The sequence below is a fragment of the Equus asinus genome, chromosome 2 (assembly GCF_041296235.1).
Source record: "Equus asinus isolate D_3611 breed Donkey chromosome 2, EquAss-T2T_v2, whole genome shotgun sequence".
Classification (NCBI taxonomy): domain Eukaryota; kingdom Metazoa; phylum Chordata; class Mammalia; order Perissodactyla; family Equidae; genus Equus; species Equus asinus.
The window spans coordinates 52,317,921-52,462,099 of NC_091791.1; the positions used below are offsets into that span (position 1 = coordinate 52,317,921).

Sequence of the window (144,179 nt, forward strand, 5' to 3'; positions counted from 1 at the left end):
GCAATAATGGTCAAGCATGTAGGGTCTGAATTTACACAGCCTGGGTTCAAATCCTAGAAAATAATTTAACTACCTCTATAAAATTGATCTGTTTACTTTACCTCTCTCTGACTCAGTTTACTCAGTTATGGAGTAGAGACACCAGTAATGCCTTTCTCCCAGCTTTGCTAGGAAGGTTAAATGGAATATTATGTGGAAATCACTTAGAACCATCCTTGGCACATATGGTAAGCATTCAGTACATGTCAGCTGTTATTACCAGAAGAGATGACACCTAATGATTTTTGCCAAATCGCTTGTTGACAAAGTTCACCACCACCATGACTACCTGCCATGTCCTCTCCTCTAGCCATCCCATCCATGCTGGCAAGGAAGTGACAAATGTTTGAACTGAACTAGCAGCTAGGCTTGTGGCACTGAAGTCCTTAGTCCATTCCAGCTCCTGCATTTTACAAATGCAGACACTGAAGCCAAGAGACACTGCCCAGCTTGAATCAAATCTGACACAGCTAATTCAGAGTTGAAGCTGGTATTAGACCTTGGGTCTCCACATTCTTAGTCCACGCACTGGGCTGGAAAAGCCTGCAAACTGAAAGATTTGCCTGTGCTCTTGTCTGCCTCACATTTGACTTCACCAATGGGAGCAAGTCAGTCACATTCCTCCAGTTGGAGGGGGAGGGCACCTTGCTGTAAATTGTCTATTTTTAGCCTCTCTGTATGGCCTGCTCTCTGCAGACTCACTCTAGCTAACAGACTGCTGTGGGATTTAAGACACTCTCCATGGTGTTGCCTGTTGGTTGCCATGGCAACAAAATTTAAGATAAAGAGTTTTCTAGTAGATTATTCTGGTGGAGGCTTTAGAGCCAGATTACAGCTCTAACTCTGAAGTTTAAATGATGCAAGTGATTAGTACTGGTACATAGTAGGCACATCATAATACTTGTTGAAAAACAGAATACGTGAATGCAGTTAGTTGCCTTAGAGAGATGATGTAGTACCCAACTGATCTGCTACTTAAAGTCAATACTTAAAGTCAGTCTGGAGCAAGTTTACTCATATCCTCCTTGGATTTTAACATTACCTGACACTCTCTGTGTGAGATGATTTGTCTGATTCCAAAGGACTGCCTCTGATCTCCAGGCCACTTACTAACTCTGCAACCCAGGGCTCCGACCGCACACAGATGGTTGTTGCAGACTTGGAAAAGGCAGCAGGAATCCGATCCTGGAGTTCCCCTTGCAGGCCTTTTATCTGGGGAGCTTATTCACATCTGAGAGGGATGGTGTTCAGCCCTTCTAAGGTCACTTTTGGAAAATGTAATCACCATATTTAATAAATGCATGTTTTTATTTAAACTGCCTCTCTGGTTTGAAAGGCAGTCCTTCTAGCCACGATGAGTGAACGTTATTAGATAAGCAGAGGGGCAACAGAGCGCATAAATCTCCGTTAGTTCCCGGGGCTTTCAGCAAGGGTTCTCCCTCACCCCCGCCTGACGGGCTCTTGCCCTTCTCAATAAAATCTACTTTCTCTCTTAACCATTCGTCCTCCCTCCCTCCCTCCTTCCTCTCCTTTTCCTCCCTCTCTGCCTATTCTCCCTTCTGCCTATCCTCTTTTCCTCTCGCTCTCCCTCCTTCCTTCCACAGTGGCCTTGGAAAGAGCACAGGCTTTGGAGTCAAAATTAGATTCAAATCCTCACTATCTCTGATGTTTGTTAGTGGTGTGACCTTCAGCAACTTTCATTACATCTTGAGAAGCACTTCCTCTTGTGCACAAGGAGCTACCAATGTCTGCCTCGGATGGTTACTGTAAGAATGGAGTGTTTCTCAAACTTTAGTGCGCATGAGAGTCACCTGAGGAGATAGGTGAAAATGCAGATTCTCAAGAACCACACCCACAGATTCCAATCCATTAGGTGAAAATCCCAGTCATCTGCATTTTAACAAGCTTTCCAGACTTCGAGGGTCCTGCTTTGAGAAACACTAGATACGCTCATAAACACTTAGTGGAATGAGACATGTAAATATTCTAGCTATGGTTATTATTCATTCAGTAAATGTTTATTGAACATCTACTATGTTCATGATACCAGGCCCCGTAGATATGTCCCAACTTAATTTCTTTTACTATGAATTTAATTGTCCTGTATGTATGCCTTGTCCCATCCCACTAGTTGTAAAGTCCTGGAGGGCAGAATAAAGCAGCATAATGTGGTACAGAAGAACAGAAATGTTAGAAGACATGAATTCTAATCCTTATTCTATTATTTACTAGCTATATGACTTTAGGCAAGTCATTTTATCTCTCAGAACTTTATTTTCTTCATCAAAAATGGGAAAGGTGAGTATAGTGGCTAAAAGTCTAGAGTTTGGAGTCCTGGCTCTAATACTTTCCAGGTGTGTAATCACGAGATTGTTAACTTCCTTGAGCCTCAGCTTCCTCTTATGTAGAAAGGGGATTCATTTGTTCAACATTCATTCCTTCCACAAATATTTATTGAGCATTTTCTATGTACCAACACTGTGCTAGGTACTGAGAATACACTAAGGAGTAAGACGGACAGGGTCCCTGACTCATGTAGCTTTCAATTAAATAGTGGACACAAATATTAAATAGGTAACTACACAAATAACCAATTTCATTGTGATAAATTTTACTAGTGGGAGCTAACCTAGCCTGGGAGTATCAGAGAAGACCTCCCGAGAGGGGGGATACTTAAGCTGAGCACTGAAGAATGAGTAGACATTACCCAGAACAGAAGGACCTGAGGTGGGAAGAAGCTGGACTCTGAAGAAGGAAAGGGATGCCAGTGTGGCTGAAACTGAGTGCACAAGGTCCCCCCTACCTCACAAGTGTTGAAAGGATTAAATGAGATAATATAGTGCTTACCACAGTGCCTGGCACAGAGAACCATAATGATCATGGGGATAACACACTTTCTGGTTTGCTGTAGACCGTGTATGAAGTTCTGTGTAAACCAGAGGCTCTCAAACTAGCGTCCATCAGAATCAGCTGGAGGGCTTCTTAAACCACCCATTGCTGGGGCCCACCTCCAGAGTTTCCAACTCAGTAGGTCTGGCATGGGGCAGATAATCTGCAATTCTAACAAGCTGCCAGGTCACGCTCATGCTGCTGGTTGGGTGGAGGGGTATACTTTGAGAACAACTGGTGCAAACTGTCAATCAAAGTTAAATCTCCCACTGATACCCAGCTCTAGACCCTGCACAGAGCAACCTTCCCATAATTATTTAATAATATTCTTGATACTTTTAGAGCAAGAAAAGGCCCTTCATAAATCCCCATCTTTCATTTTTACAGAGGAGGAATTCAAGGACCAGAGAAAGTGAGGAAGCTGCTTAAGAAATGGGAGGAAACTGAACCCAAGAGCTTTTCCTCTTAAGAGTGTACTTTTTGTACATTCTGAACTACAGCAGGTACAAGGCAGCCCCTGAGAGAGGCTTACCCCATATGCTCCTCACACTGGCTAGATAACCAAGATGACCTAGGCCTCCCTTACATACCTCTTTCATACTTAAAATTTTCTTACTAAATGAATTGTTTGGAATAAACACATTTTTGAGAGAATCACAAGATAAATTCAATGAAATATAATCTTTTCAAAGAGAATACATCCCAGCACAATTGCCTATCATGTTTTATGTGGCAGTGAGTACATATTAGCTCCCCTTCTCTCTTTTTTTTTTTTTTTTTTTAAAGATTTTATTTTTCTCTTCAAAGCCATCCGGTACATAGTTGTATATTTCGTTGTGGGTCCTTCTAGTTGTGGCATGTGGGACGCTGCCTCAGCGTGGTGTGATGAGCAGTGCCATGTCCGCGCCCAGGATTTGAACCAACGAAACACTGGGCTGCCTGCAGCGGAGCGCGCGAACTTAACCACTCGGCCACGGGGCCAGCCCCTTCTCTTTTGTTTTTTTATAGGTGTGTAGGCCCCTCTCTTGTGGTAATGTTATAGGCTTTTAATTGATACTGGCCCTGATATCAGTTCCCCTACATTAAACCCAGCACATATGGGGTTAAAACCAAAAGCACTCATCCCCTTCCCCTCCTTACTCCCTGGCTTCCTGGCACCAGAATCTACCATCAACCACCAGGAGACCAAGGACATCCACCTATGGATTCCCTTATCTCTCCATCCTCCTCTCTGCAAGCAGCCTCACAAGGCCAAACATGCTGGTGGAAAAGCACCAACCAGCAAGGCCACAGGCTCCCCCTCCCTAAAAGCAGCCTCATCATCGCAACCTTTAAAACCCCTTACCCACTTCTTGATGGCAAGCCAGCAGTTCATTCCCTTTGCCTGGCGATGAGAATAAAGCTTTCTTTCCTTTTCACCCAAAACTCTGTTCTCGTTATTTGGATTGGCACCAAGTTCAGAGATGGAACTTTCGGTAACAGTAATAATATTAGTAAACGAAATAAAAACGACAGCCGATATTATCAGTGTATGTCTGGGTCAGAGTGCATGCTTTATCCTCATCCTCTCATCTGATCCTCCCCACCATATTAAGAGGGAAGTCCTGATATCTCCATTTCATAGATGAGGATTCCAAGGCACAGAAAAGTCTAGTAACTTGATGCAGGTCCTAGAGCCAGGATTTGAATCAAGTCTGACTCCAGAGCTTGGGCTCTTAATTACATCGATGTGATGATTCATTTGTTCATTAAAAAAAAAAAAACCTAAGATAATTATTGAGATATTTACAGTTAAAATAAAATCAGTGTTGAAATGAGTAATAGTAAGCTCTGAGAACAGAGACACCCTGAGGAGTCAAGAAGATGCATTTAAATAACTGTCTACAAATGAACAATCTCTTTTTGACAAGAAAACACAACAATAACTTTTATCCTGGTTTCATATTTCAAGAGTTAAGACTGGGAATATCCCAAAACAGTTTTTTTTTTTTTAAAGCTGAGTCACTAGGGTCTTGTAGAAGGAAATAAACTCTCGGTTGATAAATCTTTGCTTCTGCGTGGGGGGGAGGGGGTGCCGGGGAGGGGGACCGCGGATGGGGGGATCTTGTTTTACTTATTCACAACCAATACACTTTACCAGATTTAGTTCTGTCGGTTAACTTAGCACCAGAACACTCCGCTAGGAAGGCTACTTATTTGGGACAGTCTCTTCCCGTTGCTTAGGATGACCAAGGTCCTAATATGAACACCCGGACCTTGCCGGCAGATTTTCGAAAATTCCCAGCCACGCTCCATCCTCGTCCACGCTCTCCCGCTCTTGAACAACTGTAAAGTGCATAAAAGCTTGTGAGGGCCTGCAGAAAGCGCAGCGCCTCCGAGGTGGGCACACTTTTCCCCTTGTCTTCCCCGGGGAGCGATCCCAGCATCTCTCCCCGTGTGTCAGCGGAATCCCGATCCCGCTCCCTGGGCGGGTGGGGGGAGGGCACGCTGCTCCCGGCAGCTGGGCCCGGGGTGTCACCCACGGGGCCACGCGCTCCAGGGGCCACGCGCTCCAGGCACCCCGGGCGTTCGCGGGCCGGCCCGCCGCGCCGCCCCCGCCGGCCGCGCCACGCTCCGCCCTGGCCGCCGCTCGGCCCGGCGCCGGGGCGCGCGGGGGTGGGAGCGGGCCGCCTCAGCCTGATTTACGGCTCTGCTGAAAACCGCTTCGCTCCCGCAGCAGCAGCAGCACCGGCCGCGGCGGCAGCAGCAGCAGCTGCAGCTGCAGCAACAAGTCGGGTAAGTGGCGGCCGCGGCGCGTGTGCGCCGGCGGCCCAGCCCAGGGGGCGCGGCGGAGGGGGCCGGCCGGGGCTGGGCAGGAGGTCCCGTCCCCTCTGCGCGGCGGGCACTCGGGCTTCTCGGCCCCACCTGCAGAAACTCGCGTGCGCACTTGCGCGCTTCGGCACCCGCGGGCTGGCTTGCCGAGGAGCGGGGGCGGGGAGAGTCGGACCCCCGAGGCAGGTCGTTGCCGGCCTGCCCTGCCCAGGCGGAGGAAACTAAGGCTTCCCTGCTAACCCGGTGGACTGGGGTTTCCGCTGGGCCCCTGGAAGCTTGAGTACTCCCGGAGTGTGTGGTTACCCTTTTCCCCATCCAAGAATGCCACCTCTTTACTATGGCCCCCTAGAATCCTGACTTCCCCTTCCTTCCCCTCTTGCCTGCGTGTTTGGCCCGGGTTCGCATCCCATTCCTGGGGTTTGCATCTCATACCCAGAAAACCGATGGTTAAACAACCCAGTGTAGCACGGGAAGAGGTTCCGCTCTGCGGACCAGAGGCTTGATAACCTGGAAGATTTGCCTAGCTGTCTGGGGACCGTTTGCACCTCTGCCTTTGAAGCGGTTGAGGGCCCAGTAACAACAGTTTTCGGTTTAGACCCTTACCTGGTCTCCCACTTTTTTGGCCCAATGCTTGATACGTTTAAGTCGAAACCGTTAAGGGAGGGAATAGATGTGCGCTGCTTGCAGAATTGGGTTGCTAGCAGTCATCTGTTGCTAGGGCGAAGATACATTCCTACTAGGAAATAAGAACTTCCTGTTATTAAAAAAGTTATGCTCATACCTACCTGGTTCACACGTTGGCTATGTCTAGAGGTTGTCTTGTTAAAACAGCATCAGAGACAAGGCAGTCCATCCAGAACACCCTATTTTGATAGTCTTGGCCACGGCCCCACTTAGGTCAAATGATATTTGACCCCTTGGGTTCCCAAATTTCAGTAAATCTTTAGTATAGAAGGTCGTTATTGTTAGGATAACATTTAACTTATGCCATCACAGCAATAATTAAAGGACAAAGTAACGGCAAAAATCTTAGATGGAAAACTTTCCAGCTGATGGTGTGCTTAATGCCACTGTGCCTAGTTTGAATAATATCCTTCCTATACTTGAGGAAAGATCGCAGAGCTTTCTCTCTTAGGACCTATTTTAACAATTCATGTGAATTTTCCTCATTTTATGCATTCATGTTTATCAGGATTGTATCAGTAAACTAGGGCACGGTTTTGCAGTTAGTCTACTAAATTCAGGAGGGCAGAAAACTTGAATTCCACTTCTGGATCTGCCACTTCCCGTCTGGCCTCGGATTAATTACTTTACCTCTTTGCTCCGATTTTCTCATCTGTGAAAAGGGAATGTTACCCACCTTTTTTATCCTAGACAGGGGTTGGCAAACTTTTTCTCTAGAGGCCAAGTAGTAAGTAATTTTGGCTTTGCAGGCCATAGAGTCTCTGACTCAGCCACTCACCTCTGTCACTTAGTGGAAAAATAGTAGTGGACAATATGGAAACAGATGGCTGTACCTAGATTTGGCCCGTGGGGTGTAGGTTTTAATTTTAACATAAGGTAATATCTGCAACTGAAACCGAAAAGCCTCTGCCCTCGTAAAGATGAGCAGCAACAATCACTTCAGTAGCATTGTTTAAACAGACATGTAAACTACTCGTTTTATTTTCCTCTGCCCAGGACTTTTAGAGTAATGCAACAGCAGGCTTTTGAGGAAAGCAGATACCCCTGGCAGGAGTCCTTTGAGAATGTTGCTGTGTGCCTGCCATTCCGCTGCCCGAGGTGTGGAGACCATACCAGATTTAGAAGCCTGTCGTCGTTGAGGGCCCATCTGGAATTCAGTCACAGCTACCAGGAAAGAACCCTCTTGACAAAATGCAGCCTCCTTCCATCCCTCAAAGACACAGACCTAGTCACCTCCTCAGAACCCCTGAAACAGGCAAAATTGCAGAGCTGTGGCAACGTGGTGAAGCAGAAGCCGAGCTATGTTAACTTGTATAGCATTTCACACGAACACTCCAAGGACAGGAAGCCATTCGAGGTGGTGGCAGAGAGACCTGTGTCCTACGTGCAGACCTACACTGCAGTGGACCTCCGTGCAGACTCGCTGGATGGGTCCCGGTCGAGTCCCGGCCTTCCCGCCCCAGACACCAAAGCTTCTTTCGAGGCACATGTCAGAGAAAAGTTCAATCGGATGGTGGAAGCCGTGGACAGGACCATCGAGAAGAGAATTGATAAACTCACCAAAGAGTTGGCTCAGAAAACTGCTGAACTGTTGGAAGTTCGGGCAGCTTTTGTTCAGCTGACTCAGAAAAAGCAGGAAGTTCAGAGACGAGAGCGGGCCCTGAATAGACAGGTGGACGTGGCCGTGGAGATGATTGCGGCGCTGAGGCAGCGCCTGACGGAGTCCGAGGAGGAGCTTCTCAGGAAAGAGGAGTAAGTGGCGCCTGAACAGGATGCTAACCGCATTGCTGTGGGCACCTCCCTGCGAGTTACAAGCAAATGTTAAGTGAGGTTTGGTTTTTGTTGCTTGCAGATACCTGGGCTGCATTTCTCAGCGAGATAGTTGAATGTAGGAGGCACAAGGCTTTTAATATTTTGTACCCTCTCTTTGTGTGGTCTGCAGCCAAGCAACGTGAAAGTCAAAATATCTAATCCCTTCTCACCTTGGAAACTGTAAACTGCAGATACTGTTTTTAGAGAGAAGAGTGGTTCAGTCTCTCTGTGGTGGGATCTGTTCCCAGCGCCAGCTGGTGTTGGGGGCCGTTGAATGGGAAGGCAGAAAGGGCCTGCTCCGGGAGCCACTCCTTCTTGAGGGTCTCCATGGAGGAAAGTCCAGAACGTGAGATGCTGTCTTATTCAAGTATAAAAATATGCTCTGAATACAAATAATTTTGGCTTCTTTGCTGTTTGGCTTAACAGCCTATGTTAATTAAATGTCGATAGCTGAGAATCCACTTAATTATAATTTTTATTTGGAAGAAGCAGACATTAGGAAACCCAGAGGAAATTTTCTGAGATTGCTATACTTCTATGATGTAAGTTTGAGAATTTTCTTTTTGTAAACTGATATGTGATACTAGGCTAAGTCATGCCTCCTTGCAAAGAATTGACGCTGGTTTTCAGTGTCAGTTTACAATGATCAGAGAAGTTCTTGTAAAAATTATTGTACTTGGAAAAGTATTTCCTTATCAATAAGTATGGATTCAACCCAAACTAGGAAAGTATGCGTAACAATGAAGTGTATTTCCCAAATACAGAGTGTTGGGTTTAATTTTAAAAAGAGGCTCAGAATTCATAGAATCAAAGAACATGAAAATTGATAGACTAAAGCATACTAGAAGGAAGGTTTCCAAATAATTTGAGTTCTGTCATAGAGATTGACTTAATTTCGTGCTTTCTTTGCCCTCTGGCACTCTTCTCTCTTGTACTGTCTCTTAAAATGTAATAATTAAAGCTTCCTCCATTTGGTAAGAGGCTTAGAAACCCTATTTATTAAAGCGATCCTCACCAGCTATCACTAAATGCTTAACATTCTACCCAGAGGGCAATCCTGCTCTGCTCAAGTAGACATTTGTTAAATTGCTAGTGAGGACAGATTTGAATCAGCCACTGATTTACTTTGCTTTTAGGGAGATCATCTCTAACGAAAAGTATTTCTCTCTTGGCTTCTGGTCTTTCCTGGTGGAAAGTTAGTGCCGTGAATGTTATGGCCACCAGGGTGACTAACATAGCACCACCGGAAAAATGGCAGATGGGGTTGCCCTGTGGTGCAGAGAAAAGCCTAGAATTAAATGTTGTGGTATTTCTGTTTGATTCAAGAGCAATGAATTTAAAAGGAACCAGATTGTTTGCATATATTTGTTGTATTTTGTTTATTAATGACACAAGTAATAATGGACGTGGGATTTGGGTTGGTGGTGGCCTGGAGTATGGGAAGACAATATCATGGCAGGGTTAGATCTAGGTTATCGTCAAGGGTCTAGCTTTTATTTCAGGTGGTGAGCTCAAGAGTGCTTTATTATTAAAAATAACTGAACTAACTTAAGTAAAAGTGGGCCATGCGTGGATCGGTAATGATAATGAGTTGTAGTTAATCCAGGACCAACTGAAAAACTAATGCATACTTAAAAAAAAAATCTGACAGGGTAGAATTATGTTAAACGTCCTCTGTCTTCTCCAGGCATATCTCACCCCATCCTCGGGGGACAGCCGCTGTTTAGTTCAGTGAATGTCCTTCTAGACCTTTCCTATGAGCAAACAATCATATGCACTTTATACACACATAGAGAGTTACTGTGTTTTCCCACACGGAATCATGACATGTACCATTCTGCCGCTTGTCTGTGGAGGTTTTTTGTTATAATGTAGTATGTTGTCAGTATGATTCATGCGCTAAATATGAAGTTATGTCATGCCTTTTGGCTCTTGCATGGTATTCCAGGGCATGGCTGCATCATGGCTGATTTAATCGAGTTTGCTATTGATGAATGCATGGTTTTATTGTGTTTTCCTAGTACATGTGCCACATCATGACGTTTTGTTCAACGATGGACTGCATATATGATGGTGATCCACAGATAAATACCACATAGCCTAGGTGTGTAGTAGCTATACCGTCCAGGTTTGTGTAGGTTCGCTCTAGGATGTTCGCACAATGCCAAGATCAGCTGATGATGCATTTCTCAGAACTTATCCCCATCATTAGGCAACGTATGACTGTAGTGCCTCAGTTAACACCCATACTTAGATCTTTGTTCATTGTGAGTATATCTGAGGGTAAATTATGAGTTGATTTTTAGTATGACCTTGTTGGGCTACTAGGGAAGAAAAGCAATGACATTAAAAAAAACACACACTTTAAATGAAAATACAATGAAACTGCCTTAAACTTTTAAACATAAAATAAAGTCTTCATTTTTTTAAGCCTTCATTTGGCCTGTCCCGTCAGTTTCTGTATTCAAGCCTCAAATAATAACTCTTTCTGTACATAAGATAGGACTGAAAGAGTCTTGTTTCCAGGAAGGACAGTGGAGCTCTTGGTCTGAGAGAGCGACTGTGGCTTGGGCCCTTAGTGTCTACAGTGTCCAGCCTCCGCAACTCCCCAACCCCCTGAAATGGGGATGCAGAGCGAGCCAGCTGCCTATCTGCCACACCATTGCAACCAGGTTAATTTGACTAGATCTGCCTGGCTGGGCGGTGCCTCTTCCCTCCTCACCATCCCTCTCAGAGCTGTGCTTTCCACCAAAGAGGTGACCTTTCCGATACAGAAGGACCCTATTTGACCAGGGAACATAACGAGCTGTGCTCCCCTGCTCTAAACCCTTCCGTATGAGCTCTCAAGGCCCATTTGTGAAAGAAGTAGGTGATTACAGTCGCATTTGAAGTTGACTTAAACTCTGGGGACCCTTTGAGACACAGATAGTAGATTCAGTTAAAAAAACCCGCAAACATCTAATATTTAACATTCACATGAGGCTCCCTTGCTTATGGATTTTTCCAAGTTTAGAATCCTTTCAAACGAATGAACGACTCAAGGGCCGATTCTGCCCTGAGGCCGTCTGTAGGCTGAATCACCTCAGATTGTAGAAGTCTTATATATGCTCCACAGCACAGGAGATTGTTTGAATTGGCAATATTTTGTGCTTTTTTGCTGGTGAGTCTCAGTGTCCCTCTGTCGAGAAGTATAGTCATGCATCGCTTGACATCAAGGATATGTTCTGGGAAATGCGTCGTTAGCAATTTTGTCATTGTGGGAATATCATAGAGTGTATTTACACAAACCTGGATGGTATAGCCTGCTACACACCTAAGCTATGTGGTACTAATTTTAAGGGACCCTGGTCATCTATGTGGTCCATTGTTGACTGAAATGTCATTATGTGGCGCATGACCGAATCTGTTTGTTTCTGGAGTGCAAATCCAAGAAAGAGGTTGCTCATCATGGTTGTGAAGTCTCTGCCACTTTAAAAGTCCTATGGAAACAGGTATTTACTTATTCAAGTCTTCAGAGCTGTAAGGGTAGCACTGGCAGTAATCAGGTAAATCAATCCTGGCCACCCTTGCAGCAAAGGTATCGCTTCACAGGAGAGGATGGATGTGGAGAGGAGCTGATTCCTGGCAGAGTCGATCACCTGGGTCGTGGAGAATATCGGTGTGACAACAGTAATCCTAAATTTACTCGCACGCTTTTCTGCTGATGAGGTTGCAGAGTCCTGACTGAGCACCTGTGATGTGCCCAGAACTGTGCTAGGTGTGTGGGGGGAACATAAAATTCTTGGTCTTTTTCACAAAGGAGCTTACACTCTGCACAGGAAGAATAAAACATACCCCTCAACACACCCATGTTCACACCCAGGGTGATTTGAACCAGTGCTCAAATACAAGCCATGGTTTCAAGTTGATGAAATGTCAGAGAGCAGACTTTTCTGTCTGGAGAGGCCATGCTGAGGGAGTGAGGAGGGGCGGGATATGCATTGGTGGCCGGAGGAGAGTGACATTGAAGGACAGCAAGGAAGTGACCGTTAGAGATGGCCCCTAAGGGGACTGTGTAATTTTAGTGCTGGAATGTACCCCTTGTCTCCTTCACGATAACATCTTCATTTTACAGATGTGGAAAATAAGGCCCAGAGCAGTGGAATGACTTCTTCAAGGACAAAAATTTGGTAGCCAAGCTGAAACTGGAACCCACATTCCCTGTCTCTCCGCTGAGTGCTTTTTCCATTAATTCGCTGTGTCACAGCCAGACTTTTGAAAATGTGCTATTTGCCCGAAGTGTCAAGACTTATGTAATACCGAATCTGGCCCATTTTGGAACGGGCTTGCTTCCTTTCTATTTTGAGAGGGCTGCCATGGTGACATCATTTATTTTTCTGATGAGATTAAAGAAAATGTCAGCTGGCATCAAAGGTGCTAGGAAATGGGAAAATGGTGGTGTCATAAGTATGGTTATGATATTAAGCTTCCAGAACACCAGCCCAGGGCTTTTGACTTCCAGCAAGTGCTTTTAACTTAAGTCTCGATGTCCATGCCCAGTCAGGGTGGAGCCCGTGCCCCTGCCAGCCTTTGACCATGATGAGCGGCCTCTTTGTAATTCCACCTCTAATTTCCATCCTGCTCCCTTGCAAGCTGCCATAGATGTAATCTTTCCCTTCTTCCTTCATCATTTGCCCTGTTCCCACCCAAGAGTCAGCCAGAAGACAAATCTTTATTGAGTGTCAGATACTGTTCTAGGTTCTGGTCATACAGTGGTAAACCAAGTGAGTCCAGTTACTGCTTTCATGGCAGGAACAGACCAGAAGGTTTGAAAATAGACGTTAAACAGATCATTAGGGATATGATAAAAGAGACATATAGGGGTGGCCTGAGCCAGGTAATGTCCATTTAGGTTTCTGTCCAAAGCCCCCTGTGGAACGCTCTCCTTTAAAAGGCAGGTTTGACTTGGTAACTTGCTTTTGCACAGCCCAACCCTTCCACTTAATTACGTCTTTCCTCTTTTTGATCAGCTAAAGCAGTGGATAGACAACTTGGTCTCCAGACTGATCCATAGCTAGGAAGCAGGCCAAGAAAACTCATGTTAGATGTGGAGTTCAGTGGGACGGGGAGGGGTCTCTTTGCTCCACATTTTAATGCATTTATAGAAATGGGGTCCTCTTATGTCCTGTGCAGACTGACAAACTAATATAGGAAAAAACGGTTGTCAAATATGCTCTCTTAGGGATGTCATGTGGTAAAATTTGAGACCCAGGAAGATTTGCTATTTTTCTCTCTCTCCCCCTCCCCCTTTCTCTCTCTCCTCTCCCCCTAGCCCCTCTCTCTCTCTGGCCTGAGGAGCTCAGAATGTAGTGTTGGTCTACTTAGAATCAATAAGAATAATTTGACTTTCCCATGTTTTTTAAATCCTTAATGAGAAATATATGCTCCTTGATTTCTTCAAAGAATCCAAAAAAGAAAAATGAGGAAAAGGGCCGGTGACAAGAGTAGAGAGGTGACGTGGCCCCAGACCTGTGGCAGGTGCAGATTCCACCTTGTGGGGCCCCATGGGTACACAGGAGCCGACCCTGAGCTCCGAGCTGGCAGCCAGGCTCCCGGTGCTTGGAGGCGGTTAACTTTGGCTTCAGGGTTTGTCTCCTGGCTGACATTACGGTCTGTCTCAGGTGGTCTGTGATCAATAGCTAGACTATTTTTAGCAAGAGGTATTTTTACCATTTCATATGCCTCTGAAGAGGTTCATAAATCAGTACTGTAAAATGAAATTTAAGTGACTTGGTAGAGCTTTACCTTTGGGACGAGAAGCTGATGTTAAAGTGTTGTTTAAGAATTGAAGAGAGGCATCAGTGTTAGATCCTGCCCCGGCTCCTGTGGGAGATACCCGTATTGTAGGTTACTGACTGGTTTTATGCCCTACGACTTGTCTAGAAAAAATTAAAAAAGAAATCTAAGGATCTTTTCATCAATTAAAGATATTCAGCTAGAGATGTAGTTGCACATTTCATGCATTCGGCAGAAATTTGCTGAGCCCCTGTTGTCTGCTGGGCTTATGTTAGGTGCTGGGGGTCCCACAGTGAAGGAGCAGGCAGGGTCCCCGAACTCACTGACTTCACAGTGGAATGGGGTAGACGGCACAACTAGTTCTCTGCGGTGTGGTCTGTGATAGGAGGTTCTGCGGGAGAACACAGGTCAGCTGATCCGCACCCAGGCCTGTGTCTGGGAAAGCTTCCTGACAGGAGAGCCCTGAGGTTGAAGGGATCATTAAGAGTGGGGGCTTGGGAAAGGCATGGGGAGGAAGTCTGGTGGAGGAACAGCTTGTGCAAAAGTAAGAATCTGGCTGAATGAAGGGAATTCACTGATGGTGGAGCAGAGAGAGAGGTGATGTGCATTGATGAGGTCCGAGGGGAACACAAGGCTACAGGATGGCCATGAAAGCTGGAGACCTGGGGGAGTAGTAAATGGTTTATTGGTAGTAGATTACAATATGTGATATGATGAGTGTGCTGTCCCTCGTTAACAGTGTGTAGTTCAACGCCCGTGTAAAATTGCAGAGAGCGCCACAGTGCATTAATGCACGCGTCCCTCTCTCTCTGCGCCTCCTTCTAGAATGTGTTGTTCACATGATAGTATGTCTTTGATTTTTCTGGTTTAACCTGTCTTTAACCTGCCTCAGGAGAAGTAACAGAGGGGGTTCAATCTGTAAAAAATGCAATAATATTTATGTTTCAGACCTTATGGCCATCCTGTAATGAACGAGTTCATGAGTGAACAAATATTTTCCCTAAATAAAGCTTTGATTGTGTTGAGAGGGCTTTTTCACTCATTGCTCCTTCACTGTGTTTGTATATAAATGTCTGTGAATCTCAGGATACTGACAGATTTCTAGGTCTGCAGATCATCCAGCGTGATAATGAACTTCAGTCCAGTTTCTTGTATTATACTGGTATTTTTTCCTTGAGTATCAAATATTGCTTTTAGTGAGCAAATTTCCCACTGAAGCTTAAAACTTAAAACCTTGGATTTAATCATATTTAACCTTTTTTTTTTTGAAAAAACAAACAAGAAGTCAAAGATGGGGCTGGAAGTAGCCTAGAATCGGTTAATTTCCTCATGGCTAGTCTGTACCCACACCCTGATTGAATTTCACTCAGGTTTGCCCTTATAGCCTCATCTGGTCTTCCAGCTTTCACACCATATGCTGAGTTACAGGGTTGAGAACCTACAATGAAACCACACAAGTGTTTTTACTCTTCTGTCTGATAGCATATTATTCTTTTTCTTAGTCACATTCAGCTCAGCTTTGTAATTGCATGTTTGTTCCAGTATTTGTTTCTTTTGTTTTTGGTGAGGAAGATTGGCCGTGAGCTAACATCTGTGCTAGTCTTCCTCTATTTTGTATGTGCGATGCCACCGCAGCATAGCTTGGCGAGCGGTGTGTGGGTCTGCACCCAGAATCGGAACCCAGGAACCCCAGGCCGCTGAAGCAGAGCGTGCGAACTTAACCACTACACCACTGGACCAGCCCCAGAGTACTTGTTTCTTTTAGTGTCTGCTTCTCTCGCTTCATCAGGAGTCAGCACACCACCGGCCAGATCCAGCCTGCTACCTATTTTTGTGGAGCCCATGAGCTAAGGATGGTTTTTACATTTTAATAATGGCTGCAAAAAATTGAAAAGAAAAGTAATAATTCATGACATATGAAAATTATATGAAATTCAAATGTCAGTGTTCATAAATAAAGTAAAAATATATAAACAATGAAGTCTTGTTGTTACACAGCCACACTCATTTGTTTACATGTGGTCTATGGCTCTTTTGTGCTAGGCAGGGTTGAATAGTTGTGACAGAGACTGCATGGCCTGCAGAGCCTGAAATATGTACTCCCTGGCCCTTCATAGGACAAGGTGGCTGACCCCCGGGTTAGGCAGTAAGCTTCATGAAGATGGTCATGGGTTCATGAGTGCCCCAGCACTGAGCCCAGTACCTGGGAGCACTCAGTAAATGTTGGTTGAGTTACTGAATATTGGAATAAATAGACGTTTGGATCCTGGCTGTATCTTACTGTTCCAGGCCACGTTGTCCACCCTCCGCAGAGGTCTGAGGTTCAGGATCACTCTGGTACACAGTATGGCTACAGTTCTCAAACTTTTTGGCCTCCCTTCCCCTTACAGTTCTAAAAGGAATCTGAAGAACCCAAAAAGCTTTTGTTTGTGTGGGTTTATACCTGTTGATATTTACAGCATGGGTCACTTAACAAGGGGGACATGTTCTGAGAAATGCGTTCTTAGGTGATTTCATGTTTGTGTGGACGTCATAGAGTGTGCTTCGCAAACCTAGATGGTAGAGCCTGCTGCACACCTAGGCTGTCTGGTACTCCTGGGACCACCATTGTATATGTGGTCCGTTGTTGACCGAAACGTCTTTATGCAGCACATGACTATATTAGAAATTAAAACTTAGAAATTTAAAAAACACTTATTAATTCATTTAAAAATAGCGATAAGAAATCCGTTACTTGTTAACATAAATAACATATTTTAACATATAAATAACTTGTTTCCCCAGAAACAGTTTAGCGACAAGAGTGGCATCGTTGTGTAAGTTTTGCAAATATTTTTAATGTCTGGCTTAATAGAATGCAACTGGACCTTGTTAGTTCTTCTGCATTTAATCGGTTGCAGATTTATTGTTTTGGTTGAAGTAGATGAGGGAAATCCAGTCTCACACAGACTTGTAGTAGGAGAATGGAGGGGTATTTTAATAGCCTTTCCAGAGAATAATAGATATTCTGCTTTGATGCTATGCCAAAACTTGACAATTGGTAGTTTCCTAAAAGTTAATGGCAACGTGGAATCTGAAATTATATCAGTGAATATTTTGTTCTCTCTTACATTGAAATCCATTGGTCTGTCTTGCACTTTTTATGGATATTTTACTCTTTGGAGTACAATTATTAAAGAGATTACAAATGCAACGTGGTTAGTCCTCTTTCTTTTCCATTCGGGAAATTCCCAAGAATCCTTGGGGAAATAATATGTCTTCCTGGATATTGTTAATCCAGACTGAACAGGATGTGAAAGGGGAATCTGGAGTTGTACACATGATATTCCACAATTAGTCTCTGGTTTTTGTTACTGTTTTTATCTAATACAGATACCCAAACACAATCTCAGTGTGATGAATTTCTCCAGCCCTTGTCTTGTGTAACTTCTAATTTAAAATTAAAATATCAGCCTTGTTTTTAATGTCTTGTTTTTTAGTTGATGTGAAACATCCATAAACTGAAATTAGGTGAGCATTGGTGCCAGGTTGGTTGAAAAATACAAAGGAATTAAGTTCTCAGCTTCAGGCACAAAATAATTGAATGAGGAGGAGGTTAGAAAAAGATGCTTCTGTAGCATGACATAACACTCCATGGTTGGTGAGGAGCATTAATGTTAATTTGTGACAGTTTTATGTGGAACCAGTAGCAAAACATTACATAATTTAAGAATACAGCCACATGGCGCCGGCCCCATGGCTGAGGGTTAAGTTTGCGTCCTCTGCTTCAGCGGCCCAGCATTTCACCGGTTCGGATCCTGGGGGCAGACATGGCACAGCTCATCAGGCCACGGTGAGGTGGCATCCCATGTCCCACAACTAGAAGGACCCACAACTAAAATGTACAGCTATGTACTGGGGAGATTTGGGTAGAAAAAGCAGGAAAGAGAAAAAAATAATTGGCAACAGTTGTTAGCTCAGGTGCCAATCTTTAAAAAAAACCAAAAAACAATACAGCCACAATCAGAAACGGCATTCAGATTTGTTTTCTTGCTTTTGAGATGTTAATCCTGTGGGATTAAGATGTCAAATATTGCTCTTTTATGTTCTAAACTGTACAGCCCAAAAGCCCCAGAATACTAAATATGCACAGATTAAAAAGAGTGGAAAAAATATACCAGGATGTTGACAGTAATTACCTCTGGGTGGTAGGATTATGGTTCACTTTTTGTTTCTTCCTTGTCCTGTTCAAACATTAATTACAACCAATATTTATTGAATATTTATTATGTGTCGTGTATTGTATTGAGTGATGGGCTTAGAGCAGAGAACAAACAACTCATCAGCCTTTGCCCAGTTAGATCCTGCAGTAGGTCAATGTTCATATTTTCCATAATAAATGTGAAATAGGTCTTTAATAAATTCAATATAGTAACTATTATAAACCAAATTGAATTGAAAAACAAGTAACACTAGACTCTTTTTTCTATGTTTTTCTGTTTGATGGGAATGAGCGTTTTGGGTTTTTGGTTGTTTTCCCTTAAGTACAATTTGGAGACTATTTCATGATTCAGTTACCGTAAGTATCACCCAGGAAGTCTCTGTAATGGGCTTGATGCTGAATGAATTGAAGCCTTAATGTTAGAAAGAGGAAGCAACAGCCATTTTCCTGGGCTGTGTTTCTAGTGGTGCTTTTGAGCTGTGAAGATACTCCATCTGAAGGATCTCAGCCATAACTAGGAACCTTGAAAGGGCTAAATGTAGCACCCAGACGGACCCTGCACTATTTTGCTGCTAGTTAAGGTTTGTGACTCACCTGGGAGGCAGATCAAAGCTGAATGATGGTAGAGTTTGAAAATTGGCTTGTGTCCATGGCCTGAACAGCTTGGCAAGTGCACATCTTCTATTCGGGGCTCATACGTAAACATCTGGAAATAAACTTGAAACTTGCTGATGAAAGAAAACTCCTTTCCAAAGGGACTCTTACTTCTCTTATGTGAATATTTATTAGCTGCTGAAAGATAATGGAATTATTACAGGATTGGGGTTTATGTTTGATCTTGGATAGGAAACTAGAAAAAAGGGGGTTGGTATAATGAGCAATTCTTTGAGTGAATCCTTTTTAGAACCAGTCTCTTTTCTATTTTTTTTTTTATTTTCTGCTGAGGAAGATTCACCCTGAGCTAACATCTATTGCCATTTTTCCTCTTTTTGCTCAAGGAAGATTTGCCCTGAGCTAACGTCTGTACTGATCTTCCTCTATTTTGTATGTGGGTCGCTACCGTAGTGTGGCTGCTGCCGAGGGCTGTAGGTCTGCATCCAGGATCCAAACCCGGGCCACCAAAACAGAGTGTGCTAAACTTAACCGCTGGGCCATGGGGCTGGAGACTTTTTTCTGTTTTTGTAAATGTATAATTCCAAAGGTTTTGCAGAGACTCTGTAGGAAGCGTCAGCAAAGTTTCAGTATGACCAAGTGTGCCATAATGTATTTGAGAGAGAAAAATCACGACTAATTGTAGAAGTGGCATGCTGACTCGCCGTACAGTCTGGAGGAGCTGGAAGCTACTATCAGCTATTTCGCAAGACCTTCTGCAAAACTGTGACCTCCTGGGCGGAACTTCCCTGAAGTTCTGCTCTCAAGAAATTATGGAGCTTAATGGAAAATAAAAATCAAGTGGAGGTTGAGAGATGCAGAGAAGGCAGTAAATTTAATTGACTGTGTAGAACTGCATGAAGTTAGATTAAGAAAAAAAGGATTCCCTTATCTAAAATGAAAGAGGCTGGGGGAACAATGGTCGGTCTTCAGAATCCTGGTTCTGCATAAGTTGAACATGGTGGAAAAAAGAGGGGCCACTCCCTGAAGGTTGCGAGAGATTTTGAAGAAACATAAAAGAAATACTATATCCAACAGGTAGTGAAATTATGGAATTCATTAGCCCCAGTGGGGGTGGCAGAACATCCAAAGGGGATGGCTCAAAGGATCTTCATGATTTCTTAGTAAGTGAGGCAAATCAGATGAAGAGAATTGTGATAATATACACCTAATAGTAGTGCTGATTCCCTGGTACTTGGCTTGAGGAAAAGGTGAACACCTGTGTGTGTGTGTGTGTGTGTGTGTGTGTGTGGGTGTGGGTGTGTTTGTAGAGATGCTCCTGAGGATGGCTACCAAAATATTAATGGTGGTGGTCTCAGGATATTGGAATTGTAGGTGATATTTTCTTCCTTATATTTTTAATGTGTCTGAATTTTTTAATAAAGACCTTATTTAGTTATAAATCAGGAAAGTGTTATTTTCATATTTGCATTAGAAATAAAAAGATATAAAATAGCAATAAAGTTATGAAAAATTTTCAGGATTTGTTAGTCACGATGAATCATGTAGAATTATCAGGAGGATGGTTTGAGGTATTTTGCTCAACTTTTAGGGAAGGGCAACCTGCACGCTGTTTCTCTTATGTCAGCTAAAATAGCTTTCCCAATGGACCTTGGATTTCCCTCAGGATGGTGTTTCTTGGGCTGTTTGCTCAAAACATACTATTGGTGTTTGCTCAAAATATACTATTGGACACTGTGACTCATTTTATGCACTTTGGTGTTCAGCATGGCCTCCTGCTTCCATACCTTCCCTCCCTGTAGTCTTTTCTCCCCCAACATCCAGACTCTTAAAATGTAAGTCAGAACTTTTCTCACAAGTGTCCAATGGTTTCCCGCATCATTTGTCATAAAATCTGGAATCTCACAGTGACCTCTGAGGCCCTACCTGGCTCACTGCTCCCACTGCCCTCCCCATTCCCCACTCTGCTCCGGCCACGCAGCCCTCCTTTCTGTACCTCAGAGCCACCTGCATGGTCCCGCCGAGGGCCCTGCTTGTTCCTCTCAGGTGTCTGCATGGCTTATTCCTCACCTCCTTCAGGTTGTCTGTTCAAATGTTGCCCTGTCCGATAGGTCGTCCCTGACTTTGCTTGCTAAAATATGGCTCTCTCCTTCCATTCCTCCCTCACTCTCTGTTCCCCTGTACCCAGTTTCAGTTTTCTCCTTAGCAGTTACCATTGCCTGACATACATATTTATTTGTATATTTTATAATGACTCTCTCCTTCTACTAAAAGGTAATCTCTAAATGTGATCACTTAACTGGAGTTTTCTCTCTTTTATCATTGTTGTGGCCATACTGCCTAGGGAAGTATCTGACACAGTAGGCACTCAGTAAATATGTGTTGAATGAATGAATTCCTGTCTTATTTCTCCATTTTGTGTTCTGACATTTTTCCTTGCAGAGAAGTTGTTACATTCAACCATTTCCTCGAAGCAGCAGCTGAGAAGGAGGTTCAAGGGAAAGCTCGGCTCCAGGACTTTATCGAGAATCTCTTACAACGGGTAGAACTGGCAGAAAAGCAGTTAGAATACTATCAAAGCCAGCAGGCCGCCGGCCTTGGCCGAGACGTCAGTGAGCACGTGGTAAGTCGCACAGGTCCAGCCTCCAAGTGTGAGGTTCTTGGGTGTGGTGAGATTGGGTCAAGGGCAGAGGAAAAGGGAGCTGGGGAGAGACTTGCGGGGACTCTCAGGATGTCGTAGCACAGCCATGCCTGTGTTATGGAAGTGATACCAGTAAACCCAAGACACCTGGAAGTCAGCGAGGAGATCCTGGCACATGGACTCTGGTTCTTCACCCTCCAACTCCACGCCAAGCTGAATTGGTAGAAATAGTTTTATGTTGTAGAATCACAGAATTTGGTGTATCCAAAGAAATCGTCTATCCCAACCTTGGTGTTCAAGTAGATTGGAAAATATTATCGAGTTTTGGAGCTCTTGAAGAGAATCTTATGAAAGCTTTGGCCTTCTCAGTAAAGCAAGATTAAACCACGTAATCTTTTTTTCCCTTAATAGAAAAGAAAACACTACTCAGTAATCTTTATAGGTTAAACATTCTTTAAGTATATTTTCAAAAAGAAAAATTTACAGGTGATATTTAAATTATGGAATAGATTTCTGCATACAATTTTACATACAGTTTCAGGGGCTTAAGAACACCCCAGAGTCCAGATGAGAACTGTGGAGATTCTCATAAGTGGCTTGATCAAGATTCCCTGGTCTCTTTGGAGGGTGGAGGGAGGAGTACAGATAACCCCACTGTAGGTGAGGGAGGTGGGTGGTCGTATTTGCCCTCTAGACAATTTTTTTGGTGGTAAAAACTACAAAGCCATAGAAAGGATTGTTGAAACCCCGAAGTGGTTTATTTATAACATCTTCATTATCTGTTGAACTTTATTTATGCTTACTTCCTTCCCAGAAGGTTTAAAAATGATTCTTTTACTTCCCCCAAATGGACTATATATATGAGGAAAAGAAAAATGGGAAACATTTATGCTAATGAAAAGTTTAGCAAGGTTGCTGTTGGTTGGTTAAAACAAGTTTAGTTTGAGCATTCTGGAAACCAAGGTTAAAAGGAAACATGATTAAATAATAAAAGAAGGAATGAAATGAAAGACAGGTGGATAAAAGAAGGAAGACACGGCAGGGATGGAGAGAGACAACAGGGAAGAAAGAGGGAGGAGGGAAAGAAATGAAGAAATCTTAGACAGTGCTTCCTGTAATAATGCAGACTCAGCCTTAGAACAGTAATGCAAGCTCCAGAACTTTCCATTCAGGAACAAAAGTAGACTGGAAGGAAGTAAGTTTGTTACATCTGTGAGGTTTTGGTAACTGTAATCAAAGCAGTTTCAGCTACATGATATATTTTCTGGGTGGACGTCCTGAGAGAGAACTGTTACTCCCCTCCTCGATTCCTCAGTCACCTGCTTGGGCAACTGAGAGTCCAGTCATACTAACTGTGCCTAGAGGGACACTCTGAGCCCTTTCCTGCCTTCTTCTCCATCTTGCCCTCTCTCAGGGGAGGGTTGTGTGGTATGAGGTCATGGAGCCCAGATGTGAGGTGAAAAGACCTGGCTTCCAGATCATTCCCACCCTGCTTCTGACTGGGCAAGACAGTTTGTCTTCTTGTGTCTGTAATTCTTCTATAAAATGAAGCAGTTGGACTAGATGCTCTCTGACGTCTTTTGGCTGCTTAAATTCTCTGATCATCACCTGACTTTGGTGGTTAGGAATTCTAAAATTAAAATGTAACATTAATATTTCAATATTTAGGCTTATAAGTAGTAACCTAGAACTAAAAATGTGGGAAATTTTACTACTAACCTAAGAGGAATCTTAAAGAGAAAACAGTGGAAGGCAAGAAGGAAGAAAAGAAGCCCATTAGTTCTTTTATTTGTATTTCTGTGCTTACTTCCTCTGCTCAGTTTATTTTTCCATCTTGAAAATTGAACACCTTTGAAAAGACGTAGTCAGTCATTATTTCTCATCATGCTGTACCATGTGATCAGAAGTTGAACAGCATCTCAGCTCTTCTAGCCAAATGTGTACTTATAGGATTATATGTATGTGTGCATGCACACATAACATAGATGTCCATGCACACATAAATACGTATGTATACATACATACAAATAGGGTAGGAAATTAATAAATATTTATGTTTATGCCCTCTGAGTCCCAAACTTGGTATCATCTACCTTCTTCAGACTTGACCTACCTGGGGAAGAGTTGACTAATTCAAAGAAAATAAAGTGCAGTTAAGATTGTAGCGGGGAATTAGAAGTGAGAGCTGACTGTGAGTAGGGTGTAATCAGGCTGTAATGGGGTCAACTGGCTGACCATTGGAGGGAGGTTGCATTGCTCTAAGAAGACCAAGAATGAGATGTTTCATTTCTGAAAGCATTTAGCAGAGGTAATTTTCCCTGTTTTCACGTAAAATCCTCTAAGCTCTGCTTTGGACCATCATGTACCACATTATGAGATGGTCTACAGACCCTAAGACCATTTCTCCTATTTACATAGTCTATTTCATTGGAATACTGTCCATTCACCTGTGAAGTTAGGAGCCATGTCCTTGATGTAATGAAAGTGTTGAGTCTGGCCTCCCAGGGTATCTGTGGCTCTGAATACACAGAAGAACTTGGATGCTTTTAGCAGGAAGAACTTTGAGTCATATCTATTAACCTATTTGGCCCAGCTCGGTGAAGGCATAGAGCACCAAGACGCCCGGCTGCTGGAGCCTCAGCCCCACCCCGAAGAGCTCCTTGCCACAGTGCCCACCAGGATGGAGCAGAACATTCTGATTTCCTCCCCCCACGCCTCAGCTCCTTTTTCCAAAAGAGTCAGAAATACCATCCGCAGCCTGGTTCTCACCATCTCCTCTAAGGCTGCACTACAAAAACAGTGTCAGTCCTCTTCATCTCCCTTCCTCTACCCACCCCCAGACGCCTCCCTTTCTCCTCTTCCCTCTTTTTCTCATTGCTGCCTCCAGATAGCAGTGAAATCCTAGGTTGATATGTAAGTTGCTTCTTTCTAGGGTGTCTTCTTGCTTTAAGATTCTTTTGTGCTCTAGAAAAATTTTCTTCCCCCTCACATTTATTGCCTTTTCTGAAATTATGTTTCGGCATCTGTATCTTTCCCTTGATCCCCTTGAGCATTTATGTTCTTTTCCACCTGTCTGGTTTCTAAAAATGTAATATGCTTACTCAGATGTTTTGTCTTTATGCTCTGAAAAATGCTGTCGAATTAGACACAAAGTGACCTAATATCCCATCTGCCAGAATCACTCAGGGAACTGCTCAAGTGGAAGGTCACAAAACAGCGTGGATAATCTTATTTTAAGTGTTGTGTTTATTTCCTGCAGTTGCTAAATTAGGACTAGCAATAATTCATTTAACACATATTTACTGGGGACGCAGCACTCACTGGGTGCTGAGGGAACTGCTGTAAACGAGATAGATGGGATCCCTGCTCTCAGGAGGGGACACAGTAAACAAGTAAACACGTAATGAAGATAATTTTGTATAATGATAACTACTATAAAGAAAAAAGTAAGATGGTGTGTTTGAGATGTCCACGGTAGCTTTAGTGAAAAGCCTTGCTGAGGAGACAACATTTGCATTGTGGCCTGAATAACAAGAGGGAGGCAGCTCTGTGAAAATTTGGAAGTAGGATGTTCTAGAGAAAGGAATAGGAAATGCAGGTGCCTTAGGGAACAAGCTTGGCACATTTGAGTGGTAGGAGATGAAATCAGAGAGTTGGGAAGGATCCAAATCCTGCCGGGGCTCCTAAGTCACATAAGGAGTTTGGATCTATTCCAGAGCCCACAGGGAAGCCACTGGCAGATTTTAAGCAGGAGGTGATCTGTGTTTTAGCAGAGTCACTCTGTGTGCTTTGTGGGGAATTGACTGGAGGGTGAAAGAATGAGAGATGAGCTAGAATGCTATTATGGTGTGGAGGTGAGAGGGGATGGCAGCTTGGATAGAGTGGAGGTAGAGAGAAGTGATGGGTATATAGGATATGTTCTGGGAGTAGAATTGACAAGACCAGTCAGCCTTGCTGAAGGATTAGATGTAGCAGGTGAAGGAAAGAGAGGAATCAAGGATGACTCTAAGGTTTTGGCCTGAACAATTGAGTGTATGGTGCTGCTATTCCCACAAAGGGGAAGTTGGTGGAGGGCTGGGTGTCCAGTTTCCCCAAGCCTATAATAACCTGAGATGCTGTGTTTGTGTTTTAGAAGTACTCAGATTGGCTTTCACTGCAGTTGGCTCTCAGTGAATAGGTATATTTTTCCAACCTGCAACCTTGATCAGGGACTCTGTTGATCCCCATCTTCAGACTCTCCTTTCCCTAAGCAAAAAGAAGACGAAATAGTTGGACTAGGAGAAAATGGAGGTAGTTAGATAGGTGAAGTGGGAAGAGTGTTTCCATCCACCTGAGGCTGTAGGGACCAGGAGGAACAGTGGCCTCTTGTGTTCACGGGGAGGAGAGCATATGAAATTCTATGGGGACTGATAACGAGCCCCACCTCCTCCCCAAGCTTCTTAATCTATAGGATCACTGAAGAAATTCTGATCCTTCCGTGGATTCCACTAGACTTTTTGTGTACACACCTCCTTGCTCTTATTCTTATGTACACAAACCCGTACTTTGTAGAGAGGCAGTGCAGAGTGAAGGCTTGCTAGGACTTGGAATGTGCTAACTTGAGTTTGAAGCCCAGCCCTAACACTGGTGAAACGTTGAGGCTTCGAACCAGCCACTTAACTTTTCTACGTTAGTTTCCATATCTGTAAACTGAGGATGATAATGCTTCCCTCATGGGGTTGTTTTGAGGGTTTGTTGTGTTTGTTATATGGTCAGTATTTTTCCTGGTGAGTGACATATAGACACGTGCAATTTATGGTACCTGTATATATGTGTGTGTGTGAGATTTATGGCTCATCTTTACCCATGTTTATTAATGCATTTCCCTTTCTCTAAGACATAGTCAATTATTCCCATTTCCTGAGGTCCCAGCAGGGTCTGTCAGTGACATTCATAGGCGCTAAGGTTGTAGTTCTTAAAACATTTTGGAAGTCAGGGACCCCTTTGAACATTTGATAACACTGTTGGCCTTTTCCCCGGAGAGGAAGCATGTGCACACATGTACACACACACACTCACACACGCTTTCTCTCTCCTTCTCTTAACTTTGCATAAAATTCCAAAGGGTATTATGTATACATATGCAAGAACTCATCAGACTCTATGCTTACATGCATACAGTAAAGTGAAGAAATTTTGTTATGCCTCAAGAGTCATTAAAAAAAGGAAGGAAGAATTTAAAGGAAGAGAAACCCTGTAAATTTTTTGCAGGTTATATATACACTGAAGTCCATTAAGGAGCCCAGCTGAGAAGCTCCTGTTGGTGCTGGTGGGGCAGGAGGGTAAGAAGGTGGAAATGCTGATGCCTTTGGGGTTCTCAGAAGCTGCCAGCCTGGTGTTCGCCTGAGCCATCTGTCCCACCTCCTTTGTATGTTGCATAACCTCACAACCTTCATGCAAGGAAGGTGCCTTTTTCTGTTCATGTTTACTAATCTCATGTGGAACCCAGCCAGCGTGAACAGGGTCAACAATAATGCTGATTTCTGATTGTGTCAAAAGGCAGAAGGCAAGAATCCCATCTTGCCTTCTTGAGGACACGACCCTCAAAAGTTAAGAAACTTTCTTTCTGATTTGCTCCTGTCTAAAGCTCAGGCTGCTGACTGAAGAACCTGAGGGGTGATCCTGTAAGGTGGAGTTTGGTTTCTTGGGTTATTTGAGCATAATGGGAACACGGGTCTTCTCTACAGTGGGCCCCGGACAACCAGATGGCCCTTTCTCCACATTTTCTTTGTCATCCTCTTCCTCTTTTGGTCTGCCTTCTGATGTGACACCATTTCTTTTAGTGAAGGCTGCATGAGGGAGGTCAGGAACTGAAGGTTGGGAATACACTGGGTTTGTCTATAAAGTGGTTGGTGACATCTGGATCGCAGAATGGTGATTATCAATTTATTCTGCAAATGATATTCTGAGCCCAGCCACAAAAGTGCACGCGGATATTTTATTATGAGTGAAAAATAATCTCAATGATAGATGACCTCAGGGACAGTTATGGAGTTGGTCTTCATATGCTCTCATTTTAGAAATGTTGTATTTTAGGCAATAAACATTTTATGCCAATTTTCCCCTTAGTTGATACACTGTGACCAGCCACAGCTGTAGTAAATTAGCTGCAAATACAGCCTGAATCAATGAAGAAATAATGGCACATCATTCCAGTTTTTAAAAAACATGTTTTTTCAAATGTTGCTCTATTGGGGGGACTCTCTGACTTGTTGAAATTTTTGAGATCTGATACTGGCTTCTGGGAAATCTCAGAACAGGGAGCCGCAGAGGCTGAGCACAAGACGTTCTTGGTCACTGCTGTGATGGATGCTCCATGGGCGGGGCTGCGATAGCAGTTACTGGCTTCCTTAATAGGAATACAGTTTCTTAAAAATATAAGCAAGGAAGATTTTAAAAACCAAATCCGACCTTCAAGTGAAGTAATGTTTTTTCTTATTTGTTTTCCTTCAGCTTACAGATATCTCCTCAAATAGGAAACCCAAATGCCTGTATGTATGTCTTTTTTATACTTGGGCCATTTGATAATGTTTGCATAATATGTTTTCCTGTTGCATTTTGTTGATATCTATAATACCAATGGATTTGAGAGTTTCAGGTAAAAATGCTTGTATACTTTCTAAAATGTGAATGTGACTTTCAGATGTGCTAATAGTCTTAGTATATGGCAGTGTGGTAGTGCTACAGGAGTATTTCTACAGTATTATATAGCCTAACTTTTTCTTATTGAGGTATAGTGTAGTCATAATAGCTCTATAGTACAATTAATGTAGTATGTTTACTACATTTTATATATATATATGTATACACACACACATTTATACTATGGATCATGTGCTTTATAATAGCTATACTACAGATTTGTTTGAGTCCTTTAGTAGTTACTTAAAGAGTCAAGAGATAGGGGTTCTGTTCCCTTCTTCTCTGTAGACCAACTGTATATATTTTCCTGGATAGTCATTTAAGTTTTCTATGCCTGTTTTTATCACAGGTCAATAGGACTAGTAATATCTCTCTGGGAATTTAGTATCATGAAACTGCTTTGTGACGGCCACAGGAATTTTTGGAAGAAAAATACGAATATATATTATTTGTCTTACTGGCAGCATTATCACCACTCTAGCATGCAGGGGTGATTGTGCCATAGGTAGTTTTTATTCTTTTCAGTATTTAAAGAAATCTTTCTTTCTGCTCATCTCCCTCTCACCCGACCATCTGTAGCAGCCGAGGGCACCCACATTCTGTGTGTAACCACCCTGATCTCAAGACCCATTTTCATCCAAAGGGAAGGAGCTACCTGAAAAAAGCCAAGGATGACAGAGCCAGCACGCAGCCTTCGAAAGCCATTCACGAACAGGCTGAGTCCCCAAGAGAGCTCTGCAGACCACTGAAGAAAGGGGAGCTGGGGCTTAGCCGCAAGGGCAACATCAGGCCCAAAATGGCTAAAAAAAAGCCAACAGCAATTGTGAACATCATCTAAAAGGGTGGGTGGCTCTGGACCACTGTTGCTGGGCTTTGGGGGTGTTGTTCTAGGAACCAACAATAATGTCCTTTTGGATACATCCCATAGTAGGACACTCTGGGAAAGCAAAGGGTACTACACATTTATTTCGTGTCCATACAAGCACCTGGATTAACCAGAATTTAAAAACAGGAATCTCGGTGAACCAGAATTTTTTTACAAGCCCCTTTTTAGAAGCAAGAGGCAAATTACAGAAAGAATGTAAAAAGATGAAGTCAGTTGTATCTCAAAGTTTTAGTAAAACAAAGTTCCATCTTCTACAGTACTGAGCCCAGTCTCCAGTACTTGCTGCATCGAGGATTCTATGCCATGGTCCTTCATTCTCAGACCCACGGCCACACAGCATGTCAGGTTGGAAAAACTTTCCTCTGTGCCCACTGGTCTCTGAATTGCAAGGCAAAGAATAGGAATGTAAAGTTCTGTTAATAGCAGTGGAAGAAAAATGTTTTTGTTTGTTTTTAACCTTCCCCTCAATTAGTTTGGAAGCCTCCAAAATAAGGATTCCTGTTTCCCTGAGTGTTCTGGTTAATCAAGATTTCAATGTTTGGGTTGCTTCAGGGACTCATTCACTCAGAGTTCAGTTCTCGTTTTAATGGACTGTTTTCCAGTTTGTTTGTTTGTTTTGGGCTTTTTGTTTCCCTGGATGCATGTTTATTCCGATTTTGGTCCACTCTGCTCTCTTCTTCGGCTGAGTCCTCTGCACCCTAAGACCGTGCTGCCGGCCTCTATTTAATAGCTGCTGCTTGTGCTGTGCTGGGGGAGAACAGTGCAGCCCTTCCATCAGCGCCGTCACCAGGGCAGGGTCTGGATGGTTGGATGCCAGCGGATTGCTTCCCTGCTCCTCGTAGCTGTAGGCATGACTTTCTCCTTGCTGGCCTAGCTTTTCCACCTCCTGCTGCTTCTGTGCCCTTTCATGACTAAAGTATACTTTCTGACCTTTCAACCAAGTATCTGAAGTGTTCGTTGTACACCACTTTCTAAAGTAATTTCTGAAATAAACACTGCATGTGGGATCCAGAATCTGACACCATCCTCCCCTTCCTCCCTAAAGTGGCCTTTGTTAAGAACCTCCTGCTTTACGAGTTTTCTTCAAGAATGAATTTCCATGTTCCTTCTTTTTTAATTTAGCAATATCATCAGGTCTCCTGCAGAGTTTACAAAGTGCTGACATCCTTCTGGAAATAAGAATAATTATGTCCACAAATAGATACATATATACATACACATAACACATACAAAATATGTATGTCAACTATATTAATTTATTTTTAAATACTCATGGAAAAGGTATGTGTTTGTGGTGGATGATTTTTTAATTATATATGTTCATGTAGATTAAATTCTCTTCTTTTAAAAATTAAAAGTGTAACCTAATTAACATTAGTAGAATTATGGTTGTTATTGCAATATGCATCAGATTAGCAGTGCGTTAAAAATAGGTAATAAAGCAATTACTTAAAATACCAGTAAATTGAAAAGTGTAACTTAATCATTGTATAAACATTTTGAACCTCTTATAGTGAAAATGTTGATTTTTGAATCTTCTCTTTGACTTTTGGCTCATGGAGATGGGCCATTCATGTGGTATATAGGCAACTGTCAAGTGGGAGAAGACATTGCTGTGAATATCATGTTTTTAGGCTAACATTGTAAAAATTATAATGTTACTATTATTGTTTATTTGGAGAATTAACCTCCTCCCAGGTTATTTCTTATTGATGTTTATACTATGATTGCACTTTAGCCTTTTGCATACTAAAAAATTGACTGGTTAGTTGTATTGCATGTTCTTTGTCCTGTAATGTATGTATGCAATAACGACAACTTGTTTTTAAACTTGTTTGTGTAGCCAGATTTTTTTTTCCATTTTATTTAATGTAACCTGCGTTTTCCATTTTCATTTAATATGCCTAGAAGGCATGACAGCTCTCCTTGGCAGTGGTACCCAGTAATCTTCAGAAAGCACCACAATGTCATATCTACTCTATGTACATTACACAAGACAAATAATTTTAAGATTTATTATATTAAAAAAAATTTTTTTAAGTTCCAACGAAATTCTGACCCTCATACAAGGAAATGCATTATGTAAGTTGTACTTCCCGTAAATTTCCTCCTGAAACACGGGAGCTGGCTCACTCTGAAGGATATCCCACTTACATGCTATGACTTGAGCCATGTGCCATGTCCCACTTGGGTCTTATTTTTAAATATTTTCTTTGTCCACATGGGCAGTCAACCTTAGAGTTGCTTTTTTGAAGAAATCACCAAAGTTTCTGGGAAAACGTGTTCAAGGTTAAACTGAGGAATGGATCTAATTTTATTTGTTTTGTAAGGAAGAAATCTTTATTTGAACTATTTTTCTTTTTTCCCAGACTAATTTACAGATTCTTAACTGCAGAGTTCAGATTGCCTAGACACTTTTCCAGTATTCTACAGGGTCAATCAGTTGTTGGAAGTTGGAATATTCTGTTCCCAGAATTAAAAAAAAGTTTTTAGATTATGAAATATTATAATAATAAAGCTATATTTCTGACTAAGGTGTTGGTATGTTTTGTCTAGTTGAAATGTTTCTGGAGAGCCAAGTATGTTGGTCCATTAACAGTGATCAAAATGGTCCTTCATGAACAGGCTGTTTCTTGTACATATAATCACCGTGATCTTGTACCTATAAGCTTTCTTGAGAACTTAACTTGATTGTTTTTATCATAATGCCTATATCTAAAAGTTCTTTTTACGTATGTTCACACTGAGAAGTCCTCATTGAAAGCCCATTTGGCACATTTCTCTTATCTTCCTCCACAACTATGAGTAATTTTCCTGCACTGTATTTTTAAACTTGTCAACTCTTGGCAAAAAGCATGAACAGATTTCACAGTATGTATCCCAACCTATCTGTGCTGTATATCCTAGTCGTTGCAAGGCCCAGAGCGTGATCAGGATGGATTGCAGAGGGAAGTATAGCACTGGTAGAATTACTCAGCCATTGGTCTCTTAAGAACCATGGAATTGGGAAAATTTGGGGACCCCATTTGTTCAGCAGCTGTTAGAGCTATTAGGGAGGTGACCTCAGTCTCCCCTTATGCTTACTCATGTTCAAGTCAGTTTGTTCACCGGGTCATAATGTTCTTGAGAAATACCTTTGACATTCTCGATTATCTCTGGGCATTAGAAAACAAATAAATTCCAATATCTTAGTTCTGCTCAGTCTGGAAAATGAATCCTTGAAAAATGAACTCCAGAAATGGCATCCATGCAGGATCCCAAAGACAAGCCCTGGAACCATTTCAAATACTGTTTAAATGATGGAGAACTTGAGAAATTGGATTCCTTTTGGTGGAATTAAGGTGGTGAAATTTTTTTCTTTTCCCTTTTTAAAGATGGGCACCTGAACTAACATCAGGCGCCAATCTTCTTTTTCTTCTGCTGCTTCTCCCCAAAGCCCCACAGTACATAGTTGTTTATTCTAGTTATAGGTCCTCTGGCTGTGCTCTGTGGGATGCTACCTCAGCATGGCTTGATGAGCAGTGCCATGTCTGTGCCCAGGATCCAAACTAGTGAAACCCTGGGCTGCTGAAGCGGAGTGCACGAACTTAACCCCTTGGGCACAGGGCTGGCCCCTGTCCGTGTTCTTTATCAGTAAAGTGGGCATGTCTGAAATTTTCATTTAAGAAAGAGATCTTCAACCTGTAGCCCTATTTGTAAATTTACTCTGGATTTGCAGCCTTTATTCCAAGTCAGAAATGAGTTTCTCTATTAGAGGAAACTTACATATAGGCAGGCCCAGGTCTCCTGCCCACACCGTAATGGGGACACTGGTTTATTTTGTACATGTGGAGGCATGTGCCTGTGATGGTGAATGAGGGCTTTGGTACCCGTGTCCTGTGAGAAGAGATGTGATTGCTGTCCTTAAATATCTGAAGTGCTGTCACATGAAAGACATTACTAAAATCAGTGAGTGAAAGTTCTGAAGAAGCAGGTATCAAGTCATTGAGTGAAAAATATGGAAGTGCAGCACGGAATAGGTCACCTTGTTGAAAAGTGAGCTCCATGTCTCAGCACTGCTCTTGCCTTTGAGGTAGATGGGACTCAGCTTTGGGTAGGGAATTGGACTGGATCCTTCTAAGAACACTTGTGGTGCTGAAATTCTATCATTTGTACTGATACTACATTATTGTGTATGTTGGCCACATAGAACTTAGTGTTGACATGACAAAGTGATTTTGGAAGTTTTCTTACACTGAGTTGGGCTTTCTAAAGTTTTCTATAACGTGCATCCACAGTTATCCTCAGAGACTGCTTTCGAGGTCGGTAGAGATGAGGAGGTATCCTTTTCTTCTCTTAGCAGGTGCAGAAACAGCAGTTGGGCAAATGGGAGATGTACACCTGGCACTGTTACCTCAGGACCATGTGCTTCTCAGAAAGCATCTCACCTCATGAATGTAGTTCCAGTGTTTAAAGAAAAGGTACATTTTTTGTTACAACATGGCTCCTGAATGCAAGCCAACTACTTCATCTGGTGTTCAGTTGAGTCAACAGCAATCCTTTCCAACACTGGGGGAGAAATTGGCAACATTGGACTTAGTGAGAGATGGTTTGTAGTGTGTCAGGCTCCAATATTGTGCCTTCCTCAGGCATTTTTCAGGTAGTTTTGATCATGCTTTTGCCTTTCTTTTAACAATACTTAAGTACATGACTTCATTATATTTTAGAATAGAGGGGGGGCTTATACTAGTTTGAAAGAATTGTCCAAGGCCCAAGACCTCCGTGACACAGCCAGAGGGAGAACGAGAATATTGTCTTCCTGAATCTCAGCCAGTGCTCTTTTCACGATGTTGTACTGCCTCATTGACAAAAGTCCCAGAAAACGCATGCAGTTGTTGATTATACAATGGTTCTCAATGTCCTAAAATTCAGTTTAATATTGATAAACAACTATTGCACCTATTTAATGCAAGCTGCTCTGGGGGATATAAATATCACCACTCTGTAATCACTAGGCATCCCCCATTATAATGGCCACCCCAACTTGCCAAGGAATTCCAAAGTTTTGCACCTACATCTGGTAGAGTTTAGTGCACACATTTTTGGACACTCCAGACTGATGGTTTGCTGACTGACACAAGGGGCGCTGCGTTCACCTTGGTTAGATATACCATAGAGAAACAGAAAGCTGGTTATATATCTCAACTCCTGCTCTTTGTTCAGGTGGAGTGGCCATTTCCCTCATTCTCAGGAATGCACCACTTTATTTTTATTCCTATTTAAGTTGGCCAGTAACTTGACACCACAGCTAAAATTTTCTGTATAATCCTAAACACAGAAGATTGGTGGAGGGAACTGGGATTCTTAAAAAAGGCAAGGGACACTCTAGCATAAACACAAGGGAGCTTACAGGGGGGTACGGGCAAACTGGTGGGGGCACAGTTACTGGGATGCAGTACAAAGCCCTGAGCTTGCCTGCCTGCTCTGGCTCTCATGCCTGCCTCTCCCATGCCTGCCTCTCCCACCTCCTCTAGCCCCACACCCGCCATTCACTTCTCTCCAGCCACTGGCTTCCTTTCAGAGCATCTCAAATATGCTCTCTCCCTGCCCTGCTGTTATGCCCTGTTATGCCTTCTGCCTGGAACTCTCTCCTCTTTCTTCTCCACTTTTAATTTCTACTCGGCCTTCTGATTTCAGCTCAACTGTCACTTCCCCAAGGCAGCTTCATAACTGTTAGAACACCGTGTACCTTTCCCCTGTAGGACTGATCCTAGTGCCCTTTTAGATTTAATGGTGTGCTTCCTTGACTCATATCTGCCTCACCCACTAGCCCATCATTCCATGAACAAGGGGTCATGTCTATGTCTTTTATCCCCAGTATCTCTCCAGTGCCAGGTGCAGTGCATGGCACAGAGTAGGTCTTCAGTAAGTGGGTATTTGTGGAGCATGTGAGCATCGGTAGCCTCAGATATATTAAAAAAAGGAAAAAACAATGAGGAAGTGGATTTTCTTCCATCTGAGGAGAATCAAAGAGGAAGTGGTGTTTGAAGAATGAGTAGGATTGGGGGTGGCGGAAGAGAGGAGCATTTTAGGCAATCTAAATACAGTGATGGAGGTAGAAAGCACATGACAAGGGAGGCCCAGGACATAGCATTATTTCACCTTGTATGGCCATGTCTTTGCCTGTCTGTCTCCCCACATAGAGGGTAAGCTCCTCGGGTCTGCACGAATCCTGCAGCACTGTGTCCTGTCGTGAAAGTACTGTACCTGTCTTGGTGTCTCCAGCCCCTTGCACCAGGCCTGCTACTGTGTAGCCATTTGGGAGATCCAGTGAGAAAGACCGTGAAGAACAGGACTATACCTAGAGCCTAGGAAGAGGCTCAGCTTGGCAGTGAAGGACAGTAGTAGCTCCAGCTATAGAAAGAGAAGGCAGATCTTTGGAGCACTCCCCTTCTAAGGGCCCTTCCAGCTAGGGCTGGAGCACACAGATTGGCTGGTCACCCCTCTTATCACTCTCCTTCTTTTTAGGCTGCATCTATGGAAGCATGGAAATACATGGCACTTCCTTCTTTTGAATCCATATTAAACATTACTAATTGGCCATGGTCATCTTTCCTGATGAACATAGACGTGACCTCAGAATCCTTCTGAACATAGCCATTTCTAGCTATGGTAGGCAGAATAATGGCCCCACCAAAATGTCTATGTTCTAATCCCCCAAACCTTTGAGTATGTTAAGTATATGATAGAAGATGGAGTTAAGGTTTCTAGTCAGCCAGCTTTAAAAATAAGGAAATTTCCCTGGCTTGTCTGGGTGGGCCCAATGTAATCACACGAGAACTTAAATGTGGAAGAGAGAGGCAGGAATGTCAGTGTGGGAGTGATGTGATATAAGAAAGACTCTTCCTGTCACTGCTGGCTTTGGAGAAAGGGGCCACAATCCAAGGAATGTGGACAGCCCCTAGAAGCTGGAAAAGACAAGAAAATGATTTTCCCCAGAGTTTCCAGAAAAGAAGGCAGCCCTCATGACACTTTGATTTTGGCCAAGTAAAACCTATTTTGAACTTTGGAACTAAAAAAGTATAAGATAATAAATGTGTTGTTTTAAGCAGCTAAGTTTGTGGTAATTTGTTAAAGCCGCCATAGAAAACGAACGCACCAACTAGTCACATTGGCGCATAAAGCATGATCTATTTGCCGTTTCTCAACCAGGGTGCACTTGAAAGAGCACTGGCACTGTCTGTCTGCTTTACAGCTTACATCTGCCGCGACTGTGGGTCCGGTTTCCTCACCTAGAAAGTGGGCAGAATGATGTTGTGCCTTGGCCAGCACATGGAGACCAAAATATCAGTGCTTCTGGTAAAGCTGGATTCTAGAACACTCTTTGGACCCATAGCTGTATGCCCTGCTTTGGGACCTTAGTGCAACTGCTTTGCTTTGGTTCTTGAGACCCTATGTCTTCATTCTCCAGCAGGGTCAAGGTAGTGTCCCTGGCCACCTTTTCTTGGGAGTCTGTGCTCTAGCTGTAGTCAACATCTGTCCTTTTTGGCTGCCCAGCATTTGAACCCCCTTCTTATTCCACAGGGAGATTCCCTACCTAATAGGGTAGAGCCATTTCCTACTACAGAACGTAAAAATGCCACATACCCACTTTGCCATCCTTTCCTGAAGCTCTGTGACTTAGACTGCCAATCAGACATGTCTACCTCAGTCTTTGATGAGGAACAATTGACTCAAAGAGGCAGGGGGTGTACAGAATCCAGTTTGGTGAGGAAAGATAGTGAGGCAGAAGCTCCAAGTTTCCTGAGGCATCAGTTATGATAGTTCTGACAGCAGGATCCAACATCTGGTTTGGTTGAGGCAAGTTGTAATGTTTGTGCCCACTGGCAGTGCCCCTGGTGCTTTCACCAGACTGGTATAAGTGGTATAATTTTGGCATTGTTCTTAGCTGAGTAGCACCTCCTCACTTAGTTCTCCATCCTTCCTAGAGAAAATGTGAGCTTACAATGCCATTTTAATAAACTCCTTTCTGATAAATCAGCTAGAATCAGTTTCCATTGCTTGCCACTAAGGATCCTGATGAATATAGCGCATCTGTTTCAAGTAGCTTGGGAATTGGGGAACCAGTTCCTTTTAAGTGAGTCTAGAGTGAATTCCAAGTGGATTGCAATGAAGTGGCTATTGACTTTGTAGCATAAAAGTGTGTGTGTATTCTTACTTAGCCCATTTACTTCTTGTGCTTCAGGGTCAGGTATAGAGTATCTCTCACCATTTGCCTTATCATTTAGGAGGGAGCTGTTCATCAAAGTGAATGCTCAGTTTGGCCCAATAGCTTAAACAAGTCCTGCTTTAAGGTCTCACTAGATGGGTCTTGTCAAAATCACTAAAATTAATTATATATCCAACAATCTGTGCAACCATCCATCCATCCATCCATCCATCCATCCATCCATTCAACTATTCGCCAATATTCATTGGGGGCCCTGTATGAGCCAGTAACCGTAGTAGGTACAGGGATATAGGCTGCCTCCTGACTGGTTTATGTGAGGTGAAGTTTTACGAACCATCAAGGCCAATCCCAGTCACTGTTGGCCTCTCTGGAATGGTGTCCACATTACCCTGACTGGCCCTAGGACTTTTGCAGTCTTCCAGGACCACAGTATCTAAATGGAGTCCCTGATTCAGTCATTCTCTGTCCCATGACACTGGTTATTTTCTTCACAGAATTAATTACTATCTGTAATTATCTTATTTATTCATTTACTTGTTTATTGTCTGTCCCCTACCCCTGCCTCATGGGAGTGCCTTGTTCATCTTGTTCACTGAATATTGCCAAAATCCTAATTGCTGGAGATTTGTTCAGTGAATCAGAGAATTGGTTCTAAAGAGGAAATCCTTCTCGTGAGCTCTGATTTGGAGCAGGGCTAAGGGATAGCCACTGTTGACTGGGATCCTACAGTGAAAAGACTTGGAGGAATCCCTGTAGTATGTAGAATGCACAGTGGAATCATTGGGGTGCCTCATCTGGTCTGAATGTACTTTCTTAGATGAAGGCAGTTCATAGCTGATGCTGGTCCTCCCAGGGACAGCATAGACTTCTGCAAGAGGCAAGCTGGGCTAACAGGCAACCCTGCCTCCCCAGATGGTAACAGAAACTCCTCTGAGATTACGCTATAGCAGTGATTCTCAAACCTTTGTGGGAATCATAACCACTTGGGGAATTTGGTGGGCCTATCTTACTTCAACAAGCCCCAAATTCTGTATCTCTACTAGCTCTCTAACTAATTCTGATACTCACCAAAGTGTGAAAACTACTGTTCTATATGGTTGCATTTCCCAAAGTTTATTCCATGGAACGTTAGCTCCTGGGAATGTTAATAGTTAAATAAATATATCATCAGGCTAAACGTGTTCCCCTACTGCAGATGGTTCAGAATCATTAAAATGCAAATGTGCTTTGTGAATCTCCTGGAGGGGAAAAAGGTATACAAATGCTTCCCAAACTTATTTGACCATGGAACTCCTTTTGTCTAGGGAACATACGTTAACATCTTCTGAAACCACAATAGTTAGTGTACAGAATATACTTAGTGTTCAGGATATACTAAGAATCTCTTCTTAGGAGACCCATATCCTAAAGCAGCTCACAGATAACAGCCAGAGTGGCCCATTTTAGGTGATTTGGGGTTCACCTAAACCCTTGCTTCTCAAAGTGGTCTGTGGGCCAGCAGTTTCCAGCATCTCTTGGGAGTTTGTTAGAAATGCAGAATCCCAGGTCCCACCCCAGAGCTATTGAATTGGACTCTGCATTTTTTTTTTAAAGATTGGCACCTGAGCTAACAACTGTTGCCAATCTTTTTTTTTCCTGCTTTTTCTCCCCAAATTCCCCCGGGACATAGTTGTAAATTTTAGTTGTGCGTCCTTCTAGTTGTGGCATATGGGACCCTGCCTCAGCATGGTCTGATGAGCGGTACCATGTGCGCGCCCAGGATCCGAACTGGCGAAATCCTGGGCCGCAGAAGCAGAACACGTGAACTTAACTACTCAGCCATAGGGCCAGCCCCTGGACTCTGCATTTTAGTAGGATTCCTGGATAGAGAACATAGAGAAGTGGCTCTTAATCAGGGGCCCAGGAATACATGGGGAGCCATTCAATATGCCATTATTGGCCCTCTCCTCACCATCCCTTATCAGAATTTCTAAGTCATTCTTGTAAAGGGAGAGAAGGGGAAAAAGTGTCCTTAGGTAATACTGATATTCTCTCTGGATCTTCTTTGTCTCAATTTTTCCAAGGCTGGACTTCTGGCTGAGAAAGTCAGGGATAGCAATCCTCACAGATTCAGGATACCCAGCAAGAAGCAAACTTTCCTGAAACTACAGCGTTACTCAAGTACTAAATTATATAAATTAATTGGTTGGATCTAATAGGAAAAAAACTGATTGTGACTCATATTAATTAGTGCAAAACTTGCTTGGAATTGTATCATTGCTTTTAGGCTACTTAGTACAAGAGAACTAAGAGTGAAGCTCAAGGTTATCCTGTCTCTTTATTCTTAAGAGCTTTCACTTCTGAAATACTCTGCCAAGTGTACCACCCAGTGGATCATCCAGATAATCCATCCTCTTTTTTTCTGTTCATATGGCCTTTCCTCTGTTTCTGGCCTTTTGCTGTGAACCTGGATTCTCTCCTTTGCCTTGCCTTTTGGTTTTCAGTAGTTTTATTATGATGTGTATCATGTGTGGTTTTCTTTGGATATATGTTGCTTTTGGTTGCTTCTTGAATCTCTGGCAGAGTTTCATGAATTTGTGTATTGATAGTGTTGATATCATTCTTCATTTGGAAAATTCTTAGTCATTATATCTTCAAATACTACTTTTGCTTTGTTCTCTCCCAACCTTCTGGGGCTCATATAATATGTGTTATACCTTTTCATTGTGTCCTATATATCTCTTGTGATTTTTTCTGTATTTTTTATTCCTATTTCCTCTGTGCTTCAGTTTGGATATTTTCTATTGGCCTTTCTTCCAGTTCGTTAATTCTGTCTTTTGTGTCTAATCTCTATTAAGCCCATAATATCAGATATTATATTTTTAAATTCTAAAATTTCCATTTGATTCTTTTTCAGAGATTATAATTCTCTGAAAATTTCTCCATTTTAAAATTGATTTTCTTGACCATATTAATCATTGTTATTTTAAAGTTGTTGTGTACTAACCCCATATGTATATCACCTGTAGTCCTATTTCTTTTGAATGTTTTTTCTTGTGGATTTTAGTAATATGGTCCTAACTCACAGCTTGTCTAGAAATTTTTTATTGAATGCTTGTCATTGTTTATAAAAATTATATAGATCCAAATGACTTTTTCTTCCTTCACAGTGGGTTCATCCTTTCCCCTGCTAGGCAGATGAAATTGGGACTGATAATCTTAAACCAATCTGTTGGTTCACAATCTTGGGAGTTCCCCAGGTGAAATTCAATATTGGCCCTCCTACACAGAGGGCAATGAGAGACTGAAGAAAGAGGCACACCATTCCAGTTTGGTAGGTGGTAGTTTTAATAAGCAAGGGAACTTACATATGAGGCTTGGCTTGGATGTAGATCACCAAGTAGGTAGCCGTATGCACTTGCCAGAATCTTAAAAGTTTGTATAGAGGCCTTAACTGGGTTTAGTCACATATTCAATCCAGATGGTCTCAACAGCACACTACTCTCTCAAGGCTTCATCCTTGAAATGTGCAGGAACTCCTAGTGTGGGAATGATGGTCAGAATGTACATCCCAAGGATGGAGGGAGGAGGAGCAGTTAAGGAACCTCTCATTGCCTGGGTCTAGGTCATGGATCAGCTGGTGGTCATGTCCTCTCGATGACGTCCTCCAACACAGTCAGGGATTGAACTGAGTTGAGGCTGACTTTTCATTTTAGTGACGTTCAGTCTACCTCTGATTTATTTCTGTTACAGACATATTGTCCTTCAGAGTTTTCAACTGAATGCCTGGTGTGTTCACTGGTCTCTCTCCTTCTGGCAGGATCTCATCTTTGTCTCTTTAGCGTTATGAAACAGTGGAAAACTCCCCTCTGACTTTCAGAGGTTTTTGGCATAGCTTGTAAGTCCTAAAGTCTACTCCTTTTTTCTCCAGTATTGTAAGTCTATGAACAAAATGTTACTGTGTGTTTCAGAGGTTTTCTGCTTAGTTTTTCAATCACTTACTCTCACAGCTTCAGAAATTGGCAAATGTGTTGAGGGGTTGTGTTTGAGGTCCCTCAAGCCTTTAATTACATCTCTGTAGCCCCACAAGACCATTAAAATCTCTGCTGTTTTGTCTTTCCCACATTGGTCTGGGAAAATGTCAGATTGCAAATCTCTTAGAATCTGCATATGCCCAAGGGAAAAAGTGACTGCACATTGCCAGAGAGCTGAAGTTCTCTCATCTTGAGAAATTTAGCCACAGCTATCCACTTTGATTCAGCAGCTGTCTGATATCTTTAAGCAGGTGAATCTATTTTATACAGTATTTATAGTTGTTCTTGAAGGAAGCATTGATCAGCCTCAGATTACTCCATTCCACCCAGAACTGAATGTTCTTATCTTGCCTTTTGGATTGACACTTTGATCACATAATTTCTCTGTTTTTTTTCATTTTGGTTTCACTCTGGATGCTATTTCTTGGATCACCCTCAGCTCTGAGCCATTGCAAATCTCTCAATACCTCCCCCAGCACAGGTCAAGTGTCTTAGGCTTCCACCTGATCAGATGTATGAGTACCGGAAAAAAACTACTACGGAACTAAAGCAGTATAAGCTGAACACAGAGCAAGCCAAATGCAAGAAACAACTTTTGGTGGAGGATTGATTTATTTGTGTTCAAGTAATAGTCTCCTAAAAAAAGAAAGGGAAAGTATTTTCTCTAGATATTCATTCTCTGAAGAATTCATTTCATCTGAAATATTCCCATGTTTTCCTAATACTGAGTTCAAAAAACTTGTCCCATGTCTTGAAGGGAGAGCCTATTACTTCCAATGTCTTGATAATGGAAAGTAGGAAAAACAATGGATTAAAGATTTTGGAGTGGCCATGGATTCTGAAATACTAGGTGGTAATTTATAACTCAGAATAAGCTTTTCTTATTCACACTGAAATCTTATGAGAGAGAGGGAGAGAAGGAGAGAAAAGGAAGTTGAGCAGACATGTAATCATACAGCGTGAGGTTATTACTGTAATTTGATGTGCTTCTCCAAACCAATTATAAGAACCCTTGAAGGCAAGGTCCCTCTGTAGCTCACTAACCCATAGAATTTCAGATGATTTGAGAGCTAATAGACCTATTTTGTTAGCACAAGAGTTATTTGAAATAGTATTAAAATATGTATTTCTATTGAAAAGAATCAACCTTAGTAAATGTACTTACTTTGTTTACCAAATGACCACTTACATTGTTCCTGAAAAATTTCCAACATTAGTCATCAACTCCTTGAATCTACTTGAGCTAAACATACTAGTCTTTCTCCTTATTTTGCGTCATTGTAATGTTTATTCATGCATCAGCCTAATGCTGATTATTACTGTGCATCCTGTCTGAAGTGCTTGGAGTAGATTATTTTAGTACTTTGTGCCCTAATAGTCATTTTTTAAAATACCAGTAATGATTCCAGTGGATAAAACATTCAGTAGTCTTTCATAAATAGAACCTGCTCTAAATATGAACAAAATGTCCATTCTCATTTCTTTGCTAATGCCATGTTTGATTCAACTAAAGTTCTTTTCTGCAGCCTTTACCTCTAAAGGGTTGGCAAAGAAAGTGAGAAAAAATGAAAATCGGCTCATCTTAGTAAAAACCTTGAGACATTTGCTAATATTTCTCAGATTTATTGTAGGGGAGGAAAAATAGTTTTCCCTCTACTCTTCTAGGTTCTTCGCTGAGACACGCCCCTCCCCCCCATGTCATAAAAGACAGACTAACAAGAGAAAAACAATTTTAATTACATATGAACATAGGGAACCCTACAAAGATATGAGACTCAAAGAAGTGACCAAAGCAGGAAACGTTTGTACCTTTTAGACAAAGAAACAATAAATTTGTGAAGAATCGACAGGAGAAGGGGATTTGAGCTAGGGGTAGTAAAATGGTGAAGAAGTAACAAGGTTTGTTTATACAGCCTTGTTGGCTCGAAGTTCCCAGTCTGATGATAAGGATGCCTTCTACCCTCCTGGTTTAGGAAGGGTACCTTTCACGTGAGAGATTTATCTCTTAGTTTCAGGGAGACAAAGGAGGGTCAGGGTATCCTTCTTGCACCAGCTGTCTCTTAAGTACCTTTAATTCAAAATAGTCAATATGCCAAAGTGGCATACTTTGGGGTGACATATCCTGAACCTTTACACTATTTATCCAGCTCAAGTTAGGTGTGCTTCATCATCCACAACTCAGACCTCGCTGTGGCATTTTTGCCTTGGAGTTGGACAGGACTTTGAGATCTTTAGTCTGCTTCCTGTTTTATTCTTGGGGAAACAGAGCCATGAGTTGATAGCATGACATTCCAAGAATCACCCAGAGAGTTAGTAGCAGAGAAAGAAACAACGACAGCTTCAGTCTCTTAATTTTCTTAAACTTGAAGCTCCTTGAGAGCAACTAACAAATTCGCTTTTCTTTAGAAACTTAATTCCCTCTTATAATGCGTCTCTCCACAAAAAATACCTAAATCAGAATCAGTGTGTGTATTGTGTATTGTATGCTACCTTTGTGTAAAAAGGGAAAGAGAATAGGAAATATATATTTCCAAAAGGAAACAATGGAAAGATAAATTAAAAACTATAAAAATGAGTTCCCCTTCTAAGGAGAGGGAGAGAACAGGAGGGAGGGGACAAGGATATAGCTAAGATTTCTCTGAATTACTTTGTTTAATGGTTTTGATTTTGGAGTAACATAAATGTTTTACATAATAAAAACCAATCTAAATGTATAAAATTGAAAACAATGACAAAAATGCACAAATAACTAAAGGAATAAAGTATAGAATCCGACGTGATTCCAGTCAGGAATGATTTTAAGTGATCTACCTTCCAGTGGCGATATTTGAACATAATAATAAGATCAACCCTGATGAGATCATAATCTCTAAGGAGATCATAATAATGATCAACTCCGATCAATATTTCTAATGAAAGGAAAGCCAGCAGCAAATGCGTGAATTCTGCTTTGATACAGTCTATTCCCAAAGATTATATAACATGTGTTTCATGGTCCTTTCAGGACTGTGTCATTCTTAAAGATATTACATACTGCTTTTGATTTGGGCTGTATAGTTGGCTTAATCTCAGATCAACAATTGACTACTTTTGTCACCTTGAGCAAGTTATTTAACTTCTCTGAGCTTCCATTTGCATATGTATAAAGTGCACATAGTAATAGTTTTTTCCTCAAGGACTTGCTGTGAGGATTAATATAGATAAAGCACATAAAGACTTTAGCACAATCTCAGGTATAGGGTGAGAGCTCAACAAATTTTGGCAATTGTTTAAAGAAATATGCATCAACAAGTAAAAATAACTGAAAAATAAAAGTAAATAGATCTATTTTTACATTAAAAAATGTGAACTACATTATATATACACAAAAGAGTATATATAATACATAGTATATAGTATATTTTTAAAAAATAGTACAATGACCAATGGGCTCTCCAGGACCAGTTCAACTGACCCCATCTCTTATCAACAGAGTGATTAAGAATTGCCTTTCAGAAAATGTGCAAAGTCACATAGCCAGAGCATTCGCAGAAGAAGAAATCTTGATCTGAAATGAGCATAGAGCCAAAGAGCTTCCTCCCCATGGAATCAAAGGACCAGGACATGACCAGAACTTGAAAGTCAGACTTGTATCAGAAGCGAGGGGTCCCTCATTCAGGAAGATCCAGTGTTAAAATTCCTTCCCCACTTCATCATCAGTGTTTAGAATCCCATCGTAGAAGTTTAGAACCCTGTCATAAATATTTAAAACCTGACCATCAATGCTTGAACCCCACCAATCAAACCCCCCCCACCAACTTTTCTGCATTCCAGCTTGTTCTCCCTAAACTCTTAAATTTTGCCCCAAATCCTAAATCAGGGAGACAGATCTGAGGGCACACGCCCCCTGTTCTCCCTGCAGGTTGATCTTGCAGAATAAAGCTGAGCTCGGCCCAAAGGCTGATGCCGTAATTAACCAGCTATTTATGCCCATGGGACAAGAGAACCCCAGTTTTCTGCGGTAACAAACACTCAGGTACCCCTACCTACCTTAAGATACGGAACATTTATAAGGGATTTTTAAGTTGTTGAAAACAATACTCCCCTTAGTTTTGTTTGTTTTAGAAATTTTTAAAAATGAGATTTTACTGTATGTAGATTTTGTGATTATTTTTTTCTTTTTTCTTAACATTTCTTTGTGGTTAGATACTTATTAACTACATTTCACTCAATGTCATTGTTGTGAGGTGCTCTATTTTATGAATGCACCATAGCTGTTTAAAAAGTCCATTCTGCTGTTGATGGGTATTTGGATTGACTTCAGTTTTTGCTATTACTAGCAATGTTGGTGTAAACATTCTTATACATTTTCCTAGGGACAAATACACAGGAATTTCTCTAGCGCATATCCCTAGGGGTGGAATTGCTATGTTATGAAATGCAATTTAACTTTACTAGGTAATTCAAATTATCCTCTGAAGTGATTGTGTTAATTTATCATCCCTCCAGCAGGTAGGAGTGTTGCTCTTATTCTACTTCCTGCCAACAATATGTATTGTCAGTCTTTTTAATTTTAGCCATTTTGATGGATATGTACTGGTAAGGCCGTCATTTTTGTTTGGATTTATATCCCATGACTACAAATTCATTTGAGACTTTTCTTATGTTGATTAGCCATTTGTAAGCCCTTTGCCTATTTTCTACTGGATTAGCTTTCTTGTTCTTCCTCTCTCTCTTTTAAAAAAATTAACCTGTAGAAGATCTTCATCTTCTCTGACTTTTGTACTGTTTTCTTTGCATTTTTAATGTTATGTTTGGATCAACAAAGTCAAAATGTTAACTTGGTCGTTTTTCAGTATTCTTTTCCTTTGTGCTTAGTGTTTTTTGTTTCTTTTCCTACCCAAGGACATGGAGATATCGTGATATACTAATTCATGTTTTACCATTGCGTATGATGGTCGCGATACGTTTTTGGTATGTACCCTTTCCAAGTTATTACAGTTCCTTTCAGTTTTCAGCTTACTAAGAGATTTTGTATTTAATTATATATGTCATGAATGGATATAAATTTTAAGGGGTGTTTTCTTCTGTACCGAATGAGATTTATTTTGTTTTGTTTATCTCCTTTAATCTCCTAATGTAGTGAATTGTAGTAATTATAGTAACTTATGTTATATTATGTTGTAATATTAAATAAACCTGAATTCTTGGAATAAATCATACACGGTCATTATATATTATTTTTGTATACTTTACTTCATTTAGGTTGAGATTGATTGGACTGCAATTTTCCTTTATGTGACATCATCTTATTTAGATATCAAATTAGACTAGGATTTACTATTTTCTGGGATAGTTTGTGCAAATTTCAAATTACCTCATAATGAATATTTGTTAGGATGTGCCTGTAACACCACCTGGGTCTCTTTTTTTTTTGTGAGAAGATTTTAAACTACTGATTCAGATTTTTATTGGTCACAGGATTATCCAGGTCCTTTATTTCCTGATTTTGGTCAATTTTGTTATGCTGCATTTTTTCCTACTAATTTATCCATTTAATTAAATTTTTAGGTGTCTTGAAAATTTAAGAATTCAAGTGAAAACTTAAGAATTAAAGAAATTCAAGTGAACAATAGAGTTGCTCACAGTATTCTCTTATCTATTTTTAATCTCTAGAACAAATGTCCTTATTTTCTCTTTTTGATTCCCCATATTTTTATTTTTGTCTTCCTTCTTTTGTCTTTGATTAATCTTGCCAGAAGTTTATTACTTTATTAATCTTTTCAAAGAATAAAGTCTTGTCTTTGTTGTTTCTTTCTATTACTTTTTTCCTTTTTATTTCATTAATTTCTTTTAGTTTTCTTATTTAGTTATCTTCGGCTTTATTTGAATTCACTCTGTTATGGTTTTTCTAGTTTCTTAAATTGGAAACTTAGCTCATTGTTTTAGGCTTTCTTCTTTTCTAATATGAGCATTGAAGGCTCTAATTTTCCCGTTTAGTACCTCCTTAGTTATATGTCACAAATTTCAGTGTGAAATGTTTTTGAAATTTTCAATTCCAAGTATTTTCTAATTCGATTGTTTTCTTTTTTGACCCATAAATACTTGAAAGAGTATTTTTTAAATTTCCAATTGTTTGGACTTTTCCCCCATTTATCTTTTGTAGTCAATTGTAAATTTGCTTCATAGTAGTTAGAATATGTGGTTCTTTGACACCAGTCCTGTCCTTTGGAATTTGTAGATGCTAGCTTTATGGCTTATTACATGATCAATATTTATATATGCTTAAAAGATATGCATTCTCCTAATGTTGTCTGCAATGATATCAAACTTATACATACATATATATATATATCATATATACATGTGAAATCAAGCTCATTTATTTGACTGTTCATTATATCATATATATTATCACTGGTTTTATTTTGTCTCTATGATCTATCAACTATTGAGAAAACTGTACTAAAATCTCTTACTACAATGTTGTGTTTATCAATTTCACCTCTTAGTTCTGTCAGATCTATTATATATATATTTAGGCTATATTATTAGGTACAAAAAACTTGGCATTTTTATGCCTTCCTGAAGAATTGAAACTTTTATTGTTATGTAATTACCCTCCTTATCTCTGTTAAAGTTTTTTCCCTTGAAGTCAGTTTTCTCTATGTTTATATAACTACAACAGCTAATTTTGGTTGATATTTGCTTGGTTCTCTTTCTATCCTATTATTTTCAGAATTCCTTGTCCTTAAATTTTTGGTATGTCTTTGGTAAATAACATATAACTGACTTTTTTTTTTCTGGTCTGATAACTTTGCTTTTTGATATGAGAGTTTAAACTTGTTATAATTGTGATGATTTATACATTTACATTTAGTACCAGCATCTTTTTATGTATTTTCTATTTGTCTTGCTTTAAAATTTTTCCCACTTTTTGTCTTTTATTTTGGATTAATTGAGTTTTTCTTTCTTATTCTTATTTCCTCTGTATTTGTTTGGAGGTTATACACTGTATTTCCACTCTGTAGAAAACTCATTTTTTATTTATCTAAACCATCTTTATTCTCTCTCATTCGTGAAAATGGTTTCATTACAAATAGAGTACTAAGTTGACAATTATTTTCTCTCTGAACGTTGAAGGTATTATTCCATTCTGTTCTGGTTTACATTGTTGCTGTTGAGAAGTCAGTTATAACTCTAATTTTTCTTCCTTTGCAGGTGATCTTTCTTTTCTCTCTGGCTGTTTTTAAGATCTTTTTTTGGTTTTGATACGGTATTCTGAAATTTTCCTGCAATGGGTCTAATTATGGATTTCCCTGTATTTTATACATTTGGAGTTCATTAGGCTTCTTGAATTTGAGAAGTGGGTTCTTTCAACAATTCTGGGGAAGTCTCAACCAATATTATTTTTAAGATTGACTTTCTTTCTTTCCTAAATTATCTAATTCTGGAAACTTTAGTAAACATATCTTAGACCTTCTCGCTCTATCTTCTTTTCCTCTTAACTTGTCCTTCATATATTCCACCTCTTTGTCTCTCTGATTTGCATTTTGGATTAAGTCTTTGGCACTGTCTTTTCATTCAGTAACAATTCCTTTAGCTTATCTAATCTGATATTTAATCTATCCATGAATTTTACATTTCAATTCTTATGTTTATAAATCTGTGCACATTTTAGCCTTCTTCTTTTGAAAATCTTTTTCATTTCTTTAAAATTTCTGGTTTCACATTTATATCTTTAAGTTTCTGGCTTTTTCTTTATATTTTCTTTCATATTGTCTATTGGTACTCAGTACCATCTTGCCCACCTTCTTTGTTATCCCCATATAGCAGGGACTAGAAGCCTTGAAACTATATTTCCTGGAATCCTTTACCAATAGTCTCAGGTTAGATCTACCAATGAGAAGCACTCATATACAGTTTGGAAGGCAGAGGGAAGCAGAGGCTGTTATTCTTCTTTTTGCAACAGTAGGCAGATACAGAATTTTGCAGCAACCTCCACATTACCTACAATCTGTTACTCTAGTGCTGCAGGCAGCTGTGACCACTAGCATTTAAATTTGTCAGTTAGTATACCTAGATTATTCTTCAGCAGTAAGTTAACCATGAAATCTAAGTGTCTGAACACAAAAAGGATTTTTTTCTTGTGACTACTTGATGTCCATCGTGGGTTGATAGAGTACTCTGCTCCATGTGGTTATTTAGGGATCCAGGCAGATGGAGCTTCCACTGTCTTTGTGACTACACAAACTAAAACTTGTATCCTTGTTGATAACCATGTCGCAGAAATAAAGAGACTAAAGAATTGCATATGGGATTTTCTTTTTCTTAACCCAGAAATGATGTACATAACTTCTCACATTTCAGTACCTGATATAATTGCAAGGAAGCTGAGAAATAAAGGAAAGCAAATAGACTGCTTGGCAATTTTTTCTGTTTCTGGCAGCTTTTAGAGTTCTTGGCCAGGACTGCAGAAATAATATCTCGAGTCCCTGCAAATTCGCAGTGAACTTGAAAATGACTGATGGCCTTCCCTGACTTTCTCTATTCCAGTCCTTCCAATGGTTTATAAGAACCTAATTCCCTAGTTAAGTTTTGTTAGCACCTAATCCCTTCTGGAGTGGTTTCTGTTTTTATTACTGAACTGGTTAAGGAAGCATTTTGTACCAGAAGCAGTTCCAGGAAACACTCTCATAGATGGGAATCTGGCATACTTAGGTTTAAAGGCATTGATAACTAACTGATAGTGGTAGTTCATGACATACAGTGGCAAAATATGTAATTATCTGTTTTCATTTATTTTTGCTTGGAATGAAATGTTTATTGAGAGGAAGTCTTTGGGAAACCAAGTGGCTGCTACAATTTATTGTTATGCTAGTGTAGGGGAGGAAGACATTTCCTCTTCCCAAATGTGGGTTCGTCTGGCCAGAGAACGAATTAAATTCACATGAGACAGAATAGCAACAGAAAATTAAACAAAGCTTTATGAGGAGCCATGGCCCGGGGCCTTTCTTCCTGAAGGAAGAAAGGGCACCGAAGAAGTGGGGTGCACATAGTGGTTATATACCCCCAAACAGGGTGTTTCACATGTGATTGAAATGTCCCTTTTACAATAGTCACAAGGCCGTTCTGTCAGCACAGAACTCGATGGAAACGACAGATAGGTCTGCTGTCCCAGTGAATGCCGCGGGGTGGCAGGTGTGTTGCCTCGGGCTGGGGGGAGCGGGTCACAGATGAGCGCCGCAATCGGTTCCCAGCCTAAAGAAAGATGCTTAATCTTTAAGGAGATGCCAACGTTGGGAGGGGGAGGAAAGTCAGTTACAGGAGGTTACCAGAGAAGCACAATAAAATGCAGATTTTAAGTCCTTGCCTTTGGTATTGATTAAGACTTTTTAGAGAGAAGGTCATCTCCTTTCTTCTTCCTGGTACGGAGAGGGAGACACCTTTTACAGATAGAGATTTACCTTACAAGTGTAAATGTGTCCTAACAAAGGTCAAATTCCATTCCTCCTTCCCTGTCCCAGTTTATCAAAAGCAATCAGCCTCAAATAATCCTGATGCCAAAGAGACATATCTTGGGGTGCCCATTTCAGGTCCCCACACTAGGAATAATGATAAAAAGGGCTATGACAAATTCTAATTGAACTTATAGACTCAGGGTTTTAAATTCGTGGGTTTAGGCATGATTGAAAAATCATAATTATGACTGTCCTAAAAGAATACATTATCTTTTGTAATTACAGTGTTAATCTATCTTAAAACCACAAAGTTTGATTCTGCAGGCTGCTGAATTATAGTGTAAGTGAGGATATCTTTTTTTTTTTCAGTATGCTCATTCTTTTTATTTCTGGGCCATCTGGTTTATTTTCTTCTTTTTTCCCCAATATTATTGAGATATAACTGCCATACAACATTGTGTAAGTTTAAGATGTGCAATATGATGGTTTTATACATGAATATGTTGCTAAATATTTACCAAAATAAGGTTAGTTAACACATCCTTCATTTAACATAGTTGTCATTTTGCTGTTGTTGCTGTTATGGTGAGAACATTAAAGCTCTACTCTCATAGCAACTTTCAAGTATACAATACAGCATTGTTAACTATAGTCACTATGCTGTACGATAGATCTCAGGAACTTATTCATCTCATAATAGAAAGGTTGTACCACTTAATCAACATCTCTCCATTTCTCCCAGCTCTCAGCCCCTAACAACCCCCATTTTGATTTCTGTTAAGTGTAGATATCTTTTATAAAAATGTGAGCATTGATTGAGACACTGAGAATTGGAATAGGGAATTTTGGGTGAGGAAATCCCTAAAATCCCACTCATTTCCCATTGGAAGAGGCTGATTTCCCATTGCTTGATGACTCTATCATGACTTTAGGCAATTTCTTTGAAAGGGGATGCTGATTTCTCTTAACACCCAACCCCACCCCACACTCTCTCCAGATTTGTAACCAGAGTGACATCCCCAACATGTTTCAGGGGAACAGCTACCCAGCCTAACTCATAGGGATAGCTTAAATACAAAAGAATTGCATGATGTGCCTGATTTATGTTGGCAGAAACTTGGAGAATATGTGTGGGAATGGATTATATGTGTACCAGACCAGTTAGGAATAGAACAATGTCTTCTCATGGAGTACTTAACAGAAATTCTGGATTCATTGTGCTAACTCAAGCAACTGAGAGTGCCTTTACAGTTTATTTAGTTGATTGAAACTGGAATCAATAGTGACCCAGAGTAAATGAAGTTGAATTGCTAGAACATTCTTGATATAACATAGAGGTATGAATCTAAAGGCTTAGGAGGATAGGAATATTGGCGTGGATATATTGTGTGTGTCCTGCTCTCTACTCTTCCACTGTATCTTCTAAGGAGGGCCATTGGATGCTTTCATAACCAAAGCAATGAGGAAAAGAATAAGTATCCTTGGAAAGTTCTGCAGTAGCTCTCTCTACAATTCAGAGATGGTGGTGGGAAATGCTATCACTGAAAAGGGCTTTTTAATTGTAGTGAGGATGATGGGATCCTGAAGTGATAGTAGGTAAGTGGCAGTAATTAACTTCTTGAGACAAGGAAGATGTGGTTACTGTAAGGAATGGTTGGACCAGAGCAGTATTCAGAATGGTTCTACAGACATCTTGGGTAGCACCTAATTGGTTATGATGTCCCTTGGACTGAAATAGATAGGCAGCCATTAAGTTTGAAAATAGAGATCTAAGTCATCAACAATCATGTTCTCATCCCCAATTTCCAGTCTGAGCCAGTATACATGCCTGCTGAATGGAAGGGAATATAGTCAACTTGAATTGTACCACAACATTGGCACAATTATGCACCATAAATCTATTACCTAGCCTTTTCCACAGAAATCTGTGGCCTTTTACTAGGGTGAATCCTCAGGAAATAAAGGAAAATATCTAAAATTTTCAGGAATTACTTCTCACTGGCTTTGAGCTGATGCAATCCCCTAGGGGCTCAAAATGCCCCCCTGGTTCATCAGTTAGAGTGGCGGGTTTGCAGTCTAGATAGAAAATGGAATTTTAACCTAAGTCCATATCACAATTGGCCTAGGAGGTCTGTAAAGCCATACTGTGCTAATCTATGAAAGCACAGTATCAAAATATATGGTTGAAATAGATTTAATTTTCTCCTGGCAACATCCCCAATTGATATCCTCACATTGGAGTAAAGGCTTTTATGATTGGAAAGGCCAAGTGGAAGTCCTTGTTTACTATTTCTTCCCCCAAATAGTAAACAATAATTAATACTACATCCCCGAGGTAATTGCAAAGATCAGTGCCTCCATCAAAACTCTTGAAAGCTGCAGGGCTGTTGATTCATTTCACATCGACATTAACTCATCTGTTTGTTTGGTCCGTGCAGAATACAGATGAGTCTGAAGTAATGACAGCAGATTATTGCAATTACAACTGCAGATGTTACAGGTGTGGACTTCTTGCTGGAACAGTAACTGGTACTTAGCTATTGATTTGGGTAATGTTTCTCCCTGTCTGTTCTGAATAGTAAAAAAGATCATGGGCTGGCCCCGTGGCCGAGTGGTTAAGTTCGCATGCTCTGCTTTGGTGGCCCAGGGTTTTGCTGGTTCAGATCCTGGGTGCGGACATGGCACTACTCATTAGGACATGTTGAGGCGGCATCCCACATACCACAACTAGAAGGAGCCACAACTAAAATATATACAACTATGTACTGGGGGGATTTGGGGAGAAAAAGCAGGAAAAAACCCCTAAAAAAACAAAAAAACATCAAAACCAGTTTGCTTTTATCTGCCAGGGATAGCAGTATACTTTCATCATCTTCATTCAGAGCTATGGCAACATTCTATTTTTCAGCAATAATCTAGCCCACAGAGACCAAGATTATCTCACCGTTCTACAGGACAGCATGTTAGTCCATTATGTGGATGACTTGTGCTGATTAGACCAGGTGAGGAGGAAGTAACAAGTACTTCAGATGCCTTGGTAAAATACTTGCGTACTAGAGGTGGGAGAAACACCACAGGAAAATTCAAGAAATGTCTTCTTGGTAAAATTTCTATGAGTTGAGTGGCCTGGGAAATGTGATATCTCCTAAAAAATAGAAGACAAATTGCTACACCTTACACGCTTATCACTAGGAAGGTGTAACATTTGGTGGTTTCTTTGGCTTTTAAAGGCAACACACACCACATTCGATTGTGCTGCTCTGACCCATTTACCAGGTAATGACTTAGTTTGCCAGTTTTGAATGAGCCTAGAATAAAAGAGGCCCTGCAGCTGACCCAGACTGCTCTGCACGCGGCTCTGCTAGATGAGCCTTATGACCCGGCAGACCTGGCAACTAGAGATGCTGTGTGGAGCTTTGAGAAACCCCAGGAGGAGAATCACAGTGCAGAGCTCTAGCATTTCAGAGCAAAGCTACGTCCTCTTCTGAAAATAAACATTCTCCATTTATTAAATAATTATTAGTGTTCCACTGGGTCCTGGTAAAGAATGACTGGTGAAACAGGTCACCATGTCATGTCACCATGCAACCAAAGTAGTCCTCATGAATTAGGTGTTATCACATCTGCCAAACCAGAAAATTGAGTGTTCACAGAGCGCTCCATGATCACAAGAAAGAGAAAGAGCTGTCTATGAGACTGAAGTCCAGCAGATCTTCTGGTCTCTTAAGGAGTTCCCTATGACTAGTTGTCTGAAGAAGGAGATATCTGGACCTGGTTTATGGATGGTTTCACACAATACGTTTGCACCAGCTAGGAAGAGATTTATTGTAAAGTTGAATGAATTTATTGTGAGAATTAACACATATAATAAATGTTCTATAAATGTTAGTCTCGCTCAGCAATTTCCAAACTGTGTTCTGTAGGATGTCATTAGGTAAGATATTAAAAAAGAATTTCTGGTCTAGTAAGTTTGGAAAATCTTGAATAGAAACTGAAAAAAAACCTGCAAGAGTTCTAAAGGAGACAAGATACTAAGATATATTTTGAATTTCAGCATTCCAAAATTTATTTCACCCTAAGACCCCTCTTCACAGAGCATTTCACAGAAGCAGCACTTTTCAGAATCTGCTTTGCAAATTGTGGTTGTCAATGATTGAGGCATTGACAGAATATTCGTTTTAATAGCCAGGAATGAAAGTGTTAAATTTTTATAGTGACTGACTAGGATGTAAGATGTGCTCATCTTGGTTATTTTAAATGTCTAGAATTCTTAGTTCACAAGGAGATTTTAATAGAAAATCCTTGCCATGAGGGTAATGTAGGTGAAACTACCCAAAAGGAGTGTGTAAGTCAAATGTAATGATGATTTTTCCATTTTGTAATAGGGATTAGGGTTACAAGGAGATCACAGCTCTGTGAATCCAATTAGGATATAATGAAATGCATTCTTTGAGCTTACAAACCAATTGATTTAGAAAGAGAAATAATTATAATAATAAGCATGATATTTGGCACTATGATTACATATTAGGTTATTCAAATTATTAAAATAATTCTAAATTTCAAAATTGCATGTACCTAGTTTTGCACAATGCATTGAAGTTCATGGAGTCTGAAGTATATTATACTTTCTTTTGAGACACTGGTGAGAAGAAAGAATTGTAAGCAAGATAGGGGCGTGAGGTCAGGATAAAGAAGAAAATTAGATCTTATTACAAATGACTTTGTGTTATTAATGAGCTTTTATAACAAACGATATCAAACATTGTTATATGCAGAAAGAACAAAAAATTATTGATCAGACCAAATTTCTGAGAACTTTATTAATTTGAGAAGCCCACGAGTAAGTGTGCCTATCTAATGAAGCTTAGTTTAATTTTGATTCTATTACCCATTCTTGCTACCAAATTCAACATTCATTGTTCTGTTTGTAAGGGATATAGGATGTAGAGATAGTAAGGTGTAAGGGGGTAGACTTTTTTTTTTTGCAAGCACCGTATCTAGCTCTATTACAGCTATTGAGTGACGTTGTAGATCAGCTCTTCTTAACCTAGGTTTTGGGAGAAAATTAAACCATAATGACCTCAGGAATCCATTGTATACAATGAATTGACTTCCCTCCTATGCAGCAAGAACAGTGCTAGCTATATCTTATCCTTGGGAGAACTGAGAAAATAGTCATTCAAATAATTTTCTGTAGGGCTAATTCTCTAGTGGAACATTGTTTGATTCCAAAATGACAGTCAATGAGAGCTTAAAACATTTCTGTATGGCATCCTCACTGATTCTGATTCAGTTGATAGGGAATGAGATTCAGCAGTCTGTGTTACAAAAATTTCTCTAGGTATTTCTGATGTAACCAAGTCTAGGAACCAATGCTCCGGATATAAACACTGGTTCCTAAGATGCCTTATGAAACAAGGGTTCCAAGTCCGAAAGCACTCCTGTTGGAGACTCCCAATGATATTAACATATTAAAGGATCTCAATTGTCTTAGAGTCAAGAAAGAATTATTCCAAGTTTTCAAACTTGTTTTAACATGGAAAACTTTTTGGCTGAATACTTTTTTGCTGAATCCCTGTAGTCATCTTGTGGAACTAGAGTGCCACAGAAGCACTTTGGGAAATGAGACAGTAGAGGATGGCTGGTGACATTTGTGAATGTCAACTTTGATAGAATATTTTCCAACTAGTTTCAACCCAACCTGCCTGCTATATCACATTTAAAAATCCATCCTTTTGGGTCTTGGAAGTTTTTCAATTTCAATAGTCTCTTGTTTTTTTAAACAGTAAACTCTATGTCCTTTATTATAAAATAAGTTCCACATGGACCAAAGTTCTAAGTGTTTTTTTTAATCCATAAATTAAAGGAAGAAAAAAAAAGAATAACTTTTTCTTTATTCTTGAAGTAGGAATGACGTTTCTAAATAAGTCACAAAACCTAGGAGCAATAAAGAAAGATTTGGTAAATTTTATTACATAAAATTTAATACTTCTAGGGGCCAGCCCAGTGGCACAGTGGTTAAGTTCGCATGTTCCGCTTTGGCAGCCTGGGGTCTGCTGGTTCAGATCCTGGGTGTGGACATGGCACTGCTTGTCAAGACATGCTGTGGTAGGCGTCCCACATATAAAGTAGAGGAAGATGGGTATGGATGTTAGCTCAGGGCCTGTCTTCCTCAGCAAAAAGAGGAGGATTGGTGGTGGATGTTAACTCAGGGCTAATCTTCCTCAGAAAAAAAAAATGTAATACTTCTATACAGCAGTTATGTCTAAATATGATGCACACATATATGTATATATATATATATATGGCTATATACTCACAATATAAATGAGCGAAATATTTGTAATATATATGCTAGGCAAGGGGTAATTTCTTTAACATGCAAAGAACTCTTATAATTCATACGAAAAAAGACAGGCAACCTAATAGAAAATGTGCATATGAACACGCAGTTCACAGAGTACTAACTACAAATTCTCAATAAATATTTGAAAAGAGGGAGCCAGATATGGTCCAGCGAGAGGCTTTTATGCTTACTGTTGCCTCTGCTTAAATTGCTCTCCCCCGCCCCAATATTGTTTTGGGTCACACCCTCACCTGTGGAGACTTTGCTCAAATGTCACCTTCTTATGAGGCATCCTCTATTTAAATTGCACCCTACCTCCAGCATTTCCTATCCCCCTGCCCTGCCTTACTTTTCCTCATAGTGCTTATCACCATTGGATATACTATATATTTTCTCATTTATTTGGTTATTGTTAATTTCTCCCTGTTAGAAGGCAAGGTCCATGAGGTCAGGGAGTTTTGTCTCTTGTGCTTACTACTATGTCCTTCACACTTAGATTAGTACCTGGCACATAGTAGGAATTCCTTAAGTATTTGTTGAATGAATGAATGAATAAAAGAAGGAATGAATAAAAAGATGCTTAAGTCTGTCATAATTAAAGAAATGCAAGTCAAAACAATCATGTTATAATGGGTTTTCATTTTGACTCTGTAATGGTAACTTGCCAACAATCAGTCAAAACATACGAATCCCTCCGTTGATGCTAAAGCCTATACCAGAGGTTTTGTTCTTGTAACTCCAGAACCAAACTCTTCATCTTTGTCCCCAAACCTTATTACATGGTTCACTTTCTCTATTACTGTTGTCACTGTCTTCTACTCTTTGACTTCTCTTCTCTTGATGCCAGCTCCTCTGGATGATTCCAACAACTTCTTTTCGTTCCCCATCTCCAGCCTCATCCAGTGTCATACTAACTAGAAACAGCTCTGTACCTGCCACTCCCCTGTTCAGAAGTCTTTGTGGTCTATTCCTCGTTATTACCGTCCAGATTTTCCATGAGCCGGTCAACTGCCCTTCAGTCTCCCTTCCTAAACATGCACAGCCCAAGTTCCAGTTTCCTGAACACATCCAGAACCTTCTTGCTTTGTAGTTGGTCTGTGTTCTTTTATAAGATGGTCAGTGTGGGCACAAGCAGGGACACAGGAGAAGCTCAGGAAAACAAAGTGAATCATAATCACAGGTCCTAGAGACAGAGGCATGCCACAGCAGGCAGGGCCATGTGAGGAATACCAGGGTTTGATCAGGTCGCGGAAGACAGGAGCCAAGGAAAGCAGAGACTAGGGCCTTTACTGGGATTTCTGTGGCACAGGCAAGGCAGGGCAGGGCACACAGTTTAGGATTGGCTAGTGTGAATCGTTTCAAAAGGCTCTAAACCTTTGTGGTGGTCCCTAGTTCCCTGGCCCTGGGCCCTGGGATGAATACGGCAGAGGAAATATTGCCTCCTGGAGTGTAGGGGCCAGATAGAGGAAAGAGAGCTTTGGATTGGCAAATTTGCGGATCAAAGGTGTGCTCCCACCTCAGCCCTTTGCTATCTCTAAGGATTGGTTAGCCCCAGGAGGGGTAGTCAGTTTCTCCCTAACCAGAAAGGTTTGTAAGATGTCAAAACACCATAATACACAGAAAATAAACAATTTAAGCAATTAGGTACTTCTGCCTATGCTGTTTTCATGACCTAGAATAACTTTTGGCAGACACGCCCCTTCCTCCATATCTATTATTGAAAGTGCACTTAGCCTTTCAGTCCAGTTCAAATATCAGTTGCCTCCTGGGAAGTTTTCTGATTTCTCCCAGCAGGAAACACTGTTTCCCTGTGTGCTCCCATAATACTTGGTAATCTTCCTTTTACATCCCACCTTGGTAGTTTGTGTACTCGCATTACTTCACTTCACCATGTTACCCCGGAGGAATGCTGACCCCTGCTAATCACCCTGCGTTTGAATGTTCAGTCTATGAAATGAGGTGGGCAATGGCTCCGGTCCCTCTCTGCTGACACTCTTCTCATACTATCATATAAATAGCATGGAATGGACCCCTGTGAGGTTTTTAACTTAAGCTTTGTCAGCCATATAGCTAAAACCCTGGAGCAAACAGGAAGTGCTAGTTTGGTGACACTTTATAAACAATCATTCATCACTCGTCACCCCAGGGCAAGCTGCCAAAATAGGAAGGAGAAAGAGACGTTGGCAATGTTTCCGGCCTTTGCAAATGCGCAGCTAACTAACCTGGCTAGCTTGTTGGGTGGAATTTCTTTGGTTATTTTTCTTTCTGCTGTAACACCAAGCATAAGGTATCTGACAAACAAGATGTAATATGACAAATAAGGTGTGGCCTCAGGTGTATTCCTGAATGAGTGGCTGTCACACCCGTCTTCTAAGGAGGTGATAATAAGGATTAAGAGTCTAATCCTATCATTTTACTGCTGTTTGTATTTATCGTGTAGGGTGTAATTATAGTGTTTCCCTTTTAAACGGCTCTTACTGTGTTTGGCCAAAGGGGGAAAACCAAAGCAGTTGGTAAAAGCCAAGTGTTTTACCGTCTGTCTCTATCGAGTTTCCCTGGTTGCAGTTCCTGCTGGGGAGGACTAGCTTCTTTTTGCAATTAGGTCAAATCTATTGATTTTGGCCAACGGCCCCAGATTAAGAAAAACACAATGGCCTTCCCCTCACCTGCTCTTTCTTATTACTTATGAAATTGTTAACCAAGTAATAATGCTAATAGTGAAAACAGTACTGCTCTTGGATATCCTTCCAGAATTTTCTATTCAGAAACAAAGATATATGTATGTATATGAACACTCAAAAATAAACCAACACAGAGTCATCCTATATCCTTCCACACTGTTCTTAGTTCACTTTACAAATGTCCTGAACATCTCTTTATATCCATAAGTAGAGATCTTTTCTTTTTTTAACAGAAACACAGTCTATGTATGTCTCTAATGTAGTTTTTTTAACCAGTCCCCTACTGATGGATATATCCTGTTTTTGATCATTGTCACAATGTAGATCCCAGTACACCTTTGGGAGTGTATGTCTATGGTGAATTTCTAGATCAAACGTATATGCAACAAAATAATCTTTCAGTGATAAGGACAAAGCAAAACAGAGAATGAGCTTGTGGATATAAGAATGAGATAAGAATGAGTAATATTTTAAGGAGGATTTCTTAAAAGGAACCATCTGATAAATTTTCCATTCTGCCAACTAGAGACACTTAAGTAGCATTTGTTCTCTTGTTGTTGTTGTTTGCTTTATTTTTCTTTTAAAGTACCCGGTACAAACAGAGACTCCAACGATACCGAGATCCAAAAATGACATTTAAAAAAAAAGATTTGATACAGAGGAAAGAATGGGAGACCTGTTAGGGTCGGTCACAAACATACACTGTGATTTTGGGCAAATCACCTCTTAGGATCTCAGTTTTCCCATCTGTAAAAAGAAAGTGTTGAAAGATCTTGAAACTATCTTTTAGAATTGTTTTCTGTGATTTGTCTGCCACTTAGGATTTCTAGTAGTATTGTTCATGAGTGGATGCTGGTCAAACCTGGGAGCCATGGCCCTCTGAACATGGCTCTGTTGGTGAGAAGTTCAGCCTTTGTCTAGATTAGCACTGCTGGGTATTAAGGGGCAAATATAAGATGTTTTAGGAGAACATTTTTTATGTTCTCTACGTTGTCTTTGTCATTTGGCCCCAGACATATGCTTATCAGCCCCAGTAGGAATTTGAGCCAATACTCTATTTGACTCGACCATCAGAATCTTCCATAGTAAAGAGCAATCTCAGGGATGATAGAATGTCAGTGTTGCTCCATTGGTTTGGGTAACTGGTCTTTTCCATTTTGGAATCTGATTTCCAGAAAGTATTTCACAGAAATGGGTGCTTTGGTATTCACAAATCTAGCCGGAAGGATTGACCATTGACATTTTCTGGGTTCCCTTTTTAAATCCCTCACTTAAACAAATAATTAATATTTAAAGATTTCTTAAAAGATCACTGTGAATAAATTAGTACCGCGATATTTTCAGTTTAGCCCCATGCTGGGTAAAAAGTAAATGCCCAATAAACAATAGCAACTATTACTATCATTATAATGACAGGTGAGCAGTTTTGCAATAGCCAATTAAGATAAGGTTCAGTGCGTGAAAGACTTTTAAATATATTAATAAGATTGAAGATGATCTAGATAGAAAACATAACTTGTTTATCTCAAGTATTATTAAAAAAATGTGAGTTCCAAGAATATTTTATTATAAGTTCTAAAATTTACATTGAGCTCTGTCCCAGTAAACCCAAACTTGGCATTTATTTCTACTCACTCTCCTTTCATTATGAAGTTTAACAAATCTAAGGATCTGTCCCCAGCAAAACCATTCCACACTTTGGGTTTCCCCTGAAAGCCCAGATTACCAGGGAAATCAAACCAAAAAGAAGGAAAAGTTCACCCTAGATTGTGGGGTATTCCTGGTAGGATCTACTGCTTGACATCTCTAAATTCAACTTGGATTTCTTTGAGGAAGGATAGAAACTGAGGGTGAAGGAAAAGGCTGGAATAACTCAAAGAGAACTAATGAGTTACTACTGAGTTTAATGAGCTTTTGGAGGCCCCTGGAATTTGGGTTCCTGAAATGACTTGCCTCAGACAGTAGACAGATGACTCACCAACTTTGTGCCATCAGGCGGGCTGAGTCATCTAAAGTCAGCTGAATCCCCTGCTCTCAGCTCTGTTTTATAAGAACTGGGGCTGGCTGGATATTTCTGTCTCTCTGATTGCAAGTATTAAGCATTTAAATATATGGAGAATATGATGTCCTTCGGAAAAACCACACAAATTGCTCACACACAGATGGACTGCCTTGGTGAAAGCAGATTAGTAATTGTTTTTAGTTCCTGGTGATGAAAAAACTGCTCTGAACACCTACCTTGCTGGATTCTTTCCTCACCAGATAAACCAAATGATATTTGATGAGCATCCAGATTATAATTTAAGAGACCGATGGCTGACTCCACAGAACTCTAAGACTGGTCCAGAGAACATCCTGAGATGTCATTTGCAGAGCTTGCTTTTGAAGTCTGGATGCTACTCTGGACCTCATACACATTATGAGTAGAGAGTTTTCGGGAAAAAATGACATTTCACAATGAGGGCATATTGAAGGAAGTCAGCTAACGTTTTCATTGGAAATAGTGAGGAAGCATTTTTGGGTACTCAGTTCTCCTGTTGCATGTGTTTTAATAGTTTTTTTTTAGGAGCATGGAGATTTAGTGGAGGCAGAGTGGCATAAGAGAAAGAATCCAGGTCAAGGAAAAAAAGATTCTTGAGCCATGTGACCCAGATGAACATCTAGGTCTTTCTAAGCCCGTTTCTTCCTCTGATAAATGAAAGGGTTGTGTTAGATTGGTGTTGAACGTGAGGATCACCTGTGGCTCTTGTTAAAAATACAGATAGTCCTTGCCTCACCCAAGCCTGTTGAATCCATATCAACGGGGTGAGACCTGAGAATGATTTTTTAACCAGCACCTTGGGTGACTCTTAGGCTCAGACAAGTTTGGGAAACACTTTTGAGATGATCACTAAGATATCTTTCAGCTCTGAGATTGCTCAATGATCCTTCAAAACACCACCCTTTTTTTTTTCCCTCCCATCATGTTGGGGAGGTAAGACAAATGGAAAACAAATCAAGTTAGATTGTGGGTGGAAAGGTATTGGTGGGGCTGGCCTGTACCTAAATTATAGCACATATGACCATCACCTTGGGTGCACTCAACCTGAGATGCTCAAGGACCGGATGTCGTCCCTGCTATAGAACAACATCTCCTCTCAAGAAGGGCCAATTCATTCATCCTGGAGTTTAAATAGCTCAAGAGCCTCCTTGCATTTTCTCTCTGGTGTATTATCAAGATCGGAAGCCAATGGAACAGAGGCATTGAGAATGTCGGCAAGCAGGGCAGGCCCTGAAATCAGCCAGTGATCTCACGTGCTCAGCAAACTGCACTGAATGGTTCCAGAGGAAGCTGGAGAGTCTGTGTCCATTCAAGGATGATGGAATAGGACATTAATCACCTCAGCAAGGAAGTATACCAGAAATCACAACAAAATTAGTGTCACCGTCGCAGGGTACAAACTCTAGATGGCTTCCTTGTGCAGTTTTTTTTTTTTTTTTTTTGGTGAGGAAGATTAGCCCTGAACTAACGTCCACTACCAATCCTCCTCTTTTTTTTTGTTTTGAGGAAGATTAGCCCTGAGCTAACATCTGCCACAAATCCTCCTCTTTTTGCTGAGGAAGACTGGCCCTGAGCTAACATCTGTGCCCATCTCCCTCTCTTTATACGTGGGACGCTTGCCATAGACTGGCTTGATAAGTGGTGCATAGGTCCATGCCTGGGATCGGAACCTGTGAACCCTGAACCCGGGCTACTGAATCAGAGTGCACAAATTTAACAACTATGCCACCCGGCCAGCCCCCCTTGAGCAGTAATAGTCTCTTCTCACAAACCAGTCTGCTAACAAGAGACATTGGAGCAAATTTGTTTAGAAGAGCAAAAATTTGTAAATGATAAATTCATTCTTTCATGTATTTAACATTATTTATTGAGAAAATTCATTTCCTCACACATTCAACATTTCTTGTTGAGCCCTCCCATGCACCAGGCACTATTCTAGCCCTTCTGGATGCAGCAGTGAGCAAGACAGATTCTTGAGTGTATGGAGCTTGTATTCTAGAAGGTGAAAGGGACCAGAATATGCCACCCCAAGATATGCCACTGTGGCATAAAGATGATTTTGAGCTGATTAGGAAATAGCAGATGCAGGTCAAAGCTCCCTCCCCTCCCCCATCTGCCTAAAGGCAGGATATACATTTCCTTCTGTGAAGATGTCCCTTCTCCCCTCTCCCATACCAGGAGGAGGAAAACAATCTGTATCACCAGAGATGGAGACAATGCCAAGATGAAGCTGTACAAACAACCCTTACTGAAATAATCCTTGTCTTCCTTTAGGTTCCCCATACATCTACTGTCTCACAATTTATCCCTCCTAAACGCCTAAACCCCTTTTCCTTTGCTTTGTCACTATTCCACAAGTTCATTGTTCTTTGTTAAAATGGTATATAAATCCCTGGGTCTAACTACTTCTTTGGAATTTTCACTTCATTTCTTGAGGCCCTCCCAGATGCATATGAAATGAACATTTTCTCCTTTTTCTTTTGTCAGTTTAATTTCCAGGACACCAGAGACAGAAGCTAAGAGGATAGAGGAAGAGTTTTTTTCGCCTTTTTTACAAAGAGGAGATAGACAATAAATAAGTGAACAAATAAATAAGACCGTTTCAGAGGGCAGTAAGTGGTATGATGGAAACACCATAGATAGCTGGTCTTAAAGAGTGATTGCGGGCGATGAGGGAGGGAGCCTACTCTATAGCCTTGCTAAGGAGATTGGGAAGGACATACCCCAGATGAGTATTTGTCGGTAGCTGCTGGGTGAAATAAGTGAGGTCCAGAGAGGACAAAGGACTTACCCAGGGAATGGTGACACTGGAGGCTAGGTTTCCCAGTGTTTGGAGGTAACTTTTTTTCTGATAAACTTGACCTCTGAATGATACTCCCAATGAAGAAGATTTTTTTGCCTCACAGATGCCTTAGACATATTTCTCTGGGTCCTTTTGTGTTCCTCTCTTGCTGGGGTTTGGGTGCTGAAATGGGTTTAGAGATCTGGAGCAGTGTAAGGCTCTCCAACCCGAGTGCTAAGGAATCTTTGTAGCCCATTTTCAGAAGACTGAAGGACAACAGTGAGCCAGTAACCCTGAGGTACTGTAGACTTTAACCTTACCTAATGGGGACTATGGGAAAATGGGTTATTCCCAGTCAAGGGAGATCTGGAATGGTTTGATCATCAGAAATGAAACCAGTGCCGATTCTTGTCCATTCGGTTAACTAGCACGAAAATTATTTTTGCCGTGGATCTTTATGGCCACGTTTCCATCCAGACTCCTGGCAATACTTGAATCCTTCCCCGGTAAGGAAACAAAGGAACTCATTTCTTTTAAAAGATGTTGACTCAGTCTACTCTATCCTGTTTCCCGTAAGCCAAGTGGAATGGCATACTCAAATATGGTGCTGTTTCCGAAATAGTTAACAAAGGATTGGTTGTGTCAAAATGATTCTTCAGCATTGGTACACGACGAGCTACCCCTTCTTACAATGCTATGGCATTTCGTGCTTTTTTTCTTGAAACTTGGAAGGTAGGATTTTACATCTGAGGTTCATGAAAATTATTACCTCTTTAGTGTTTGGTTTTCTATACTGTAATACTTTACAATTGTGACTTCCCTTTCTTTACTAGCCTAACTGATGTACTAGTCTGAACATCTTTGTGACGTTCATTTATATATATATAAAGGAACAATCACCATCTAGTGTATTAGAGAAGATACTGCAGTTAGCGTGTTACTGGCAATCCCACCAGGCAAGCAGCCAATTTTCTAGACCATGGGAATTTTCTTCTACATAGATGGGAAAGTTCCAAATGGCCACACAAATTTAATAGAATAAAGTCTTGGTTAACTGGTACTAAAGTAAGTAAAATCCTTAATTAAATTATCATTTGTTTAATGATTGAAAAGAAGGCGCAAGGCACTGTACTTTGAATTTAAGGGAAATAAAAGCAACTGACAACAAAATAATTAATAATTGAGATTTGGCTAAATAAGAAAATTCTAGAAAAAGTCCAGGTCATCAGTAATAGCACATAAAAAAATGTAACATTAAGAAGAATAATTTTGATGCCCTGTAAGACTTTAGTTGCTAATTAGGTTCACCACTCCTTAAGGCAGAACCATTTTCCTCAATCAGTTTTTAGTCAGCAGGAGATAAATATTTCCTGAAGCCTTTTGATTCCTGTTGAACCTTTGATTACCAACGACATTGCACTGACTAAGTTCCTACTTGTTGAGTAGTTACAATTAACTGAAAAAGTCATTGCTAAAAGGAGAGCTAATTGGAAGCCAGTAAGATCTAGTCCCACAGTTGGTAACCTTGTGCCAGGAATTTAATATATCTGAGCTGGCTGATCTGTAAAATGGTGATAATAATAGTATCTATTTTGTAGGTCGGTTAGGAGGGTTACATACCAAGTTCAATGCATGGAACATAATTGACGCTCAAGAAAATATTGCTAGTACACCCCCTACCCTCCAAGCATTTCAAATAAGTCCTATAAGCAGGTGATCGTCTCACTTTAAACTCCATCATAAACTTGCTGTAAGCTCTCTCTAGCTAAGAGGGAGAGTCAAATATCAAATTAAAATGTATATATGAAACAATGTGTTCTATGCTCTCATAATGCTTTCAGAATTAGAGACCATTTTGGATGGTTTATTTTTAAAAGCCTTCTCAGTCTATACTCATAGATACAAATATAGGTTTCTGTGGGTGTTTTGGGGGCTAGATTGGGTGGAGGCAGGGAAATGTTGAATTCAGTTAAGCAACTGACTGTTTTGCAACTAATGATTTGTAAGTAGTGGTTTGGCTGAATTTAACTGTTTTTTTTTTTAAAAAAAAACATGTGGTTTGCTGAAATTCATCTAAAAAAGTTGATCTATATCAAGCTTTAGGGTAACTTCGTCATGGTTCTCTTGCTTTCTGGAAGATCTATTCATGTCGTAGAGTAAATGTCAAATTTTGAATAGGAAATCAATATTCTTCGCTAAGAGCCTTTGAGAATAAATAGCTATTTTAAATCTTTCTTAGGAAAAGCTTTCAGAAGCAAGTGAAACGACAGAAGCAGACAAGGTTCAAAGAGAATTTTAAACAAGTTATTTTAATCTCTAGCTATATTTTCCAGTAAGTTAACAAACAGGCAAATCATTAAAGTAAGGTGTAACTTGTAACCTTTTTCCTTCTAAATGTGCGTGTGTGTGTGTGTATGTGTGTGTATTATGTGAAATTCAAAGGTTGTGAGATTGGTAGCAAAAGCACTTTCCTGCAAAAGCCTGGGGCTTCTTTCCTGTCTTTTGAAACCAACCAGAAATATGGAGCCACGATAAGTATATTCTTTACCACTAGGGGGTGACAGCTGATAATGAATCAGCTTCCCTTAGCGGGAGACAAACCCCTGGCTTGGTTTTCTGGGTATTCCAGTAGTGTTTCTTCTTGTATTGATTGCCTGGTGATGTTTCCCAGCATTTTGTTTACCGAACATGCTCCACACCCAGTATCATTCCTGTTGTGATACACAACATGGACCCGATGGAAGGACAGCTAGAGCTGGACAGCTTTGTAGATTTCGAGTCACTGTCTGGAAATTAGTTCACAGACAGGAACATTTATTCAGTCATGCATTTATTTAATGAATATTGAGAGTCCACAGGCTCTGTGACAGGCACTGGGGATACAATGGTGAACAAGAATATAATGTCTGTCCTCATGAAGGACATTTATTGTGAGGGGAAAGATTACAAAAACCAGGTAAACAAACACATCAATAAAATAATTGTGAGCTTTAACAAGACAGATAAAGGAAAGAAATATGAGGGTGAGATATAGAATAACCAGAGTTAGAGAAGAGATATTATATTAGATCAAGTATTACTTTATCTAAGGCTTTGCTGTTCTCCACCTAATCAGCAGATGTGAGAGACACGTTATGCTTGCTTTGGTTGTTTTCCACTTGCATAGGCTCTGGCAAAATTCTCATAGCTCAGCATCTTGGTGCCTTGGAATATCATTGATGGTTGGTATCTAGCGCTAGCATCCCTCCTCGGTACACCTCTCACAGATGCTTGGAAAGCTTCATTCAGAGAGGCATCAATAAGAAGAATCTGCCTCTTTCCATTCTGCATTACAGAATGGAAACTTTTGTGACATAACTCGCTAACTTGTACTCCTTTCGTCTAGATAATTGGAGCACTTCTTGAGAAATATCACACAAACACACACAAACTTCAAATAAAAGATAGTGTTCATTTAAAGTCACTTAAAGTGGAAAATGAGAAAATTATCCTAGTGTTGATATCAATATTAGTAAGACTATAGTCTTGTTGCTGTTGATATTGCACGTTTTCTAGTCATTACAGATAATTTTTGTTTTTTACTTTTTTGGTGAGGAAGATTGGCCCTGAGCTAACATCTGTTGCCAATCTTCCTCTTGTTTTTTCTCCCCAAAGCCCTAGTACATAGTTGTATATCCTAGTTGTAAATCCTTCTAGTTCTTCCATGTGGGATGCTGCCACAGCATGGCTTGATGAGTGGTGTGTAGGTCCACACACAGGATTGAACCAGTGAACCCTGGGCTGCCAATGTAGAGTGCGTGAACTTAACCACCACATCACTAGGCTGGCCCCTCATTATGTATCATTTAATGTCATTTCTTATTTTCTTTTCTTACTTGAAAGACTTTTCCCCTTTATTTTCCATCAATTTAAGTCCACCTCATATTTCAATTTCTAATGGATCTGTCTTTCTTTAAATTTCCCTGCATTGCCATATATAGTCCTTTCTTTTCTTTATTCAAGAAGCACTCATGTAATTGAGCAATTGGTTAAATAATAGATTCTTAGGATTTTATAATCATTTTATTTCCGTTTAAAAAAAAATGTTGACTGGCCACCCAACAATCTCTCCCTTTCCCAGCCTCCTTTGCAGCTAGGGACGAGACATGTGACCCAGTTCTAACCAATGAGATGTAAGAGGAGATATACTGGTATCTTATGAGAAAGATATAGTCTCCATGATGAAGGGAAAAGGTATATGCAGAGGCCCTCCTATGCCTTGGCTCTTCCTTTGCCCTGCCTTTGGGTGAGGTTATGAAGGATATAGTGTCTGGGTCTGCAGAACAATCTTGTGAACAAAATGGGAAACCCAAGAGGCTCTTAGAGATGCCAATCTAGCGCTCTTGACCGTGTGGAGCTGACGAGCCAGCTCTGGAATGACCAGCTTCCAGCTTCTTATTATATCATTTAATTTAATGCGTTTATTGTTTACACCACTCTTAATTTGTTATTCTGTCCTTGAAGCCAAATGGACTCTAACCAACACAATCTGAATATTAAAATCCTCAAAAACATCATCTCACTTTCAATTTTGATACTCCTGAGAACTTGGCCCAGTTCTTGATACAGAGTAGCGGCTAAATAAATATGTGCAATCTACATGTTTTTCTTTTGTTCTCTCTCCACTTTCTCTTCCACCAAATGAACTTCTTGAAATTAATCTCATATGCTTATTTGAGAGACTACTGAATTGGGATAAGGAACTTTCCCTACATGGGTCTGTTATACAAGATGCATGGATGTCAGGGGGTAGCTTATGCTCACTTTGTCGTGGCAAATTTTAATGATTATGAGCTTCATAAATACATGCTTTTAGAGGGCAGAGATCTTTCTTTTTTATCTTTGTGTCTACTTGTGCCTGCCCTGTGCCTTGCAGAGTTTACAATGAGTGGATAAGGAGGAGGGGGGAGGAGAGAAGAAAATTGGAAGCAGGAAAATGCATTTGGCTACTTAAAGGATTTGAGATAGATAATTGTAAATTCCTTGAAGCAGAAACACTGACATTCATCTTTGCATCTTCTATTCTAGACTTCTAGCATAGTATGATCATTCAGCATCAACTGGAGTTTTGCTAGAATTCACATTCCTGGACCCGACTCTAGAACTACAGAAAGAAAATCTTTGTAAGTAGGCAGGAATCCATGATTTTACTCACTTGTGAATTACTGCCCCAATGCCTAGCAAAGTGCTTGTATATATTAGATACTCAGTAAATCATAGAATGAATAAGTGAATGATGTAACGATACAACAATCTCTCAAACTCAGATCCAGTCTCTAAAGTCATTCCTGTAAAACCTGACATTTATTTGATGAGGAAAATATTTCATTTAAAAAGTTAAAAAAGCCTCTTTTTCAAATGAGCAAAATATTTACTTTGATAACCAAGAAGACAAACTATTTAAATGATTCACTTGGTCTCAAATGTAAATAAGTTGAATCCAAGAATAAGATTTCTTTTAAAATACTTGGCTACTTAGAAATTGACAAAACATTCTAGGTCCCCAACCCAGTAAATATCCCTGGTGACATCTCTATGACACTTTCTCGCAAGTACTTCTCCCCAGAACCTGGGCGTAACTGGCTTTGGCCATAGGTTCATTGACAAATGAGCTCACTTTCTAGACAGGGATGGAACCTGTCTACAGCAAACAAAATGGTGAGCACAGATTCCTCTTGGAAGTGGTAATCTGGAGTTACCAGCTCTTCTGACCCAAGTGGAAGGTAGAATCATCTCCATGCCAGACAGCCCCACTTCCTTTAGAGCTATGGTTACATAGACCTGAGCTTTCCTGCTCTGCTGAAGTTATGCTGCATATGATCCACCCTGGCATAACTAGATCAACTGTATCTGGAGGCACCACCTGGATTCTTTCTATGCAGGAAGAGAGAAAGCTCTTGCTTGAATAGCTGATGTTGGGGGATCCTTTTTAGTAGTATGTGGTTTCAAGGAAGTGAGGAAGCATCTGTTTGGAGGGAATAAAGATGTCTTCTTTTAGCCAAGTAGTTTGCACAACAAACTGGATATCTAGCCACACCCTAGCTATCCAGAATTCTCTCTCTCCTGCCAACAGAGTCAAGCCACTTTGCCTCAGCCCAACATGCCATGCTTCTTGCAGCCTATGTACATTTGCCCAAGATCTTTTGCTCCAGCTGGAATTCCTTATTATTCAGGAGTAATAAGAATAATGCTCATAATAGTCATTAAGTGGTAACTATGTGCTGTATGTATATTGTTTCTTTGAATCCTCATAAAAACTCCAAGAAGTAGGTACTTTTATTATAAGTATTTTATAGATAAGAAATGGATAATCAGAGAGGTTAAATTACTTGGCTAAGGTCATCCAGCCAGTATGTTGCAGAACTGAGATTCAAATCCAAGGATGTCTAAATCTAAAGTCCATGCTTGGAGCTATTGTGCACTCACTGGCATTCTTTTGCTCCTCCAAGTCCCACATTGTACAGGAAACCCTCTTTGACTTTATACATTGATTATTATATAAACCATGTGTATTGGTACTTTGTGTAACAAAAGCATAGAAGGTCAGAGAAAGAAGGAATTCAGGGGCCATCTAGATCACCTCTCTTCTTTTACAGATGAGAAAATTGAGGATCAGAGAGAGGCCCTTCTTGTCAGAGGTCTTATAGAACTTAGCTATTCAAAGAGGGCAGAACCTTGCTGATTCTTAGGGCCCCTTCCTAGAGTTTCCGATTCAGTTGGTCATGTGCAAGGGTCTGGGAATATGTATTTTAAAAATAGCTCCATGATTGAGTCCAATCATCAGGCAATGTTGGGAATCACTGATATTCTATATCACTTGGTGTTTCATCTGTCTCACCTGTATTGTCTTATCTCTTAAATCTTACTCTATGGAGATCTTGTCTTTGCTTTGGTGTCCCCTACAGTGTCCAGCCAGGAGCTGGACATATTTTAAGTGCCGAGTAAATGCTTATGAATCAAAATGAGGCAAGTTTTGGATACTGAGTATTTGACTAGGAGATGGCAGAGAAATGGATTATGGCAATTAGGTCCAAGGCCTCATAGAGCAAACGCTCCAAGTAGGAGGCGAAATAGGTGATGACTATAAGCTTTGGCTGGTCTCATTTGCTTCAGCTCATAATGACTCGGGAGCTAGGTCAGCCAAAGATTTCAGATAGCAGAGTCCCAACTTCTGATTTCTTTTGTCTTCCCAAGATGAGTAGACATGCTTAGTCAATGTGGCCCCCAGATGCTCAGGACATGTTTTTTCTGCTGTGAGCACATGGAAGCAAGCCCCTGTGACACTCCTGCTTTGGAGTGGCAGAGCCATATATGGAAGTAGAGTGTACTTTTCACTTTACTTGGGGATCTTTAAATAGCAGGGAACAGCAACTCAAAGCTTTTCAAAGAGCTACTTAAAGTTATTTTTCTCCATGACAACAGCCTGCCAATAAGGATAGAATTTAAAGAGCTAAGACCCCAAGTAGAAAGAGAAAAGGAAAATTTCCCTGCTAAATTGAATGCTCAGAGATGAACCACAGCCAGAGTGTAAATTCCATACATTGACTCACAACTATAGAACAGATGAGATGAGCAATCAAATTGCATTCTTTAATTATCTGGGTGCAAAATCAGGGGATATTTAAAGGTGTTCATTTGATGGTAGATGGGGTGGAGGGAGATACTCACAGGCATACATTATGATTGCCGGTGCTGAAATGATGGATTCATTTTCTTGTTTATTACCCTTAGAGATGTGGAGGATTGATTTTGTTTTGGATGCTTAAAGATCAACTTCTAAATAATCCTCTTGGTTTTCCTGTACCTCAACCTTGCAAAAACACCTTTTGCCCTGACTCACAGAATCTGACTCTCACAACAAGCTGCAGTGATTCCCTCTTTTCCAGCAAATGAAAATATTCAGAAACTTTCTCAAGGAGCCCCTACATTGTTTTGTTTTGTTTTTTAAATTGAGACTTTGTTTTTTTAATGCCCCCACACATGCATAGCCTCCCCCATTATCAACCTCCCCCATCAGGGTGAGACATTAATTACAACTGATGAAACTACATTGATACATCATAATCACCCAAAGTCCATAGTTTACATTATGGTTCACTCTTGGTGGTGTACACGCCATGGGTTTGGACGAATGTATAATGACATGTATCCATCATTATGGTATCATACAGAGTATTTTCACTGCCCTAAAAATTCTGTGCTCCATCTATTCGTCCCTCCCCCAACCCTCCAGCCCTTGGCAACCACTGATCTTTTTACCATCTTCATCGTTTGGCCTTTTCTAGACTCTCATATAGTTGGAATCACACAGTATGTAGGCTTTTCAGATTGGTTTCTTTCACCTAGTAATATGCATTTAAAGTTCCTGCCTGTCTTTTCATGGCTCGATAGCTCATTTCTTTTTAGCATTGAATAATATTTCATTGTCTAGATGTACCACAGTTTATTTACCCATTCACCTACTGAATGGCATCTTTGTTGCTTCCAAGTTTTGGCAATTATGAATAAGGCTGCTGTAAATGTCCCTGTATGTTTTTGTGTGGACGTAAATTTTTTGACTCCTTTGGTATGACCAAGGAGCACGCTTGCTGGATCTGCTGGATTGTAGGGTAAGAGTCTGTTCAGTTTTATAAGAAACTGCCAAACTGTCTTCCAGAGTGGCGGTACCATTCCGCATCCCCACCAGCGGGGAGTGAGACCTCCTGTTGCTCCACATCCTTGTCAGCATCTGGTGTTGTCAGTGTTTTGACATTTTGTTCTGAGTTTTGGCCATTCTAATAGATGTGTAGTGGTATCTCGTTGTTTTAATTTGCATTTCCCTGATGACGTGTGATGTGGAGCATCTTTACGTATGCTTATTTGCCATCTGTATATCTCCTTTGGTGGCTAAAAGCTTTGGCCCATTTTTAAATTGGGTTATTTGTTTTCTTATTGTTGAGTTACGTTGGATTTTTATTTCTCTGTTCTGAGAGGCCACCTTTACCCCCCGTGTTGGAGGGATTTATAAGATTTACCTTCTACTCCTAATTGTCCCCAGGAATGAGGATGAACTTGCCCTGAAAACTGTCTTGCTCACCACCTCCAACCAAATCCTAGTCCACCTCAGCAGCATTTACTTTAAAATCCATCAATTCCAGAAATAGTACAGATTCAATTTTCTGTCTGATACAGGGATCTCCTCTACAGTGCTCCCTGTAAGTGCTCCTCTGGACTTTAATCAGTGACAGGCAGCTCTCTAGCTTGACAATGGCAAATTTAACCACTGACCAGTGCCAGGGATTACCATTCACTTAACAAATATTATTGAGTACACTTTAGGTGTCAAACTCTGAGTGGGCACTGGAGCAGTGAATCAATCAGACCATTATCAACTTCTTCCTTCTGAAGTGAAAGTGGTTTTCCTGTAAAGACTGGCTCTAATTCTGCCCATTGAAACCATATAATTAGCCATCCCATTCCTTCAGAAATTTGAAGATAATAATCAGATCCCCTCAAAGGCCACTGTCATTCTGGTCACTCCTTCCTTTGGACATGTTCTCTTGGCCAATGTCCCTTTCAAAGGAGACTGCTCAGAATCCCACCTTACTTCCTGGGCTCTCTGCCTGTCTTTGGATGCTCAGGGCTTATTACAGTTGCCTAAATCTGTGGAGTTACATTGCTTGACATGTTTCCAAATCCTGGAGGTGCGAGCTTGCATATGTATATATCCCTTGGGGAGAAGGAGTTAAAAACATTAACTTCAACCTGGGGAGTTGGTTTTCTTCTGCTCTTTAGCCAGAAAAATAAATGCGATTATAGCTTTGAAAGCTGAAATGCTAGCTTTTAAACAACTTTCAAATAATAGAGTTCAAGATTTCAAGGGGAAAACAGGTTCCATAAAACTTCTGTGATCAGAACCCCTACATTCTCCTTTAGTTGGCAAATTGAGAATAAATGGTAACCAGAAAGTAATCACTTCTAACTGCATTTCACTGAGAACTAATATACCCCTGACCAGTGAATAATGTTAACGTACAAAAAAATTAAGCCAGCTTTCTCCATTGTGACAACTGAAATAAGCAATGATTGGATTCCTTAAAATTTTGCCCCCACACCCCCTCCCATCCTGCCCAGTAAACTTGACTCTGAGGGAAGGGGCACATGAATCTGGGGCCAGGCTGTTACACCAAAGCATGCTCAATGCCATCCATGACAAGGGTTTGTGGCTATTACCAAGGATCAGGCCATCCCTCTGCTCTTAGACTTGGCTCCTTCTAGGGCTGAAAACCATCAGACTGACCTCAGGAAGAGTTGACCATTTCCTCTTACTTTGCAATTTGGAAGGAATGACGTTGTCCTGAATGATCATTCTTTGCTCCCATTTCCCGCCTTGTTCTGCTTTCTGGATGTGTTCTCTGTTTTTCTCTGCCCTGCTCTTGGCCCCAGGAGGCTGGCCCCTGCAGGTGCATCTTCTGACTTGCCACTGGCTTCCAGTTCAGTTTGGCCAATGAGAGGCCCAGGTAAGAGGGTGGGAAGAGAATGAGGTCAGTGCCTGTCTTCCAAACCCTGTGCTTCTGTTAGCATGTCACTAGAAGTATCTGTGCCCATTTACTCCAAATTACAGCTCCTGCCAAGAGCCCCTACTCTAGGGTTCCAGCTTTTGCTAGGCTCTAGGAACTCTGTGTCCTCCTCTGGGCCCTGGGCCCTGGGACTAGTGGTGGCCTATTGTTGCTGGTTTCTGGGTGCCTCAACCTCCCTAACTTTTCCTTAACCCTGCCCTCACCTCTGTCCTGTCATTACAGCCTCTTCAATCAAACCGTCTGGAATGACTTCTTTCCTGCCTGGGCCCAGACAGATAAACCTCTGGATGTTCAATCTCTTCTGTGAGTCATGGAGCACCATGCCATCAGCACCAGGGAAGCCTTCTTACCTCCTTCAGGCGGGTGCAGTTCCCTGTCCCAGGACCAGAAGTTAGGCAATCTCAACCTGGCAGGTCCTCAGAATCACTTGGAGAGCTTTGAAAAAGATACAAATTTCAGAACTCCACCTATTAAATGAGACTCTCCTGTGGCAGAGCCCTATTTCTACTTTTAAAAAAGTCCATGAGCCAAGAATGGCAAAATAATGGTAATTGTTCAAGTTGGGTGATGGGTACATGGGGTTCATTATACCATTTTCTTTACTTTTGTGTATATTTGAAGATTTTTATTATAAGAAAGAATCAGATGTGTAAGGTTCTTAGTTAAATCTACTGATTCAAAGTAGAAGTCTGAAATTAGTTTGCTAATCTCATTATTCCCTGTATCCATGGGCCTCCATCACACTGTGGCATATTTATAAATATGGTCTGTTTATGTATAAACAACTGGGATGAGACAAAGAGATCCAGCATCTTCCATTTACTGTAGTCCTTGGTACCAGAGATCCAAGACCTCTGGCCCCTACTTCACAGGATACCTTTAATAATTGCGGTTGAGCAGATTTGGCCAAATCCCTTGGTCCTTTTCAAACAGTTCCCACTCATATAGACACAACTTGTGGCCTTTAGCCAAATTCTGTCAGTGTGAGAGTGGAAAACCCAAGTCACTACACTCTGATGTGGCTTTCTCCTGTGTCCTTTCTTTATGAGAAATTCCTCAGAAGTCCCACAGTTCTATTTGTGCTGTACCAGAAAAAGACCCAGAATTTTGAGTAACAAATTCAGGTTTCCAGTCTCTGCTCATGTGTGATCTTAGGCAAGACACTTACCTTTTCACTTTTCTTGATTTCTTCAGTTTCATAGTAGAGTAGTTAAAAGCGTGGTCTCTGGGTTTTAATTATAGTTCTGCCACTTCCTAGCCATGTGACTTGGGGCAAGTTGCTTAACTTCTGTATAACTCAATTTTTTCGTCTGATAAATGGAAATATTAATGGAAACCACATCATTGGGTTGTTGGGGAGATTAAATGAGCTCTATATGTTAGGAAAATAGTATTGTGCCTTGTGTATAATGAGTTCTTCATAAGTGCTAGCTGATGCTATTATCATTATTGCTACTTAAATTTATATTTAGAACATTGGAGGACTAGGCAGAAGGAAACATAGCAACAGTAAGATATAGAGCTTCCAGGGATTGTTTTTTTTTATTGTAATAAAATTTGAGAACTACTGCTGTAGATCTTGCAGAAATTGATGGCTATAAAATCCAGGGGGATAAAGATCCGTTCAAACAAGCCTCTGTGGCTGACTCCCTGGTTGCTGGTCATTTTGTATAGTTTTGGGCTTTGGCACCAGCCTAGGTGGAAGGCCTGGTTGATCTGGAACTATTCTTCCCCTGCTCTGGCCTGGACTCACACAAGCAGCCCAAGTTCCTGGTTTTGATGTGTGGGAGGTGATAGTGAAGGGAAGAGCAGAGGAGCATTGAAGATGTTCCTAAATCAAACAGAAAAGAGAAAAATGCCGAGATGGCCTTGGCTTGCGTATGTCCATTCTCAGCCAACTTGAGAACATACGGCTTCATTTAGCAAACCTGACCTCATGTTCCTGTCAATTAAAAACTATGCAAATGTGTTTTGAATTTTCTAGGCAAGGGTGTATTACCTCCCAATGCTGACTATTAAAATTCCTGATAAATCCAATCTCCAAAAGTTGCACAAGAAAGAAAGAGTCAGAGAGAAAGAAATTTGGGCCTTTTAATAATTTAGCACAAAAATACATATTATTACATAATTTTACCCTAAAGAACTATTCCTTAAGCCCTTCCTTGGCTGGGAAGAAAAGGCTGACCACTTTTTTCTTCACACCTAACCCAACCTAGCCAACCCCTGCAGACCTAAGCTTAAAAACCCTTGTTTAAATGGTTTTTAAAAATGTAGATCTGGGCTTTACAGGAGACAGATGCTGAATGACATAAACTGATGCACTCTTAAGCCAATATCTAGCAAATGGTTGAAAACTAGCCTTTCCTTAGACAAGTATGTCTTTACTCTGACATAACGATGACTTATATTCTTTGGCATATTCTGTTAATTTTTTCCACTCCTTGTGGCATGTATTTAAAAGTCACCTGCTAAGAAAAGTCAGACCTTCTCCTGCTAGTTTTGATCTGTGAATGGCAAGAAGATATGCAATCTTAGTGCGAGGACTCAATTATATCCTGTCATCTGCCCTGTTGTCCTAAAGACTGTGAGGAGTCACGTTGGGGTGGCTGCCTGCCTCGTGATGTGCTCCCATAGCCTTTTCTATGCCATGCTCCTTTCTTTTGGCGGGGAGGACTTTTCTTTGCAAGCTCTCATCTTTCCACTCCCTGCTCTATCATATGTCCTGGACAGGAGCTTTGTGACAATTCCTTACTGGTCACAGTGGATGGTTTAATGGTAGGCAGTTGACCTAAACTGGGCAGTCAGTGTCTCATACCTTACATTGGGGCAGGCTGTGGGGAGACCCAAGCTTGTCTAACCAGTCCTTCCTCAGGATTTATTCCTCACACTCCCAACACGTTATCATGAAAATTCTCAAACATACAACAAAGCTAAAGGAATTTTATAGTGAACACCCACCAACTAATCTCTGCCATTAACCATTAGCATTTTACTACATTGATTTATCATCTGTCTCTCCATCCCTCTATCTAGCTATTAATTCAAATTATTTCTGATGCATTTCATATTGCAGACATTAGTATACTTCTCTGTAAGTATTTCAGAATGCGTCCATTAACTAGAGTTCAATATTTGTTTACAGTGGGTTTTCCTTTTAACATAAAAATCGCATACAATGAAGTACACATATCTTAATTGTACATTTGCAGAGTTTTGACGAATGTATGCACTCAGGGTTTATTTTCATCAGGAGTAGGGAGAAAGCTTCTTTCTCTTTTATAAGGTGAGGCTCAAAGATGTGAGCCCAGAGTGGGGCAGTTATGAATCCAGCTTTGGATTCTGAAAACCAGCTGGGGATAAGAAAGCTGAATACCAATGTGGAGGCAGAGCTAAGAGATAAAAACAATTTTGAAAGTGTTGTGGTCATCTCTGCCCTTCTTTTCTTTTTTTTTCAATTTGGTTACATGACCCCTTAAATTTTTATTTAAGAATTTATTTAAATTCATGTTTGCCTAAACTATTTTGAGTTACTTTTACTTGCATCTAGTCCTGATTAATATACATAAACTGTCCCTTTTAATTTTAAGTAAGGTATTATGTGTCTATTTCAAGGATCAGGACCAAATTGCAAGAGGTTAAGAAAGTCTGAGATTTCTTGCAAATCTGAGAGACTGTGGATCTAGTAAATTGAAAGCATTGGCCTTACGTTGGTTCTGGTCCATTGTGTGTATGGAATAAGAGACAATTTTGTGCTGGCAGTAGCAAGTTTATTCAAAGCAGAATCTTTAACAAGTAAAAATAAAAGCAAAAGCATGACATATGATAACCTTGATATTAAAAGTATAGTTAGTAACATTAAAACCAGGACCCTAGTGGACTTGCTAATTATTCTTTCTAACTTGAACATTACCCAGTTTTTGTGGCTTAGCTAAATAATTGCAGAAACAGAGGCAGCGTGTTTTCACTGTTAGAGGTGGAATAGGTTGCAAAATGCTGAAATGGGTCCAATCTGGAAAATGTTGAGTCCATGTGTGAGAGAAGGGAAAGAGAAGAAGGCTCTCAATCATCCGAGGGGGAGTAAAGGAAGTATTTTATTGCCCAAGAGAAATGTCCTTATGTCCTTTTTTTGGGAATTTGGTTCTTACATATGATACTATTTATCAGTTGTGTTATTTTGGTATTCTATGGTCAGAATTAATTTCTTTCTCTCTCTTTGTCTCAAACCAAAATAAACAGTTCCTCCTTGGTGATTTCTATAAAAGTCAGAATAGTGGTTACTTTTGGGGGAAGAGAAGGGCGTATGAACAGAAGGGACCTATGGGGGACTTCCGGCTCAGTGTCCAAGTTCTCTTCCTTGACCTGAATGGTGGTTACAAGTGTGTTCAACTTAAATTAAGCCATGCGTTTGTTTTGAAGGGTTTCTGCTTTTATGTTTTATATTTTACAATAAAAGTCCTAAAATCTGAAGCAAATATGTAAAGATGTTAAGATTTGACAAAGCTACGAGGTGGGTACCTTATTAGTTGTTATTTTATTACACTCTTTATTTTTCTGTATCATTGGAATATTTCATAATATAAAATTTTAATTTAAAAAATCTCCTCTTTAACCTCCAGCATTTCTTTGAAAGCATAGACTTCTTATCATGGCTTCCATTTCTGGGACCTGTAAAAGTGGTAGTAGATGATGGTCATCCCCAAATTGTCACCAGCACATTCTTCCTTTGCACTGTCCCCTCAAATTAGTTCTTCAATCTCCAAATATTCTAGTTCCTCAGCTCTTTTGTGTGAATCTTAACCTGACTGATTTTATGTATAACGTAAACATCTGATCTTTACTACATATTTTTACAACTTCATATTAAATGTTATCTGACTGGATCTACTCAGAGCCAAAGTGAATGGTAATAATTAAAGTAATTAATTGAGCAGTTTATGTTAAAGCTTTCTTGTCCAGATAATTCAAAGAAAAGCAGAGAAAAGAGTGTAGTAGCGATTGTCCTACATTACCTAATTATTGCCCCAATTATTCATTTTGTTTGGCTATCAGGTTTTTTTTTTAAAGAATTTTTTTAGAGCAGTTTTAAGTTTACAGCAAAATTGAGAGGAAGGTACAGAGATTTCCCATATATTTCCTGCCCCAACACATGTATGGTCTCCCCCATTACTAACATCCCCTACTAGAGTGGTATGTTTGTTACCAAGGATGAACCTACATTGACACATCATAATCGCCTAAAGTCCATGGTTTACACAGTGATACACCCTTCATGTTGTACACGCTATGAGTTTGGACAAATGTATAATGACATGTATCTGTCATTATGGTATCACATGGAATATTTTCACTGCCCTAAAAATCCTCTGTACTCCACCTATTCATCTCTCCCTCACCCCCCATCCCCTGGCACCCACTGATCTTTTTACTATCTTCATAGTTTTATCTTTTCCAGAACGTCATATAGTTGGAATCACACAGTATGTAGGCTTTTCAGATTGGTTTCTTTCACCTAATAATATGCATTTAAGGTTTCTCCATGTCTTTTTAGTGTTGAATAATATTCCATTGTCTGGATGGACCACAGTTTATTTGGTTGCTTCCAAGTTTTGGCAACTATGAATAAAGCTGCTATAAACGTCTATGTGCAAATTTTTGTGTAGACATTAGTGTTCAACTTCTTTGGATAAGGAGTTGCAATCACTGCATATGCTGGATTGAATGGTAAGGGTATGTTTAGTTTTGTAAGAAACTGCCAAACTGTCTTCTAAACTGGCTGTACCATTCTGCATTCCCACCAGCAATTATAATGGGAGTTCCTGTTGCTCCACATCCTTGTCAGCATTTGAAATTGTCAGTGTTCTGGATTTTGGCCATTCTAGTAGGATTGTAGAGGTATCTCATTGCCGGTTTTTTTGTTTGTTTGTATTTTTGTTTGGTTTTTGCTGAAGAAGATTAGCTGTGGGCTAACATCTGTGCCAATCTTCCTCCACTTTATATATGGGTTGCCACCACAGCATGGCTGATGAGTGGTGTAGGTCCACACCCAGGATCCAAACCTGTGAACCTGTGCCACCAAAGTGGAGTGCACCAAACTTAACCACTAGGCTATGGGGCTGGCCCTTCTCATTGCTGTTTTAATTAAGGTTCTTAAGAGCATTATGACATAAGCAGGTAATTGGTGACAGCAAGAGCTAATAATATTTAAGCACTTGCTATGTCCTGGGCACTCTGCAAAGCACTTTACAATTATCATCTGATTTAAGCATTCCACAACTCTGCCAATAGTACTATTATTATCCCTAATTTAAAGATAAGAAGACTGAGGCTTGTGAAGGTGACTTTCTCAAGTCACATAGCATAGGACAGTAGGGCTGACTTCATGGACATGCGACCTGGGCAGTCAGTCATACACGGCCCTGTGGTCAGAAGAGCTCTGTATTTGGTTTAATCCCCTGAGATTACCATCTCAAAATTCTTAACAAGTTTTGCACAAGGATTCCCGCATTTTCATTTTATGCTGGTCCCAGGAAATTATGCCCTGTGGGGTAGAGTTGGGTGTTTGACTCCAGAGGCTGTGCTGTTAACCACTATTCTATTCTGCTGCCTTATACCCCTCTAAATGAAGCTAAGAGAAGGAAAAACAAAGAAACAAAACAAGCAAGACAAGCACACCCCAAACAAACAAACAAAAAACAAACAAGAAACTAGTAACAGATGACCAGGTAACATGGCGTATGCCTATAACTAAAGACATGAAAAACCAATGTGGGAAGAATAACTTATAAATGTCTGACTTGTGCTTAAATTAATATTTCCTGGGTATTGTTCTTGGCAAATGAAATTAATATTTGAGACTTGTTCTACCTCAGGAAATGCAAATACTCCTGTGACATAAAGTTCATTTTTCTACATTCATCGCCTGTAGTCAAGGCAAGAGCTTTTCTGAAACAAACCATTATTTGGGGAAGAAGAGGGGTGAACTCAGCATCTCTGAGCAAACGTGTGGGTTTGTTCACTGTTTGTCTCAATTGAGGACAGCTTCTCTGTGCCCAGGCTTTAGACCTATAAACTCATCTACCCTTGCGCCAAAGGAAACTTCAGTACACAATGGCTGCAGACTGGGGAAAACTACACGGTGGGATCCCCATACATGTGAGATATATGGAGAGGTTTGGTGACTTCTTTTACCTGTGATCTCTCTATTTCCCACATGTTCTGATTTGGGTTTGAAACTCCTTTTTTCTCTGATTGCTTTGGCACCCACATTTTCCATCTTACTGTGATTTTTGCCCTTGTTTTGCTTGTGGTCTTCGTCTGTGCTTGTCTCCTCTCTCCAGTTGCTCAATTTGAGCTGCTAGTTAATAGCTTGTCTAATTTAGCCTCAAGGGTCCTCACTTGAGCTTGGCAGTGAGATGAGCCTTGGCTCCTACTCCCTGGAACGACTTGTTCAGTGGAGGACGAGGGTGAGGGCTGGAGACAGCAAAAGAGTGGAAGCTGGCGTAGAGGCTGCAGCCTTCATTCCTGGTAAATGCGAGGCGTTTGCTGCCTGCCCCTGGACAGCCTTGAGATATAGATGCCTCACGAGTTTTAAATCTTTTAGCTTAGTGTTACTTAATCAGAAAATGGAAACACAGGAGAAAGTTTTTCTTGTCACAAGGGGGCTTGGCTAAGGTTCATTGTAGTTACTGCCGTTCCTCTTCTTGCCCCACCCAGTTCAACAATGCCCATCATTGTTTCTGAAAGGGTTTCACCTGTGTCTGGTGAGCACTTGTACAGGCAGGTCCACAGCAGCATCCAGCTGAGGGTTCGGCCTTCTCAGAGCTGGAACACAGTTCCCAACGACCAACATTCCAAACTGAAGGATTGTCATGATGAGTAATTTTTTCTTCAATCTGAATTAAGGAAGGATATTAAATAATAAAAGTAATACCTACCCCTGGCCCCAAGGTTTGTTTATATGATCCGCATCACGCACCTGTCAGGTAGGCAAGATAAGAACCATTGTTATTCCTATTTTGCCAAAGCAGAAACTGAATTTCAGGGAAGTTGTGATTCGCTCAGGATCTAAGATGTCAGCCTAGATCTTTGTATGCCAAGAACAGTATTTCTCCATTACTGCATCTCATTGCTTCTATCATGAAACAAATTCAGAGTAGAAAGAAGGAAGTTATTTGAGAAAACAGGTGTTACTTTCAGGGTGAAGCTGGGAATATTATTATCATTAGTGATTTTAGCTTGTGGACCTAAATTTTCAGCCTATTCAATGATGGACAGGTATGGTCTGACCTGACTGGAAGGGTCATCTTTGTATCAGGGACCAAGGATCTTGACGGGAAGGAAAAATTCTGACCCCTTTAGGAAAATTAACCCCCAGAATAATGACCTCACATTTTATAGTTAACTGAAGAGTAGATCTTGTTCTCTAGAATCTTACATTGATGAAGGTTGAAGGAATCTTGGAGAGAATTCCTTGTTTCTCAAAGTGGAGTACGGGGCAGTGTGTTGGGGCCCTTGAAGCTACATATTAAATTATGGCACACCCTCCAGAGCACCAATTCTATTTGAGAAAAAACAACAAAGAGAACAAATAGACAAAACGTGGTTATCTATTAAAAACACCAACATCTTATGGAGAAGACGACATTTTGGTCTGAATTTTAAAGAAAGGAAAAACCACACATCTGCCGTGGGTCTCTCTGGATCAATACATCCCAGGTACTAACCCTAGAAATAAGTTTTCACTCTCTTATATCTTTAGACTATTTCTGTGAAAACTTTGAAAAGCACTGGTCATTTTAGTAGACAAGTTGAAACTAAGAGGTGTTAAATGATTCTTCTATAGTCGCAGTAGGACTGGGCCCAAGATCCCCTGAATCCTTGTCTATTGTTCTCTCCTCTATTCCATAAATCCATTCTTTGTTGTGGATATATACTCTAAAAGGAGAGTATATTTTCCTGCCTTAGGAAAATTAGGTTGCAGAAATAATGCCATCTTGGATAATGTAGACTGTGGTTTATAATCCCCTTCTCATTGCATAGGACATGGGTTGCAGAGTAGCTTGAGTTGAATGTGAACGGGACCTAGTCAGTTCCAGCAAGGGACTTTCCCAACCACAGTCCAGCTGTCATCTTGCTTCTACGGCTTTGCTTCTTTCTTTTGAAGTAAAAAATAAATTCTGGTTATTAAGATAAAAATGTTCAACGTCATAAACATCAAGCAGTGCAAATTAACATAACGATAAACTACAACATTTTTTCCTTGATTTATTGGTAATGATTTCTTTTTTAAAGAATGAAAATAGTATTAGTGAGGATGAGAAAAAACAGAGTGGAATAGAAATTTGTTTAACTCATCTGGTAGAATAACTTGACAATATGTACCAAAAACATTGGAGTTTGCATCTTGTTCCACTACATGCCTATCTGGGTGAGCAGTCTGGGTTAGGGTGCCAAGAGACCAAAGAAAAGACTTGGAGACAGTGAATGAGACATATAGGTTTGTTGGGACTTACTTACAGGGAAGGTCCAGTGGCAACTGGCTGGACAGGCAATGTGCATCTGCTCCCATCCCCTAAGAGAAACTGGCTTAAGTAGGCAGAGGAGCAAAGGCTGCATGCTTTCCAAGGGGGACTGTCCCCTGTATGACCTGCATTCCAAAGACCTGAGCCCCTCCTGGAGGGCCTCTGTGTTCCCTCAGACTGCAAGGGTCTTGGTGCTAACTCTCCCAAGAGACAGCAGCTGGGTTGGCCAAACCCAGGACTGTTATCATCGTGAGTGCTGGCACCTAGCCCAGACAAGGAGCCTCAAGGACGCATGGCGTTTAAAGGGGCGCACCAACTAATGCCCCTACGTGTCTCTTGCCTTTTGACAAAGTAATTCTACTTCTAGAAAATTTTCCCCAAGGAAATAAACATGATAGCATCCAGGGATTGATTTAGTTACAAAGATGTTCATTTCAAGGTTCTCGAAAACAGTGAAAATTGGAAATAATTTAAATGTCTAATATTTGGAATTTGTTAAAATAAATTGTAATATATCTTTACAATAGGGTACAATTGTGTCTTGACTCCCTCATCGAAATGATGCTGTGAATGTTAAAAGGCATTAGAGTGAGGTAGTTAAGAGTAGGGATTCTAGAACTCAGTTTCTTGGGTGTACAACCTGGTGTGCCACTTACTAGCTGTGGGACATTGGGCAAGTTTCTTAAATTTTCAGTGTCTCAGTTTCTTCATGAAAATAATGATATAATATTATACTTTCCTCATAAGGAACATATTAGGTACTCATCAAATATTTGATATTTTAGATAAGCAGCTACCAAGAAGGAAAGTTGTTTTTTACTTATTATTAGCTAGGAATAACAGGTTAAGAAAACAGTTTATATAGTATAACAACATAGACATTTTTTAAAAATCCTTTTAGAAAATTTAGACCAGGGGTTCCCAAACTGTATGCCAACTGTATGAACTCACAGGGGCCCCCTGGGATATTTTAAATTTTCAAGAGAAACAACACTTCTGGACACTGTGTGAACTACTATTAACTACTATTAAGTTGTTTGGACCTAACTACATAATAAACATAATTTATATTGGTTTGAACTACCAGAAAAAATTACTGAAACACTAAGGGTTCCATGAACTGAGATAGTTTGAGAACTTCTGCAGTAGCCTGGACGTATACCAGAGTGTTAAATGTTACCAAGTGATGGGATTATGGCTGCTTTACAGTTTCTACTTTTGACTTAGCTGAATTTTCTAATTTTTCTACCATGAACCCTTACTGTTTTAGTAAAACAATAAAAGTTATCTTAAAATAATTTCTTCCTGAATTTATCTGTGCAACAACCATGTATTGAGCACTATTTGGGGTCAGTTTTTGGACAGACGCGGGAAGACAAAGATGCCACACCCTCATGGAGCACATCATTGAGAGTGAGTCAGGAATGTAAACAAATGATTGCTGTTCAGCAGAGCAGGCTCTGAGTCAGAGGCGCAGTTGGACGGGAGCTTGGAGCTCTGCTTTGGGAGAGTAGAAAACCTGCACAGAAAGCAAGTGTTAGGTGGGTCTTGCAGGATAAATTGGACTTCCCTAGATGGAAAGGATGTAGAAGCGTTCCTTCTTGTGGTCTAGGGGTAGAGGCTTGGATGCCTTTGGGGGGTGGTAGGAGGTGGAAAGGCAGGCAAGATTAGAATGGGAAGCCTTTGGGCCATGCCATGGACTGGGCACTAAACTTTAAAGGAGGAGAAAACATTGACGGGTTTTAAGCAGAGGAGTCTGCTAAGTGTCGTGGCGTGGCAGGCTCACTCTGGCAGCACCGTGGAGATTAGACTGGGAGGCTGGAGCAGACCTGGGCAGGGGGAGGGGAACCAGCCAGGAGGATTTTGTAATAGTCCAGGAAAGAGGTCACAAAGCCCTGACTGACTAATGACAATGATTATATAATGGCCCCCTGGGGACCAAATCAACAAAAGCAAATGATCCAGATGTAGCTAACATGTTACTCATTTCAAAATATGTTGGTGTCTTTAAAAATAAACATTTTGTTTTTTCTGATGATAAAGATAATACATGGTCACTGTAAAAGTTTGGAAAATATAGAATGTATAAAGAAGAAAATGAAAATGTTTATATCCCATGAACTGGAGCTGAGATGTGTGTGTGTATATGTCACATATAAAATATTAAATATAGATAAATCTCATATATATACACACAGTTTATTTAAAATAGGTGCATATGGTAAAATAAAATCTAACTTACAAAAGGATAGAAATTAGAATAATTATTGAGTGCTTACCACATGCTAGACACTCAGAAGCATAAAATATGCAATAACTTATTATATGCATTAGCTTATTTAATCCTCACAACAATGCTGTGACGTAGCTCTGTGTGTATTTTGCCACTTATGGGTAAAAGAAATATAGAAGTATAGAAAGAGAATGACTTGCCCAAGGTTCCATAATTTGTAATAGTCAGAGCTGGGATTTGAACCCGAGCAGTTTATCTCCAGGGCCTGTACCCTTAAACCCCTACGGTACAATTTTGAATGATATATTCAAACCTCTGTTGTTGGATTAATCGATTTTGCGCAGTGACTCTTGATGCTCTACTATAGCGTGCTCCAACTGAATTTTCTTCAAAGGCGGACATATTCTGCATCTGCACTGTCCAGTGTGGTACCAACTAGCCACATGTAGTGTTGAGCACTAGACATGCCACTACTGTGAATGAGGAACTGAGTTTTAAATTCTATTCAAATTTTAATTCATTTAAACTTGAATAGCCACCTGTGGCTAGTGGCTGTGCATTGAACAGCACGGAACTACATAAGATAAAAAACGGACGCCTTATGCCTTTGTCGTGCTTCCTGTCCAGTGATCACAGTTAAACACGTTTGTTTATTTCTGATTTCAGTCTTTTCTCATATTCATCTCTATTAAGTCCAGAAAACGTGCCTATATTTCTATTTCTTGATTTACCTACTTTAAACATTGGATTGATTATGCCATGCAAGAGGAGAAATTAGTTTGTGTGCCCCTCTTCCACATCCTTCCCCTCTCCTAACTTTTGCTAATTATTTTAATTCTTCCACTGGTTATCTATCTATCTATATATATATATACATCTATATATATTTATATATTTTCTTTTTTAAAGATTGTCACCTGAGCTAACATCTGTTGCCAATCTTTTTTTTTTTTTTGCTTCCTCTTCTTTGCCCAGTACATAGTTGTATATTCTAGTTGTAGGTCCTTCTGGTTGTGCTGTGTGGGACACCACCTCAGCGTGGCTTGATAAGCGGTACCATGTCCACATCCAGGACATGAACTGGTGAAACCCTGGGCTGCTGAAGCAGAGTGCGCAAACTTAACCACTCAGCTACGGGGCCGGCCCTTACCTCTATATTTTGACATCAGTTAAGAGTCTTCTGATTGCAAGTGAGAAAAAAAAGCCAAATAAATGTGATTTGAGCAAGAAAAGGAAAACTTATTGGCTCATATAAACAAGAAGATCAGACATTACTTACAGACATTACATTACAGACAGAGCGGAACTGACATTAGGAAGGCTGAACTCAGAGCTCAAACAATGTGAGCAGGACTCGATTTCAGCCCAGCTCTCCTCAGTCTGTAACATCATCCCTAAATTCTATGTGATGGCATAGCTACAAGAGCTAGAGCTTTTTATCTTCTCAGATTCCAGACAATCAGGAAAGAATGCATGTGTCTTTATTCTTGTGCTATTTAACTATGGCCAACGATAAGGCTGAGTTAAAACACACACACGCACAAAATCTTAGTGGTGTACTATAAGCATTTATTTAACTCGTATATCTGTGGGTTGGCTGAAGTCAGCTGATTTGGTTTGGGCTTGGCTGGGTGGCTCTGTTGATCTTGTTTGGGACTGCTCACAACTTTGGGCTGAGGTAGTTCGGCGGTGCTCTGTGTGTCTCTCATTTTCTTCCTGGGACTGGTGACCTAACCTAAGCATGTTCTCATGTGATGATGGAGGTGCAAGAGCACGAGACCAGCTCCACAAGCACATCCCATTAGCCAAATAAAGTCACATGACTGCACCCCAAATCAATAGAATGGGGAAGTATACTCCTCCCATGGAAGTGAGAAGGAGGAAAAGAATATTTCTAAGCAGATGAGCTTTGCTTTCTCATTTCAAAACCAGTGATTGTGGCCAAGAGCATGGATTGCACACTTTGGCCTAGGCCTAGATCCCATGTTTCATCCTGGGAGCAGATGTTGCATTCAGATTCACCCGAAGCATGTGGACCCAGAGAGGGAAAGGAATGCTCACCCCAAACCAAGATCAGAGTTCTATTGGTCACGTGAAGGGGACATGGATTCCACAATGATGATTATAACTTTAAGTAATATACTTAAACTTCTGTTTCTTGAGCCTTTGGCTCATCAAACTCATAAGAGTTCTCTTTCACTCCACTTTTCCCACTTCTATCAGCTTGATAATTCAAGGTTTTTTTTTTATGTTTATCAGGGAAGGGCTAGGTAATTAGTAAGGTGGCTGGGAGTGGGTAGTGCAGTTCTCTGCCACTGGGTAGATGTGTTTCCTCAAGTGGCATATCCCTCTGAAGGTGGGGACTCGCTGAGTACATGGGTGGGACGTGTCAACTGACAAGCTTCCCTTTAGGGTGCAAGCATAGGGAATCATGCAAATGGTGTTCTTTTCCCCTAAAAACACCAAAACAGAGGGCTTCACTGTGGAATGCCAAATCTCATATAAAGAGCCTTAGTTCAGCCCAGGTAGCAGTCTTATTTCTTAAGCAGATCTTGGGGCGTGAGTGAGGGTTTCTGAATCTTCTCTTGTTGGCCCATCTGCACGCATGGGAAAGGTGAAGAAGGACGAGAAAGGCCAAATGTTACAGCTCTTCTCTGGACAACCTTGATTTTGGCCCCCTTTCCAGTCCTGAGCTCTGAATGTGTTGATACCCAGCGTGGAGATTCCCCAAGGCTTCTTTGGAAAGAACGTTTCCACCCTTTCTACAGCCTTCTCCTGAGTATATCTGGGATGCTGCTTTCTTTGCTCTGCTTCATCCATCAATATTATTCACTTCCTTCCCATCCTCCAGAAAATTATCAAAATCTTTGCTGATAGTCCTCTTTTTATCTTCAGCAGGGTTGCCAATTTATTCCCTTTACTGACTCTCCAGCAGAATTTTGAAAGGGAGTATAGATAAATGCACACACTCAGTCTTGAACACACACACATATAAAAATATATAATATCATAGAAATATATATACCAATATTTAATAATATATAATATTATATACATATGTAATAATTTTTTAAACAGAAGTGGATCCTGCCAATACATTTTTTGCCACCTGCTTAATTGAATACCATTCTAGAAGAATTTCAAAAGTTGTTTCTCAAAGTGACTCTGGGAAAACAGGGATCTTCCTCTTGCTCTTTTTTTTTTAAAAAAGTAACATTACCTGGGTTTTTGGTTTGGTTGTTTGTTTTGCTACCTGAATGAATAAATGATTCAGATTTTAACTTCAGGGATGATAAGATCCACTACACAGAAATCAGATTAAGTTGGTTTTTAAAAAACAGGAAAAAGTATACATGAAAATCAATCGATTCTAACCTCTGGAGGTTAGAGAATGTTTTGTTTATTTGTTTTTGTTGTTATTTGTTTGTTTTAATCCTGAACAATTCTAAACCATAAACTCTTATCAAATTAGAAGACTCACTTCAAATCCTGAGCATAGTTGATGAGAAATGGTGGCTAGGGGCCTGGAATACGAGTGGGTAAATGACCCATGAAGCAAATGACTATCTTATGTTGAGTCAAACCTAACTAATAAATATTTATCTGTTATTGCTAGTACTATGTGTACATTTACTGTATGCCAATAGTATTCAAAACATAGAGGTCTACTGAGGATGGCTAAACCACGCATAGATTGAAGGAGGGTTTCTTCTGTCTAGTGGGCTCCATTGAAGAGGTGCACAGCACTGAGATACACACTTTCCAGGAGAAAATGGTGACTCACACGAGGATGACTTAAATGGCATCTGGTTTCCATCTTCTTTGTTTCTTCCCTTGGACTCCATTCAGAGGCACTTCCTTCCAGCTGGAGCTTTTAATGGCATAATGTGAAGGCAAGATCCACAGAAGTGGGTTTAGAGGAAGGACTTGAAGGAGAAAATGCAGATCATCAGGGGAGACTATGGAAAATTATACCCAGATGGGAGCTAGTAGAGAATGTGCACACATCCAGTCTAAAATGTACCAATTAAAATATTTAGGGAAATGCAGAGAAGTATATGGTTTTTAATAAAGGGTAACAAAAAATTGAACTGAATTAAAAAGTCAAAGTGATATAGTCCTGATTGCAATCAGACAGCACATTAATGCAATTTCTGCTTCTAGCCTGGGAAAATATGTCAGCTCTCTTCATTTAAATGAATGTAGCATAGCACTGCTTGTGGTTTTGCTATGATCTATTCATTTTACATACTAGCTCCATTCATGATGGTGATACTCTTTTTCCCATTTCATAGCTGGAGAGGCACTGGTGAACCTTGCCTGGTGTTCCAAAATGATCTGGGATGGAGGTAGAGCCATCCTATGGGTGGTGGATTTGGTCTTGTTGTTACAATAACCAGCAGCCCGTCAGACCCATAGAGGCTGGAAGGGCTGGAGCAAGCAATTGGTTGCTGTATGTAAACACTCATTCTCATGTTCCCCTCCTTCCAATCTATCAGCAGCAAGGAGGAAGCCCATTTCTCTTGTAAAAATGAGAGTCTATTTTATTCTGTACCTTTCTTTTCACACATCATGTTTCTTTTAACAAATATCACCTGATCTGAATGCTTTGCCCCTTGTCTTGTTCTGTTCTCTACCCAAACAGCTCTTGAGGGGAGCCATATCAGTGGAGGTAGGTGGTAATGGTATTAGAAGCTGTGACAATGGTTATGTTATTCTGAACAGCATGGTGGGCAGAGCTGATCCAAGCTGGGAACATGTCAAAGAATAATTATTGGACTCTTTATGAAGACATGGCATTATCGAAGTCTCTGCAGAAATATGGTTTAATGAGTATTAGGTACATATACACAAAATTGTAATATGGAGGAGACTGTATTATGCCCAAAGAGAGGTAGAAATAAGGCTGGCAGGGACAATAGAGATTGATTCTGATGGTGGTAGTGGGAAAAATGAGTACAAACCAAAGAAGACTGAATGGTCAAAGGAGAATATGGAATGTGTGAAGAAGATTCTTTGCCTCATTGGTTTAGAAAAAGCCAGAGGCAGTGCTGTCTTTATATGTAGGCCAAGGGGTCCATGAACTCAGACGCTAAGGGGGCCAGGCAGTCGCCATAAATATTTGAGTCCCGCCAGGTGTAAAGCAATTGGGAGTGGTGGAACTTATGATAAACTGAGGGGCATGCCCCACAGAAAGGCTTTCAATTTCATATTAAAAATTCGAAGTCAAATAATTCAAGTCATTGTCTGCAGATCTACGTCATCAAAAGGCCCCCTCTGCCTTTAAATTCAGACTCATCTGTCTCCTTCATCCCAGAGAGAGACCCAAGCTTTCCTCCAAGGACACAATCACATCTGCATAACTAACACAATCTTCTAGTGTTGACTCCCCCAGAACTATGATAGAGAAGACCTCAAAGGCAAAAATACACTTTTCCACTGTGGGAGATGAGATTCTTTAAAAATCAGTTTAATTAGCTTTTACGGGGCATTCTATCTATGGGGTATGTGGGCCACAAACCCAGCAGTGGAAGAGCTGGTGGAGTAGGCTGGGTCTCTTAATTTTCCAGGGGTGCTCCTGGAATTCCAGGGCTGCCCCCTGGTAGAGAGGAAAGGGGAATGCTGCTTCAGCCAGGGCAGCTGCTTCACATGTTGGGCTCCTGACTAAGATCTTGTCTGAGAAGAGAAAGACCTCTGAACATTGTTATGATGCAGATGAGGAAATTCCATCCCACCTCTTCAGAGAAGGACTTGCGTCTGATGCCCTGCCTCGGCTTTTCTTACAATGCTCCTGTGAGGAAAAACTCTTCTATTTCTCCTTTACTCACTATACTTACACTCAGAACACTTCAATTTGGGTCACCAAATGGGTGGGTGTTTTTCCCACACCAAGCAATTCTCCGCTTCTCTGCAGAGACTGACTGAGAGTCCTACAAATTTAACTGAATTCTGACACTATCGATGTAGAGATAGCATCCGATCCCACAGGGTTCAGTCCCAGAAGACTGCCCTCACCTCAGACTCCAATAGCAAGTCCAAGTTATCACCTGTACTTCTGACTGACCAGCTATAAATTGAGGTTCTCGTGGCCCCCTCCTTGGGTTTGATAATTTGCTAGAATGGCTCACAGAACTCAGGAAAACATTTGCTAACATTTACTGATTTATTATAAAAGGACATGACTCAGGAAAAGCCAGATGGAAGAGATGCGTAGGGCAAGGTATGGGGGAAGGGGCATGGAGCTTCCATGACCTCTCCAGGTGTGCCACCTTCCCAGTACCTCCATGATTCACCAACCTAGAAACTCATCAAATCTTATTGTTCAAGAGTTTTTATAGAGCTTAATCTCCAGCCTTCTAATCGATTGGTCTTTCTGGTGACCAGCTGCACACTGAGACTCTCTAGGAGCCCTATGTAAGTCACCACATTAGCGTAAACTCAGGTGTTCTGAAAAGGGCTTGTTTAAATAACAAAAGACACTCCTATCACTTAGGAAATTCCAAGAGTCTTAGGAACTCTGTGACAGGAAACAAGGAAAAGACCAAGTACATTTCTTATTATGCCACAGTTCCATTTAGAGCTTCTCCCCTTTGGCACACAAGGGTTTATCCACCACCACCCCAATCCTATTCCCATAAATACACTGCCTCAGATGTAACTACTCAATAGAGATCACTTAATAAAATCAAGTCACATCAGTCCTGATTAAATTAACAGCTGACTGTAGAATTTTCCAGAATTGAAGAAAGATAATCCTGGGATTGAATGTGCTCCACAAGTCCTATATAGGATTAAAGAGAAAATAATAAATCCATATATAGCAAAACTGTAGGACATGAAAAAAAAGGGGGAAAAGTTTACAAAAATTTTAATCCCTGCATAAAATACCTAATTCTCTCCTTTAATCCTTTTTTTTTTTTCAGGGAAGGATTTGCCCTGAGCTAATATCTGTTGCCAATATTCCTTTTTTTCCTCCCCAAAGCCCCAGTGCATGGTTGTATATTCTAGTTGTAAGTGCTTCTAGTTCTTCTGTGTGAGCCACTACCATAGCATGGCTACTGACAGTCGGGTGTTGTGGTTCCATGGCTGGGAAATGAACCTGGGCTGCTGAAGTGGTGAGAGTGCCAAACTTTAACCACTAGGCCATCAGGCCTGGCTCTAATCCTTTTGATAATAAGCAAGCCCATTAAGATATATTAAGGTTATATTAATTCAGAATGATGTAAATTCTACAGGCAAACAGGAAAACTTTAGTATTCTCCACCCATCCTCTTTTTACTACTAAGGATGTTAGATATTTGAAAATAGACTTTCTTCTTATTCCTTTCTTTGGTTTAATTCAGTGATTCTCTTACTCCAGTGTGTATAGGAATATTTTGTACAAAGTTGGACCCCCCCCACCACCAAACACATATATAAAGGAATTTTGAGTATGTGAGATCCTCACTTGATATCCAGTTAGATGTTACAACCACCACTTTCCCTGGCCCCCCACCCCCCACCCCCACGTAGGAAGCTGCCTCTGGTGAATTCAATTGTGTTTGCTTTCCATATGTTCTACACTTTCTCTTCATTTCAAATAAGCAGTCAGGCTTGTTATTTCTTGCTTAAGGCAAGAAAGGAGACAGCCTGCTTTTCAAAGGATGAGGAAAGAAAGAAGTGGCTTTCCTAGGCTGGAAAGGGATGAGAGCTCTGTGGCTCCCATGAGCAGTGGGGCTCTGGGTACCACTCTGTAACTGCCCCCCTTGAGGGGAGGGCAGCATGTGCTGCGAGGTAGGCTGGACCCCAGGAGTAGGTCTTCTCACTTTGCTAAAGATTCCTGCACCCCATATGTGGCCTGGAAGCAGCAGAAGTGGAACCTGAGTGGCCCATGTAGACTGGGGACAATTACTCTCTCAGTACTAACTAGTGTAGACATGACAAAATCCTGGTGGAGTGTCTTCCCAATCCCTCTACACCATATCAGACCCTGTACTCTGTAAGACTCAGACTTCTGTAAAATCCTGGTGTGTGGGGTGTGGAAGCATCCCAAGCATGGCTGGATGAAATTTCCTGCCAACTTGGTGGGCTGGATACTCAGAATTCAAATTTAATTTGATATAAGGAAATCTAAAAAGATTGATGTTTCTTGAATACATGAATTTACAGACTGAGATTTACACTTATTTCGAATATTTGTTGAATGCCTTGCTGATGGGAAGGATTCCCTGACAGCTCCCAGGGATCTGTCTCTGCCAGCCCAGGATGGATATGCACCATGGGATGAGCAAAAGAGGGAGGAAAGGTACACTCAAGGCCATAGAAGCACTAGGGGCCACAGAAGATGAGCTCCACCAGCTTCTCAGTCTTTCCCAGGCCTTGTCAAGGATTGTTTAGCTAGTGCCCTAATCCTTCTCTGCCAATATTTTCTGGGAAAAAAATAAAAATGCACATGTTCAAAAACAAACCAACAAACAAATTCACTCTAGCAAATCATTTTATTAATCTCAAGATGAGTTCCTGCCTGCAAAGCTCTCAAATGCCAGGAATTGTGGGCCGGGCAGCCGCCTACTTCCCATCCCAGTCATGCTGCTCAGGGTTTGACTTGAATGGCTAATTACTGGTCACCTCACCTTCTTGTCAAAGCTGAAAGATTATTCTTAATGTACAACTTAAGCTGTCCCCTGGACCTCCCTTGTTTGGACTGGCAATCACGTTTTCTGTTCCCTTCCCCACTTACCTTAAGTTTTAGTAATTGCCCTCTGGGCTCAAAAGAGCTTCCCACTAGGCCATTGAAATGTTGAAAAGCCCCCTGACATAGGGAAATGTTTATCTGCACTCAGAGAAGGAACTGGGACAAATATGTGAGGCTTTGGTACATGACAGGATGCAGGTTTCTTGTGAGCAATTTCTTAACTTTCAGCTTAATAATAACTATAATCAACTCAGTGCATTGAGAGTTGGTTAAAAGTGTCGTTAGGCAGTAAGTAGAAACTTTAAAGATGGTAAATAAGTCATAATAGTGATCTTTTGCACAGTGTAAACATAATGCTCAGTGTTCACTCCGGCTTTGCAAAATGCGGGCACACTTTCTCAGTCTGTCTTGGTAGGAGCAGGGAAGATGAAGCCCTTTCTCTAGCTCTTCACCAATCCTTTCTGCGGGACTCGCAGCAGATGAAGTCGCTCAGCCTCGGGCAAACCTTGCTAGGATGCATCTGAACGATCTGCTAGCAGCAGGTCTTCTTCCAACAGATGGGAGACTCAAACTGGGTGCATTTGGGGGTCACCTCAAAACCCTACTCTAACAAGATGTAGATGGAGTCATCAGAGAGGAACCAGGCACACTTTATTAGGAAGAAGAAAAGCATCTGAACTCAAATAGTCCTAATGCTAAACCTCACCCCACAGCTGCTAGCAATGAGATGATTAGGCGATTTAAGAGGGAAATCTATACCTAAGCCTCGCTTGCAGGGTAAGGATTAGAAGGCCTTTTGGACTGACCATGTTCTTTTCTGCTTTGGGTCCTTACGCATGTCATTGCATCTGCCTGCCTAGCCAATTCTTATTCATACTTAATATCTCATCGCAAATATGACTTTCTAAAAAAATACTTTCCTGACATGATCCCCATATTACATAATGTCCCTATTAAATGGTCTCCCACTCAAAGTAACCTGTCCTACTTCTTCACAACACATAAGAGGATCATACTGAAATCACTTCTATGTAATCTGTCTCTGCTGCTGGAATATAAGCTCCATGGGGATAAGGAGAGGTACTCTTGTTTAGTATCATCCCAAGCTCCTTGCACACAGCCTAACTCATAGCAGATGTTCAATAAATAGTTGTTGAATGAATGAACGGTTCATCTGGTCCTGAGGTTGGTGGAAGGATTGGGAGGTAATGCCTCTAACAGAGTCTGCACATAGAATCAGTCAAATCAACCCATTTTAGCTTTATTCCTCTCTTCTCTGTTTCACTGGTGTTTGACAGATGTATTCACTTTCCTGCTTTCTTCTACAAACTCCAGAATATTCGTCTCCTGGTAAAGAATTGTAATTTTAGAGCTTGGGTATAGGTGGATCATCACTTTATGGCTCTCCTGTTGGAAACACCATAGCTGAAGTCAAACGAGAAATTGTTAATTGTCAGGGTCACATAATCTCTTTGGTGGTATGTTCGGCACAGGGTCTCCATCTTTTGCTTCTTGGTCTGTAGCTCTAGCCTCCTTATCATGCTCAGTATATACTGTATTTTACTGTCTTTCTTAATCTTCAGCCTTTTCTCATACACTGGCCCAGCAAGGGGCGTTCAGCAGGTTATCTGAGTGGCTAACCTGACAGGGCCCTAGCCTTGCTGAGATTTTTCACAAGAAAAAAGAATTCCTTACTAAACTGAGTGTATATTAGCCATTTGCTGCAAGTGGAAAAAATCTAAGAAATTTTCTCTAAACCTGAAAAAAAAAGTGGAATTCATTTTCCATACATAGGGCATCTATAATGAAAAGGGAAATACTTTCTGCCCCACCCCCCAAATCCAAAGAGAAGTTTGGTGTTTTCTTCTTTTGTTGTATGATTCATCAGAATTCAGACCATACCACTTTCAAATTAATTCATTGGATGATTCAATGCTAAAAGTGATCAAAATTGTGGATTTTCTTTGTTCTAATGCCCTTGACCTTTGACAATTTATGGGTTATTTGAGAGAAGTGGAAGTCAGCTGCAAGGATTAGATTATTCTAACTGGTTAGTCGAGTAGCAGAAAGTCGTTGAAGTTATTTACCAAACTCAGATCAAAGACTTTCGGGAAGTCCTTGGAAGAGTATCCTGAGGGAATCAATCTGTTAGACCCAAAAGAGACGTTGGACTTACTTTCCGTTGTGACCGAATCTGAACTTAATGGAATCAGAAATTCTGAAGAAGGGCAGAACTATCTGAGAAAATGAAATCTCTCTTTCAGAAGCAATTCCCTCATTTTGATGTTGTGAATCATGCTTTAATCTCTTTGCTTGCTTTTGGTGCTTAAATGTGGAAGTTTCCTGAATGATCAAGTATCTGTCATATCATGATACTCAGTTTCTAGAGCCACTTGTGCTCAATGTGGGCAATGTTTGTGTTTGCATGGCTCTGAGGCATTGCCTTCTATTTCGTGACACTGAGACTCATTGTCAACAATATAAACCTAGTGCCAGAATTGCAGTGGTCCCTGACTGAAGGCACTCACAGTTCTCAAGAAGATTGAATTGGCTGGATAGTATTCTTCCTGATTTCATCAACAAGGACTGGACTAGACCTGGGCCAAAATCCGTGTGTTTTTATGTGAAGAAATTTGGCTAAAGTACTTCTTGAGTCACTTCAAAATTATTTGTAAAATTCTCTAAGTTTTCCCATATGAATACAAAAGAAATAATTATAAAAATTAGGAAAATATAGAAAAACACATAGAAAAATACCTACCATCGTAGTGCACAAATTCTAGTCATGTACAGTTAATTTTTTTGCATGTATTTCCTATTTTTTCAAGGCTTCTGTAAATATATATGTGTATGAGTTTTTTTATATGTATGTATTATGAATACATATATGTAAGTGTGTGTTAAAATGATGGAACACACTGTTTTGTAAACTTGTATTTTTAACTTTATAACATGTTGTAATACTAATAATGATAGTGATGAGGGTTATTTACTGTGTGCCAGGCACGAGGCTAAGCACTGTGTAGGAACTGTCTTATTCAAACGTCACAGTAACCCTATGAGATACTATTGTCACTCTTATTTTACACTTGAGGAAACAGACAATGAAGTTAAGTAACTGTCTGAAGTCATGGAGTTAGTAATTGGTTGAGCCGGAACTTGAAATGATGTCTCTTTCCAGAACCTGTGACCTTAACAACATTACACTATATCGCTTTCCTTCTCAAGACATTAAATATTCTTCAATCATACTTTTTTATTAAGACTATTTTTTTTAGAGTAGTTTAAGATTCACAGCAAAGTTGAAGGGAAGGTACAGCGATTTCCCATATGCCTCTTGTCCCCACACATCCCCCATTATCAACATCCTCTATCAGAGTGGTACATTTTTCACACTTGATGAACCTGCATTGACACATCATAATCACCCAAAGTCCATGGTTTATCTTAGGGTTCGCTCTTGGTGTTGTATCTTCTGTGGGTTTGGACAAATGTATAATGACAAGTATCATCATTATGGTACCCTGCAGAGTATTTTCACTGCCCTGAAAATCCTCTGTGCTCTGCCTATTTATTCCTCCCTATCCCCATTCTATCATATTTTAATGGGTATATACTGCGTCGTAATGTTCATGAATCTATTATTATTGTTGTTATTAAGGTATGATATTTCCAGTTTTCTACTATTATAAATGACACTGTGACGAACATCTTTTTCAATAAATGTTTGCATATATCTTTGGTTAAGTTCCCCCAGATGCTGACCTAGAAATAGGGATTTGAGCATCAGAAGCTTATTTGAGAGTGATCGAGGAAACATCAGTAAGAGAAGTGAGAAAAGGAAAGGAAGAAAGTCAATCCAGGGTGGATTAATGAGCAGGTTACCTCCATGGGCAACTGAGGGCTCAATTCCCCTGTGCCCTTTGGGAGTCTGTATTGAACTCACCTCACAGTTGTCCCCATTGAGGGTGAGGAATCCTTAACTCCTGTCCATCATTGGTTGAAGACTGCTCCCAGGGGTGTTTACTCCTTGGAACTTCCAGCCAGCCTCACGTGTGATCTGGCACACTTCCTTACCCAGAAAAGATCTCAGGCAGAGAGTTGCCAGTCCTGGCGGTTGGAAACCAGGTTGCATGCACAGAAGGGCTGTGGATGAACACTGACAACATCTGTTATAACATATATCCATGATATTTTCCTTCTAGATAAACTTAGGAAAAGTAAAATCCTAAGATATGATAATTTTGATTGCCAAATTTGCCCACAGAAATGTTGTACCAATTTATACATACCTTCTGTGCTATGAGCAACATTGGGTTTACTGTGCTTAGTCAAGGCATTATATATAAAAAGTTATCTTATTTGCATTTTCTTGATCAGTGTTGTAGTTAAACTTTTTTTCATTTGTTTATTACTGTAGTTAATATTTCTTTTTTTGTGCATTACCCTCCATTTACTTTGACCACTTTTCTGTTGGAGTGCTCACCTTTTAAAATTTGCTATTGTTTTATGTGTTGCAAATATTTTTCCTAGGTTGTTCTTTGCCTTGTAATTTTTATAATTCATTAACATGGAAAAGTTATAAATTTTTATGTACTTTCATCTGTAGATCATTAATGGCCTCAGCTTTTTCATGCATAATTATTTTTTTACTTTTAAAACTTTTACACAAATACATTTGATATTTATTTTGATTTATAGTTTGCAGTAGGGATCAAATAGATAATCTATTTTTCCCATGCTGACTTGAAATGCCACATTTACTAAATTCTTATGTTAACAGATCAATTTATTGAAAACAAGGATTAATGGATTTCTTGATTGATTTGTATTTTCTTATTTTTACTGGTATCCATTTTTGGAATACTTGTTAATTTTAATTCACATAATATATGTTAATTTTACTTTGTATAATTAATTTTAATTTACTTATTAACTTTAACGATATTTCACAATGCTTATTTTAAAAATTCAGGTTTCTTATATTCATATTAATCTCTGATCATATGGCTTACTATTGAAAAATCCTGGCTACCAATACTGTATACCCACCATTGTCTATATTTTTGGCATGGATGTACAACAATCCTATGATTATTCTCTAACTTCTTGCATTCTTTAGCATTGCAACCTACAAGTCAAACTCTTAACGTCAACCAGAAAGAAAACATTACTGTATCTTGAATTTTTATTGTAAACATAACTTGAACATGATTTTTAAATTACCTTGTCTCTGTACAAGGCGACACTCTCTTCAGCAGGATACACTATTTGGTTATAAAGTAAAATTCTAGAAATTGGTATATGTTAAATCAGCCACCAGGGACTCCTTATGTTTCCACAAATGCAATATCAGTAGCATGAGAATGGAAATTGCCTGTAAGTGTTCAAGCTTCAACAATATGCCTTTTCTGATTTTGTAGTTACACGGGGGAAGTAAGCCAGAGCTGGGGTGCCCAGCATTACAAACAGCCTGTTGCTTAGTTACCAGCCTCCCTGATTCAACATGTGCCTGTCATGTGTTACATTTACCATTGTCTAAATTGTGTCCCTCAAAGCTGAGTCCATGTGGTCTCATCTCACTGTATTAAAATGCCAAGGGATTGCTTATTACAAGGATTTGAGAAAATTTATTGTTCTAAGAAAAGAAGCCTCAAAATGGTCTTCTGTCAGTGTCAAAGGAGTAGACTTTCTCCAGAAAGCCTTCCTGTAGCTTTCTGTTATGGGTTGAATAGTGCCCTCCTTCCACCAAATTTCTGTGTTGAAGTCCTAACCACCAGTACCTCAGAATGTGACTTCCGTTGGAGAGAGGGCCTTCACAGAGGTAATCAAGTTAAACGGAGGTTGTAAGAGGGGGTCCTAATCCGATATAACTGGTGTCCTTATAAAAAGGGGAAATTTGGACACAGAGACAGACATGCATAGAGGGAAGATGACATGAGAGACACAGAGAGAAGATGGCCATCTACATAGCCAACGAGAGAGGGCTGGAATGTAGGCCAAGGATCACCTGAGGCCTCCAAGGCTGGGAGAGAGGCCTGGAATAGATCCCTCCCTAGTGTTTTCAGAGGGAGCATGATCCTTCCAACACCTTAATCTTAGACTTCTGACCTCCAGAACTCTGAGAGAATAAATTTCTGTTGTAAAGTCGCCCAGTTTGTGGTACTCTGTTACAGCAGCCTCAGTAAACTAATACATTTTCCTTGCCTTTGTTACTTCTTTGTACTCTCAAAGCATGTTTCCTATGCCTCTAGAAGAGATCTGTTGCATTTTGAGTTTTCTGATGTTTTTGAACAGGTAGTAAATGCACATGGAAAAGAATTCTAAGAGTATGGAACAGTACAAAATGGACTTGGAGTGGAAACTGCATCCTCCTCTGCTGGTTCCTTAGAGCACCCAATCCCCAGCCCCCCAAGTGCCCTTCCAAGAGGCAAACACTCTTATCTGTATCTTACATCCATAGTTTCGGGATCAGCCCTAGTTTAGTTCCCTGTTTCCTCTCATTGGCCACAGGCCCCTTGCGGGAAGGGACATTGCTTCCTTCTGTGTCATCTCAGCTCTTACTAAATCTGAGTTTAATGAACTATTCACCAGCTAAGTTCAGGCAGGCTGACGCATAAATTCAAGCTGGTTTAAGGCTTTGATTGCTGTTAATATCCGACACTCCCGTTCTTTAGTCGCTTACACCTTTAGGGTGAAGCAGGATCTGAGGGAAGATTTTGCTTGGGGAGCAGGGCGGGAAGATGGTGAGGAATTGAGTGATGTTAGGGAGAGTGAGCAGAGGAACTTCACTGAAGAGGAAGTGAAAACTTTGCTGTTGACTTCTTTGCTTTTCTTAATGGTTCCCAGTAATTGATTTTGAATAGGACTCACCCAACTCCTACTAATTAATCTGAGAGGCGGTCTAGCATCCTGATTAAGTGCTTGGATTTGGGGGCCAGACTCTTTGTAATACTAGTTCTACCACTAGTTGTGTGACGTCCAATAAGTGACTTAACCTCTCTGTAACCAAGTTCTTTATCTGGGAAATGAAGAAAACAATAGTATCTCTTTTTTATAGTTGCCATAAGGATTAAATGGGCTAAAGCTCTTAGACCCATGCCTGGGAAAGAGTAAGGGCTGTAAGGGTTTGTTAGTGTATCAGTTAGGATGCTTTCTGGCTGCAAGGAGCAGAAAATCCAAGAAAAAAGAGTTTAAGGAGTAAAGACATTTGTCATCTCCTATAGCAGGAAGTTCTGAAGGAGGTTTAAAGGTTGGTAATTCAGTGGCTTGTTGACAGCACCAAGAATAAAGCTTCCTCCTATCTTTGAAACATCAATGTTTGAGGGCTAAGCATCCTCAGCATGTTGGCTTTTGTCATCAGCCTTGTCTCCTCAGGGTCACAAAATGTCTATCACATTCCAGGAGTCCCATGCAGACATGATAACACTGAAAGAGAGAGTCAGTAAAGGGAGTACCCCTCCCCCACCATATGTCCCTTTTAAAGAACAAGCAAAAAGCTTTCCCAGAAGTTGCCAGAAGTTTTCTCATGTCTCATTGGCCAGCATTATATCACATGTCCATGTTTAGCCAATCCTTAGGATGTGGAATGAGAATCACATGATCCTGGGCTGGAATCCACCTTCCTTGAAGGCTGTGATGACTCAGACCAGAGAACACAAAATCAGGGTTCTGTTAGCCTGGAAACAGGGCAGTAGGTCAGCAAGAAACATCTCCACTGCAGTTAGTTTGCCTTTCGATTCCTGGATGGAGTTGATGAAATTTCAGTTTCTTTATTCTCATAAACTTTTTGTTTGTTTGTTTTCCCTCAATGTGTTTCTACAGCCTCAGGTAATTTTTCATAGAAAATTATACTATTTGCCATTTTCTCTGTGGGCTGCGTGTGTGTGTGTATGTGTGTGTGTGAGAGAGAAAGTGTATTCAACATCTTGATGACAGTCTTTATTTGGCTATCCTGTAGGAATCTCAGACAAGTTCAGAACTCAGCATGTTTCCTCCTAAATTAACATAATCATCAAGGAAGAAGAGGACTCAGCCCTGCCCAGTGGAGCTCACAGTGCAATAGCACCAGCTCACCTGGTCTTGCTTCTGACTGGATGCTTCAGACATGCTTAACTTCTCTGGGTCCTGCCCAGTCAACTTAACCAACTTTTTCATTAACTGTTTCCATTTCCAATCCTCCTTGTCTGCTTTCTTGTCCTCAAGTAAGCAATGTCCCTTTGGACAATGCCTGTCAGTCTATATCCTGATGAGAATGCACCTCAGCACAGTCAGAGCTCCATCGCCGGGCCTCCACCCCTCATGAAGCCCTCATGGCCACTCTGGCAAGACATGGCCTTGCTCTGGACTGTGGCCAGTCTCTTGCCCTATCTCAGTCATGAAGGGGTAAAAGTTTGTCATCATCTCTTAATTCTTCACAATGGACAAGTGATCAATCAAATGGGATGGGGAGCCAAAGGCCCTGCTATTGGGAGAACTTGAATTCAATAAAAAGAAATTTTAAAATGCCATGTAATTGTGATTTTATCACTGATTCAGACTGCTTTACCATGAACTGATATTAAAGAAACCCCTGCCCCCCCCCCCATGCAACCTTAAAAAGCAGATCATACAGAACTAGAGAGACACTAGAAGACTCAGAGGAGAAGGGAGGGAACTTGCGTTCTCCTCTCAAGCCCACCAAACTGAGACCAGATCCCTGGCGTGGAGCCCCATCTAGGAAATGCCCCAAGTTCTTCAACTGAAGAAGTGGGAGTCATGTTTCCTCCCAGTGAGTTCACCGGCCCCGAGGGCACTGCAGCAGGATGGAACCTTGTGTCTAGAAGGAGCTGGTCTTCCTGTAACAGCCCAATTAAGCCACCAGCTGTGATCAATTATTCGAAAGGCCAATCAGGTGCAGGCAGCTCAGTAGTGTGGGAGCTGGACTGGAATCTTCCAGAAAGCTAGCAGACTCTTGGCTGCCTAAAACTTCAATTCCATTTGTATTTATGGAGCCCCTCTTAAAACTCAGATGGATCTTATTGAATACATCTGAGGGGTATTAGGTTACTGGAAGGAGGTGGCCAAGATCGGGGTTTGCCCTCTGAGAAGTTGTGCAGAAACATATTGAAGAACCTTTGTTTTACCTGTTCCATACCTATTTTCTGTAGGGTAGAGGATGGGAAAGTGTCTCCATGCCCCAGGGACCAGTGTCTATTGTGCTTTCTCCTCACTCAGGAGAAAAATCTTCTCTTAGGAAAGGACCTCAAGTTCCTCTACTTTGAGGTGTCACTAACTGGTGACATAGTTGAGTTATTTTCATTCACATGTCTCAAGGGAGATATAGCCTTGAGCTTTGCCATGGTTTACAAGCTATGTTCCTCAGAACCGTCTACGTTCCTTGGAGTTTCTACAGAACCTGGTTTGAGAGACAAGGTATGCTGTAATTGGCTTCTATGGAATATTTCCATCCAAGTATTAAAAAAAGGTTTGTTTTTTAAACTTCTAAGCTAAAGATTGAAGGCTTAATTTGGGGTACCAGTCAACAATTGGATAGATACTTTGGATGGATGAGAAACTTTCTTGAAGCTCTGAAATTCCACCATACACTTGTTGCTCATTCCATGAGGCCCTAACTAAGATCATAGTTCACTTTAGGTCTAGAGAAAGATATTATTCTGACACCTGATGTCAAAGAAGCCATTAAGATCAGCTAAGATCTTGTGCTAGGAAGTTCAATTATGGACTTCTCTTGTTCCTCCTTCATGGAAGCTCTGGAGAAAAGCAGGAATGCGTAAGTCAAATATTTAAGGAAATAAAATTAGATGTCAAACTGTGCTAAGAACTTGATCTAAATTGTTCCTTTAATTGAAGCAGCCTTGTTCTAGGCCATGAATGCTGTCTCTTTGCACGATCTGGATTTTAGGAAGCAGAGAAACACCATATACTGCTTCATGCTGTGAGAGCATCTGTATGCTGGAATCCATTCATGTTTCCTGCCCTGCCTTGAAGGTATTAGTGGACAGTGTCCATCATTCATTACTGAAAGCTGAAGATAGTTGTCCCTTAAAATCCAATTTACCATTTTCTGTTTAATCACTTTTGTGACCAGGAAGCAGATAGGATGTAAAAAATTCAGCATCTTACTAATAAGCTTATTCTCTGCCCCCATAATCGTGGTAGCTGAGGGATATAAAGTGGAGCAAGACTCAGTCCCTGAACTCAAGTGGCTCGTAGTCTAATGGAAGAGAAGAAACCTAACGTAATTCTAAGAAAACTGCAAGTGTACCCCTTGGGTACCTACCATAAGGTAGTACCAGCTAAATAATGATTGAAAGGCTAGGGTAGGTTTTTCAGATGAGGCAATGGAGAGAAGGGGACTATATTCAGAAAGAGAGCATTAAGCAAAATAAATGAAAAAAGACTCACATTTTAGGTGTATCCTGGTGAAATTTCAGAACACTAAGGTCTCAAAAAAAACCCCAAAAAACAAAAAGAAAGGCAACCGGAAAATCCAGGGAAACTAAATGCTATATAAAAAAGTCACAGTTCAAACATGAAGCAAGTAAACGTAGCAAGATTTTGTGTCACTGAATGCTGGCAGCTTTCTCCTTTAGGTGTGTGGAATTATATCTTCTTCTTCATAGGTCCAGTCACATTGCTTGGAACGTATGGTGAATATGGTGAATAAGCTTTACATAATCATAATATTGTTAGCATTGTTTATTGCTGTGACAATCAGAATGAGCTAGGTTATGCTGCAAATGACTCAGGTGTCAGTTGCTTCCAACAATAAAAGTTTGTTTCTTGCTCACATTAAATGTTCATCTTAGATCAGCTGATGTGTGTTATCTTCATTTTGGGACCTAGACTCTGTCTGAAACATTGTCAGTCTCATAGAAGAGAAAAAAGAGACTTGTGATCCGTGTCTCTTAACACTCTGCCTAGGAATGACATTCATCACTTTCACCCACATTTTATTGGCTCAAGCCACTCCTGAGTTCAACTCTAGGGATGTGTATAATCTTCGCACAGGGAGAGGCACCACAGGGATGGCAACAAAAATATTTGGTGAACATAACACAAACTCCCTCAGGCCTTTCTAGTATTCAACTAATCAGTATCCTCCTTTTCCCACATGCTGAACACACTCACCTTTTCTCTAAGAGAGACAACCGGAAGACCCAAACGGTAACTTCCCAGACAACCAGAAGTCACCTTTACTTCTAAGGTAAAGGCCAATATCTCCAGGTGATGTGAGGTAGTCTCTGTATCAGGTCTGGGTGTAGTTCTTCTTGACCCAAGGCTGCAGGAACAAAAGGAGAAGCTATATACCCCTCACATATCCAATATGCAGTGGTGGAACAGAGCCAGGAAGATCATAGTAAACACTCCCATTTGGAAAGGTGAAGAATGGGAGACATACAGTTGTCACCAGTCTCTACAAATTCTAAAATCCCCTTGGACGTTTGTTGACTGCAATGGAAAGTATTCCTGGATTAGGCCTTCATTCTACTCCCTGGGAATAGCCCCTAACCATTTTTCTCCTTAGCTCATGGCCTATCCTTTGGGAAATATTTCTTATCCATTATTCTCATTGGCTGTATCTCAAGAAAGACTTGCAGAACATGATCTCCTAGAGGCTGAAAAGCTTCCTCCCCCTGCTTCCAGCTCAAGCAGGAAGGATGCAGGAAAGGCAAGGGTTGTTTTAAGTCTTGAACAATCTCTTTCAATCTAGGCTAGTGGTTCTCTGGTGGTACAATGCTTTCAACTTTTAACTTCTTGTCTATTTGATTCTTGTCAAAGAATTCCTATCCTGTTTTGAAATATGCCTCTATAGGGGCTGGCCCCGTGGCCGAGTGGTTAAGTTTGCGTACTCCACTTCGGCGGCCCAGGGTTTTGCTGGTTTGGATCCTGGGCGCGGACATGGCACTGCTCATCAGGCCACGCTGAGGCAGTGTCCCACGTGCCACAACTAGGACCCACAACTAAAATATACAACTGTGTACTGGGAGGATTTAAGGAGAAAAGGCAGAAAGAAAAGAAAAAGAAGATTGGCACCAGTTGTTAGCTCAAGTGCCAATCTTTAAAAAAACAAAATGCCTCTATAGACATGTTTAATTGCTGGTACCTTGCATCTATCAGATTTTCCTAGGAGACACACACCCTTAATCTCTTCTCCTTTAGGCATTTTGTCTAATTAAAAGGATTTACTGGGGGGCTGGCCCCGTGGCCGAGTGGTTAAGTCTGTGCGCTCCGCTGCAGGCGGCCCAGTGTTTCGTTGGTTTGAATCCTGGGCACGGACATGGCAGTGCTCATCAAACCACGCTGAGGCAGCGTCCCACATGCTACAACTAGAAGGACCCACAACGAAGAATATACAACTATGTACTGGGGGGCTTTGGGGAGAAAAAGGAAAAAATAAAATCTTTAAAAAAAAAAAAAAAAGGGGGCCAAAACTTTAAAAAAAAAAAGGATTTACTGGATGCCATCTTCACAGGTTAAAAAATTTCACAAATTACATGCAACTCCTTGATTTGGTCCTTGACGTGAAGTTAAGCTTTAGTAAAACTTTATTGTTCAAAGATATTCTTTTTCTATGATTTATTGATTGCAAATGAGAATCAATTGTATCTTTCAAACCATGAAGATCCCCAAGTTTCTGGATGCTATCTATTTCTTTTTTCCCCTGCTTCCAAACTGATCAATTCCTTTTGACCTCATCTCTTTCTTGTCAAATGCATCTAATAACAACCAACTGAAGCTGCTAACATACTGTTTGCCCACATCTCCTAAAGCTGCAAGTCCATTAAGGATACAGATCAGCATCCTTCCACCTCCAGTAACAATATCCTTGCTTTCCACTAATGAGCCCTTGAGCCAGTGCAACTTATTTTAGTTTTTGTTGTTGTTACAATAGCACCTCATGTCCATTAATAATTTTTGTATCAGTCAGGATGGCTAGTTTATACTGAGGTAACAAAAGGCTCCAAAATGCCAGTGTTTACAACAACAAAGGTCTATTTCTTGCTTTCCTTAGTGTCCATTGTGGGGTGGCTATAGCTCTACTTGATGTGACTTTCACTTTAGGACTAATACTGATGGAGCAGATACTAGCTATAACATTTATGATTTTATGAAAGAGAGAAGAGAGACTGATCCATGTATTAGCACTTAAGACTTTTGTCTAGAAATGGCATGTATCACTTCCATCCACATTGGCCAAAGCAAGTAGTATGACTACTTCTGAGTTCAACAGGCAGGGATATATATTTCTCTCACAGAGAGGGAAACTAGAATATTTAATAATCAGTACCATAACTTACCACAGTTACTCTTAATTTTAGAGTCAACAGATAGACAAAACACAGAAGGTAGTTATAGGTATACCCTATAAAATAGAAGTGCTGAAAACCTTAACCTCATGGAAAGAAGAACGCAGCTGACAAAAGTAAGGAGGTGTGTGCAATTTACCTTTTTAACCAGAAAGTCTTGCTTCATACCTCTGGCTTAGCAGGCATTATCCCCTATTCATGGTGTTTATATAATTTGTCATCTGAATCAGGGCATTCTTGAGAGTCAAAGTTGGTGCTATTAATAATTACATCAAAAAACGGTAAAAATAGAGACTATCTTGTGCAAACGAGGATGTATGATTCCCTACCTGAGCTATCTGCTCAGCTCCAAGTTCCAATTACAGAGTTTGCCAGAACAGTATGAATTCTCAGTTGTAGAAAAACGCACTCTACATGTCAATCACAATTTGGCAGCACCTAAGTGAGGAGTTGCCAATACAAGTGTTTGCCAAGACCCGTGGTTGAATCCACTTTTTTTGACTATTGTTGCTGGCACCTAGATACCATTGCTGGCTGTTCTTACTTTTCTTTTGGTTTTTATGAGTAGGAATCTGCAGTTGTGGAAGAGTGAACTTCAAATGGTATGCTTCTGAATGAGGCCTTGGATCAAGAGAATCATGCAGTCGTTGGGTCAGAGAAGCTTTCATTCATTCAACAAATATTTATTAAGCAGATTTTACATGCAGGGCACTTTACAACGCACTGGGCTACACCTTACTCATGAGGAGCAGATTCAGACTGCCGATGCATGAGCTCCAGCTCATTTTCACATGTCTGTGACTCTTCTCCCTAATGATCCTATAGACTTCTTGAGGGCACAACCCATCTCTCGTAGAACGTGCTGTGTATTTCTCACAGAACCTGCCAGAGAGGCTTCAGAATATTTGTTCCTATCAGATAGGATCATATTCTATTTAGTTTGGGACATTGCAGGTACTCAATTGTTGTTACATGAATGAATATTTATTGTGTAATTTATTTCTTAAGTTCCATTCCCTTGGTAAAACAAAATTCAGTTCCCTGTGCAAGTAGAAATAGCAACTGCTGAAGGAAGTCCAGTGTAGTTTGTTTCAGAAGTACTTTTGCCAGAAAAGTTGGAGACTAAACTGAATTCCTCTCGTGACGCAACACTGTCTTGCTCTTGTCAAAGTCAGTGACCTGATAACAGGAGCCAAAGGGGAAGTGCTTTTTCTCTAAGGCATATTTAACACAGCCTTATTAGAAATGAAGAATATTATGGAAGTTTTTTTTAGTCTTTCAAGATGTTGGTCAGGAATCCATAATGACTGAGTTGTGCAGTATTTATGAAATTGTCAATTCGAGGAACACATCTGCTCATTTTTTTTTCACTCTGAAATTACTTCATTTAACAGAGGGGCCCAAATTTGGCTGTTCCATCATGATTTAAATGGCCTGCACCTCATTAGTGTTGCAAGCATTTATTTAATAAAATCAAATCAGAATAGCATTTAATTTAGTTTTAATAGGATAGTTAATGTAAGTTAACTAAATATCAATTGATTATTAAAGTGGAGAGTGCTGAGGTGTAACAAATATGTGAGTTATAAATCTTATTGCTATGCCATTAACTCAGAATTACATAAGCAATAAATGTCTAATTAGATTCTTAGTAGTGATGAGTTGTAAGCATTTATTGAGATTCAATAAGATCGATGTTATAGACTTGTGCTAAGGATCACAGCTTAATTAACTCCTTCATTCCTATTTTCACCAGTCTTTGCCATTTTTTATTTTATAGGGTGCTAAACTAGAGGAGTGATGGTCTATGGAGGGAGGTGATCCAAGTACAGCACCTTAGATCATTCTAGACTGGTTAATAACAAAAATGCAAGGATGGCCATTCTCTGATGGTTTGTATTCCAGGACTTTGGGTACAGGAATCATTGATTTCTAAGGTCCTTTTCCTGCAGATAAGTTTGGAGATTCAGCATGATATGGCAATATAGTCAGACCTTTTGAGTAGTATAGGATGAAAAGTGGGCCCAGCATCGAACCCATCTCAGACAGGGGAAGAACAGAAGATCACTTATGCAGTGTGATTTCAGGAGTCCTTGCTACTCCCAAAATATCTGTCCAACTTCTCTCTCACGCTGCTTGAAAATCACCATGCAATTATTCCTTTGGGTTCAAGGTATTACTACCCTTTGATTCCTGCATTATACAGGATGGCCCCAAAGTCTGGAAAAATAGATAATTATACAAGATAAATGGACAATTGATATAAAAAGAAATCTGTTATGTTCAATGACTTTATGCGATATACTCATTGTGTTGCTCCTTTTTAAAAATACATATATAATTCACTGTGCAAAATTGCAAGAAACATGATTTATTAACACAGAATTTCCATCAATCCCTGTATATGCATATGTGGTGTATTGTCATATTTGTTTCTCTTATTTGCACTAAATAAGCCTGTTTCTTTAGCATGCTCCAGAAGAAGTAACCAAGTGAGTTCAATCTGTTAAAAAATAATTTATCTGTGTGGCCAAATTTTATGGTCCCTCTGTCTTTTAGGCTAGTATTAGCTCTCTAACGCAATTTGGAAAATTAGTCAAACTATTGACTTGGCATAATGTTGTGGAGAGACTTTGGCTTTGGACACACCTGAATTGGAGGCCTGTGTTCTGTTCCCAGCCCTATGAGCTTCTGCAAGTTACTTAACCTCTCTGGGCCTAATAATGCTGATCCCATAGTGTTACTGGGGGGATTAAATGAGATAATGTATGAAAGCGCCCAGCACAAAGTCTCCTCCATTGTCTGAACAAAATAGATGTTACTGCCGTTTGTTCTTCTTGTCCTCCCCTACCCTCTCCCTACCTTCCATCCTATTTCACTGCTGTAATGCACTAACATTATCCCCTCTCTTTTCTTTTGGACGAGGAGGATAGAATGCTAATTCTTAGAGGAGTATAGAGCTTAGTGCTCTAGGAGCTGGAGGCAGGAAGTGGAGGAAGGACACACAGCCATGGAAAGAGAAGGTGGCAAAACAGTGGGGACACAATTCCTTGCCATTCACATTTTTGCCATGGGTCAATCCTGGCCTGGCTCAGCCTCCCGAGGGACCCCAGCTGTAGAGGTTGCGCTTCGCTCTGCTGACAGAGGTTAAGTATATTTCAGACAGCTGCTTGCTCTACTGGAGCTGCCCTGGGGCAAGGCCACTGCCTACAGCTGTGCGTTCCTGGCCTGGGCAGCACTGAAGACATTGGAACCCGCATTGGGGAAAGCATTGGTTTCTGGGTTTCTATAGTTGTTTGTGCATCATTAACTTACTTATTCATTCAGTTATTCATTTGCAGCATCCCCTGGAAGCTTCCCTTGTTTCAGGCCCTCTGCTGATCTCTGTGGAGAGAGAGGTGATACAGAGAGGCCCGCGGCTCCACACACCTGCGTTACCGTCTCTTTGTACTTAAGAAACCTGTGCCTGTTACAATAGGAACTTCCCAAAGGAAAGAAATCATTCAAACTCTGATCTGCAAAGTCAAACTTAGTGAATAAGAAATTTGACTTTTTTTCCCAGAAAATGTGGTATCAGAAGCTATGGGCTTATATTTGGTTTTTCCCCCCTATTTGTTTATTTCTCTCCTTGCTAGTGAGACTTGGGTAGAGGAATCTTGTTATGGAAAAAGGTCTGATGATCCAGGCTCTTTTCTTTTCTCTGGTTTGGTAGTTTCCTCTGCTAATTACAATATTCACCAAAAGTTGAGCAAGAGAAGAAGAATTAATTAGGTAAATTTTATTTTATTCCTTCTATCAACTGTCAACAATTTTCTAAGTCTCCTACTACAGACTCACTGTTCTTCTCAGCTTTATAGGGGATATAAAGAGACATAGGAAATATCCCTGCCTCCATGGAGTTTTCTCAGTCTACTGAAAGGAACAAAATTCCCTTGTATGAAAAGATAGAAATCAATTGTGCACTAAGCTTTGTGGTGCTGGCTAATGTGAGACCAGAGGTGGAAAGAAGCACAGTGCACTGGGTTCTCCAGGTAAAATATTGAAAGAAGGAAAAAAGGAGAAAATAACTAAGTTCTAGGAGCATCACATTCTTTTTTTTTTTTTTTTAAGTAAGCATCCAAACAAGTCTCTGAAGCAGGCATTATCCGCACTTAATCTATGTAAAAACGAAGACACAGAAAGGACCTTGTCGTATTTCTTTTTCTTTTGTTTTCTTTTATTATTTCTTATTTTTTTGTTTTTTCTTTTTGCTGAGGAAGATTAGCCCTGAGGTAACATCTGTGCCAGTCTTCCTCCACTGTATGTGGGTCGCTGCCACAGCATGGCTGATGAGTGGTGTAGGTCCATGCCCAGGATCTGAACCTGTGAACCCAGGCCACCAAAGTGGAGTATGCTGAATATATCCACTATGCCATGGGACTGGCCTCTCGTCATATTTCTTGACCTCTCTATAATCACGTAGCAATTAAGTATTGAAGCCTGAATTTGATTTCAAGACAATTTGGCTTCAGAGCTTTCTCCCATAGAGCGTGCTGGGACACCAAGTGGGACTTGACCCAGATCTTGACAGATGGATAGTTTGCCTCGGTCTACAGGAAGGGGCAAACATTTCAAGAAACACTGGCCATTCGGAGGACAATAAGGAGGCTGATGAGACCAAAGTGGACTGGGGATAGTGGAAGAAATGATTTTATTTTGAATTAGCTGTATTCCCTGGCATTTTTCAGGAGAATCATTAATATTCAATAAATAGTGTTTAAAATAAACTAAAAATGTTTGGACTTGTTCCAATGTTTAAGGATTATAATAATCAATACAGATCTAAAATATGTTTATCTTTTTATATATTGCACTTCTGTACGGGATATATAAATGCACTGCTATTGCTGCTCTACTTGGAGCATGTTACACAAGGAGGGCCCCAAGAGAGAAGCAGCCCAATTCACACCGCCACCTGCAGTTTAGAATATTTTGTGATTTATGTGATTTAGGAACAAACAAATGCTTTCTAGGAACTGTGGACCTTTGAAAGCAAAGGGGTAGCTTAACAATCCACCAGGAAGATATATAAATCACCAGCCTGCATATAGCAATGACCTAGCCTCAAAATACCTAAAGCAGAATTTGAGAGAATTACAAAGAGAGACTAATCCAGAATCATAGTGGGAGATTCTAGTATATTTCACTCAGAAACTGATAGATCAAGCAGACAAAAGAAAACTAGTAAAAGTGTAGAAGATTTGCACAGCATAACTTAAAAGCTCAATCTATTGATAGATGTGGAACTTTATACCCCACAGGCCAAGAATACATTTTTTTAAAAGCACCTAATGAACATTTATAAACATTGATTCCATACTCGGTCATGAGAAGAATCTCAACAAATTCCAAAGAATTTATTCATATGATCCATGTTATGTAACCAAAGAGAAATAATTAGAAACAACAATAAAAAGATAGTTAAAAACAACAGCAGCTGTCATACCTTTAGGGGAGAAACAAATTTCTAAAAAACTCAAGTGTTAAGGAGGACAAATGTGGAAATTAAGAACTATTTAGTACTAAACTAAAACAGTAGTACTCCATTTCAAAATTTGAGCTAAAAGCAGTATTCAGTAGAATATTTGTAGTCTATAAATTCAATTCTGTGTCCATAAAAAGTGATTTGGGTTTTTCATGAAACTTGAAAAATTGTATGATTCATAAGGAAGTCAGAAAATAATCAAGAATAGTCAATAGTTAAAACTGTTCTCAGATAAGAACAAAGAGTGCAGACTTGTGCTACCTGACATCCAGATGAGTTATAAAGGTGTAGTAATTAAGGTAAGGAGAGGTGGTATTGGTGCTGGATGGACAAATAGGTCATCAGAACAGAGCAAATAGCTTAGGAATGAAAACAAGCTTATATGGGCTCTAGATACGTAACAGAGGAGGCAGAAAAAAAATTCCAATAATCAGTAACTATTGCATAGGACAAACTGATTTTCATACAGAAAAAGTCAAATTATATTGCTGCTTCGCATCATACATAAAAACAATTTCCCAATGGATTAAAAACTGTAGTGTGAAAAAAAAACTCAAAAAAGTGTTAGAAGAAAATATTAGACGATTTCACAGAGTAGGGAATGATTTCTCAAACAAGATAGCAAAAGTTTAAATGTAAAGAGAAAAAACTTATTAAATTTGACTATTCAAATTTCTTAAAAGTTACAATAAAGTTAAAAATTTGTGACAAAACAGACGGAAGAAAGATACTGTATTTGTTACACACATGACAGATAAAAGATTATTATCCAGAATATATATATCTTACATATGAATAAGAAAAAGACAAAAAAAACCTGAAAGAAAATCATCAAAGGATATGACAGTCAATTCTTAAACCAGGAAATTTGAATAGCTCCCCTCAAAGTGTCGCTCACACAAATGAATACAAGTAATACTGGAAAAATTTGAATAAGATCAATAGCGTATCAATGCCGATATCCTGAATGTGATGTTATACTATAGTTTTGCAAAATGTTACCACAGGGAAAACTGGGCAAAATCTACAAGAGATCTCTTCATATTATTTCTTACAACTGCAAATGAATCTACAATTATCTCAATAAGAATTTTGATTAAAAATATGAAAAGATACTCACCCTCACTGGTAATCAAAGAAATTCAATTCTAAACAATAAGATGCTATTTTACATTCAGAAAGTTGTAAAAATTAAGAATTGTGACCATAACTAGTGTTGACAAGGAAATGACTATTTAGAGAAAAGGGATTTCTAGTATTTTGCTTGTGGGAGTGTAAATTGGAGAGCAATTTTGCAATAGCTCTTAAAATTGAGCATGTGCATACTCAACAAATTCACTTGTAGGTGTATATCCTGGATATATTTTTTTACATGTGCCCAAGGGGACATGTAGAAGGATATTATTGTAGTTGGTAATAATAAAAAATTGAAAACAACTCAAATATCCATGAATAAAAGAGTGGATAAATAAATTGTGGTATACAATGGACTACTAGACAACAATAAAAATGAATGAACTAGATCTTTATGTATCAATATGAGTAATTCTTGATGGTATAATGTTGATTGGGAAAATCTAACTGCAGAGTGTTACAAACACTGTGAAACCATTCATTGTAAGTTAAAAACACACAAAACAATATCCCATATCATTTATGAACTTGTATGTAACAAGATGTTAACATAAGACTCTTTCTGTTTCAGTTTAGACTGGGGCCCCAAATCAAAAGGCAGAAGTGCTCCCACATTTTAAAACGAGGTGCTAGACTAGTGGTGCAGGACTTACAAAGAAGTCGTTTGAAGCCCAGTTATGCGCTCCTTAACTGATCACAACTCCAGTCTTTAAAAGAGCATGACAATGTCAAGAGAGACAACGGAGGTTAGTGCAAGGTTTGCTTTGAAATAACAGTCCACGAGAGTCTTTCCTGCCTCTATTATCTTGGGAAGGGTGAGGTGAACTCTTTTGTCTCATCAGATGAGAGGGGCTATTCTGGGACCACTCAGAGGTTGATGGTCTCCACAGTGGTTTGTTGAACACAGTGGGCTGGTATGAGGTGGAGCCTGAGCAATCAGTTGGAGGCGAAAAGGGTATGGCTGGAGCTGCGTGTTCTGAGAGTCCAGCAAGGAGGGAGGCTGTGCTGGGAGTGAATGGCCTGGGCCTCCAGAGTCAAGAATGCACGAGTATTTCCCTTGGACAAAATGAAGAAGAGCCTACCATTTGTCGATTCATTTATTGGTCCGTTCATTCATTCAACAAATACTTATTTGGTGCCTATTGTGTGCCAAGCACTGTTTTAAGTATATAAATCAGGACAAATAGGCAATGATTCTTGTCCTCATGGAACTTACGTTTCAGTTGGGAGAGACAAGCAACAAATAAATTAAATGATACAGTGTAATAGAATGTGGTAAGTACCATGGGAAAAATAGAGCAGGGTAAGGGGCATTGGAAGTTCTAGGGTGAGGTGGGTAGATTGTAATAATCTGAGGTGTAATTATAATAAGAGCATCAGAGTAGGCTTTATTGAGAAGATAATATTTGGGCAGACTTCAAGGAGGTAAGAGAATCTGCCTTTTATATTTTGAGCAAAACCTATTCTAGGCAGAGAGAATAGCCATTGACAATGCCCTAGAAGGGAGCATGCCCCGCATGTTCAAGGTATAGCAAGGGGCTAGAGTGGAGTGAGCATAGGATGAGAAGTAGGAGATGAAGTCTGAGGTCAGAGAGATAATAGGTCGATGAGGTGGGGAAATGAGTGGGCAGATTATGAAGGTTCATATAGGTCCTGATGAGTTCTTTGGCTTTTATTCTGAATGAAAGCTGAAGCCCTGCAGGGCTTTTAGTGGAGTAGCTGATATGATCTGCTTGTGTGTGTGTGTGTGTGTGTGTTTCCTGTACACAGTTGTTCCTAGCAGCTTTATTCATAAAAGCCCAGACTGGAAACAACCCAGATGTCCCTCAATGGGTGAATTAACCATCTGTGGTCCATCCACACTGGAGTACTGGTCAGCAATTAAAAGGAATGAACTATAGGTATGTACACACACAACATATTCTGGATGAATCTGCAGAATGGTACTGAGTGAAAAGACTGCTTGTGAGTGAAAAATCTCTCTAGCTAGTGTGTTGACAATAGACTGTTAAGTGGCCAAGAGTGGGAGAAGGGAGACCAGTTGGGAAGATGTTGCAGTCATCCGGGAGAGAGATGATGGAGGGTCAGGCCTGGACAGTAGGAGTGGAGATGGTGAGAAGCAATGGGATTCTGGGATATATTCTGAAGGTGAAACCAACAGGATTCCCTGATGGATTGGAACAATTTGAGGGGAAGAAAGGAATCAAAGATACCTCCAAGTTTAGGACCTGGGCACCTGATAGAACAGAGTGCATCTAGAGACAGGAAAGAGTACAGGTGGCCGGAGGGGAAGATGAAGAGTTCAGTTTTTGGTGTGTTCCTTTTGAGGTGTTGGTTAGACATCCAAGTGGAGATGTTGAGAGCTGGTTGAATGTCTGAGTCTGGAGTTCAGGAGGGAGGTCCAGACTGGAGAGTTAAATGTGGGAGTCATTGGTGACAATATTTTAAGCCTATAAGATTAGGATGAAATCATCACAGGGATTAGAGTTTCAAAGAATGAACTCCAGGGTTTTAAACATTAAGAGGTCAGGAAAACGAGAAGGAACTAAGAAATAAGGTCGAGAAGGAAGGACTTATGTGGTAGAAGGAAAACCAAGGGAGGTGGTGACCTGGAGGCCAAGTGAGAAGTGATTATTTGCAGATGATATGATTGTTTACCTGAAAAGCCCATGTAAATCAACTGAAAAATTATTAAACAATAAGAGAATGCAGTTAAATTGTTAGGTACAAAACTGGTATACAATAATCAATAGGCTTTATATATCTGAAAACTCATTGGAACAGAAAATGGCAGAAAAGATCTCATTTACAATAACAGCAAAAAAGATAAAGTACCTGGGAAAAAATTCACATACAAAAGAGTGTAAAACTTACATAAGGACAACTTTAAAACACTGTCGAAGGACACAGAAGAACACTAACAAATGGGAGGAAAACATAACCTATCCCAGGATAGGATGACTCAATATTATACAGATGGTAATTCTTCATTAGTTAATTTAGAAATACAATGCAATTCTAAGAAAACTATTAATAGTTTGTAAAGATATTTAAATTAGACAAACTGATTCTAGTGTTCAGTAGAAAGATTGATAAATTTGACAGTAAAATAAAAAGAAACGTCTTCATGGAAAAACACATCATACAGGAAGAGTAAAGATAAATGACAGATTGGGAAGAAATTTTCCAACTTGATATAATCAGAGTAATTTTGTTCATATACAAAGAGCTCCTACAAATAACTAAGCAAGTCAGTAACTCAACAGAAAGATGAACAAAGAAAATGAATGAGCATCTAAAAGAAAATATAGATGAATTTTGAACATATAAAATGATTCTTAACCTCATTCCAAATTTAAAAAAAAATTGTAGGGGTTGGCCTGGTGGTGTAATGGTTAAGTTTGCACACTCCACTTTGGCAGCCTGGGGTTCATAGGTTTGGATCCAGGGCACGGATCTACATACCGCTCATCAAGTCATGCTGTGGTGGCATCCCACATACGAAATAGAGGAAGATTGGCACAGATGTTAGCTCAGGGCCAATCTTCCTTAAGCAAAAAGAGGAAGACTAGCTACAGATGTTAGCTCAGGGCCAATCTTCCTTACGAAAAAAAGTGAAAAATGGTAATGTGACACCATTTTTCATGTATCATATGGGCAAAGATCAAGAAGTTTGATAACATGCTGTTGGCTGGAGTCTAGGAAACAGGCATGCTCGCACGTGGCTAATAGCAGTGTAAACTGTTACTACCTCCTTGAAGAGTAACTTGAAAATGCCTAGCTACAATTAAAGTGCTTCTGATGCCCTTTGATCTAGAAATCCCACTTCCAGGACTTATCCTATAGATATACAAGAGTATTCTGTGACATTATTTTGAATATTGAGAAATTAAAAACTGCTTAGATATCTATAGAAAAGGGACTGGTTAACTAATGTACATTACAGCATGCAAGGGAATATTACGTAGCTGTCTAAAACAATGAGGCAATGATATATACTGGTATGGAAAGCTCTCCAAGCTATGTTAAATGGGGAGAAAAAAGCCAAACAAATCAGTGTGCAAAACATGCTAAAGTTTGTTAAAGATATACACGAGTGCTGCACATTCCTGGAATAAAGTAAATGGGGGTTGCCTCTTAGAAGAGGAACTGGGCAACTGGAGGAGAGACGTTTTTACCGTATGCGCCTTTTGAATTTTATACCATACGCTTGATTTACTGATTCAAAAATATGTGATTGTTTAAAAGTCAAATTGATGTGTGAAAAGCACATGCAAATTGATTAGAAAAGATCAAGAAAATTAAGGCTGTAGAGGTGTGGTCATGATTGTCTGAGATGAGCTTGGAAATGAAACTAGTCAGCACTTAAGAGGGACTGTTTTTGGATTCTTCTGCAAATTCACTTGAAATCCACCAGATGGCACAAGAAAATACAATGTGAACAAATTTAGAGAGGTTGGTGCAGGTAACAATTCCGGTTGGTGAGAAACCAGGCTCACGAGAACAAAGGTTTGCCCCAGACTGAGTCCCGATGCATCCACATTCCAGTCTAGCCGTGGTCCTCGGGGGCATCGTTTAGTCACATGCCAGACAGTGATGCTGGGCAATCACCAAGCAGTGTTGACGATCATAAACACAGAATTATCTATATATCATAGCTCTGCATGAATGGCTTATTGAACCTCCACTTCTTCAGTGTAGAATTCTCTTTTTTTCTCCTTAATCCATACTTAATGCCTTATGAAAAGAGGTATTTGTTTCTTGGTAAGCCACGTTTCTTTAATTAAAGGAGGGTTGGGAGAGGTCTACTGGAAAAGGAGAAAACTTTGGTTTCACAATATGCACTATTTATGAGGGTGCTTTGCTGTTGAAACCTATTAGAGGCCAGCCCGGCCCGGTTTGCCTCTTGCCCTCCCAGGAGACAATTACTGTCCTGCATAACAATTTGAAGCAAATATCGGATGTGGTTGAAAGAACAGTTGCGGCCCTCTCTCCGGCAACCGTTTCTGCTTAGATTTCTTAATTGTTTCCACCACTTCCTTTCCTCGGCTTGTGGCCTTCTGGGTTCTGTAGGATCCCGAGCTTTAATAAAAGCCTCCCAGCCCCTCTGGAATTCACATGTGCAAGTAGGCACTTCCTGGACCCCAGGGACCCCACACCTTAGAGCAGGACTTCTAGCCAGATTCGTCGGGTCTCACGCACACAGGGGGCTTTGCAATGCCATGCCTTCTCCTTTTCGACCAGTGGGAAGAAGGCTCAACTTGCCCAAGCTGCCTCCTCCCCTCCCCAGTCAGCACAGCTTTCTCTCCCTCCATGCCTGGAGTTCTGGTTTGTTCTTAGTCCCTGATGAGAGGGTCTTTGCCAGTTGCTTTCTCCTCTCACCTTCTTTGAGGTTTGTTTCAGGTGTGGGCTTCTGGGAGATTTTGCTTGGTAAAATAGAACTTCAAAGCAAGGAACCGGACAGGATGATTCTTTAGTGGTGCCAAATTGTTGTCCAAATTGAAGTACCCAGGTAGGGAGATGTTTGAGGGACCCTTAAGGTTATCACACTGGATAATCCACTATTTTTTTTTTTTCCACAAAAATGAGAGACAAGCTCTACTATTGATGTTGCCTCTGACCTACAGGCGAGATGCTGGCATCAAATGTGTTAGGGGCAGCCTGGCGTGCAGGACCAAGAATCAGCAGAGTCTGATCTCAGCACTGTGACCTCAGTTTAGAAATATACTTACCACCCTGGGCCTTAGTGTCCTCATTTCTACAATGAGGATGACAGCATCAGTCAAGTCCACCTCAAAGAACTGTTGTGAAGAGGGATAAAATTGGATAGTTTCCTAAAAAGAATCTCAAGCTTGTAAAATGTTATGCATCCATGGGATATCAAAACAGCAACTAAAACCACAGTGGAACTAGCTTATGTATTGGTAAGTGTTAGTAAAAAGTTATGGCTGTGATGGGAGCTATGAAACACTTAAATGGTGGCTTAGGCTGGATGTGAGGCAGAAAGAGCCTGAATAGCTTGACACAGTTGAGGCCATGTGCTGGGCAACAGGAAGCCACTATTGTTCCCTCTGACCTGGGCTGAATGTAAGGAAAGCTTGTTCTGCCAGAGGTACAGAGTTGGCTGCCTCTTAGGCAGTCGAGACCTTTTAGTTCAAATATCATGTAAAATGTTGATAGAGGCATTACATCAGTGTTCCTTGCCAAAGAGTGACAAACCAAATCGAATACTTGTATTCCCTAATTGTGTCTCAAACAATTGTGAGCATCTTCTAGTTCTATGCCCTGAATCTTTGTTTTTCAAATGGACTTACAATGGTAGTCAATGGATCTGGAATTGCACATAGTTCTCTCCAAACCACTTCTTCTGCCAGAGCCACCATCTATGGGGACCACCCCGCAATACTCTTCCACAGTTTGTGGCAGTATTTTATTTGTTTTTTCTTCAGAGAGCACCCTCACCTTTAGTTCTGCAGTTCTGTGCTACCTTACATATTTAAGCAGTGGTCTACAGACTGCAAGGAACTTTCACAGATAAAATCCATTAACCCACGCAAAGCACTCTGCAATATAGACATCATGTCTCTTTTACGGATGAAGAAACAGTCTCAAAGGGGTTTGCTGATTTGTCCAAAGTTTATAGTTTGTAAATTCAAAGCCAATTAGGACTTAGCCCTGTATTCCATCTCTCCTTTAGCAACACCACATAAGAAGTCCCTACAGGGGCTGGCCCCGTGGCCGAGTGGTTAAGTTCGCGCGCTCCGCTGCAGGCGGCCCAGTGTTTCGTCGGTTCGAATCCTGGGCGCGGACATGGCACTGCTCGTCAGACCACGCTGAGGCAGCGTCCCACATGCCACAACTAGAGGAACCCACAGCGAAGAATACACAACTATGTACCGGGGGGCTTTGGGGAGAAAAAGGAAAAAAATAAAATCTTTAAAAAAAAAAAAAACAAAAAAAAAGTCCCTACAGTCCAGGAAACATAGGACCTTCACGGTGCTGAATGGGAGAAATGACACAAGGCACCTGTCCGGTCACAGTCGGTTGTGATCCACGGGCTCCTCTACACTAGCTTTTCCAAAATGTGTAACCCCTAAGAATCTGGAGGAAAAAAAAAGATCCTTCTCTGTCCAAGTATGTTTGGTCAATGCTACTTATGCCACAATGGGCACGTTAGTGTCTTATAGGCCTTGAGAAGTATTAACCCCGTGTTCCCAAGCTTATTTGGGCACAGACCTCTTTATATAACATCTATTAAAATCCTGCAGAATTAGTGTGCTATGCATGGGATACACTTTTGATGACGTGTACACAAAGGGTGAATTTTCTAAAAATTAAGACATTCTCTTACATATGCACAGTATATTTATCAAAAATGGGTACTTAGTGATACAATACCATTGTCTAACTCACAGTCAATAATCAAATTTCATCAATTCTCCCAATAATGTCTTTATAGCTGCTCTTTTTTTCCTCAGACTCTGCTAACTCTTTATAATGGGCAAAGTTAAGTCTACGTTGAAATCATTTATCTGCGTAAAATGAAATAAATGGACCATCTCATTTCCCCTCTCCTCTTGTTTCTGCACTGGATAAAGGGGTGGAAGAGACAGAGGAGAAGAGTGAAAACTGTGTGAAAAGTGCTGAGCAATAAACTTTGGCCTTAGTGTGTCTATTGATCTATACAAGAACAGATGCCTTGATTGATTCTGTCTTTTTCTGAAAGTCTTTGAGGTTTATAATGATAAAAAAAAAATCTGTTTTTGGTTCTTGATGAAAATCAGCACTTTCTGAAAAGAATTTTTGTCATTCAATCCTTTATTCATTTTCACTATGCATATATATCTCCTTAACTAGATTGTAAATTCTTTTGAATGACACCTGGTAGTTTTAAGCCTTGGTGAGAGACCTGGTTGGCTAGAGAAGGTTTTACAAGAAAAGAGGAGGTATACTTGGAAAGGTGGGTCCAGTACAAGCCATAAGTACTTAAATACTTCACTTAGGATTTTATTCTTTTTTTTCCCTAGAGAGAAAGATTATATCATAATCTTCCAGCACTGTAGGGCAGTCGACAGAGCATAGACTTTGAAGTCCTAGGAGTCAAATCTCAGTTCAGCCACTTATTGGCTGAATATAGCCTTTAAGCTCTCTGGCCCTCATTTATAAAATACAGATGTTAGTAATGCAGACTCAGAAGTGGGATTCAATGAGCTGACATATATGTTGGTGTTCACTCTCCCCACCTCTGCATCTCTCATATCCTCAAATGCTCTCCTATATTGAATGCTGAAAGTCTAATTTCAACTCAAAAGGGTTTACTGTTTACCTACCCTATGACTTGGGAAGAAGGAGTTACAGGAGTAAGAGCATCATCATACTATAAAACATCTCAATAATGGCTTTTTTGACATTTCAGCCTGGTTTTATTGATTATTTTCCTCATACGTGTATTTGGTTTCCACCCTCTTTACTCTTTTTCCTGGATTTCTTCAGTCTGATTAGAAACCTTAAACACAACAGTCTGGGTTTCGTACTCAAGGGACCGACTGCAGGTGCTGATGAAATGGATCCAAGGATCTCTCTTCCTCCTTGAGGAGAAAGGCTGGGTCAGCAGCTAGAAGGAAGTTGGTTGGAAAACGTGTGTGCGTGTGCGTGTGCGCATGCGTGCTCATGCAGTTTGGAAATCTCCCTTTTCTTGCTCCATGTTTTGGAGAAACATTTACTCTCCTCAGAGACCCATTTGGGAGGAAGATTTTGGCTAAATGAGGTGTCTGTGGGAGCCAGTTCTTATCTGGAGCCAGAGCTGAGAATGGAGGCCAAAGGGAAGCACCATTTCAGGAATCATCAAACATACGATGTCTTTGGCTCTGGAAAATTAATTCCAAAAGGCATGTGTAGCCACCATTCGCATCCTTGTTTTAAAAAGCAGACAGTGGACATGTAGCCAGCAATAGCCAATAAATGCCAAATATATCCAAGTGCATCATCTGTAGGCACAGGTTAGTTGCTGTGGAGAGAAGCCAGCTTCCCTTGAGCCATTCTTTTGGCTACGGGTGGTTGGTAGAGTAAGAAAGGGAGGGGGGTTAGGAACAAGATGAAACAAAAATGATGAATGGAAACCATTTTCTCTTAAGGGGCTCTCAAGGGAAGCAGAGGTTCCCCCGAGCACCTCTCCCCCCAACCAGTTCAGACTTGTTTGACACAATGACTGGCATTTCCGTTCTCAGGTACGAAAACTCCAAGCAAGAAACTTGCTCGTGCAATTGTGTTTTCATGGCCTCGTGTGATATGTCCCATGAATTGAGTTAATTCATTCTTTAACTTAACTGGCAAGATTTAATGGTTCACATTGAAAGCATGAATAACCATTTTGTTCCTTGAATGACTCCGGTTTAATGCCTCCTGATGTCAGTGTATTTTGCCCAGGGTAAAACTTGCTATATGAATTATTCACTGCTTGATGGAATGAATGGGGCCATGTTTGCCCACAGAATGTTAGCTGTGGTTATCTGACACGATGGGGCACAGCGGATGCGTACAAAGGACAATGAGTAATTTAGAATGTGGTTCCAGGACTCAGCCATTGCAGTTAAGATCTTTATAGAAAGTATAGCACCTTTTTGTCTTGTGCCACACATCACGGTGGCCTGAGTGAGCCAAGAAACTCTTGGCCTTGGGAAAAAGCAAAAAAAGATCTAAGTGTGGTTCTGCAGTGGGCACTTTTGTCTTTGGTTAAATCTTGGTTAGTGAAGAGCGTAAGGCAGTGGGGGGATGGAAATGCATTTAAGAAGAATTTAAAACAAATAAGGAAATTAGTAGGTTTCATCATGGTGATTTCACTGATATGAAATCAAATACTTTTGGTGGAAGAGAAACGATGTGCGGCTAATGATATGTAATCTTAACTTTGATTTTAGAGTGAAGGTGATCCAGGCCCCTCTGGCTTAAAGGCATTTGGGGTAAGTTATCTTCCTGGCTAGAGTGCCCAACTTTGCCACTGAAATGCCTCTGGTTTAATAAGAACAATTTATAATCTGGAAAGACAGCTAATGCAATTTAGTGGGAGCTGATAAATGAACCACTGAGTTTACTTATACAAATAAGTGGGGCATTAATCTTCACTTTGAATTTCCCCATTGGTTTCTCTTTATAACTATTTGATGTTGTGATATTGTGAGTGGCAGAAAGAAATGATTGGCAAGTTTTAATGGTTGGCAAAACTTTCCTAAATGTCTTTAAACTTTACAAGCAAGACAAATAAGGCTTGAGATTGAAATTTAGATTAAACTGGCTTCTATCCTTTCAGAGTTTATAGCTTAATGGCGGGCAACTTGTTAAGTTAGTACGTGCATTCAAAAGCCACCCTGAGATAAAGCTGAAATCCTGGCCTGGATTTGAGTCTCTCTGCAGCTGAGCTGGGTAACTCTAGCAGGGTCTTGCTTGCATCTGTTTCCTGATTATAAATCCACTGGAGAGAGTGTGCGCCCCGGTTCAAACAGCTCTGGCCAAGATGCATAGTACATGGCTACAGGGTCCCATCCCTGTTGTAGATGGAAAGTTAACTTTTAGAGAAGCAAAATCAAGTTTTCGGAAGATGTCTATGGTGGACTGAATAATGGTCACCAAAAGACATTTGTGTCCTCATTCTTGGAACCTGTGAATATTACCTTGTATGGCAAAAGAGACTTGCAGATATGACTGGGTTAAGGATTTGGAGATGGGAAAATTGTCTTACATTGTCTGGGTGGGCCCTAAATGTGATCACATGGGTCCTCGTACGAGGGAGCCAAGAAGGTCCAAGGAGGAAGTGGAGATGTGATGGCAGAAGCAAGATGTTGGCGCAATAAGAGGAAGGAGATATGAGCCAAGGGAATGCACCCAGCCTCCAGAAGCTAGAAAAGGTGAGGAAATGGATTGTCCCCTAGTCTCTGGAAGGAACCATCCCTGCTGACACCCTGACTTTAGCCCAGTGAACTGATTTTGGACTTGTGGCCTCTAGAACTGTGAGAGAATAAACTTCTGTCCATTTAAGCCACTAAATTTGCGGTAATTTGTAACAGCAGCAATAGGAAACTAACGCACCACCCGAAGGGTCTCAATTCTATAGTCTCATTGTTATCTTCCTGCTCCTCACTCCAACATCAGTTTTAAAGCCCAATCTCATGGTGTCCTCCTACATCCAATTTCACTGTTAGTTCACTGCAAAAGAGCTGTTGAAACATAGACCATCATGTCACTTCCTCTGAATCAGAAGACTCTTTGTGTTTGTGGAAATACTGTACTCAACAGGGAGGTCTGTTTCCAAAGGGAAGTGAAGCCTTCCACTTTACATATGGTAAGGCTCAAGTAATCGTTGATACAGGATAAATAAATGAATGAAGGAACACAGAAGAAAGCCATTGAAAACTGACAAGTAACTCAACTGTTTCTGTTCAATGTTAAATGAGTTTCAGTGCTGAAACACATTGTAAGATAGAATAAATGGGAGAATCAACCCCTGGATTCTAAATTAGCCTTTGTTTTCATTTGAATCTAATAAAAATGCTCAAGGAAAACCTGATTTCGTCCTCCAAAATGACTCGTTGAGCTTTTTTTGGCTATGTCTGCAAAAGATATGTTTGCGTTTTTTTAAACTTATTTCCTCTTGCATTGGTTTCAACTAGAGCACATGTCACTACAAAAACTCACTTTATAGGGGGAAGCACGTCAGGTTCATTATGATTTGATCCTGCTGGTCCCATTATGACAGCCTGAGACCCGGTGCTGGATTTTTGATTCTCAGCTATTTTCTCCATGTCTAAATGTGGGGAGGGAGAATTAGTCAGTTATTAGAAGCAGGGAGAGTTAGACCATTATTAAACACTCTAAAGTCTCCTGAGCTTTAACTGACAAATTCAAGGCCTTTTCTGATCTTCATTTTACTTTAATGATATCTCTAGCATTTGACACAGCTGATCACTCTGCCCGTCTTGAAACTCTCTCTTCTTTTATTGCTATAACCTTGCTCTCCCCTGATTTCCTTCCCGCCTATTCATGCATCAGCTCCTCTTCTGCAGCTTTCTCTTTAATTGTACGTACCTCCCCAGTCTCAGTTCTTACTTCCTAATCTCTTTCCTCTCAGGGGTCACTTCTATTTTGACGACAACTCAAAATTCTCTTTTTATCTGATCTCCAATCTGATATCTAAAACCAACCATCAGATAATGCTGCTTGCGTAGTTCATCACCTCTAATGTGTCCACAGCCTTCTACATGCACCAGGGTCTCTTCTGTCCCAGGCTCCTTGCACGTGCTGTTTCCTCTGTCTGACATTCTTTCTTTGTCTATCACACTCCTACAGGTTACAATTTAAATGTCACTTCCTTATGACAGCATTCCCAGACCACTCAGACTAGATCAGATCCCCACTGTAGACTCTCTTAGCACCTGGCAGAAAGAAAAATTTTAAATCCTTCTTTGAGAAAGAAAAATATGAAATAATTAGTCCCTGCTTAAGAAGAACAGTTTCAATAAAAGGGAAATTATAAAGCACATCAATTGGAACTAAAAATATTTTGTTTTTCAGAAACCACGCTGTAAAATACTTACAAGGAAGCTGAATTTACAACTTAGTGAACTACACCAAGAACTTTTGTTAGGTGACAGGGACGAAGCAGAAGTTCTAAGTATGATCAAATGGGATATGCTCGGCTCTCTAGTATCCAAAGGTGTTATATAGTTTTAAGACAGAGCTTATGTTTATCCATCTGACATTTAAACCCCAATGTTTAGATAATTGTGGAAAATCTAGTGTAGAAGATAATGACTGTTCATGAATATACCTATTATTGACCACTTTTGATATAACTGAACTTAAAATGAACTCCCAGGTTTTTAAAAAATATTTTTCCTCCTATAGCTCACCTCTTTATTCTACCACACAAGGTGATTTTTTTTTTAAACAGCTCTATTGTGATGTAATTCACTCATTTAAAGTATACAATTCAATGGCTTTGAGTATATTCACAGAGTTGTGCAACCATCACCACAATCAATTTCAGAACATTTTTGTTACCCTGACAAGAAATCCCATGTCTCTCAGCTACCGCTCCCCAATCTTCCCAACCCCCAGCCCAAGGCAACCACTGATTGGCTTTCTCTCTTAATGGATTTGCCTATTATGGACATTTCATATAAATGGAATCATACAATATGTGATGCTTTGTAACTGACTTTTTTCATTAGCACAATGTCTTCAAAGTTTATGTTATGGCATGAATCAGTGCTTTATTCCTTTTTATGTTTGAATAATACTCCATGGTATGGATGTACCACATTTTATTTATCCATACATCAGTTGATTGACATCTGTGTTGCTTCCACTTTTTGGCTATTGTGACTAATGCTGCTGTGAATACAGGATGATTTCTGAGCTCTGTGAGCTGCTTGCTCCTTTTTCTCCTCTCTGTGGTCATTTAAAAATAAAAGGTGGGGGGCCGGCCCTGTGGCCAAGTGGTTAAGTTAGTGCACTCTGCTTCAGTGGCCCAGGGTTTCGTTGGTTCAGATCCTGGGCATGGACATGGCACCACTCATCAGGCCATGCTGAGGCAGCATCCCACATGCCACAACTAGAAGGACCCACAACTAAAAGTATACAACTATCTACTGGGGGGATTTGGAGAGAAAAAAAAAAAAAGATTGGCAAGTTGTTAGCTCAGATGCCAATCTTAAGAAAAAAATAAATAAATAAAAGGTGGCTTGAATGTTTCTAAATCTTAGACTGCAGCAAAAAGCATCGCTTATTCTTTGATGATGGTTCAGAGTTTATTACACCTATTCTTATTTAGTAAACTGTATGTAATAATTTATGTAATGTTGGTCTTTTCCCCCATCTGTGAGCTTCATGAGGACAAGGATCATGTTGAGTTTGCTTATCCTGGTATCCCTGGCACCTTGCCCAGTAGTGAAATGTATTAAATATTTCTTGACTGACTAATTTTTCCTAATGTCAACCTCAGATTGGCCTCTCATCTCAAGTTCCCCATTTCTATAAATGGCATTACTGTTATCTCAGTAACTTGAGATCCAAATCAGAGTTCTATTTGACTCTTCCCTTTTTCACTTCTTCCTATACATCTGATCAGCAATTTTTTGGAAAGTTTTTTTCACAGCAATTCTCACCATTTGCATGTCCATGCCTTTCTCTCACACTACCCGGTCTCGACCCTCGAACTTGGCTCCCTGCCTTCCTTGTCTCCTCCTTTTAAGCTATTTTGTAGAGAGCTTTCAAAGTAATCTTTACAAAAACCAATTGTATCACTTCACTTCCCTCTTCATGAACTCACAGTGGTTTCCCTTTGGCCACAGACTAGAAGCCCTCAACCCAGAGTTGGAAGATGTCCATAACACGATTCCTTATGTTATGAGGCAAGTAGCTGCTTCAGTTTTTTCTAGCACTCCCTACTCCTATTTATCAGAAGACAGACTCTGCCTACCTAGCCTATTGGTTTATTGGACCTGGATTCTTGAATCAATTGCTTAACATTGTGTAGGAAGGCAAAGACTAATTTTTATGGCCAGCTTTCACTGACCAATACAAAAGATGTAGTATTTGATTGACTAATGTCAAATCAGTATATCCCATACCAAAATATTTTTACTTTGATTTTTCCATCTTCTTTCCCAAAGGTGAGCTAGTCATAACAACATTCTATAGGAAATTCCTATATGCAGGGACTCCCTGCTTTCTCATCATAGAGAGGATCATAAATAGATCATTAGTAAATCTCCCACGTGTCTCTTTTACAAGCTCATGTCTTCCACGGCCTTGTGTGTTGTAAAAACAAAGACGGAGAAAGTGAGATATTTTTCTTAGCAGAGAATTTCTCTCCCCAATTGTCTAAGCCAGAAATGTTTGTTTTTGTTAGGTAAATAATTAAATAAGCCATTTGTGTTTGGAGATGACATCCTCACCCCAAGGGGCAGGTGAAGATAACCACAGACGGTTGCTTAACTGACTTCCAGAGAGCTTTGACCTGGTTATTATACCAGCTTTTACTTTGTTTCGTAGTGCACACCACTTTAGGCTCAGAGCTGAATTGTTTGGAACGATAGCAAAGGTTTGGAGAATGGGTTCTGATGGGAAAGGGAGACCCAGTAACTCGTATCTAAAAAAACCTATGGGAGAAAATAGAAAGGTTCAAAGAGGAGTTTATTGAGGTTGTTTTCCATGTGTGTGCAGTTAAAACCTTCTCTTCTCTCTGCTCACAAAAGCTTAAGTAAAATCTCCGTTGCTTGCTAATGCTTAGTGAGGTGGATTTACTACTTGGCTCAGCCTATGCTGAGTTAGACCTCAAAGTTTGTACAAGACAATAACAGTCTGCCCACGGGATGACAGCCGTATAGGGTTTGCATACATTTTAAGTAAATATATATTAAATTAATGCGTATGTCTTTTCTTCCTAGAGAAGATAATACTCTCCCTTACTTCCAGATGATTTGTAGGGAAAGTATTCATTGACAACTTGTTGATTAAAGAGGTTTGTGCTGTAATTCTAATTTGTCTTTAAAGGAGGAAGGAATGAAAGTTTTTTAAGCACCTGGTGGGTATCCTTTTATAGCAGATTTTCACATTTAATCTCCACAACCTTGTGATCTAAATACCTTTAGCATCATCCTAATGATAATTACTTTCATTTTCTAGATGAAAAAACACAGACTCAGTGAACTTAAGTAACTAGCCCAGGTATACATCACTGAGAAGTGACAGATATGGGATTCTAACCTGAATCTGTTTGACCCCAAAGTCTTCTTTGAACCATTCTACGAATTTCCATGAGAGAGAGAGAGAGAGAGAGAGTGCGTTATATAAAGACAAGCTCCTTAATGTTCCTATTCTCCTTACATTATTCAGTTTGCTATTTTATATTAATTGTGTAGCAATGATTGGCGAGTCCTGGGCTTGCTGGATTTTTTGTTGCAGCATATTATGAATTATAGTTGTTAAATGTACCTTTTAATTTGAAGAACCACCCCTAAAATCCTCTATAATCTGTATGCCACAGGTAGATTAATGGCCTGGCTTTTATTTGCTGCCACAAAGGTAGACTCTTTTACCCATTCCTGATTATTTCATTTCCATAAGTAGACAGTTGGAGATGAAACTCTTGCCCATTTTCTTTAGCAGTCAGCTGTCTTCAGATTTACAGGACAATAACCTACCTCAAAGGTTAGAGCTTGCAATTGTGCATATTAAATATGTTATGTCACTGGGTAGCAAATTATTGAGCTATCTTTCAACAATGCCCTCTTGAAATAGCAACATGAAAAGCTGAGTTTTTATTTCAACTCTCAGTGATGACAATAGCTTCCTTCTTCCACGATGGATTGTTGGTTAAGTTGCAAGCATGTGAAATTGGGTACTCCTGGTTACAAGAGAAAGCCATTGTTTGTTGGTGACCATTCAAGAATGCAACCACAAGTCAGTGTTGTCATAAGACCAAGCTCCCGTTATTGTTCTGTAGTGATATCTAGTCCAGTAAAAATGCCATTTTCAGAAGCCAGTTACCACCAAAGCAGTGGTGGATTTTGTGGTTGGTTTATTTGGAGATTGTTCTTGGCGGTCTTGAGAAAAGAATCTAACTTCTTCTTCAGTAATTAGTGTGTTACTACTGATTCAAGCCAGGTTTAGTTTTCTTTTGAATGTACAATGTATTGGAATATGTACGAATACCTGTGTTGGCCTAAAAAAAAGTCACTTCCCAAGATAAATTGGTTAAGAAAAGTGAGTAAAAGCACTTTGTGCAGGTCTGACTTGCCCAGGTGAAGATCTTTGTTTTCTTGAATGTGGCAGCCCATTCTTGTTTAGTTACTGTTAATAGTTCTTATCTGGGCCTACACATGAGAACAGACTCATCTCTAGAATTTTGCTCACCTCTCTTAGCTTTGCTCAATTGGTTTTTCAATTTTAGTTAACATGCACTTATTCTGTGTGAGCACCGCTGGGGTAAAATTTGGATGCAGTATTGTCTTAGAAATAGGAGGATCAGAGAGACTTTTCTTGTAGATAAAAATGAAAGGCCTTCTCTTTGCCGCCACACCCACTTGCATGCCTGGGAATTGGTCACCTTCATGTGGGCAGGGGCTTTCATTAGGTCTCTGCATTCCAGAAGTCAGTTGGAGCCCCCTCAACTGTAGGCCTCTCAAGATTTGTGCATGTTCCCCAGGACTTCAGTTCTATCTTCATTTCTGGCTCCAAGTGCTTCTTTCGGTGGGTCTCTGAATCCCACTCTAGTCTCTTCCATGTTTCCCTTCTCTCAACTAAGTAGGCTCTAAACAATTCAGATGTAAAATGTAGCTCCCCTTCCTCAATTTCCTTAAAAAATCCACTCACTCTATCCCTATGTGCATTAACTATTAACTACAGCTACCAGATAAGTGGTAATTGACTGACTGAGATCCCGAGAGTAGGAATAGCACATTCTAACAAATAATTCCAAGCCATGTAGAGATATTTGAATCTTTTATTTCTTTTGTCCTCAGATAAACTTTGCCTTTCTTCTTACATTTTAACAACGGTTTATGACGAAGACCTTCTGTGATTCTGTAATGACTTTGTTAGCCAGACGAGTTTCAGGCAGAGGCTAATGACATGGTATCTCAGAGAGGCACTCACACTTTTCTCAGTTGGCAAATGAAATCTATTGGAATGATCGCAAAGGAAAATAAAAAATTTCTCAGTATAAGTTTGACTTCTGGACCACGTGTGATCAAGGCTAATGAGATGCTATTCTGATAAATAGTATGCAATGGAAAAACACATCTAATGAAGTTGTGGGTAGCACTTTAGCCACTTTAAAAAGAGTTTGCTTTTATACCTTTCTGTTTTTTGTACATTCCAAAAAGAGCCATTTTGATCTAATTGAAAGCAACTGTGAAAATCAAGTCGATTTAACATCAGTTATAAAAGTAATCTTGTAGAATGAACTTAGCGATTTAAGGAATATGCAGTTTATTTCCTTTTTTTTGTGATCACTAAAACAAATTCACTGTAATTTGCATAGATTAAATTACAACTAAACATAGCAGGGAATTGAGATTACTGGGAGTGAAAGGAAAACCCTTCTGTGCTCAAAGGACTTTTTTCCAGAGCTGTTTAGCTGAAATGTTGTATACATAAAGCCCTAATGTATTTTGGCAACTCTAACCCTGAGATTTACATCTTTTGCTATTTCACTTTCAAGTTAAAATATTCAAAAATGCCTTTTATCTGCCTTTTCAGCCATTTAGTTTCATTTGCTACAATATGCCCTAGACATGGTGAACTTGATTGCCTGCAGAATGAATTAATGAATCTTTTATGTCAATGGGAGTTTATTAACAACATTCATGACATTTTCAAATCAATCCTTCTATGTTCTCCATTCTGGCCTCCCTGTGGGTAGGCACCATCCCAGGGGAAAAACAAAGGTGGTGGGGGGGATCAACATACTTACAACTGACTTCAGAAAGCAAATTAAAAAGGGGAAGTGTATCTAAATTATGTTTTCTGTTGTTGTTTGTTACATTAAATGCAGAATGCAAATGCATGTTCTTTAAGTGTTTTGGCTGTTGTTCAAAAATGTGAATTATTCTGCCAAAAGCGCTTTCCTTCAACCTCTATATCCACAGTTAATTTAGTTGTTTTTTTCAACATGGGGCCATTTCTAAACTTTAAAATAAGTATTATTTAGACAACAAACATACTAACAACTAACAGTATTAAAACGTCACAATGACGAAAATATGAAATGATTTTGGTTGAAGGTTATTTAATGCTATAGCCAGTTTTCATACTACTTAAAAGTCCAAAATGTGTATAATCATATGTACGTGTCATATATATTTTATATATATATATATATATATGTAATTTCCTGGTCCTTTAACTCTCTGATCACTCAGTGTTCTATTAGACATTAAGTTCTGGCACTAGTTTCTACATGAGCTTGAACCAAACACTAACTTTTCTGGGTCTCTATCTCTATTAAATGAGGGAGGTTGAGCTAGATGCTCGAAAGTGCTTTGAGTTGACAATTTATTATTGAAGCCATGAAAGAGACATTCTCGTAAGTTTTAGTTGAATCCTTTATTAGAAACATTGTTTGCTTCCTTCCCTGTACCAGTGGTTCCTAACAGGTAAGTCAGAACACAATGACATTTTGTGACTTTTTCATAGGAGTGCCACCAAATTTTCGTTGTTGCATAAAATTTCTTTTTGCTTCAACCGAGGGTACATATCATGCTCTGTGATAGGTTAGATGAAACGTTGTCAGCAGTTCATGCAACAAGGTTAACGTATAGTTTTCCAAAAATAAGAGGTTAAAGGAAAATCATTATGCCAAATCAGTGACAGTTTAGACCTGTGCTGTCCACTACTGTAGCCATAGTTACATGTGGCTATTGAGTTCTTGAAATGTGGCTAGTTTAAATTAAGATGTGCTGTAAGTGAATAATACATACCAAATTTTGAAGGCTTAGTGCAAAAAGAAATTGTAAAATATCTCAATTTTTTATTATTACATGTTGAAATATTATTTTGGATATATCATGTTAAATGCAATACATTGTTAAAATTAATTTCATCTGTTTCTTTTTACCTTTTAAAGAAATGTGGCTACTAGAGAAGTTTAAATTCCATATGTGGCTCTCATTATCTCTCTTTTGGACCAGCACTAGTATGGAGTCTCATGTTTATTGAAACATGAAAGACCTGCCTTAATGTATAAGAAAACACGGTCAGGTCAATAAAGTTTTCCTTCAGCTGCATAGTGCTAAAGGACCTTGAATAGAAATATTGTTATATTGTAGTCATGATTGTCTTAAAATCATTTAGAACTTGTTTAGTCCTGTTCTGAGCTTTTAAAAAGCTTTCAGTGTGTACCCTCCTACACACATACACAGGAGGCCAAGAACACACAGAGTCTCCTTCAACTGTAGGTTGGTGTTGAAGCTCTGCGTGTTCCTTGTCTTATCTTCAGTGACACTTTGGTTTGTGACTTTTGAAACTTACCCATCAATTCAGATGCTTAACTCCCAGCTTAGATCAGAGAAAGGAGCAGGAAAAAAGCAACCACGTTTGCTGCTATTGGATCTCCAACTTGTACCATCAGTTGTGTTTGTAACTTAGCCATTCCAAGGGGGTGCCATTGGTTCCCCTCAGCCCTTTCTTCCTTCTGCCTACCCAGAATCAATTTCCCATCAAAGAAGATTTGCCCTCGGGTTGGTGTTTCCCATAGGTGTGTCTTTTTTCGGGAGTTGACTCCTAAGCATGCTGATCCTGGCGTTTGGAGATGTGATGAGAACGAATCGGAGTGTTTTGAAGGGACGGAGTTTGGAAGTGAAAGATGAAGGACATGAGTGTGTTCAAAATGCACATTAACTCTTTGGTGGCTGGTGGTTCTTCTCTGATGTTCTCATTGTGCTCCACTTCTTGGTCTTCCTTCTCCCCTCTCATTTGTTCCATTCTGGAAAGTTTCAAGCCAAAACATCTGTTTTGAAGTGCTATGCTCCTTTCTGGACAGCAGTATTTTTTTTTTTTTTTAATTCCTGAGTTTGCTTATTTCCTCCTTATCATCCCCAGATGTTTTGTCCCCCCTCCTTTTTTTTTCATTTTAATAATTGTGCAAGCCCCAGGAGAACTGCTGGCAGATTTTTCTCTTTGGATCACCCTGCACAGTCTTACCAAGAATTCGACCTTTGCTCTTTGCCCATCTTTCAGCAGACTCAGGCCAAAGTCCGTGAAGGATTTGAGGGGTTAGGGAAGAAAGTAGGCAGTAATTTCTATTTTTAAATAGATATGAGTCTCGTTGGGACCATACCATCCACCCAGAGGTGGAGCCATGGAGGAGGGTAACATGCTTCACAACCTCAGAGCGAAGTTTCTGTTGTTGTTTTGTCTACTACTAAAAATAAAACAGGAAACATAAAAATTTGGTTTTTTAAATAAGAAAATTTTGTCATTTCTATTTTTAAAGAACTAAGGTAAGAGCATATGAACCAGCCATGATATAGGACAAGAACCCACAACAATCCTTATATGGATTATTAATATAATAATAATAATGCTAATACATCAAACCTAGCATATTATCAGTTTACCAGTGTTTTTACCTACAGTCAGGAGCAGTGGAAGCAGCTGGGAGTGTGGCGCTTGGAGTAGAGTAGTTGAGACCTGGAATTTAGGTTGGATGGGGCTCTGAAAAAAGCTGTGAAAATTTGGGCAAATCATTTTCCTTCTATAGACCTCTGTTGCTTCATTTATACCAGGCTCTGATTTTGTGTCATTTTGGTTTTCACAGAAACCTTATGTCGTAGTGGGAAAATTACATTTATGCACATTTCATAGAGGAAAAAACAGACCAGAAAAGTTAAGTTCTTCATCCAAGGTCACACTGCTGGTTGATGATAGACCAGGAGTCAGAGTTCAGGTCCTCTGCTGAGGTCTAGTGGGAGCCTCCGCTGGCAGTCAGACTAGAGGCTGCTGATCTCCAAGGATGACCCCCAGGCGGCGTCCCTCATTTGCCCTTCAACTTCATGCCAGTGGGTCATGGGAAATTCCATCTAGAATTGTTAGCTAATTTACTTTCCTATTTCTTGTGACCTTCCCCCATGCTCTGGGCTATGATGTGTTGAGAAAGACAGGACATGTGTCTGTGAATGCGGGGGTAAGCCAGGCCTCTGGAGGGTGAGAACTGAGACCACCAAACTGACTTGACCTCCTCTTGGACAGAAAAACAGAGGCTGGGTGTGGCTCTGTTCCCTGGAAGCCGTTCTGGAAGACAGAGAGAGCCTAGGAAAGGGCCTGTCATCTTCCAGTGTGAGTTTTTTGAATGTTGAATTGGAAAAAAGAAAAGTAAAGAAAAAACAGTAGAAAATATTATGTCTACAGAGGTTTAGAACAGAAGCTCTCCCTGTGAAAAGTTGGGCAAAGATGAGGGATTGATTTGACTCTTGCTGAGAAAGTAGATGGAGGTGTTGACATAGCTGATGATATGATTAGGATATTCATTTATTCTTTCGAGAAGTGTTTGTTAAATGCCCACTATGGGCAAGGCACTTGCCTAGCGGGCAGTCTTGTTGAGAGGGGAAACCTATAGGAAATGGGAAGAGATTATGGTTAAGTAGGAGAAAAGCAGAGAGTTAAATGCATATAAAAGAGAGGGTGAAATAAAAAAGTGAGATGACAAGCCAACCTATGGAATGATTTACACTTTTAACCACCAAAGTGAGGGTAGCCAGGAACTTAGTGAGACACTGACCAAATGAGAGAAGGATCTAGGGCAAGGTGCTGTGCAAACTGCATTGCTGGTTTCCCTGGCAAAGGTTCCATCTTACAGCGAGAGCAGAATGATCAGAAAAGCCACATGCAAATTAGATAAGCAGTAATGAGAGGCAGGGCTCCACGTGGTCTGGGCTCGCCACTGTGGAGGAAGGCCTGGGGACAAGCTTCTGAGGGTTTGTGCCACAAAGAATTGACACCATGAGGGGAAATATTAAAAGGTTAATTAGAGCCTGCCCACTTGAGAGAGTCTCCATTACTGACCAAGGCCCCTGTCCAGTTGCTTATTAACCTCTTTAGTGTCCCTGTCATCTCAAGTATATCTTCAGTATAGCTTTTGATAATCTGAATTATTCCTGGGCCCCTTCCTGCCCTGCTCCTCTTGTGTTGAACTTGCTTGCTGGCTCACGTATTTAATAAACTCACTATGTGCCAGGACTTGTGATTCATACTGCCCTCAGGGTGGTTTCCTCCCAGGACCACATGATGGTGGGGTGGGAGGGCGGTTCACAGGTTCCTTAGAACACACCCCCAAGAACGTCATCATTCTTTGTTTAATCAGGGAGAGACAGAGGGCCAGCTTGGCTGGTTGTTCTGAAACTGATCCTTTGGGCTTGAGACCAAAACACATTTAAATATCTCGGCAGGCAATTTAAACCTTTAGTTCTGAGAGTCTGTAATCCTTGTTAATTGCAGGCACGAGTTACCAAGGAAGAACAAGCAGTGTCCATTCTTGGAGATCTTTACAAAGAGGATAATCTACCATCTGTTGTAGATGAGTTTCTTTTGCTTAAAGATCTCTTTCCTGTTGTATTCTATTGGTTTCGGTTGTGCCAAAAGATACGATTCCTAACGCTTTCCAGTTTTTTTCTGGTTTGCTGCTAAACTCTAACTTTGTCACCAAAGTAAAGGTTCTGACCCATCGTACATCATCTTAATCCGAGAAGAGAAAACAGTCTCAAACGTGTTGTTTGAAAGGAAGGAGCCCCTAAATTTTCATCTGCAGAGATCTCGGGAGACCCTGGGGGGACGACCTGGGAGCCCGTGGAATTCACACAATAGGGTAAAATATGGCGGCTCTTTGGAAACCATCGACAGGGAAAGGAATGAATACGTTAGTAATACATGACAGTGTGTCCTGGTTAGTCATTACGTAGCCGATGTAAAATATGAACTGTTTTCTTTGTTTCTTCATTTGATTCATATTTGTACTTCATTTTCCCTGTTAATTTTGTTTACATTCACTGAGCTATGAGCAATGAGTCACCATTTTAGTGGATGGTTCTTGCAGGCAGAGTTAAAATTGCATTGATCCTGAAAGTGTTCATTCCAGGTCCTCAGTTGACGATTAGTGAGGCCCTACTATGAAATGAGAGTTCTGGGGGATACGCCTGGGTTTACTCTGCAACCTGTTGAGGCTCCAGATGAAGCTGGAAATGCTGACCTGGATGTCAGAGGGGGCTGAAACTAGAGAAGGAGACGCAAAAGGAGATAATAATTGAAGTTGTGTGTGTGGACGAGATCATCAAGGGAAGTAAACAGCAGAGAGCAGAGGACTGGCTCTTGGAGGACACCTGCTTGTGGGTAAGGAGGATGGGAGTGCCAGGTCAGCACAGGAGGAGAGAGAGGAGGTGGGGAGAGGAAGGAGCATGAGAAAGAGGTCACCATGTCAGAGCCCTCAAGGGAGTAGGGACTTTCAAGGAGGGTGTGGTCCACAGAGGCAAACAGCAGCCATGTTGCAACAAAAGCACTGCAAAAAAGCCACCGGATGGTGGTGATTATGAGGCCTCAGGTGGCTTCCGGGAAAGAGGTTGCAGTAGGGCCTTGAAATACTGACTGCAAGGTGCTCAGGTGTCCATGAAGAATAATTAGATACACATTCCAAGAAGTTTGGTGGTGAAGGAAGGGAAGAGAGAGCATAAGAGTTTAAGTACACCTAATGATTTTGCTTTGTAAGAATGCAGGTCATCTGAGCGTATGGCAGGGAAGGAGTCTCTGGCAAGAGGGAATGAGGAAGCTGGTGAGGAGATTACTGAAGGAGCTGGAAAGAACTGGATTAACCACAAATGAGAAGAATCTAACCTTGAAAGGAAATAGCTACTGGTGAAGATAAGGGAATCCCCAAATACACACACATTCTCACTGCATAAAATTCAAGCATTACCATAGCATGTGGCTAAGGCTGTGGACCTTGGAATCAGACAGCCCGGGTTTGAAGGACCACTTGGACCCTATCTAGTCTGTGTGACCTTGATCATGTTACTCCATCCTCTGTGCCTCAGCTTCCCCACTTTTAAAATGTGGAAAATAATAGTACCCTGTAAGATTATATAGTTATATATGTAGACATATATAAAATGCTTAGAGCAGTGTCTGGCACCTAGTAAATACTATATGAATTAACATAAAATGAAGAGAAGATGGGAAGAAACGTGGAGTTATAGAAGTCCCTTTAGTTCAGGGAAGTATCAAGCACTTATTTGAGTCAATATCTAACAGAGCACAGCCTATCTCTCTTCTTGCAGCCAGTCCACACTGTTAACGCTTTGTCCAACGTAGGAAACCAAACCTCAGTGTCTGGTTCCTTCGCAGCGGCACTAAATGTCTCTGGTCCCCTTCCAAGGTGAGCCCCATCTGAGGCCCTGTCAGCCAGCGTCTTGTGCTTGCGTTCAGGTCAGGAAAAAATGTGCTTGACAAGCTCGGGCATAAAAAGCTCTTGACTCCTAAGAAAAGCGAGTTTTGAACACGCAGAGATTTCAAATATGAGAATATGAATTCTTTGAAACAGTAAGAATATAGTTTTCTTTATAGAATAAAAGGAATATTCTACACAAACATTTTACTCACAAAGCACTTTAGACACAAAGAGATGGAAGTGAGTTTTTATAGTTTATTCACACTAAGTCTAGAATACTCGGTGACCTATTGTCATCTTTAAAAATTTAACAGCTCAGGCTGATTTGGTCCAGGTCACACAGAATGGGAAACTCACTCCACGCCTTGACCCCAACTGTTGTAGCTGCTTCATTCATGGCAGAACTAATCAGTAGGTGATGAGTCAGACAAGAGAAACACCAAACAGACTCTCCTTTACAGCATGGCAGGTGTGAGGAAAAGATAAACTTTAAACAAAGCTGTATTTATCTAACAACAATGCCCCCTCTGGAGTACTTTCTTTGTTTCTATAGCTAGATACTCCTAACACATATTTTTCCACTGCTCAAGAAACTTCAATGGCTCCCCAGTGCCTATGGACTTACAGTGGCAACATGCTGAGGGTGGGCTTTTCTTGCTTGTGACTAGCCCTGATGGTTTAGCTGAAATTGTCTGATATTTGATGCAATTCAATATTAATTATGCAGTGAGAAGGGAGACTGAAGGCTTCATAATGGTTCTGGAATGTGCTTAGTTTGGGCACTGAAAATTCAAATATTTCAGCCTGGCATTCAACCCCCTCCATTGCTTAGCATCAGTTTAGTACCCCAAGCTTCCCTCCGACTCTGCCTCTATGCAAACAGTCTCCTTTAGGTACACTGTTGTCTTCATTGTCACCTAAACTCGTATGGGCTGTTCCACCTCTCTGCCATTGCTCCTGCTGCTATCTAAGCCAGTAATGCCTTTGGCATTGGCTAAGGGGACCTCTCTTTTCTTTATGCTGCTACATTGATTACTAGTTATCGTTTTTTCTGGCCCTCTCCTTCTATTTAATTTTTAAATCCATTCTCATTCTGTCAAATTTGGACAGCACAGTAAACTCTCCTAATCCCACGTTCCACTCCTAAATAATTACTGCTACCAGTTTGATATGTGTCTTTCCATATATTTTTCTGTGCATTCATGTACGTATGAATATATAGATAAATATAGTTTTGTTTACTATTTTTCAATGTTATGTATTTTATCTCTTAATATATTGTAAGTTCTTTGAGGGCAGAGATGGGAGTTTTATGTGTCTTTTTTCCCCTACAGCTCATACATGGTCTCTGAAAAACCGGCAGTTTCCTAAAAACCTCCTTAGGGCAGGATGGGATCTAAGATGTGCAGAAGTGGTGATAAGAGGGCAGGCTCCTTGAACTTGAACGTTAGTTCTAGAGATGATTTTATTTGAGTTCAAATATTCGTGGTAACAATCTTTAAATATTGAGCACTCACTTTTTACAACAACCAAGAGAAGTAGGTTTCCTCATTTTACAGATGGGAACATTGAGATTCAAAGTGTAAAATAATTTTCCCAAGGCCACGTGGCTAATATGTAGCACAGTCAAAATGTGAACTCACATTTTCGTGGCTCTAAAATCCTTCCTCTTCCTGTTAGATTATCCTACCTGGGAGAGTGAAGAGAATGAGCATAATCAAGGTGAGAAGGACAATGAAGATGCTGAATTCATTTATTCATTCAACTACACAATGGGTGTAGTGCTGACTCCTGGAATAAAGACATATAAATAGGGATCCCTTTCAATCTCCTGGGGGGTCCTGTTCAGGAAATGGGTTAAAAGAGATTCTCTTTAGGCATCCAAACTTCATGAATCTTTCCACCTTTCTTATGTTTGTGGGCACCTTCATTTTAATTGCTCTTGACTTCTGGATTTTGCTGCCTGCTTGACGCTTTGACATTGCCTGTAAAGGTTCTTTTTGTTTTTTTGTTTTCCTCTAGTTTTTACCCCTATCCTACTACTAAAGCTGTGACACTGAACCAGTAATTCATAAACTAAGAGACTGAAAGCAAAATTAAGCTGATATAAAGTAAACAGAGAGATGTCTGGGGAAATTTCCCAGAACTGGTGCCGTGTGCAGATTTTTCTGTTTATGCAAAGTACAGCATAGAGGGGGGATGGGTAAGCTGTCTTTCCCTCTATTTGCTTCTTTCGCCTTGGATTTCTCCAGATTTCATCAGCAGCCCTCTCCTTTTTTTATTCAGTACATCCAATATTCTCTTCCTGGACAAGCTCAACCATGTCCATGGCTACTGCTAAAATTTAGATAGTATATCAGCGACCCTCAAAGCTCTTACTTCTACACTGGTTTCTCTTCTAACTTCAGGCCCACGTTTCTAACACCAACTTTGTATCTCCATCTGTATTTCCTACAGGCGTCACAGCTCCACCATACTTCCTCTGCCTTCCCTTGGCCACATCCTTCATTTCATATTGCCCATCTTGATGACTGATACCTCTATCCTTCAGGCTTTCCAGATCAGAAACCCAGAAGTCATCCTAAATACCTTACTCCCATGCCGTCCATTCAGGTGTCAAAGATCCCTATTGATTCAACCTTCCAAATAGTATTTGAACCTGTCTTCTCTCTCTATTGTCATTGCCACACCTTTAGATCAGGCCACTTAATTCGTTCCAAGATAGTTTATGATATTAGCTTTTTAATTGATCTTTCTGCCTCAGGAATGATCTGATGCACAAATATGCTTAAAAGCTTTCAAAGGAGCCTCAGTTCTTAGAGGATAAAGAGCAGAGCTCTTGTAGATATGAGCCCCGCTGATCTCTTCCTCTTTACCATGCCTCTGTGTGCTCCAGCTAAAAATGAGCAACCATATTTCATCAAATCTAATTCACCATTGGTTGTAAGACACACCATTATTTTATGTTCCACTAAGAAAGGTGGGAAAATGCTGTCAAGTAAACTATAACTTGTCCTCAGTTGTGAGACATATCTCAACTTCTGAGATAGTAAAATGTGAAAAGTTGTATGGTCTAGAAGAAATGAAATACAGTCCTTGACGTTTGCCTCCTGCCCCATTGTACACTTACTTGAGTTGTTCCCTCTGCCATAATGCTTTTACTTCACTTGAACCTCTTGAGCACCAGGCAAACTCCTGCTCATCCTTCAGGATCCTATTTAAAAGTCCCCCTTTTCAGGAAAGCTTCCCTGGTCAATCTTGACAGTTGTAAGCTCCTCTATCTGAGTTCCCACTGATATGATAGTTAGCACATGGCTAACATTATTTGTTCCCAGCCTCCCCAACTTTGGAGAGCAGAGACTGTGTTCTCCTCTTTTTTTCCCTGATGCTTAGCACAGGGCTGGGAGATGGTAGGTACTTAATTAGTGTCTTAGTCAGTTCCGGCTGCCATAACAAAATGCCATGGACTGAGTGGCTTAAACAGTAGAAGTTTATTTCTCACAGTGCTGCAAGCTTGGAAGTCCAAGATCAAGGTGCTGGCAAGGTAGGTTTCATTCTGATGCCTCTTCTCTTGACTTATAGGTGGCCACCATCTCTCGATGTGCTCACATGACTCTTTCTTGTATGCTCATGGAGACAGAGAAAGAGCAAGCCCTCTGATCTCTTCTTATATCCCATCATGATGGTCCCATCTTTATGACCTCA

The 144,179-nt window shown here is 40.4% G+C and overlaps 1 protein-coding gene across 2 annotated transcripts; it reads left to right on the forward strand.

The window, feature by feature from the left end:
* Nucleotides 1-5,543: 5,543 nt before the first annotated feature.
* ZNF365 (zinc finger protein 365) lies at nt 5,544-75,776 on the forward strand. 2 transcript variants are annotated; one of them, XM_044755674.2, is made up of 5 exons: nt 5,544-5,703; nt 7,420-8,175; nt 21,266-21,446; nt 27,957-27,994; nt 28,725-31,561. In XM_044755674.2, the coding sequence occupies exons 2-5, from the start codon at nt 7,433-7,435 to the stop codon at nt 28,981-28,983; spliced, it is 1,221 nt and encodes a 406-aa protein (XP_044611609.1). In that variant the 5' UTR covers nt 5,544-5,703; nt 7,420-7,432; the 3' UTR covers nt 28,984-31,561. The 2 variants fall into 2 exon arrangements, with proteins under 2 accessions (XP_044611609.1, XP_070344686.1); XM_070488585.1 differs by lacking the exons at nt 27,957-27,994; nt 28,725-31,561 and adding an exon at nt 75,367-75,776 and having other exon boundaries at nt 5,564-5,703.
* Nucleotides 75,777-144,179: the final 68,403 nt, after the last annotated feature.

Excerpts from the sequence above, each read along its gene's own strand:
- ZNF365 (XM_044755674.2), top strand. The coding sequence starts at position 7,433 with ATGCAACAGCAGGCTTTTGAGGAAAGCAGATACCCCTGGCAGGAGTCC. Across the intron at positions 21,447-27,956 it reads GAGACGTCAGTGAGCACGTG|CTTACAGATATCTCCTCAAA; the intron begins GTAAGTCGCACA and ends GTTTTCCTTCAG. Across the intron at positions 27,995-28,724 it reads AATAGGAAACCCAAATGCCT|CAGCCGAGGGCACCCACATT; the intron begins GTATGTATGTCT and ends GACCATCTGTAG.